At 43.3% G+C, this 114552-nt stretch overlaps 2 protein-coding genes across 9 annotated transcripts; one reads left to right on the top strand and one right to left on the bottom strand.

Annotated features, from left to right (window-relative positions):
• Positions 1–7199: 7199 nt before the first annotated feature.
• FAXDC2 (fatty acid hydroxylase domain containing 2) lies at positions 7200–28802 on the top strand. 5 transcript variants are annotated; one of them, XM_080988431.1, is made up of 9 exons: positions 7200–7275; positions 14230–14286; positions 18532–18623; positions 18715–18818; positions 20801–20922; positions 22880–23085; positions 23855–23960; positions 26013–26179; positions 27275–28802. In XM_080988431.1, the coding sequence occupies exons 1-9, from the start codon at positions 7204–7206 to the stop codon at positions 27429–27431; spliced, it is 1083 nt and encodes a 360-aa protein (XP_080844557.1). In that variant the 5' UTR covers positions 7200–7203; the 3' UTR covers positions 27432–28802. The 5 variants fall into 5 exon arrangements, with proteins under 5 accessions (XP_080844557.1, XP_080844556.1, XP_080844558.1 ...); XM_080988430.1 differs by having other exon boundaries at positions 7200–7284; XM_080988432.1 differs by lacking the exon at positions 7200–7275 and adding an exon at positions 9216–9248.
• A 1042-nt stretch (positions 28803–29844) lies between these two features.
• Positions 29845–93924, bottom strand: LARP1 (La ribonucleoprotein 1, translational regulator). Of its 4 annotated transcripts, none has more exons than XM_080987909.1 (19): positions 93113–93924; positions 60997–61058; positions 57343–57408; positions 53340–53514; positions 52839–52979; positions 52291–52443; positions 51506–51668; positions 50005–50149; positions 49318–49492; positions 47232–47401; positions 44225–44578; positions 41315–41438; positions 40294–40499; positions 40050–40156; positions 39605–39756; positions 38299–38443; positions 37946–38055; positions 37268–37395; positions 29845–35667 (listed from the first exon to the last, which is right to left on the bottom strand). In XM_080987909.1, exons 1-19 carry the CDS (start codon positions 93615–93617, stop codon positions 35422–35424), a joined length of 3327 nt encoding a protein of 1108 aa, XP_080844035.1. In that variant the 5' UTR covers positions 93618–93924; the 3' UTR covers positions 29845–35421. The 4 variants fall into 4 exon arrangements, with proteins under 4 accessions (XP_080844035.1, XP_080844036.1, XP_080844037.1 ...); XM_080987910.1 differs by having other exon boundaries at positions 53340–53511; XM_080987911.1 differs by having other exon boundaries at positions 52848–52979; positions 93113–93923.
• Positions 93925–114552: the final 20628 nt, after the last annotated feature.

Below are 114552 nucleotides of genomic sequence, written 5' to 3'. Positions count from 1 at the left end.
AACCCAACCCACTACCCGTGTTTCCTACTTAATACTCACTTCCGCATGCGCTGTTCCTGGTGATCCCGCGATCTCTTGACTGGTTGTTTAAGGCTGGCCTGATCAAGCGTTGCTTCCTCTGGTTAACCCCGCTGAACCTCCAGTTATTTCCAGACCCTGGGATCGATGGAGGACTGGCTATTCCTCCTGGCAAACTGCCTGGTGCACGCTGGATCACCAGTCCTTCCTCGCTCCCAGAATCCGGGTAACCAAAAGTCCCTTCGTGCGTGGTCGCCATCTGTTGTAAATAAAAATATGCCCTTTTCCCTTATGGGGTATCCAAGAGCCCATATAGAGTCCTTACATAGGTTCCCTACTGGTAGGAGAAAATAACAGAGGCCAACCAGAGAATATTGAGAAGCAAAGCAGCTAGTAAGCTTGATCTTTATTGATCTGTTGCAACAGGGTGCTCCCCTCACTCGCAGGAAAGAAGGAGGACCCACAAAAATGCTGTGCAAGGGCTTATAAAACTTTTGAAATTCCCATCCTGTAGACCAAGACCACCCCCGGAAACATGATACGTACATCACAGAAGGGGTGTAACCTAAGACCACCCCTCAGATACATCACAGAAAAGGTGGTCTTAAAACAGAAATTTCAATATTGTTTTTCTCTTATCCTTGTTTGTTTTCCTGTCTGGCAGGTTACTTGATTGGATTGCCTGAGGAGCCTGGCCATTCTTTTGTAGTGATAAATAGTGATAAATACTTAGTTCCTGGGCTGTGTCACAGGCTCACACCCTATTCAAACACATCAACATACCCCTAAGACAGGATTTGTGAAGGAAAAGACAATGGGGAGGTTTTTCCACTTTGACCATGCAGAGAAACATTTGCTCAGTTTAGGAATCAAAAATGGCTTCAGGTCAGTCTTCCTGTGCTTGATCTATGTACGTGCAGTTATGAACATTACCATATATCTAGACCTCAAAATTCCTATCACACAAGGTAAAGTGGGATCATTCTTCGAAATAGAGCCTGCAAGTTGAAAGTTTCCCTCACTACGATTTGTTGTTGTGACCCCATGGACCAGAGCACGCCAGGTTTTCTGCTGTAAATCGCCTCTTCTATGATGTATATGGGGGGTGGTCTTGAGCTACAGGGTGGGCAATTTCAAAAGTCTATATCATGGCTTGCACACCATTGTTCTGGGTTCCTCCTCCCTCCTGCATGGGGGGGTGAGCACCCTGTTGCAACAGTTTATTAAAGATCATGCTTTGCTGCTTTACTTCTCAATATTCTCTGGTTGGCCTCTGTTATTTTATCCTACCTATAGAGAACCTACATAAGGGCTCTGTATGGGCTCTTGGGTACCCCATAACGAAAAAGGAGCAGCTTTTTCTTAGAATCTCTTTATTTAGCGCTCTATGAGGGCCTTCTGGTGGTTCCCTGATTGCAAGAAGCAAAGCTACAGGGAACCAGGCAGAGGGCCTTCTTGGTAGTGGCGCCCACCCTGTGGAACGCCCTCCCATCAGATGTCAAAGCGATCAACAATTACCTGACATTCAGAAGACATCTTAAGGCAGCCCTGTTCAGGGAAGTTTTTAATGTGTGATTTTAGTGTATTTTTGGTTTCTGTAGAAGCCGCCCAGAGTGGCTGGGGAAACCCAGCCAGATGGGCGGGGTACAAATAATAAATTAGTAGTAGTAGTAGTAGTAGTAGTAGTAGTTTGATCAACTATCTAGTTTGATCAACATGCCCCTGTCTGTGTCCACTCTAGGCAAACAAGGAATGTTGTATTTGACTGCTCCAATGGATTATATCCCACACATATCTCCACCTTTGATACTGCCCTGAGCACTTACTTGATCTGATCTCCTGTCTCTTCCTCTGGTATGGAATTTATCTCTGTGGTCATTACCTCCTCTTCAACAATGCTCATTTGCCTACCCTTCCCACATTTTGCCTCTTGCTCCTGTTACCTCAGTCCATTGACCCAGGAGCTTTCTCTGAAGCACCATCCTCTCCCTTCTTGCCTGTAGTTTATGACCCATTATTCCCAGTTTTCCTTCACCCTTTATCTCCAAGAAATGGAGTATTTTGCTTACTCCAGTTTTCTGGAGTTTTTCTTCTCCAACTAACTTCTGCCCTCAGCATTCTATTCCAAAACCAAAATAATTGATAATTTCCTTGTTCTGTAGGTGAGTTCAGCACACCCCGTGGCTTTCAGTGCCACCTTTATGCTGATACCTCACTTCACTCGTTTCTTCCTTTATCTGTTCTCAAATCTCTAAATGCCCCTCTCATGTAAGTATTTTTCTAAATGATGTTTCATTGCTCCCTTGTGCTCAAAGAAAAAGGTCTTAACCATTCTTTCCACTCAATTTACTACAGCCACACACAGAAAGATGACACTGGTGTATGTTTCAATGGAATTAAACTGTCTTAAATCCAAGGATTATTGACCTATGTACCAGATGAGGGTGTAGATTATCATTTCATATCAACAAACAAACACACACTGACATCCCCTCCATCAGCAAAATTTCAATGTCTTCTTTACATAGAATAGGAGATAGTTGTTCATGTGCTATTCTCGGTCAGTGAAAGAGTGAAGCATATCAGAAAGTGTCCATGATCTTAGTTCTAGTGACATCCATATCACATCATCTAATCACTGCAGATAAACTTATTGATGTTAGTTAAGTCAAAGTCTTAGCAAGAGATCATCAAGTTGGAGTTAGCATGAGGTGTCCCCCGCCCTTGAGAGCAATCAAAACAGAATGTTTTGTGCTGGGTGTGCCTCTGCCCTGATTGGCATCTGCACTATGATCTGCAATAATTGCAGCATACCTCCACTTACGACAAAGGGACACAGGTGGCACTGTAGTCTAAACCACTGAGCCTCTTGGGCTTGCTGATCAGAAGGTTGGCAGTTTGAATCCATGCAACAAGCTGAGCTCCCATTGCTCTGTCCCACCTTCTGCCAACCTAGCAGTTCAAAAGCATGCCAGTACAAGTAGATAAATAGGTAGTGCTGTGACGGGAAGATAAACTGCATTTCCTGAGCCTGAGAGAACTCCACACCATAATGGTGAGTGTTGGACATCATCTGGAGGGGCTATTCCATAGAGTTCAAGAGCACCCCGAGGGACAAATGGTGAGCTGCTCTGCCATCATGGAACCCATAAAAGCTCCAGAGTACTTGAAAGCTAATTTACACCTCCTTGAGAGAGGCACCATAGAACCAGTTCCACAGCATCAGTGTTCCTCCAGAGTCTCCTAATGGTTCTCAAGAAAAATAATGATTTCTGCACCATTCTGATCTGCTTTCTTGAACTGTTCCATATAGGTCTGATCCATTTCAGAGGCTCTTCAGCATGGAGATTACCTCGTCTCAATAGACTTCATGGAAGTATACCGCCATATGCCCATTTTACAACAGCCTAATCACTTCCTGCACTTTGCCCATGGCCAGGAGAAACTCCCCCATTTGACCTCTCCGCAGTACCCCAGGTTTTCACCAAATTCATGATAGCCCACCTATGCACCTGGTTGTCCACCAATGCACCTGATATGTTCACATCTGGACAACCTTATGGTTACCAAACCTTCTCAGTCATAGGAGCACAGAAGGATTGGGGAACAACCATCCACTGCCTAAAGGAACATGGCTCCATCATCAACAGAGGCAAGACCCTACTGATCCCCAACCAATGTCTCCAACATATAGGAGTGGTGATAGACATTCCAGGATGAGACCAATCTATTCAAATGTGCTGAGTGACATTTGACATCCATCTCAGCCATTCATGCGAAGAAGGGGATACTCAGCAACAAGGCCAACTGGCTGAGGCTCCAGCAGATTTAGCAGGATAAGTGGACTCTGCACAGGGAGGAGTCCCTCCAGATCTCCCAGAAGTGGGGCCTCCCGTGCATAGCCCTGTTCATTTCAGCAACAAATATGCAAGTGGACAGGTACGTATTCCAAGTCCATTATCAGAGGGCAGAGGACATGGATGCCTTCACTGCCCTAATGGCCACAGGGGTTGTTGTGACCCCTACACTTCTGCCCAGGTTCCTAAGCAGAGTCCAGGTTCTTCACACACAAGTGGTTCCAAGTTTCTTGGACTTGGGATGGACCTCAGCTCCATCCTACCCTGGCATCTCCCTTTGAGGTTACATCTCCTCTCTCAGAGGTCCATTCTTCATCTGGATCTGGAGTGTCCACAGCTTCATGCATGGAAACTAAACACCAGAGCCTGAAAGAGGGACTGTCTGACAGAGTCATCACCACTATCCTTGCCTCCCTCTGGGACTCCACCTAGTAGATCTATGAGGCTGTATGCCTCCTCTGCTTTTCCAATAATGCTTCCCAGAGAGTTGATGTCCTGCATTCTTATCTCTTTCCTCATTCCATCTACTTTCACCCAGTGTCCTAGATTAGCACAGTGAATCTGAACGTATTGTTTGTCAAGCCCTCTGTAAGATAGCAACCCAAAGCCAATAGTGAAACCCACAATGAAAGTTCTACCTCACCAGCCCCAAAGAGCAGTGCCCTGCCTGAATAATGCCTTGATGATATGATGAATAATACAAAACAGCACCCACATAGAAACACCACCCCATTCCATTTTACCACACCCACATTCAGCTGCATCAAGCTTCAGAAGGAGGAATTGTATTTGAATGCTGAAGCTTTTCAAGCTGCGTCCCACATACTTTCCAGAATGTCAGGAAACCACGCCAACAACACAGAAACCAATAAATTGCACTGCAAAATTCTAACAATCACTGCATTGTTACTATCATCAATATAATTATTTTTATTTCATTTATGTGGTACTCTTCATTTACAACATCACAAAGTAGTAAACAGAATAAAACCATAAAATGATGCATAAACAGGCACATAGACATCCAAATAAATCAACCCATAATCGCAAACAGCAAGTAAAATACATACTAGACTTCTTTGGTGATCACTCGTAGCCAAGATTGTCTTCCATAAAAACAGTTTTAACAATGAGTCCGTAAGTGACTGTGGAGGCCAGTTCTGGATCCACACGTCCTTCCACAGTGGGGAGATTGGTTTCCAGACAGGAGTTGTTCACAGTGTGGATTTGCCAAGCATGCCTTCCTCTTAGCATGTTTCTCCCTTGCGTCCTGAGTTTGAGTGTATTCAAAGCCCATGACACCTTTGGTAAATTGGAGGGGTCGCAGGCAAGTGTTTCCCAATTGTTAGTGTTTATACTACATTTTTTTTTAGATTTGCCTTAAGACAGTCTTTAAACCTCTTTTGTTGACCACCAGCATTACGCTTTTCATTTTTAAGTTCGGAATAGAGTAGATGCTTTGGAAGACGATCATCAGGCATCCACACAACATGACCAGTCCAACAAAGTTGATGTTGAAGAATCATTGCTTCAACACTGGTGATCTTTGCTTCTTCCAGTACACTGGTATTTGTTCGCCTGTCTTCCCAAGTGATGTGTAAAAAATTTTGGGGACACCGTTGATGGAATCTTTCGAGGAGTTGGAGATGGTGTTTATAAGTGGTCCATGTTTCACAAGCATACAGGAAGGTTGGTAGTACAATAGCTTTGTAAACAAGAATTTTGGTTTCCCTGTGAATGTCCCGGTCCTCAAACACTCTGGACTTCAATATCGGGAGAAAGCTGCAGACATACTAGATTAATCCTACACCAACAGTGTAGGATTAATCCTACATTAATCCTACATTTCCCATCAGCTGCAGCAAGTGTGGCTGGTGATGATGGGAGTGTAGTTTAACAGCTTCTGTAGGACTAAAGCAGGAGCAGGCAACCTAAGGCCCGTGGGCCAGATGTGGCCCAATCGCCTTCTAAATCCGTTCCGCAGACAGTCCAGGAATCAGCGTGTTTTTACATGAGTAGAATGCGTCCTTTTATTTAAAATGCATCTCTGGGTTATTTTTGGGGCCTGCCTGGTGTTTTTACATGAGTAGAACATGTGCTTTTATTTAAAATGCATCTCTGGGTTATTTGTGGGGCATAGGAATTCGTTTATTTCCCCACCCCCACCCCCACCCCCCCAAAACATAGTCCGGCCCACCACATGGTTTGAGGGACAGTGGACAGCCCACGGCTGAAAAAGGTTGCTGACCCCTGGACTAAGGTTCCCCATACCTGTGATACAGCCTACTCTGCTCTGAATGCATCAAGAGGTCCCAAACGCCCTATTGAATAGGTGTGTCTTAATGGTGAAAGTACTGGCAAACCTCTCAAGACAGGGAGTTCCATAAATAAGGCAGCACCACGCAGATCACTGTTCATTACGTAATTATCCTATGGCAGTAAAAAGTACCACAAGAAGACTCCCCACAGCACATCTTAGTGGCCAATGGGTAAATATGGGGAACAGAGGGACAAAACTCCATCAGATATTTGGGTCCCAATCCCTTTTTAGGCTTTATAAATCAACTTGGATTTCAAAACAAATAGGCACCCAGTGCAGATGAGGATCTATAGAAGGCATGCAGGAGAGATAGGAAAAGGAGGATTGAATGCAGGAGCCTTAGTGAAATTCATGAGGCTCCCTAAGTAAAGCTGGAGCAATGTTGGTTGTTTGTTTGATGCCATTGTCCCCCCCCCCCATATAAACAGTTCTAAGGTATGTAGATATATGTTTGCACATAGCTGAAGAGGAGGGACAATTTGGCTGATTTGAATGTGCTAATTTCATCAGGAAAAGAGTCAGTTTTCATCAGACAAAATTCTAAAAAGCATTCTAATTTAGCATGCTTTTTAAAGCTTTGTTTACTAAATACAAATAAAACAGAGTACCCCATGTTAATTTCCCCCCCATTATATGATTGGTATTTGACCTGAAATATTTGAGGGGGTTTTAAAACACACACTAAGATTTAAATTGAGTGTGTGTGTGTGTATGAATATATATATATATATATGAATACTTGTAAAAAGGCAAAAGCATGCACTTCCCTTACATTGTTTACTAAACTTAAGGGGGGGGGGAAGGTACTGAAAACTGCTGACACGCTAATACATGGATGACATGTGGCTATAACCTCATACATAAGCAGCCATTCATGTTTGCCAGCACTAATAATGGACGTATCTGTTACTTTATGTGTAATTACTCCATGCATGACGTTTAAGGAAAGAGGCCAATTATTTGCTTGCTTGCAGGCTCGCCCCTCCTCCTTTTCCTTCAGCTCGCTGAATGCAGCTACCAGCAACAACAACAGACGAGACAGAAGGCAGAAATACTTGCCGGAGCAGTTGGCGAGCGCAGGTTGGTCAGGTAAATAGCTAGGGAAGCAAGAAATTGGAACGGAGAAAGCACAATTAAAATAGTTGTTTTCACTCTGGAGTACCTAAATTTATTTTAAGAATAGTAGCTGCGTTGCTTTGAGAGAGAGAAACTGGGATAATTCAACTTTTGCAGATTTGTAACTAGTGATAGGTGTTACGACTGCAGCCCTATAATTATTTCCTTGGAAGTAAGTAACACTGAACTCAGTGGGAGTTGGTTTTGAGTAAACCCGCAGTTTTCCAGTACAAACTGCCTACTTAGATCTCTCAGTCATTTCACTGAGGCTTGTATTAGGGAATGACTATTATCCCCGTGGCAGTTTCCTGTAAAGCACTAAGTTCTCAGAGTTTCTGTCAACTGAGCTGGGACAGTCAGGGGGGGAAGGAGGCAGAGTATATTTTTAATGACAGTTTGGAAAATTTCTTTGCAGCTTGAAAGTCAGAATACTTACTCCACCTTAAACTAACAGTATTATAGTGACTCTAGTTCTTTCTCTAACGATGGAGCTAGCTAGGAGGAGATTTTATCTTGTCCCTTATGCTTTTCAACACCTACCTGACATCCTTGGGGGAGGTCATTAGGAGGCTTAGGCTGCAGTGACACCAGTATGCAAATGATACAGAATTCCATTTGCTAGTCCCAGGGAGGCTGTTGGAAATCACCACATCCTCCGGAGGCACTTTTGAGATGGATAAGGGGAGCAAGCTGAATCTTAATCCAGATAAAAAGGGTGTGCTGTTGGTTAGGAAAGCTGGCAGACTGGGTGGTTAAACTGTGGCATTGCTTTCTAAACAATGTTAGCAAATTAAGAAAGATTTAAAAGGCGATTACTGTAGATTAAATTGTGCAGAATATTGCAGTTACTAGTTGTGATGGTTTTCAATAGCCTCCAGCTACAGAGGCAGCATGCCAAAGATTCTCGTGGGGACCAAGCATTTTGATCTTGTTGTTGTTGTTTAGTTGTTTAGTCGTGTCCGACTCTTCGTGACCTCAAGGACCAGAGCACACCAGGCACTTCTGTCTTCCACTGCCTCCTGCAGTTTGGTCAGGCTCATGTTTGTAGCTTCGAGAACGCTGTCCAACCGTCTTGTCCTCTGTCGTCCCCTTCTCCTTGTGCCCTCCATCTTTCCCAACATCAGGGTCTTTTCCAGGGAGTCTTCTCTTCTCATGAGGTGGCCAAAGTAGTGGAGCCTCAGCTTCAGGATCTGTCCTTCCAGTGAGCATTTTGATCTTACCATACCTAATAACATGCCAGCTTCTTTGGCTGCCTATGTGTTTCTGGGATCAATTTCAAGTCCTCATTTTTGAGATTGCATCCCAGTACTGCTTTCACCACTCTTTTGTTGACTATGAGGGCCACTCCATTTCTTTTGCGGGTTTCTTGCCCACAGTAGTGGTCATCCGGACGGTCATCCGAACTGAACTGAATTCGCCCACTCCCATCCATTTTAGTTCAGAGATGCCCAGGATGTCAATATTTATTCTTGCCATCTCATTTTTGACCACATCCAACTTACCCAGGTTCATAGTTCTTACATTCCAGGTTCCTATGCAATATTTTTCTTTACAGCATTGGACTTTCCTTTCGCTTCCAGGCATATCCGCAACTGAACGTCCTTTCGGCTTTAGCCCAGCCGCTTCATCAGCTCTGGATCTACTTGTACTTGTCCTCCGCTCTTCCCCAGTAGCATGTTGGACGCCTTCCGACCTGAGGGGCTCATCTTCCAGCGTCATAACTTTTATATGCCTGTTGTCTTTGTCCATGGAGTTTTCTTGGCAGGGATACTGGAGTGGCTTGCCGGTTCCTGCTCCAGGTGGATCACGTTTGGTCAAAACTCTCCACTATGACCTGTCCATCTTGGGTGCCCTGCTCGGCATAGTTCATAGCTGCTCTGAGTTCTTCAAGCCCCTTCGCCACGGCAAGGCAGTGATCCATGAAGGGGAAGAAATGGGTAACAACAAGAATTGTTCAAGTACAGGGACAAACGGAAAGATATTTAAAATGTTGGCTAGCAGTTTGGGAAAGGACGCAGCTAATGATGCTAGGCACAATACTACCTGCATGTAGAGATAATTACCAGCCAAAATTAGACAGACCCCTGGTATCATGGTGCCTGGGTACCAAAAATAGATGCCTATTTTTGCTTTAGGAAGCCTTTCCCTGAGGTGTCTCCAGAAATGGGTTTATTATTTAGAATATAATGATGGAATTATTGTTTTTAGAGCATGTGTTTGGTCTCCTTCTGTTTCTATCTTGTCCACCACTTTGAAGGCTTCATGTCATGAAATGGTCTATAAATTTGTTAAATGACAAATGTATCAGACAGAGGAATAAGCAAAGACGTATTTGCACTTATTTCCATTCTGTTACCATCTGCTAGCATGGGATAGAGATTTTTTTATCCCTCTTATAAACGGAAAGTAGCTCCTGACTTGAATGAGGCCCAAACAGGAATTTATCCTTGACTCTTAGAGAAATTAATGAAGGGATCAGGTAGAAAACGTAAACTCCCAGGCTTATTTTATTTTTTGCTAAGTATGCACATTCTTAAAGCAAACATCTTAGCTTATCTTCTTTCAGAGATAACATATCTATATTTACAGAGAGCACATTAATGCAATCTGCATTGATAAAGGCAGTATAATGGGCAAAGGGACTTATGGAAAATGAGGTAAAAGGTCTTTTTTAATCAAGAAAAAAAGCCTTACTTCAGCAGGAAGATTAGGCCTATTCTATGTAATTGAGTATGTTTTAGCAGATGTGTCCATACCAGAGCAGTTTCTCCTTTCCCTTTTTAAAGTTTTCTTTCTAGTGAAAAGCCTTTTGGCTCAGAAGATATGAGTCAGCAAACAGAGCACAAAGTTCAGAAGAAAACAAGTCAATTGTCACTTTATGGGCCTTCGGGTTCTCTCGGACAGTTTTTGGTCCAGCACAGAAACCAGGCAGGCTGCACTTTTCCCTGACCTTGTATTTCTCTCAGGATTGCCAACACCTGATCTAGGGGCATGTCAGATGAGGTCCTTTGAAAATCCATGTTCTGTATTCTGAAAGTGTACTAAAGATCAGACCAGACATCTATGCCTTCTAGGCCAACCACTTATTCTCCAGGGTGATCTTATAATGATATAAATTTTAATGGGTCTACTCTGAGGAAAACTTAGTTGAACAACATCCAGATCGTTTGTGTTATGAAATAATATATTCTGGAAATAATATATTCTCTTTGGTCCTTTGAAAATGCACCTGATTTTGCTCTCTGCTTTGTCCTTGAAATTCCGTTGACACAAAGGGGACTGCAAAATGTTCAGGATTCAGAGAGAATATAAAGCACGTTCACAAAATAAACTACCTCCATATCTTCAAAATGACATCACTGGCGTCCACCATTCATGCTCAAATGTTCATGTTGTCTAACCCACGTTCTTAAGTACAGGTGTACCTTGGACCTTGGATTCCTGCAGCCAATCAGAAGCCGCAATTTAGTTTTCGAACGTTTTGGAAGTCAAATGGACTTCCGGAACGGATTCCGTTCGACTTCCAAGGTACGGCTGTATATAGGAAGAGTCATAGGAGAACCTTGGGTGTCCATGTGTTTATGAATCAATAATGGGCATCTGAGACAATAGCAAAAGTGGGGAAATATGCATATGAATTTGTTCTTTGTGAAAACTGCTATAGTTTTGCCTAGAAGGCTGTTGTGTAATGCTAAGGGATGGTCGAGAGCCAGTGTGGTGTAGTAGTTAAGAGCGGTAGATTCGTAATCTGGGGAACCGGGTTCGCGTCTCTGCTCCTCCAGATGCAGCTGCTGGGTGACCTTGGGCTAGTCACACTTCTCTGAAGTCTCTCAGCCCCATTCACCTCACAGAGTTTTTGTTGTGGGGGAGGAAGGGAAAGGAGAATGTTAGCCGCTTTGAGACTCCTTCAGGTAGTGATAAAGCGGGATATCAAATCCAAATTCCTCTTCTTCTTCTTCTTCTTCTTCTTCTTCTTGTATGTTGAGAGATGTCCAATGTTTTTTCTCTCCCCAATGGCACTGACACAGAATAGGTGTGAACAGTGTTAGAAACTCAGATATATAAGCTAATCACCAAATGGCAACTTACACCTAGGTTACAGTCGCCACAACAGAATATCTAGGCACCTGTTTAGCAGTAGTGGTAGTGGTGGTGGTGGTGATGATGATCATCATCATCATCTATACCACTTTATTTATTGATCTAAAAAAAAATCTCAAAGTGGTTTACAACACAAAAAAACATCAATGCAGAATAAAAACTAATTCAAGCTTCAAGGGGAATAGTTCAGATCCTTCTCTAAGGGACATTTTCCTTTCCCCATATTTATTTACCTACTTAATTTATATAGCTGCCCTATAATAAAATAATAATAATTTTTATTTGTATCTGAGGCCAGGCTCAGAGCGGCTAACATCATAAAAACAACACAATATGCATAAAAACAGACATCAATTAATTAAAATACATCTTAAAATTAATTCAGACAAGTTAAAATCTGGGCAGGTGGCAATTGTCAGGTTGGAGTTGAGAGTGGTTAATACTTTGCCAGGACTAACTGTTTTCACTGATCATACAAGGACCTGTGAGCTGGTTAGGGGCCTCCTTCGGGCTTGTTTTATACAAAGAAAAGCACGCCAAACTGCATCCTGCCCAAAGGCCTGGCGGAACAGTAGAAGTACTCTGGGAAGCCCATATGGTGTAGTGATTAGAATGTTGGACTAGGACTTGGGTGGGGAATCAGTTTTCAAATCCCCACTCAGTCATAAAGTTCACTGGGTGACCTTGGCCAGCCACAGCCTCTTAACCTACCTCACAGGCGTTGTTGTAGGTATTAACTGAGGAGGGGGGCGAACCATGTACACCTTAGAGAAAAAAGTGGGCTAGATATGCAATAAATAAATGCTTCTGCTTACCTGCTGACTGGAGGGGCCAGCCAGATAGAGATGTCAGTCACCAACCTGGTATCCAGAGATCTCCATGTGGTCACAATTCGACACTTGCCAGTCACAAAACACACCTGGCTAATTTCTAACACTGGTTGCTGGGGATCGTGAGCAGCAGAGGGCTATAGTACTCGTATCCTGCTTACTGGCTTCCCACAGGCACCTGGTAGGCAAAACTGGCATGAATGCCAATAACAGAGCAGGAATGGCTTTCCTTCAAAACTAACGCATCTAAAGCAGCCATCCAGATTAGATCTCTATATGCTAAGAACCAGGCTCAATCAGTGAAGATAGCTTTGAGACTCTTTCAAATGAAAGTCCTCCCCCTTCTTTTGGTGGGCATCTCTTTAGGCTCCCGTAGGGATTTTTTGAAACTGGATTCTATCCAAACGAGATTCCTTAGAGCCATCCTTAGGATTCCCCCCTCGGTAGCGGGTGCGGTTATGAGATTAGAGGTCGGCTGGCAAGCTCTACGGTATGTGGCCTTGAAGACGAAGCTCTGGCTATGGCTCAAGCTTTGTTTTAAGCCAGTGGGTATTGCCCCCTTGATATTGAGGGACGATTTCCAATCATCGTGGGAAAGGGAGGTCATTAATGAGGTTCAATCCTGCGGATTGTCTCTCCTTTACTTCGAGTCTATGATGTACAATCAAGCTAGAGCTGTGATCTCCCGGAGACTGAGTGACATTGCCAGACAAGAGGACATAGCCCAGGTAAAACCAGGGATGTTCCTAGGGGACCAGATTTATCAGACCATACCAGCCCCCTACCTTGCAGAAATCCACTATGTGGAATACCGTAGACTTCTTACAGCGGCTAGATTAAATGTCCTTGACTCTGCGATATTGTGGGGAAGGTACAGGGGAGTACCATACGCCCAGAGAACTTGTCATTGTGCCATGGGGGTGGTTGAGTCCACCGAACACATTCTCTTGACTTGCCCTTCTTATGCAGAGCTTAGACAAAATTTTATAGACCCACTCCTATGTCAATTCAGCTTCCTACCCGGAGAAAACCAGGTTTTACACTTGCTGAACAACGCCACTAGAGCTATACCTTCCTTGGTGGCCAAATTTCTCTTAGCTTTTAAGCGTCGCAAGACTATAATTGACTGTATTGATATGGGGCTATCTGTTTAGCCCATTTTAGTGTTGGCTAAGTTTTAAAATCCGTTGGCTAAGTTTTAAAATCTTCCTGGATGTTTTTAACTGTGTATTGACAAAATGTACTTTTTTCTGACTGATGGTCGAATAAAAAGGATGATGATGATGATGTCCTAATCAAAACTCTTGTGGAGCGTTGTGTAAGAAATTGCTTTAAGCAATTAGGCAACTCCCATAATCTGAAAATGGATTTTGAAAGAGAAATTTCTCAAGACATGTTCTGTTTATGAGGACGAGAATGGGTTTGTGTACTCATTGAAGATTGGCATCGTTTCAATAATTACAGAGGCGTAGTGTGGGAGAGGCATTGGGGCCATGGCCCCGAGCCAACATTTTTGAAGGGGTGCAATCAGGTGCCCCCATGACAGGCAAGGAACCCTGGCAGTGCGCACCCCAACCCCAGCTGCCCAGTCTACGGGGGGGGGGGGGTGAGACCGCCCCAGGTGTCAGCAATCCACGAGGCCGCTAGATGAGTACAGTGGTACCTCTGGTTATGAACTTAATTCGTTCCGGAGGTCCATTCTTAACCGGAAACTGTTCTTAACCTGAAGCACCACTTTAGCTAATGGGGCCTCCTGCTGCTGCCACGCCGCCGGAGCACGATTTCTGTTCTCATCCTGAAGCAAAGTTCTTAACCCGAGGTACTATTTCTGGGTTAGCGGAGTCTATAACCCGCAGTGTTTGTAACCCGAGGTACCACTGTATAGGCTTTTCCCATGGCCTTGACTGGCACAATCAGATTATAAGTCATGAACCCTCATCTTCAGTCCCAGTTTCAGTTTAATTTTGTGTATTGATTTGCATTTCAGATGATGAAGGAAGGTGCTACATGCTGGGAACCTAGCTCCCGAGGACATCAGAGACAGGTAAAAGGTACCACTCCCACAGCTTTCAGTGGTACAGTTTTAAAGTTGATAAGGAAAGGTGCCGAATTCCAAAAGCAGAGAATTCAATCCATAGCTACAAAGGAATTTTGGAATGCGCTCAGAGTGCGCTCCTGATGCTTCCTTTTGAATTCGCTGCATTATTTTTCTTTATTCATTTTTATATACCACTTCTATCCCAAAATATAACTGGTGTACAACTACAAAATCAATACAGAATTAAAATACACGGTAACCGTTCCTTTGGGACGTGCAGGCCTGGATTTGGGCAGGGAGAGCAAGATAGCTTTCCATTATTTTCATTTATTTCATAAAATGTATCTAATGCTTGATTGTATATATATTTTAAAACCTCAAAGAGATTTACAAACAGAATAAAACAATAACATGCACTAAATGGAGGTGCCAGGGAATCCCCACATCACAGTAATCCAGTCTTGAACTATCCAATGCATAAACTACTGTGGCCAAGTTTCCCAGTTCAGGAATGGTCATGGCTGTTGTACCATTTTCAGTTGGTAAAAGGCACTTCTAGCCACTGAGGCTACCTCCAATGATCCAACTACCTTCTGGAGTTGGATCCAGAAGCCCCCCCCCCCCAACTGTGAATCTGCTCTTTCAGGGGCATTGCAACCCCATCCAGGGTAGGTAGGCAGTTGACCAATTTCTTGGACGTGGAAACGATTACCCACAGTGCCTCTGTCTTTCCAGGATTCAAGCTCAGCTTGTTTTTCTCAGAAACTCTACATTCTGTTCAGATTAAGGTGCTGTGGAGAGAGAGAGCAGCTTGTCATTTGCATTCTGAGGGCACCTCCCTGCAAGATTCCTAATAACCATTCCCATTGTCTTCATATAGATATTGAATAACAATGGAGATTAGTTCAAGCCCTGTAGTTACCCATTTAATTATGGTGTGTGTGTGTGTGTGTGTGTGTGTGTGTTTGACGAAATGGAAGCTAAACTAGGGTGTCACCTTCACCGGTCAATAGAATTGGTGTTAAAGTCCACTGCTTATTCCAGCAGATCAATGCTAATAATTTCTCATCAACATTTCAGAACAATCCTGTGACACACCACCCCAATCTCTACAGCAGTGTGAGATTCCAGGGGTCCAGGCACTTAACCCAGGGCCTGAGTTTCCTTAGGAACTGAGGCACCATGGGGACTGTGGTGTCTTTATAATATATGGTATATTTGCACATATACCGTATTTTTCCCTCTATAACACGCAGATTTTTTCTCCTAAAAAGTAAGGGGAAATGTCTGTGCGTGTTATTGAGCAAATGTGTGGTCCCTGGAGCCGACAGGCGCGAGTGAAGGCAAAAATCAGGCAAATATCAATCGTCCGGAGAAGGGAAGCCTTGAAAAGAGGAAGCTGCTGCTTTCCTGCATTCTGCCTCAGGGTCTTACTGCCCACCCGCTTCTGTTTGTTACTGTGTTTGCTCAAACGGAACAAAGAGCAGAGAAAACCCCTCCCCTCCAGGCAAGCAGAGGGGAAAGCAGAGCGTCCTTCCTTCTAATTCCTCTTGTGCTCCGGTGCTGCAACATGCAGGTGGGGGGGGGGAGAGAGAGCTGGCTGGCTTGGGTGGGTGCGTGGGGGGGGGGAACTTTTGCCTTCCTTTCCTCCCTCCGGTAAAACCCCTCTCCTGCATTCTTAGCCAGCTGCTTCTCCGCACACCCCTCTCGGTGCTCCTTGTCCCTTCTATGTTTTTCCTTCCCTCCCCACTTAAAACGTGGTTACAAAGCACGGATCCACATGGATCCTCAGGATCTTTGCATAGGGTCACCCCAAATTCACCATCAGATCACATAGCAATGATCTGATGCAAAAACAGGGCTGCAATGGTGCAAAAACGTGGTTACAAAGGACGGATCCACATGGATCCTCAGGATCTTTGCATAGGGTCACCCCAAATTCACCATCAGATCACATAGCAATGATCTGATGCAAAAACAGGGCTGCAATGGTGCAAAAACATGGTTACAAAGCACGGATCCACATGGATCCTCAGGATCTTTGCATTGGGTCACCCCAAATTCACCATCAGATCACATAGCAATGATCTGATGCAAAAACAGGGCTGCAATGGTGCAAAAATGTGGTTACAAAGCACGGATCCACATGGATCCTCAGGATCTTTGCATAGGGTCACCCCAAATTCACCATCAGATCACATAGCATGTCCATGGCTACAGCCTGCACCAAAAAAATCACGCACCCACTGTTGCCTGGGGCTGCAATGGTGCAAAAACGTGGTTACAAAGCACAGATCCACATGGATTCTCAGGATCTTTGCATTGGGCTACCCCAAACTCACCGTCAAATCACATGTCTGTGACCACAGCATGAAGCACAAAAATGATACATCCACTGTTTCATTCAGAATTTTTTTTCTTGTTTTCCTCCTCTAAAAACTATGTGTGTGTTATGGTCAGGTGCGTGTTATCGAGTGAAAAATACGGTATACATACCTGAGCCTACATTGGGAGGTAAAAAACATTACCCTCCAAGCGGGTTCCGTTTCTTCCATGGCTGCTGCTTGGATTCAAACTGTCATCCCACATTGCTCTGATTCCCCTTTCTACAGCTTGGAAACTTCCTGCAAAGCACAACCGTTTTTCCTTTAGCTTACCGTATTTTTTGCTCCATAAGACACACTTTTTTCCTCCTAAAAAGTAAGGGGAAATGTCTGTGCGTCTTATGGAGCGAGTGTGTGGTCCCTGGAGCTGAATTGCCCGGGGCGAAAAGCAGATCATGCCTTTTTTTTTTTTTTTAGAAAGAGGGAAGGGGCTGAGGGAGGGGCCCTCTTTTAGAAAGAGGGAGATAAGGGACTCTAGCGAGAAAGGAGGCTGCCTGGGAGTGGGGACGTAAAGACAGCAAACTTGCAAGGAGAGGAGACAGGAATACAGTGGTACCTCTGGTTACATATTTAATTCGTTCCGGAGGTCCGTTCTTAACCTGAAACTGTTCTTAACCTGAAGCACCACTTTAGCTAATGGGCCCTCCTGCTGCTGCTGTGCTGCCAGAGCATGATTTCTGTTCTCATCCTGTAGCAAAGTTCTTAACCTGAGATACTATTTCTGGGTTAGCGGAGTCTGTAACCTGAAGCACATGTAACCTGAAGCGTATGTAACCTGAGGTACCACTGTACTAAAACAAGCAATGAGGAGAGAAATTAGAAGAAAAGAAGGAGGATAAAACTGTTCCAGCTAAGGAAAAGATGCTAGGGCAAACAAGAGGGAAGGGGGTGTTGAAACGAAGCCACTGAGCAGCTGATCAGCAAGCGATCAGGAGAGAGATAAGGGACGCTAGCGATAAAGGAGGCTGCCTGGAAGCGGGGAGGTAAAAGCACATGGATCCTCAGGATTTTTGCATTGGGTCACCCCAGATTAACCATCAAATCACATAGCATGTCCATGGCTACAGCCTGCACCCAAAAAAACATGCACCCACTGTTTCGTGGGGTCGCAATGGCGCAAAAACGTGGTTACAAAGCATGGATCCACATGGATTCTCAGGATTTTTGCATTGGGCTACCCCAAACTCACCGTCAAATCACATATCATGTCTGTGGCCACAGCATGAACCACAAAAATCATACATCCACTGTTTCGTTCATAATATTTTTTTCTTGTTTTGCTCCTCTAAAAACTAGGTGTGTCTTATGGTCAGGTGCGTCTTATGGAGTGAAAAATACGGTGCATTGTTGCCCACAGCAATCGTGAACCTACCCCCTCCCCACTCTGGCACTGTCTTTCTGGCTAACCCAGGGCTCAGGGCGGGGCTCTAGCCATTGCCTTGCACTTTATGGGCCTGGATTAATCTTCCAGGTTATCACCAGGCTTTGCTTACCTAATAATCAACATGAGCTGCATCCAAACCAGAGACTGACTCTCCAACCCTTCATTAATTCTAATTAGGGTGCCTCACACCCTACAAACCCACAACAGTACTCTGCCTACTGATATAACACTTGTCATTCATGGAAGGAGGTTGAGAGCAAACACCTACAGAGCTTCCAGTCTGTCTTTCCCCAAGGCAAGGAGCAGTAGCTTTTTGGAGAGTGGATGAGCGGGGTGTAAGTTCTGTCAACCTTTCCAAGGTTTTATATAACTCCTTTAAAGTACATTCATACTTGCTAGATTCCCCTATTCTGTGCCTCTCATTCTCTCCATTTTTTGGCTTATTGACATTGAATATGTCCTTGTGTTTTCTTGTATTCTCAGGTATGGAAGTTCTGGGATTCGATGAAGATCGCTGCCTTTATACTGGGTCCTGCCCTGCTCATGTTTGTTGCTTTCAGGAACTCAGTCACATGGTAAGTCCACCAGGTCCCTGGAGCTCAAGAATGGTTTGGCCAAAAGGAAAGCAGCAACTACTACTGTCACAGGATCTCTTTTGTGTTTCAGGCACCTGGAGAAATTCTGGGGAGCCTCTGGCTTGTTCTGGCAGACTCAGTGGGAGAACTTGTACCACCTCCTAGGCAGAAATGAATGGGCGATTTTCATAGTTTGTGAGTCACTTTGAACTGAAGTCAGTTATTGTCTGTGTTTTTAATGGCTCTTTCAATTCTGTTAGTATTTAATTCCATTTTAATAATGGTCTTTTCTATGTTTTTAACTTGTTCTATTTTATCTGTGTAAGCTGCCTGAGTCTCAAATTGGGGGAAAAGGCAGAAATAGTAATACTTATAATAAGCTCATTTCTTATCTATGTATAAGGGTGGTTTTGAATATAAAAGTATTCCTGTAAGATAACACCTTGTCATATCTGTTCACCATTGGGCGTGTGCCCCATTGAAGCCAAGCTTGCTGATACATAAGTTAGGCAAAACGTCCTGATTGCCCAATAATACATACTGTCCCTATTCCTCCTTTCCTTCACAACATGCAGAGTTATGTGAGGTGACTTAATTTAAAAGTTTGGGGCTGTGGCCAGGGCACAGATTAACTCTCCAACCTTCATTAATTCTAATTTTATTGGAACATTATGGTGCCTCACACCCTACAAACTCACAACAGTACTCTGCCTACTGATACAACACTCGTCGTTCATGGAAGGAAGTTGGGAGTCATTTTGGACTCAAAGCTGTCCATGGAGGTGCAGATCAATTCTGTGTCCAGGACAGCTGTCTACCAGCTCCACCTGGTATGCAGGCTGAGATCCTGCTTGCTCACAGACTGTCTCATCAGAGTGGTATGTGCTCTAGTTATCTCCCGCTTGGACTACTGCAACGTGCTCTATGTGGGGCTACCTTTGAAGGTGACATGGAAACTACAACTAATCCAGAATGCGGCAGCTAGACTGGTGACTGGGAGTGGCCGCCGAGACCATGTAACACCGATTCTGAAAGACCTACATTGGCTCCCAGTACGTTTCTGAACACAATTCAAAGAGTTGGTGCTCACCTTTAAAGCCCTAAACAGCCTCGGCCCAGCATACCTGAAGGAGCGTCTCCACCCCCATCGTTCAGCCCAGACACTGAGGTCCAGCACCGAGGGCCTTCTGGTGGTTCCCTCACTGCGAGAAGTGAGGTTACCGGGAACCAGGCAGAGGGCCTTCTTGGTAGTGGTGCCCACCCTGTGGAATGCCCTCCCATCAGATGTCAAGGAAATAAACAACTATCTGACTTTTAGAAGACATCTAAAGGCAGCCCTTTTTAAGGAAGTTTTTAATTTTTGATGTTTTGTTGCTGTATTATTATTATGGGTGGGGTATAAATAATAAGGTTATTGTTGTTGTTGTTGTTGTTGTTGTTGTTGTTGTTGTTATGGTGCTGCATCTCACCAAGGAACCTTTTGCATCTCTTCCTATGTAGCCCCCACTGGTATAATGCAAATAGCAGGGGAACTTGTGGCCTTCCAGAGCAGGGGTCAGCAAGGTTTACCTCGCCTGAGCTGGTTCACTTCAGTAGATCCCTCCATGGGCTGGATCGCGCACAATTTCCAACATCTGCGTTATGCGCAGATGCAATTTTCAGCGCTGCGCCGGTTTAGTGCAGCATGCGGGGACTCTCCGAGCGGGCGGCTCGTGGGCCAGTTAAATGACCCCTGTGGGCCGCTTGTGGGCCTTAGGTTGCTGACCCCTGCTCCAGAGGATGTTGGACCACAACTCCTATCAGCCCCAGCCAGCATGGCCAATGCTCAGGGAGTTGTACTCCAAGAATATCTGTAGGGCCACAAGTTCCCTACTCCTACTATGAAGCATCAGGCGTGAACGTAAGAGTCTCTAGTAACGTAAGCTCTAGCAATTGCTCAAGTGAAAGCCACAATGAAATTCAGTCGACAAAAATAGAATTAGTCTCTCCCTTCCGCTTGTCCATTTGAACAACGTCTATGACTGTGGTCTCTTCCCATGCCGCTCATTTCCTGCTCTTATCCTTTTCTTATTGAGCTGCTGTCCTCTGGTTAGGAAGTTTAGGTTCCATCTCTTGTGTCTGAGCCCAAAAGAAGCCCTCCTGTCCCCATTCACTCTTTCCCTCTTCTTGTACTACAGGCACTGGAATAATTCCTGTCCTGGTTTTCTGGAGCTTCAATGGAATCTTGATGGTAGCAGATGTGACTGGGAAGCCGAGTTTCATCACCCAATACCGCATTCAGTTGGGAAAGAATGATCCTGTGGGTATTTTCTTGCACAAATATGGCAGCCCTGTGTTTGTTTGTTCTGAGTGGGAGCTGTTGATTCCTCCCCATCACAGATAGCCTTTCTAGCCTTTGTCAGGGGATACATCCAGCAGTTAAAAATATGTTGATTTGGGTAGATATCATTTTGTTATTTTTATCTGTTTCTCCAGGAAGTGTCTTCTTCCCTTCGTTAGCTCTGTGCAATAGCGTAGACTGAGGATAGAAAGTGATTGGCCCAAGGTCACATTCAGAGTGAGCTTCAGCTCCCTGCATAGGCCCTACGGAATAAAAATGTTTTCAGCAGACATTTAAAAATTGGAACGGAAGGCGGCGGCATTTTTAGTGACTGCTAGTTATTCTAACATTTTCTTTATAGTGGTGGGTAAATTTATCGTCCCAATTGTCCTAACAGAAGATGCACCTTCAATAAAATAAGAGAACTGTTTCCCAGTCCCACAAAAAAAGCATCAGTGTTGTTCCTGTGCCTTTATCCTAATTGCTCCACAAGGACCATGAAGCCTGAATATGCAGTGACTGAAGATTTAGAATTTACCGTATTTTTCGCTCTATAACATGCACCCGACCATAACACGCACATAGTTTTTAGAGGAAAACAAGAAAAAAAATATTCTAAACGAAACAGTGGATGTATGATTTTTGTGGTTCATGCTGTGGCCACAGTCATGTGATCTGACAGTGAGTTTGGGGTAGCCCAATGCAAAAATCCTGAGGATCCATGTGGATCTGTGCTTTGTAACCGCGTTTTTGCACCACTGCGGCCCCAGGCAACAGTGGGTGCGTGATTTTTTTGGTACAAGCTGTAGCCATGGACATGCTATGTGATCTGATGGTGAATTTGGGGTGACCCAGTGCAAAAATCCTGAGGATCCATGTGGATCCGTGCTTTGTAACCACGTTTTAAGTGGGGAGGGAAGGAAAACCACTCAAGGGACAAGGAACACGCGTGGGGTGGGTGGAGAAGGATGCTGTTAATAATGCAGAAGAGGGGTATAAGAGGAGAAGGCTCTTATAGGAGGAGTGGGGAGGAGAGAGGGACAGAGAGCCTGTTTGCGAAAAACTTTGCTGTTATTTAGTGAGTGGGGAGGAGAGAGGGACAGAGAGCCTGGTTGCGAAAAACTTTGCTGCTATTTAGAGAGTGGGGAGGAGAGAGGGACAGAGAGCCTGCTTGCGAAAAACTTTGCTGCTATTTAGCAAGTGGGGAGGAGAGAGGGACAGAGAGCCTGTTTGCGAAAAACTTTGCTGTTATTTAGTGAGTGGGGAGGAGAGAGGGACAGAGAGCCTGCTTGCGAAAAACTTTGCTGCTATTTAGAGAGTGGGGAGGAGAGAGGGACAGAGAGCCTGCTTGCGAAAAACTTTGCTGCTATTTAGCAAGTGGGGAGGAGAGAGGGACAGAGAGCCTGCTTGCGAAAAACTTTGCTGCTATTTAACAAGTGGGGAGGAGAGAGGGACAGAGAGCCCGCTTGCTTTAAAGGAGCCAACCGGACAGGAGCCGCTTACACTCATGTAAGCGGCTCCTCTCCTCTCCTCTCCTCTCCTCTCCCACTTTGCTCCTTTAAAGCAGGCTCTCTGTCCCTCTCTCCTCCCCACTCAGTTGCTCTTCTCCTGCTTTGCTGTTTCAAAGCGAGCCACGGGGAGGAAAGGAAGGGGAACCATGGATCCTCTGCTCACGACTGCAGCAGATCCCCCCGCCATCCGTAGGCATTCGCTCCATAACACGCACAGACATTTCCCCTTACTTTCTAGGAGGAAAAAAGTGAGTGTTATGGTGCAAAAAATACGGTAAAGCCTTTTTATTTGGCAAGTAGAGAGGAAAAGCCACTTCAAGCCTCTAACTGTAGCCAAGAGTCTTCCAGGCTTGCAGAATGTTCCTCCCAGCATAGGCGGTGCTGTTCCACATTTTGACCCAGGTTCATTTTGCCTCTCCCCCTAGGTGGACAGAAAAAAACTGCAGAATGCCATACGAACAGCCCTGTTCAATGATGTTTTCATCTCTCTGCCCATGATTATCCTCATGCTCCCTATCATGAAATGGAGGGGGGAGCCATGCAGTTTGCACTTGCCCACTTTCCATAGGTTTCTTCTCGAGCTGGCAATCTTTACGCTATTGGAGGAAATTCTCTTCTATTACTCTCACCGGTAAGGCACACATTACATTGAGGTAACATGCTGGGCTCCCCTCCTGGGAGAGCCAGTGTGGTGTAGTGGCTAAGAGCGGTGGACTCGTAATTTGGTGAACCGGGTTCGATTCCCTGCTCCTCCACATGCAGCTGCTGGGTGACCTTGGGCCAGTCACACTTCTCTGAAGTCTCTCAGCCCCACTCACCTCGCAGAGTGTTTGTTGTGGGGGAGGAAGGGAAAGGAGAATGTTAGCCGCTTTGAGACTCCTGAAGGGGAGTGAAAGGCGGGATATCAAATCCAAACTCCTCCTCCTCCTCTTCTTCTAATGTGCAGTATTCTACAGGCTAAATTTAGACTGGCATTTTAAGGCTCCGGTTTCCACACCTTCAAAAAAGTTATTTCCTAGTTAAACATAGCTAACAGGATGCGATAGATTAGATAGTGGTGGTGGTTGTTTTACTGAAGTGTAGTTGCCACAATTGCACATGTAGTGTGAAGTAATCATGCTGTTATTCCCATCCCCTCATATTTACTCGAATCTAATGCTCACCTTTTTTGGCCAAATTACATTGCGAAAATTAAGGTGTGCATTAGATTCGATGGCACATTTACATTCGCCAGCAAATACCTTTTTTGGCTTTAAGGTTCTGAAAATTGAGGTGTGCATTAGATTCCATTGTGCATTAGACTCGAGTAAATACAGTAGCTGCCTTGCATGGTGCCTCAACACCAGCTGTTCTGCCCACAGATAAAATATGGCACATTGTCTCTGCTTCTTCACCTGCAGGCTTCTTCATCACCCTCTCCTATACAAACACATTCATAAAAAGCACCATGAATGGACCGCTCCTATCGGTGTAACTTCTATCTATGCTCATCCAATTGAGCATGTGGTAAGTGGCACAACTGGCAGCTGAAGGAAGTCTAATGAACCATTGCAATATCTGAGCTGCATGGCTTAATAAAGTTAAATAATAAAGAATAACTTAATAAAAAAATAAAATGTTCCAATATACCTCTGCATAGGCATAAAATCTGTATAGACTGCACAGAGACCACAGAAAATAATGTTCTTAGCTGTGAATCTTCTCAGAGGCATTTCCGTCTGCTTCAGGAAGGTTCCTATGAGGTGCCAGTCAGACATTCCCATTCACTGACCACAGTGGAATGAGAGAGACGCAGGAGGATGACTCTCAAAACCACCTCTGCTTTATAACCAAAATGGTACGGTCTAGGTGTAGGACTCTACTTTAAGGCAAGGTGGAAGTAAAGGTAAAGGTAAAGGACCTCTGACAGTTAAGTTCAGTCATGAATGACTCTGGGGTTGCAGTGCTCATCTCGCTTTACTGGCCGAGGGAGCCGGTGTTTGTCCGCAGACAGTTTTTCCAGGTCATGTGGCCAGCATGACTAAGCTGCTTCTGGTGCAACAGAACACCGAAACCAGAGGAGCGCATGGAAACACCGTTTAGCTTCCTGCTGGAGTGCTACCTATTTATCTACCTGCATTTTGACGTGCTTTCGAACTGCTAGGTTGGCAGGAGCTGGAACAGTGCAACAGGAGCTCACCCCGTCACTGGGATTTAAGCCACCGACCTTCTGATCGGCAAGCCCAAGGCTCAGTGGTTTAGACCACAGTGCCACCCGCGTCCCTAGGGTGGAACTACTGTCCCTTAAAATATACGAACAAGTTTAAGTACTGCATTTCCCATTATTTTCTTAGGAGACCTTAGTTGTCTGTTTGGGGATATTAAAAAGTAGTTTTATTGCAGGTGAGCAACATGACTCCTTTAGCCAGCAAGGATAGCAGTACTAATTATTGAAAACCCTCTGCAGTGCACTTCTGCCAGGGAGCTAGAAGCTGCCTCGAGTATCTCAGGAAAACTGGGAGAAACTGAATGACTCAGCTGGATGACCTAATGGGTGAAAGACCAGAAGGTAGCTGACTACAGATGGCCTTTGGGGGAACAGAAGAGAGATAGTGGAAAGGGGTGGGGAGAGCTGAAGTGTGAACATTCTTAAGGACCTCTCTGAGCCACTGCTTCTGGCTGGCCATATCCACAGGGAAGGGGCTAAGTGAACTGGTCTGCCCATTTGAGTTGGAACAGCTTTCCTTATTGAGTAAGGTGACTATTTCTAAAGTGACTCATCTCACCCTAGTAGAATTACGCAGCAACTTAGGTGATCCTGTAAGAACCTGTCTCTTTTGACTGTTTTAAAAAAATTGGAGGGGGTTACAGGAATCAGAATTAAAGAGTTGGAAGGGACGCTGAGGATCATTTAATCCAACACCCTGCATTGCAGGAATAAGCAGCTGTCCCATCTGGCGATCGAACCTGCAACCTTGGTGCTATCAGCACCACGCTCTAACCAACTGAGCTATCCAGAATGATTTCCTTTTCCTCTGCTGCCTCAAAAGGGATCTCTCACAACAGGCTGAGAAGAGAATAGATGACATATGTCAGACAAAAATAAGTAATACGAGCCAATCATGGTTCTGGGAATAAGATGGTGTAAAATAAGGCATACAAAAGGTAGCCCTACTAGTCTCCTGTTCCCGCTTACGGACTTCAATTGCTACTCACCCACCCTGGCATATCAACGAAGTATGAGGGAGACCAGGCCTACGGTTCTTCCTTCCATTAATTTGACACGGCTGCTTCTTTCACGTTAGCAAGTGCCCAGGGCAGAACCAGGTTAGCACTAAAGCACTTTTGGAGCAGGGGAGTAACATCAAAGGAGATTTGCAACCAATATGCAGCGTCAGATGTTAAAACGCCCAGCAGATCTCTTTGAATAAACCCTTTTATCTGCACATAGAATATATATGGCACTCAAAGCACCAGCTTTTCAACAGTGGAGCATCAATCTTTGAAGCTCACCACCCTCTGTTTAGGAATATTTTCTGTGTACATGTTCACCATTATGAATCTGCACTTATATTCCAGGTTTCCAACATGCTGCCTGTGATGACTGGCCCAATCCTCATGGGATCTCATGTTACATTCATCATGGTTTGGCACTCCCTTGCCTTTCTGGCCACCACCATTTCTCACTGTGGTTACCATTTACCTTTCCTGCCCTCACCAGAGTTCCATGACTATCATCACCTCAAGTAATTAGATTTTGTTCTTACAGGCCACATTTCCCTCACTCAGAATGGGGACCGGGGGGGGGGACGGGTTGATGCATACAGCTGCTGGAACGGACTTCACTTAATTTTGTCAGCATTCTTAGGACCGTTGTCTAAGCCTTGGCTGAAGTTCAACACACAAGAAGATTCTAACTTTTCGCCACAGCATCTCTGTAATATCTATTCTAATGCTTTCCATACCCCCCTCCCCCCCAAACCCACTATTATCCTAGCATATGAAAGTACTCAAAATCTTCAGGCATATCTTGTTTTCTGGGGTGGGGGTGGGGGAAATACTCTTCTGCGCTCTGTGCTCAGCTACTTATTGTGGCTTTATGTAACTGGTCTCACGCTGCCAGAAATGAATTTGGTCTAGGCAAACTATATTGCTATCCATGGGATGAAATATTCCCCAACAGGCACTCATATAAATATTACCTCTAAGGCAATCTGTGGCCCTCCAGATCACTGCCAATTCCCATCAGCACCAGCCAGCATGGCCAATGATCAGGGGTGGTAGAAATTGAGCTTCAACAATATCTAGAGGTCCACTGATTTCCTACTCTGGCTCTGTGAGTCACATTACAGTTAAGTGTAGTGTTTCTACTTTCAATAACAGCAGTGTTTTACTCTTCCAATATGCTCTTTGCAACTAAAGCCATTGCCAGAGTTATTTGTGTTGGGGGTGGGGGAAGCAGCAATAGAAAGTTTCCCTCCCAATGCAAATAGCAGTTTTATGGGGTTGGGTTTTGTTTTTTGCAGGGTGGGGTGGGGTGTTTAAAAAAACTTTGGGCTTTTTAAATTAAAAAACCTTCCGTATACAACATTCACAAACCTGATAAGTCACTATTGCGCAAACATATCTATTTAAAACTAGAAAATTTAAACATGCAAGGCCCCCCACCTCATCCTGCTTTCAGATGGCAGAGAGCTTCAAAGCAACAATATGGTACAAAACAATATGGAGGATCAAAATTTAAATGATTAAGTCAGGGTTGAATGGAAGGGAAACGCCTACATTATTACAGTATGTTCACCATTAAAAGTATGTAATTATTTCCCTTTATTTTTCACCAGATTCAATCAGTGCTATGGTGTCTTGGGTGTGCTGGACCGCCTGCATGGAACAGATCTGTTGTTCAAGCAATCAAAGGCCTACGAGAGACACACAGTTCTGTTGAGCTTCACCCCCCTCACTGAAAGCATTCCTGATTGTCCTAAGAAATCAGAGTGACCCTTAAGTGCAACTTATTTCCTTCGCCATCATCCAGATAATCACAAGAATCAGGAGATATCAGATTTTCTCGCAAGGCACTCTACAAGAGTATTGTGGCAGGTTTCATGTTTTCATTGGCAAGAGACAGCTTGACCTATAACACAGCCTCTGAAAAGGATCAGGGTAACACTCATGTTTGTAGAGCACCATGACAGATGAATGAATGGTAGCATCTACAAGCAGGGGTAGGTAACCCGCGGCTCCGGAGCCGCATGTGGCTCTTTTACACCTTTGCCGCGGCTCCGGGGCGGATACTAGCAAGGGGAGGAGGCGCATTGTGCGCCCCGACACTCCCCACTGTGGCGGGCGCTGTACTGGCTGTAACGTTGCATGGGGGCGGTGTGTGCGTTAGTCACGCACTGTCCCGACGTCACCTTCCTGCCCGCTGTCAGATCGCGGCTCCGGAGATATATTTGTTTTAAATGTCGCAATGGTTTTGCGGCTCCCAGTTTTTTTTCTTCGGAAATGGGTCCAAGTGGCTCTTTTTGTCTTAAAGGTTGCAGACCCCTGATCTACAGAAATGGTTGTGGTTGACCAAGGAAAGCAAACAGCTAAAAGTACTGTATAACAAAGGGTGCTGGAGGTGAGAGAATATACTTTCTGGCTTACAGAAAACAACCAACTCTCATAGAATTCCAAGTTAGAATTTTAGCCTGACTCAACAAAGGACCAAGAGCAGGGACATTCGAGAGCATTTACCGTATTTTCCTGTGTATAAGAGGATGTTTTTTGCTAAAAAAAGGCAAAAATTGGGTGTCATCTTATACATGGATAGTGAATGCAGATGGGGATGTGTGATTAATGGAAGCAGCAAGCAGAAGATTGGCAGTGGCGATTGGGCAGGTGATTGGTGGCTACAAGGCCTGCTGGCAATTGGCTGTGGCAATTGGCAGGCAATTGGCGGCTGTGGGTGGGTGGGCTGTTAGTTGCGGCAAGTGGGCAGACAATTGGCTGCAGCAAGGTGCGTGATCAGCAGTGGCTGTGGCAAGTGGTCGGCAGTGGCGGGCAGGCGGGTGAGCAATTGACCCACACCCCAAAAAAGCTAAACAACTTAATTTCGGTTTTAAAAAATAGAGCTCGTCAAATACATGGGGGTGTCTTATACACAGAAAAATACGGTATTCCTAATCTCAGAAGAAAGCAGGGGACTGAAATCTGCCTTCTCCCAGAGTACCAAGCTGAATGAGTAGTCCTACTGAACAGTACAATGTAAGGCATCATGCTGTTGTATAGCAAGAAGTTCTTGTGCTGCTTAACTGTAAAAAAGGCGGTGGGGGGTAAAGTTTTATCACTCTATATGATCTATTAAAGATTTCTATCTATGTTTAATTGATTTTTTTTATTTCTATTTTTCCTTATGTTTGCAGCTGTTTCTGTTTTAGCTGTAGGGCACATTGAATCAATCAGGGAAAAATGTGGATATACCGTATTTTTCGCTCTATAAGACGCACCAGACCACAAGACGCACCTTGGTTTTGGAGGAGGAAAACAAGAAAAAAAATATTCTGAATCTCAGAAGCCAGAAGAGCAAGAGGGATCGCTGCGCAGTGAAAGCAGCAACCCCCTCTTGCTGTTCTGGCTTCTGTGATAGCTGCGCAGCCTGCATTCGCTCCATAAGACGCACACACATTTCACCTTACTTTTCTGGAGGGAAAAAGTGAGTCTTATAGAGCAAAAAATACGGTAAATAAATATCATTGTAAGCCATGCCTCTCCAAGTAACAATTGAAGATTTTTAAAGAGATAGTGGAGTTAATTAACATAGCCAAAGAGAGCATTATGATGATCATCTTTTATACTCACTAAAACTCATTAGCTGTTTGGTGACCCTGGAATGGAAAGCAAACACAACCATTCTCGTTTTACTTCCACATGGGCCTAGTCCTCAAGGAACAGCAGATGAGGCAATAAATATCACTGTGCCACTCTAGGCAGAAGACATACAAGAGGCTTGAGTCCTACAATAAAACATCCCTAAACTTAAGAGCTTAATTATTCATTCCTGGAGAATGCTACAGTACAATGATCTATTCCAAATATTTAGCTGTTGGTGTGCAGTAATACTTATTTTTGTATGGAGGCCCATTTAGTCATTTGAGTCTATAATCAAAAGTGGCATATACACAGGTTGCTTCTTTGCCTCATTTTTCATTCTTTGAAGAACAGTTTAAATAACGTAGGCAACCAGGAATCTTGCTAGAGTACATAATACTGAAAGTGCAAAAGGACATTCATCTTGAAAAGTAACATTTTTAGCATACTTATTCTGCCATTACATCATCATATCATGCATCTCCCAGTTCTCTGGTCCACATGTGGTTGCCATTAGTAGAAATAGCCTCAAGGTAGAAACAAGAGTGTGCAAATTGCATGGTCTTTTGAGGTTTTTATTTTTATACATTTTTGTATTAAAAAGGAAAAAGCATAATTACCACAAATTACAAAGGACTAAAGCACTACTAGAATAATGAGTCACATCAGCCTAGAAAGCAGATACTCTGAATAATATTACTGTTTATAATACAGGCTCTCATTCAAGTATTTTACAATTTCTTTCCTCTTCCTTCCCCTGTCCCCCCTCCCCCTCCCCCAATGTGATGATGATCCTAGCACATGGGTTAAGATTTACATACTATTAACAGATGGGATTGTGTATGGTGGGCCATATTAACAAGATCTTTTCCTCCCAGGTGATATACGGTAACAGTTGGTTTAAAAGTTCTCTCAATAATAAATACAGCTGAAAGTGATTACAAACACTTCTGGGGTTTTGTTTTAGCAGAAGGGGCAAGGTTGGAGCATGAATACATACAAGCCTGCTCAGGCAGAGCAAGCAAACCAAACAAACTGATGGTTCTTTTCCTACTGTGATGGCATTATCAGACATCTATACAAAACAATCATTGCATCTTTTTGCAGGTTCCTCATCTGAAGGGTTGTTTTTTGTTTTTTTTAGCAGCTTAACACAACTTCACACTAAGGAAGCTCCAACCACCACCATTTAAAGCTCAGTGTTGACTTCTGAGTCACAGTTTCATAGGCTGGAAATCCCAACCACCACGGTAGTGCACCACTGCAGGGACAAAGCCAACGATGAGAGGAGAATTCAGCCATTCCTGTTTTATAGCACATGGCAATGTTACAGCAGGAAGGCTCTGGTGGGCAAAAGCTTCTGCCAAGGACATTGAAATCCATTTTCCAAAGGATATCAGTGACCCAGACCACCCTGTTGTACCAAGATCTATATTCTGGGAAGGAGGACAAATAGATACAGGAACAATACCATTGAGGAAATAAACAAAAAAGAAGGGCAACAGAAGGCCAGACTTGGAAGAACAAAGTCTGTAAAACCAAAAAAGGATGGTTAAACCCATGCCCTTTCGATGCTTCCAACCATAGGGTGTCCTCATCACAGATACATCGGTCCTATGTTCAAGTGTCTTCAGAAAGTTAAAATGTAAACTAACAGAAATGTTATCCTTAGAATTTTTTAATTTAAAAAACCACTTTGTCCAAACCCATGTTGCTGAGATGAAATTTCCCGCCACCCCCCCATAAAACCACTCATATATGAAATTTGATTAAAAAAAATAACTGAGGCATTTAACAATGTAGCTACCCATCCCTTCTAAAAACCTAGCTGATTTTTAAAAAGTTATTGACAAATCCAAGTTTCAGAAGAGGATCCATATGGAGAGATAATAGAGCACAGCAGAGTTTGCTGCGTTAACAGATTTGATTGTTTTTGCTTAAAAGAAAAATGAGCAAGGCATGAAAGATGGCTCCCATCCCATTACTCTATTAAAAACAACAACACAAATGTTATGGAAGAGTACTGAGGTTACTGTGTCATGTGTTAACGGTACATTCAACTAACCAACTAGAAGCAAGATGGACAAGTACAGAACTGGAGCAACCCAACAGCTGCAAAAGTGGGAGAAGGAGCAGAAAGGGGCTAAGGACAGACTGAGCACCAACACCTAATAAAGGTCACTTACTTTCCCTGTATGTCCTAAACCAGATTTCAGACCCCCACCCTATTACCCTGCCCAGAGGTCAGCTACCCAGGATGACACTTCTTTAAAGATCCTGCTTACCTATAAGACTGCTTGAGTTCCCACTGGAAAACACTTTCTGTTTTAACCTAAGTCTCATACATTGGGCAATAGCTGGTGGCTTCCTAAAAACAACAAGACTAGAACTACCACTGCATATGTTTGAGGGACAGGATACCAGTGTCCATTGACTTGGTCTGCTTTAAAAACCAAGACATAACGTTGAAACAAAATCGTTACTATACTCTCTTCCCAAAGTGTAGGGAAACTTTGAACCAGGGTGGTGAAAACTGAGTGTACCAATACTCACACAGAAAGCTGGATACCATCTTTATAGGAATAATGCTATGACTTTCTGGCACTGAACAGCCAAGGCACTGGATGTGCACACTAACAGTAACGTGTCTACAAACACATGCGGCCATTGTCATGTCAAGATGATGCAGGAGACTGACCCATCAAGGTTCCAAAAGGCTACGCTCCCTTCAAGTAAGCAAGTACCTTCAGCTTGTCGCTTGAACGGTGGGTAAGAACTTTGTGGTCCAATTTCATGGTATATCCTGGGACATCCACAGAGGAATCAATATGAGATTCTTATCTCCTCTTTCCACAAACTAACCCTGCATCCTTAACTGATCTCCTATACCACACCAGAATGCTTTTCTACACCACCAACAATTGTTTGCCTTCAGTTCTTCATCAGCAAAGACAAGCAGCTTATCACTGAAATGAAACAGACAAACCATTTTTAGAGCAAGACTTCAGCACTCATCATGGATGAAAGTTCAAAGACCATTTCCTTTCAAAGATGAAACCTTTAAACAAAAATGCTCTGGTTAACCTCACTATGTCATCAAGCCTGAACACATACTCCTGTCTCACAAGCAGCAGTTCCCCAATACATGCTTTGCCTTATTCAAAACTGAATTGTGATCAAGTTACAGAAGTTAGGATTTCAGCCCATTACCAATTGAAATCCTGCCAAACAAGAAAAGCAGCTTCATTGCACCATGTTGTACTAGCGAAATTAGAAGACAGCAGTAGTTCTGACTGCCAATTCCATGTTAACATGGTTCTGCTACTGCAATGCACTCGGCAAAGCTCACAGTGGGTATTCTGCCATACCTGGTGAAATGCTCATGTCTTTTAATGGTACCACAATGAGAGGCTGAGGGTTTGATATAATACAGGATCACAACTTATGCAGCAAAAAACTAGAACCACAGGGCACAAGTTAACTGCATGGTCACCCAAGACTGCTCCATAACAAACTCCCATTAATAGCATGCTTGACACAGCTAAAATGAAATAACATTAGCTAGACACAACAGGCTCTCCTAAGGCAGTAAGGCCCATGTCCTCAATTATCTACATCTGCAGTACCAACATCCTAGAAGAGGAGTGACAGAAATCAACCAACCGCCCTAGCATCATATCCCCTGCATTCCTAAAGTAAAAAAGTGTTGCTCCAACTGGCTGGGAATAAAAACATCCTTACCTGACACAGGCCTCATTGCCACACTCTTTGCAGCATGTTAAAAATCTGAGAAACAGGCCTACAATGTAACCTCTAAAATGTGTGTTGATGACACACACCTCTTCCTCTCCCCACCCCTAACAATGGTCTAGGATCCAAAGTAGCGTAAGGGTGCTCCTTCGCACCCTTTATGGCAATAAGTCTCCACACCCAGAAAAGGCTGTGGGATCCTCCAGAGCAGAGCATGTGAGTGGCTGCAGATAGGAAGGTATCAGCCTCCAGCATCATGGAAGTGCCTCCAGCATCATGCGTTACTGGGAAAGAAGGGTGGAGACTGTTTGGAGCCAGGCCATTGTGTGTAGGACCACATAGAAATATTGCCACCACCATTCATCCCTCTTTAGAGTCACAGGGCAAGCTTGGGTGGCATAATGACCAAGCAATCGCAGCTCTTCCATCTCCTACTAAAATCTCTGGCTTGCAGAACAGGGACAGTACATTAGGCAATATAACAAAATGTAGGAAACAATAAAGCATGTTGTCAGAAACAAGTTGTCTGTACACATATGCTTCCATCTTCTCTGAAGTTCACTTCTATAGCTCCAGTACCAGCTGCTTTTAAGATGTCAAGAGCCATGCAGTCACACACTGCCAATAGTCTCAGACTTAGTTCCAAGCAGTTAACCCAAGAGCAGTTAAGTCAATCATGGTGCTTTGTATAAAGTTCTATGACACAGGATGAGTGGACATGGTTCCAATACATGAAGTGATTTCATGATGCAAGACAGTCAAGGTGTTGGTAGCTAGAGAAGAGTCTAAACACAGCTGGGTCCTCCGTGGCTACATGGTCAACCCAGGGAAGGCAGGCAGGCAGGCTAGCATGCCAGTAATTCAAGAGTCTACAGAAAGGGAGGGCCTGCATAGGGAAGTTAACACTTAGCAAGCCACCTCTTTTTTGGAAACCACCACACACAAAAATCCCACCTTGTTTGCTTTAAAGCTCATTTCTCTGTACACACATTCTTCAACCATATATATTAAAGAGCAAGGATGTGTGCCAGTGGATCTTCTCTGTGCAATTACCTATTCCTGGCACATCTGCCTGCCTACCATGGGATAGGAAGAGTTCATGAGATCAACAGGCTAGTTCCTGGCCTGGCCTGCCCTGGTGGGAGAGGGAGGAAAATGGCAGTGCACCTGGAGGTCTGAGTGAGGCAATAGCATGTGTAGTTGCTGTAGCAGGAAGGGCACTAGAAAAGTTGACACATTTACATCAGCACCAACTACACAATAGCAGAAGTCTTAGATTTTAGTGCTCCAGTACCCCCTTCTCCAGAGATAAACTGTCTAGGTGGCTTGAGACAACATTCACCTAGAAATCAACAGTACTGTTCCAGTCGATGCAAATCACAGCTGGGTCAGAGGGGAGATCACCAGCCATTGCAGACAAGAGTCACTACTGGACACGGAAACAGTAGGTATTATCACAGCCCGGATGAGTCCCAAGCAGATGCCATGTTCCAAATTTGCTCAGAGAAGTCAGGGATGCCTCCAATTTCCCAACTCCACAATAAGGCAACTTATTATTTTCAAGGAAGGAAGCAAAGACAGACTTTTTTTTTTAAACAAGTTTTTTGTGGGGTTTTTTTGTTTTTGTTTTGTTTTGTAAGAGAAAGCTGTTTTAGCGAAGTCTCATCATGAGAGTAGCATTCCTGTGTGAGGGGAGACACTGTGCGAGTTTATGTTCTACCCATCACACAAAGGAACTGGGCGAGCCCAATGCGAGGTGGGCCCATGTTCCGTTAGGGTCCTTTGGTTGACTTCCAGTAGTCAAGTCTGTGATGGAAAAGGTGTGCAGCATGGAAGGGAAGCCGTAACAGAAGTGATACTTGTGATGGTGGTAAAGGGACTCCTTGTGCATTGTCATAACCAGAATGACAGGCGCCTGGTGGACTTAGAAAGCCGAAGGCAAATTCCAAATGGAACCACACTGTCCGGCCCACCGCCTCCAGCTTCTTTCAAGTGGGCTGCATAGTTGATCGGTGGGATGAGGAGGAGCTGGATCATGTCGCCGCATGATGCAGAATTGTTTTGGTTTATCCAAACAAACTTCTATCAATAATTTAAAACTTGATATAGATATATATATATTTATATTTATAAAAATCTCCCCCTTCCCAACCCTACCCCAGAAAGGCGCTAAGACGTGAAAATGTGTGGATGTGGCTCCAATCAGTAACTTAATCACAGCGAAGAAAAGGATGCTTTCAGCTTGCTTCGTCTTGTTTTCCCAGCCAACAAGAGAAATTGTGTGCGTTGTAGTCCCCACCTCTGGTAAGCAGCCTGGTTTTGGATGCCCACATTCCAACTCCCTCAAGTGTCCCTGCCCCCTTTCCATTGGAAGTTCTGGTGTGTCTTATTTCCCTATTGTTTGCGTTTCTACAGTCGCTGTAGAAACTGCATGTGGCTGGCTCAGGTTTTTGGCATCCTCCTGAACAGGCTGGCTAGATGAGGTGGGGACTTGGTTGGATGAGACAGAGACTTGATGGGATGGGGTCTGGGTGACAGGTTTGCTGGAAGACTGAGATGGGTATCGCTTCCTTCCATCGACTCCCAATGCTGCTGGGTATCTCTTGTGGCCACCTTCTTCCCCTATAGGGGGCTGAAACAGAAAATAAATAATTATGTAGCACTTGGGCATCCCTCTCAAGCAGGCTTCATTTAAAGTAAAGGTTCCCCAAATCCTGGTTGTTCACCAAAAACAAAATAGAAGATAGCTAACAAGCAGGAATTGAACTAAAGGTAACACACAATGCGGATAGCAGCTAAAGTAATGATGCAAAAGTACCATACAATTTGGGTTGGGGATAAGTACAGGAGATGAAAGATTCTCCCATACAGAGATAGAAAAGGGAGAGAAGGTAAGCAAGTGAGAATACCAGATACAATTAGCTCTAGTTGTGTCAGCTGAATACAAGGCTTTGAAGAACACCTCTCAGGGTAACAAGACTGCCCTGTGTGTTCTTTTAGGAAGGCTTTTTTGAGATTCTAAAGCAACGTTTATATAAGGCAATGGACAATATGAAGATATTAGAGGTGAAATTTAAGGAGTGACTGTGTGTGTGTGTGTGTGTGAGAGAGAGAGAGAGAGGGGGGGGGGGGATGAATGTGAGAGGTGACTGAAATGAATTGGACTGTGCCTCTCAACAGAGCTGTAATCAGTCCCCGTGCCAGTGGATGCTGCTGCTACTGTACTTCCAATTAATCTGACCAACTACTTCTAGCCACAGGCTACAGAATTAAGTCGGGTTCAGGTTTGCCCTTGGGAACTGCACTTTGAACTTATGCATTCTTTGCACTATGATTTTCTACCTCACTTACCAGTTTGCAGCAAAGAGATTTTGCTGTGGCGTCTGAATTGGACAAACTACAGTTATCATAAACCACAGTTTGCCTTCAAGCCAGAATCATTAACCCATTTTTATTTCTGGTGTGGACGTGGACTATGACCAAATCATAAGATGGTCACAATACTAAAACTGGGCAAATGGAGGGGGGTGGGAGAGCACATGGCTCCAGAGATGATTTCTTAATCAGTAAGACAGCAAAGAGATGGTTCAAGCAGTAATTTCTCCCCCTTCAGTGCAATACCACAGGGAGAGACTTAGGGTGCTGTTCAATGATGCACAATCACCTGAAGATCACAACAATGAATGCCAACTTTCATACAGGAATGAGCCATCAGAGATATCAAGTTATATGGAAGTCTGTTACCTCAAACACAATGTTTTAGTAGTGTCCGCGCATTAAGGTTGGATGAGAATTTTGTTCCATTTTAAAGAGAACCGATCTCATTCACACCTCATAGATCAATATACTGATTAAAACACAAATATCCTTCAAATTTCACACTTATTTTATAATGAGTTGTAAAATGTGTGCATTTAAATATGCATTCTGTGCTAAAGAATAGGCACAATAACTATTTGATACATAGTTATAAATATAAAAATTGAGGGTTCAGAAAATGTTTATTAACTGACAAACTAACTTAAGCAGATTTAAATAGGTGGCTTTACTGAGATATTGCATTGTTTATAATATGTGATTATAAAAGTTGAGATTATATTTTTTTGTACACCTGAATTTAAGGTAAACTTTTGTTTAAAAGATACATTCACCATGGACCCCTGCAGGTCTACCAGATGCATCCATTACAAGTGTCTAGTAGAAAACTACAAGAAACAGTTACTTCTACTTACATCCACTCGGAAGTCTTCAAGGCGTCGGAATTTGCTGAGGTATTCTTGCAATTTGCAATCAATGTCCAAGTTTTTGGCTTTGGAATATTTTAAGAAGGCCCAAAACTTTTCAAGCCCATAAAGCTGCCCTATTAAGACAAGGAGCAAAACAGACACAAGTCAGACAGTGTCATCAAAGAAGTTTCCAAAATCTCTCATTTAGCAACAGTGGAAGGGAAAAGGAGGAAAGCTGTAACTATCAAGTTTCGGTAAAAAGCTGGAATGAATAAACAACGGCAATCTAGCCAAATGTCAGAATAGAACTCTTCTGCAACTACAAATTGCTGCACGTTAACAGTATCTAAACAGTGCTAGAAGCAGTGGTGCTGAAGGGAAAGAAGAGGGTCAAGAAATGTGCCAGTCCTTTGCTGGAAGGGAGACTTCTCTAAAAGCAAGAAGGGTGATCATGTCCCCATAAGACAGGCTGCTGTAACATGTTCAAGATCCTTTAATAAAGATTTGGATACCACGCAATGTCCTCAGAACCCCCATTATATTAGGGGTCTGGAATCACAGAAGAATGTTTTTAGTCGAAAGACAGGCTGAACGATTCAAGGCATCATTCCTCACAGATCACTGCCACCGCAATGGCACAGAAGGAAGCCCCTGGAATACCAGCCAGTCAGACCCCCCACTTACCAGCTTCATAATCTTTTATAGTTTCTTCTTGGAAATCCTTAAATATGTCAAGTCGGAATTTCTTCTCCAGTCCATAGCTATAATATCTGAAAAGGCACTCCAGTCCATACCTGCAAGACCATGACATCCACCTCATCAACATTTGCCTCCAACCGTACCCTTTTCCTCCCCAAGAGCCTTCCACGCTGCATTTCTCTTCCTGATTAAGTCCCGATAAATTACACATCTCATGTTTCCTGCAGAAGACAAGGGCTCCCCCATATTCACCAATTTAAGCTAGCCCACATTTCTCCTTTCCATTCTTTAATATGCAAGCCACCTTATGGTGGTGCTCTGAAGACACAAGGACCTACCTGTACCCTTCCTTTGCATCTTCCAAGGCCAACTGCTTGAACTCTTCGTACATTTTCTTGTTGAAATGATCACGAAGGAAAAACGACCAGAATCTGAAGAGCGTATTCATCTCCTGGGACTGACCAATGCCCAGTCGCTTCCGCTCTGTTCAAGGGGAAAGAGGCAAACCTCATAAGAACCAGCTTATGGTACACCCAAATTAAAACACTGCATCCTGTCCTGAAAGTGGGGATCATAAAATCCCCTGGTTCTCCATGATTCCATCGTAGCATCTCCCCTTTCAAACAAAAAAAACCACTGGTATTCTATTTATTCCTTAGCACAGGGAATGCCCGATCCTTTTCCATATTGGAGTCAAGTATATGTAGACATTCCTTTAGTCTACGTCATCATTCTGCAAGGAGCAAAGACTAGCTACCTTTGAAACTATCCTATGACTACTGGAAATAGAATGGCTTTAAAATTAAGGAGAAACTAGATTTGCAAGGCTTCAAACATCATATAATACAACCAACTCAGTCACATTCTTGTCACAGAACTGTGTAGAACACAGATGTCCTTCCTCCAGATTACTAGAGTCCATGCCTGCTGTAGATCATGCAGATGTGCTGCTCACAGATCACTAAACTTCTTCAGAAATGCTGAAAAGCCGCTAAATTCAGCACCGGACAGTGTGCTGCAAAACAGACCTAAGAATGCAAGTTTTGGATGCCATCTGATTATCTGCTCACATTCTGCTAGAGGAGCACCAGCTATTCCTGCTCTGGTGAGTCTATCATTCCCATTCAGAAAGTATACTATGTCATAAACATACAGTTCTAGCATTTGCCTTATAGTCAACTTGCATCTTACGCATGGGTTACGTTCTGGGGGTAGTGGGCATAGTCAGAATAACCCCTTGAAATCACTCCTGCGTAAGCAATCTTACCTTCTGGAGCCAGCATGCCAAACAGGTCATCCTCCATGCCCCCGGCCCTTCCAGGCCGCAGGAGGCTCTCACAAGATCTTGGACAGCCACACAAGATCTCACAAGAGCCTCCCAGAGCAAGGCAGAGCGCTTAAAAGTTACTTTCACATTGGGAAACCCTGCACAAAAAGCTTTCAAGCTCCCTGCCTTCTGTGCATTTAATTTGTGTGATTTCAACTGGCAGGCTTCCAGCTGCATAAAGCTGAAATTGCATGAGTTGTTACGAGTTGACTGTACTAAGAAAAATGATTGCTGTCTTCAGCACCAGCTTGACTGCTATCAAGGCCTGCATAAAAGCCAAGTATCTAGACAACTTCAAGTGTATCTATACAACTCACCATTAAGGCAGCGCCGGCGATACTTGTGGTAGACATGTTGTGTGAAGCCATTCTCCTTGAGGAGTTCATGGGAGGGGTGCTGGAACTTGGGCAACGATTGTGGAGTGCAGCCATAGCTGCCAATGGCTGGTGTGCCTTCTGAGGGGCTGGAACTGAGCAAGGAGAAAACACTTGAGTCAGAGAAGCACTCAGAAGCATTACTGAAGGATTCAGAACGCTACAGAAATGACATAAGGTTCAACTAAACTTCAGAAGGGGATTTTCTCTGACTGCAAGCATGTTTCTGAGAAAATGCTGAAAACTAAGTTAATATGGGGAAGAGGGGGTGAAAAAAACAGAACTTTTGCAAAAAAATAAATAAATCTGTTTTCATCTGTATCTAATGCCCCCTGCCACCTGTTTTAAAACTTCACTGAGAATTATCAACTGCCTGTCTTTGTAGTACCTTATGGATGCAGTTCGAGGTCTATGCTCCCGGGAATCCATCACCCAACCAACATGACATTCCATTGGAGGATTTGAACTGTGCCGTGTCTTCCTCTTCCGGGGCGTCTGCAAGAAGCAGGGGCTCAGTTGACATAATGGAGACTGGTATTTCTTACAGTCTCCAAGTCAAGAAGAATCACAAATACATTGAGCATAAGCACATGCATTTGGCATAGGCAAAGCTTTTGGTATGCAAGACTTACCTTGGCATCTATCAACCTGCCTTCCTTAACCACTGGGTAAAAACGGGGCGTCTGTGTTGGGTCTTTCAGTTGAGGTGTGCGAGGAGTCCTGGGAGTCCTGGCATTGCGATAGTTTGGGGATTCTGGCACAGTTGTTGGCAAAGATCGGGCAATGGTTGAAGGCTCTGGCACACCAAAGAGCTTATTTGCCAGAGCATCTGTAGGAACTAAAACAACAACACCAAAATCTCTATAGCTTCTCCTGCATATATGTCCAACAGCCACATAAACACACTTCTTTCTGACTCTTAATAACCTGCCACAAGGGAAATTATAGTCAGGGCTTTTTTCCCAGCCGGAATTCACTGGAACTCAGTTCCGGCACCTCTCAGGTGGGCGCCATTGCCATTGTAAGAGAACAAGGGAGGAAGTTCATGGTGAGTTCTGGCACCTCTTTTTCTAGAAAAATAGCACTGATTACAGTGAATAAGTTTCCGGGGGGGGGGGGCAGGGAGTGCTTTAAAAATAAAAAATAAAAGCACCACCAAAACAATGGATAAGGACTGTAAAGATAATAAACATACTAGAGTAACTTCCTATTTGTTGTTATTTTAACCAGCATGGTCATATGAACCACTGAAATACACACACACACACACACACACACACACCCTGTACACTACATAGATACAACATTAAAACACAGTATCAACCAATGCACACACACACACACACACACACACAAATGAACGAATACAAACAGGTTTTTATATTTCATTCCGAATTAAATCTTTACAGTCCCAATTAAATTTTTACATTTATCCTCAGTAAATGTTCCCCTCAATTTTGGGGCAGCAATTGCAAATCTCACAACTCTGAAGTAATTATAGTTGCTAGACTTAGCACGTCCAAACTCTGGAATAACAGAGCAGATAAGAGAATATGGAAATGTAACTTAAATGGTTGGAAGTGTTATTGGGCGAGACCCTCCTGTAAGCGAAACGATAACGCCGAGCATTCTGCAAAGGGTTTTGTCTCCTACCTTGTTGGAACCTTGGTGGTCCTGGAGGAACTTCCTGATTTGGATCAATGGGAGGCTCAGGAGTCAAAGTGTCAAACTGTTCTCGGCTGATCATATTGACCTTCTTGAAGTTCTCTACTTCTTGCTGCATTTGGGGGAAGGAGGAATCACAGAGAAATGAAACACTTATATCTGGAGGTGGTAGGATACATAATAATAATAAATAAAATAAAATATAGCTTATTATTCCGTTTCGTGTTTTTCCCCTCCCCACCCACCACCCCAGGAAACGGCAAATCACAGGCTACATGTGTTAAAGAACAATGCACCAGTTTCAAGTGTGACAAAATCTACAAGTCAGTCCACTAGATGGTTGCAACATTAAAAAAAAATCTGGTGAAACAGCCACCCACATCACACAAAACTTCTTCTGAGGCAAAGCTTTCTTTATTGGAAGGCAAAACTTTCATTAACAATCCCAGTCATGGAGACAACCAGTCGGTCAGCTGAGACCCAACAATAAAAACGGGGTGCAGATTACAAATAATTATATGTGGAACTCAGACATACTAGAGGCCACTGTATATTGAGTTGACTGAAGAATATATAGAGAACATACAGACAACAACCGTTTTGTGCAGAGGTTGTATTTCGGCCCCGTGCACATCTGTGGAGCGCGTGCAAGTCTGCTCTGTTATGCGCCACCACTTTTTAAGACCACTTCCGAGTTGCAGCAACTTGTGTGGGCTTTGAATGAGCACAAGTCATTGCCTGTAGGAGGATTCATTACAACTCAGAAATACAGACCCCCATGTGCAGAGTTTGGTAAGCATAACCAAGCCAAAATAGGTATGGAGATGGTAGACACATTTTTATTTTCGTAAAAGGAGCGCACAGCCTAGCCCTCCCTCCAGCTGTTATTTCTACTACTCCTCTTTATTTCCAGCTCACTTCCAGTACCACACCCTACATTTAAAGTACATGGCTTAGCCTAAAGAATTCTGGGAACTATAGTTTACCCCTCCCCCACAGCTCCAATTCCCAGCACCCACAACAAACTGGTTCTCAGGATTCTGCATGGGAGAAACCATGTGTTTTAAAAGTCTGGTGTGTATAAACAGCCAGAGCCAGAACAGGGAAAGTGGGGCAAGAGCAACCAATTATGGGAAGTTGAGCCAGAGGAGGAGAGATGGTTCTGCATATTTCTCTCCCATGTTTTTCATTTACAAGAAGGCCTTGCACCCACAGGCCAGTGAGGCCTGTAGTTACGGTAATTTGCAATTTCAAATTGCACATTAGGAAACACCTTCTAGTGATCTGTAAATGCTCAACAAAGCCTCCTTAGGCAGCCACACCTAACAGAATTCCTCTCTGTGAAGCAAGAAGCAAAATGTATAGTATGCTTGGTCCTGATCATCTTTTTGTAAAGTAAGCCCTCAAGTAGGAAATACAGAAGGATTCTCTGATTTGCTGCAGCCAGCACTGAACAGCTGGAGTCCCTTCAGCAGCAACTCTATGTTCCCATCTCAAACATCTGCCACCAGATCATCCAAGGCCAGCCTTAATAAGGACTGCATATTTAAGTTGTAGGTCTGTGTTTAGTAGCTGATCTTTGCATGCTCTCAAATGTTGCAAGAGCTCCCTCTGGGAAGCAGCTGAGCAATTACCTCTGGCAGCTATTCATTTCTGAAAATAAGAGGCACCACAATCCGCTGGCTGGTAAGCCTGAAAGCCCTTCTTCCTTACCCGGATTACTCAGTGGAAAAGTGAATGGCATTTGGCATGTGCTCAGAGGCACTGTTTCACTGTGTGAATACAGATTCCAGAGCTAGAACGAGCAGGGTTCAAATAAAGTCTTAACAAACAAGTGGCATAAAATTGCAAGGGGTTAAGGAGACAAAGTCCTCATCCAGTATGTGCCTATGGACTACACTCATAGAATTTTGCACCTAAAAAGTCAGCTTTGCCAAAATTCACCACCCCAAGCAAGGGAAGATGAGACAACAGCACAACAGAAAGTCTTAAAAGCAACTGCTCCAGAGAGGAAGACAAGACAGCACGTGAAAGCATTTGAGGCATAATAGGTTGCAAGCACAATGGCAGAATAAAGGCTGAAAATTAAGGGCCAGTTTAAACAATACATCAGAAATGTTTGGGAGGGGAGAATATTACCTGTTTGATACTACACATACTCAGACGTATATAAACAGAGTATGCCAAAACATGTTAGTTTGTCAGGGACCAGAAAGCCTGCAATGCCACATGATAACATGGCATGCACAAGTACTGTCAATTCAGATTCTAAACAACACATTGTCAAAACTGCACATGTATTATTTTTCAGCAAGTCCAGAATCATGTTTAAAACTAGGCCTAAGTAACAAAAAAGCAAGGCATGGGTGTGATGCAAGGTGGAAGGAAACAATTACGTAGTGTGAAGACTTCTTACAAACAGGTGGTGGTACTTATTGTTTGGAATCCATAACCAGGGTTATCATATATTATACATATATTGAAAAAGATACAATAAAAGAAACTGAACAATACTTTCATACTCAAGATAAAAGCATATAGGAACATAGTTAATGACTGCTGGTTCCAATTCTATCTTCTTTCATCAGTCACTTCCACACAAAGGAAGCAGAAAAAGGTAGAAGAGACAACTTGCATGTTAGTTATGTTCCCAGGGCAAACAGATGCTTGTCAGATCCACTGCTTGCAATGTTCCCAACTCAGTTACATATAGGTGGGTTGGCAAGTGATTTAATACTTTTTGCGCAAGGCACAAGTAATATTATCTCATAAATTGTGAAAATTAAACCACCGTTGAACTAAAAATATGATCAAGACAAAGTACATACAACTCCTTTTCCCGCTCTCAGAACACAACCATTTTTGTTTGCGCTAAGGTGGTGCACCCCTGGTTCTCACCTTTATCTGGGAGTACTCTGGCTCAAACTGCTCTGTCCACAGATCCTGCTCATAGTAGTACAGCCCATCATTGATCACCTTAGCCAACTCTGAGCTCATCTTCGCCCTGGATGTGTGGTTGCCCGTTCTATCTCCCCCCGGATGCCGGCGCAGATAAGGGGGTGTCTGTGTTACAATCAAAATCTTATTCACGTCTCTGTCATCAATTTCGTAGTCTGAATCCTCATCAGACCAATCTGTAAAGGTGTTTTTTCGGCCATCCATCTGTTCCATCTCCTCATCAAACATGAAGTCCAGCTCCTCAGGCTCATCCTGATCTTTCTGCTTCACTGGCGTTTTGGATTCTTCTGGTTTCTGGTTTCAAAATAGATAATGCTGTTAAGACAGAAGCTGCTGGGACACTGATCACAGAAGACTTACCGTATTTTTCGCTCTATAACATGCACCTGACCATAACACGCACGTAGTTTTTAGAAGAGGAAAACAAGAAAAAAATATTCTAAACGAAACAGTGGATGTATGATTTTTGTGGTTCATGCTGTGGCCACAGACGTGATCTGACGGTGAGTTTGGGGTAGCCCAATGCAAAAATCCTGAGGATCCATGCTTTGTAACCACGTTTTTGCGCCATTGCAGCCCCATGAAACAGTGGGTGCGTGTGTGTTTTTTGGTGCAGGCTGTAGCCATGGATATGCTATGTGATCTGATGGTGAACTTGGGGTGACCCAGTGCAAAAATCCTGAGGATCCATGTGGATCCGTGCTTTGTAACCACGTTTTAAGTGGGGAGGGAAGGAAAAGCATTCAAGGGACAAGGAGCACGTGTGGGGTGTGTGGAGAAGGATGCTGCTAATGATGCAGGAGAGGGGTTTAAGGGGAGAAGGAACACGCGTGGGGTGTGTGGAGAAGGATGTGGCTAATAATGCAGGCAAGGGGTCTATGGGGAGAAGGAACACGCATGGGGTATGTGGAGAAGGATGCTGCTAATGATGCAGGAGAGGTGTTTAAGGGGAGAAGGGGTGTGTGGAAAAGGAGCTTTTCGGTGAGCTGAGCGGGGAGGGGGGAGGGAAAGAGCACTGTTGCTTTAAAGGAGCCAACTGGACAGCAGCCACTTACAGCAGTGTAAGCAGCTCCTTTCCTCTCCCGATTGCTCCTTGTCTCCCTCTTTGCTGCTTTACGCAGCTAATGGCGAATCCCCTGCAACCCAAGTCCTGCTCAGCGGATCAGCTGAGACGCTGGGAGAATCGTAATTTCCCCCTCTCCCTCATCCCGTGCCCTCCTGTCCCCAGCAGCCTTTTAAAAAACTTTTTTACTGGTTTTCACTGCGCTCGTGGCTCAGAGCCCTTCTGTGCCCTGCCATCCCTCTGCAGCCTCATTGCTCCATTTAGAGAGCGCACGGACCTTTGCTAGCAGAGGCTGCAGCAGCTGTTGCTGGCTACGCGGCACTTCTCCCGGCTCGCTATGGCTCCCGTCTGTCCCTCCTCCCGTGTAAGCGGCTGCTGCCTGCTTTGCTGCCATGGCTCTCCTTCCCTCCCTCCTCCCCGGCTCCTCCCCCTCCTCCTGGCTGTAAAGCAAGCAAAGCTAGAGCCACGCAAAGCGGGACAGAAGCCCTGCAAGCGGCTCCCGCTTTGCTTGACTGACGGCAGCCATGGCTCCGGTCAAGTGCATTCGCTCCGTAACACGCACAGGCATTTTCCCTTACTTTCTAGGAGCAAAAAAGTGCATGTTTTGGAGTGAAAATTACGGTAGCTAGGGGATCCTATGCAGCAAAACAAGGCAGGCACAGTTTCAACCTCAAAACAAAGGTCAACGCCTAACAAACCAAACACACCCTGGTCACATAAAGCCCAGCCCACCATATGACCATCTTCCACCCATCATGATCCTCCAGGCACAGCAACCCTTCTATAGATGCTCATCCTTCAAGCATAGCAAACCAGCCTTGGGGCCTTAAAGTAGAACCCTGCACAGCTATAACTCCAAGAGACGTGAACCAGCATCTAAAGCTCACAAAATTCAATAGTACAAATTACAGAAAAAGGATAGATGGAATTATGATGTAGTCTGTGTGCAGGAATAACTCTTTTGGGAAAGCACAAACACCATCTCCCTACCCAGCATGCTTGACACAACTAAGGAGAGAAAGTGCCACATAAACGTTCTAGAACAGGGGTCGGCAACTATGGCCCGGGGGCCGGATGCGGCCCACCAGGCTCGTAAATCCAGCTTGCAGACCCTGCCACCCACTCAGTCAGTCCCCGCACTGAGCTAAACCGGTGCGGCGTTTCCTTGAAAAGAAGCCGCAGGTGCCTCTGGGCGGGCAGCGACGCTGGCGCGGCTTCGGATTGGCTGCAGGAAGTTCCCGCAGCCAATCCAAAGCCTCACCACCTGCACACTGAGGTAAATCCGGCGCGGCCATGGATGGAGAGGCCAGTGGGCAGGCGGCAGGTCTGGGCTGCACCATGGGCATTGTGACGGGCGCGTCGTGGGGCTTCAGCTGGAGCTTGGCATGCATGCTGGCCCTGTGCCTGGTTCAGCGTTGCCGCTGGTGGCATTATCGGCGGCCGAGCTGCAGCAGCTGGAGGATGAGCTGCACACTGCCTGCCCGGCGCTCTGCATGCGCGGCCTGCCCACAGACCTGGCCTCGGACGATGGGCCACAGCATGTGGTGCATACCGCCTGGGAGCTCCGCAGGGACAGGCTGATTAACAGCTGCTGCTTGCCAACAATGCCGGTGAGCGGGCGGTACTGAGACATGCTCCTGAGCACATGCAGAGTGTGTTCCTCCTCCAGGTCCAGAGGCAGCTGCAGAACCGGCTTGCAGGGTATTTCTATTTTTCAAAATATAGTCTGGCCCCCCACAAGGTCTGAGGAACAGTGGACTGGCCCCCTGATGAAGAAGTTTGCTGACCCCTGTTCTAGAACCTCCTATGTCTAGGAGCATTAAATGTGTCCAATTGCAGGTCTGACATACATGAGGATGTCAGCTAATGCAATTCACCAACTACCTTGGGTCTGATTGGAGAAGGCCTAGGCCTCTTCTTCACTTCAATCCATGCTTCAGAGTCCAAGTCTGGCAGGCTGGCAGAAAGGCCTTTGGGCATTGTCTTCAGATTACTAACTTCCTCTGTCTTCGTTGGCACAGGACTAGCAGAGCGGGGAGACCCAGGAGCAGATTCTGTAACATGGTATTTTAGTAAAAGATAAATATCTGTACATGCAGGCAACAGCCCTTTACAAAACACCCACAAGGATAAGCCCGGTGCTGTGAATAGCATGTGCTTTGCAACCGAGTACGGGTGGCAACTTTCACCTCCCTTTACAGAGCTGTCATGAACATCTGAGATGAGTGCAGAGCTTTGGCTATTTGAATATTTTCTACTTAATTTGTATTAAGCACTCATGAAAAATTGTTGGTTCTATTATATGATCCTTAGAATTTTTGCCTAAGCCTTACATAGCCCTGGCTAATTATGATATTCAGTGGCTTTCCTTTCACCAGCTGAGACTCCCATTTCTCTACAGGGAAGAATGCTAGAAATATATAAAATGTTTTCACCACCTGCCTGAAGAACAACAAAGAAGGGGCCAGTCTAACCATCCTTGGGAGGGAGTTCCAAAATGAGAGCACTACAAAAACAAATGCTTGTATCTCCACCTAGCGCACCTGCCTTGGTGGTGCAATACATGGAAGAGCTATGCTAAAGATTACTGTAACTGATGGACAGGTTCATACAGAAGCTGTTGAAATATCTTGGCCCCAAGTCACTTAATGTGTTACAGTTATTAGCCAGCACCTTTATCTGGACCTAGAAATCAACTGAAAGTGCAATTTTAATGGTCAGAAAAAATGAGCACCAGAAATTAAGTTAGACTAACCAATAACTACCAAGAGTGGTGGTATCCAAGGGGGGCTTTGTCAATAAAAACCTTACAACTGTTTCCTTTAATGGAGTTAGAAAGCAGCTCTCATGCAGAGAAGCATTAACAGTCTCTGCAATCCAAACAGCCAGCCCTCCTCTAGCACTTTTACTCAGCGAAGATGTATATGGATTTAAAACGCAAGTGGTTGGTCTCAATCTTCAAAGCGATTTGTCCACATCCTCAAGCTCAATATTTAAGTCACTGAAATAGCAGACGTCTTAGATCAGGTGTTCTTAACCTGTGGAGGTCCATGGAACCCCTAGGTGGTCGATGGAGGGCTTCAGGGAGTGAACCAGGAACACACAAAAATTCCAGTGCAATAAAATAAATTGTTTTGTGTGTATGTGTATTTTTCTGGGGAGGTGTTCCATAGTTTTCATCAGATTCCCACAGGGGTACATAACCCCAGAAAGGTTGGGAACTGCTGAGCTATAGATTCAGCTCAGATATAAGCAATTTTATTGGCAAATTATTTTGTCAACTGGCCACAGCGAGCTGCCTAAGGTTCCTCCTCATTACCTTGGGGGCTAGTATTTAATATTCCCTTCACCATTTAAAACAGCTTTGCTGGCCAATACTGTGCTCATCAGGCATACACCAAGAACAAAACAGAACACAATGCCTGCTCAGCAACACACAACACACTCAACTTGAGTGTGAGGCATAGGGCTGTACCTTTCAAGGTCTTGATCAATTATATTTCCAAGAAGCTCTCAAAGCCAGCACAAAGGGAATCAGACATTTTTCTTAGAAGAATTTGTCTCCTAATGGATTGAGATCACCCATTATTTACATGACTGGATAGCAATACAGTCGTACCTTGGAAGTCAAACGGAATCAGTTCCGGAAGTCCGTTCGGCTTCCAATCGGAAGCCCCATCGGATGTTCGGCTTCCAAAAGAACTTTCGAAAACCGGAACAGTCACTTCCGGGTTTCAGTCGTTCAGGAGCCAAAACATTTGAGAACTAAAAAACAGGATGTACACATTACATGTTCAAGAAAGTCTTGATAGAACAGTGCAGTCAACTTTGTGTGCACGTGTTAGTTAAGTAAAGCTGAAGTTTTGCTAACCATTATGCAAGATACATAATGGTGTCCTGGTCTCAAATTCATCACCACCAACACAAATAAAACTGCTTGGATAGAGTTTTTAAAACACTATCAACAAACCTGTTTCCTTTTGGAAGCTTTGCCTGGGCACAAACTCTGGGCAGTTGATGAGCTGAGAGAAGTCAGTCTGTGCATAGTCTGTCATGGGAGGGCCAGGTAAAGGCCATTTTTCTGGTTCTTCCTTTCTCCTGATTTTCTGGTCCACAATCTCTACCACTTTGCTGTCTTTCAATGCCTGAAAAACAATCACTGTCAGCATTAATACTAAAGTAAGATACCCTTCTCCCTCCCACATGCCCTCTCCCTACTCCCCACAGAAAGAGAGACATATATTTAATACTGCGTATAAAGGTTCATCTTCCTTTTTCTTCAGACCATTGTTTGTTTACAAAAAAATTTCTCTAACACCCTTGATTGTGCAGACAGAGAAATCCCAGCAGATGTATGCAAATAATATCAATGCAGAACAGAGCAGCAAGCCCTGTCTTACAGTTATTTAAAGCCTCAGTCTTCAAAATGCAACTGCATCCTGAAAACTGCAAGCATGAAGTTGGCAGAATGCATGAACTACCTTTTGCATAACTGCAAAGAACACAAGTCTGCATAGACATTTGATACTCTGCTTTGATCATCTTGCTCTGAGGTATATCAGGACATGCCCAAGGGTCTGAAAAGCGCATTTCAGTCTTGACTGCCCAGCACTCCACTACAAGTGGCCCAAATAAGAAACACAGGGTAATTTTTTACCTTAATTATGAGGCCAACATCTGTAGTCAAGGCCTGCACCCGATGGAAACTGGCAATCAGAGTGATGGGAAGAAAGCCTTCTGTATCCATTTTCCGTCTCAGGAAAAAATCTCGTTCCAAGTTGTCAACACTGAAGTAGTACTCTCTGAACACAGCAAATAGTAGACGATGAAAATAACACACACACACACCAGGTAACACTTAACAGAATAAATACCTCTGACCTCCTGAAAATTCCACCTCTCTTTCTGTTTACTAATACTTTACAAAAATAGGTAATACCCAAGCTCTCTTTCAGCACTGGATGCTATGGGGAAAATTCCAGGACCATAGCTCAAGACATGTCCACATGAATAAGTATATATTTTTATACTGTATTTTCAATATTCTTAGGCCCCCTTTCAGGATTATTTTTCCCACTATGAAATACAATAATTAAAACCATTTGAACAACAAACTGCAACATTTAACAACACACATTATTACATCTATCATTTTAAAAGATTCTAACAGAATCCTTTAATATCAACAATAAAATATAAAACAAGCAGCAGAAAATCCCCTGAATACTAATAAAAATATTGATTCAGCCCTACAGAATGTATTCACGTAGGCAGAAGAAAACTCATCATTTCCTCCTTTCTTCTCTAGTTTCAACTAAAACTAGCCCAAACTAAGCTAATTCTGCATGAGTAAAAGAAGCTGAATGACATTCTAATAAAAAATAACACCTGAAGGACGCAAATCCTGAATTGGTAAGTAGTCCAACTTGCGTGTCATGCTCTAACTAATGGGCTGCCAACTTCTGAAGTTCGTGGGAACCAAACACTTAGGGGCATCTCTGTTCAGCTATGCAGTGCCCAGGGAGTCCAGGCTACCCCTTGAAGGGGAAAGCAAGGCTACCAGTTTCCTCAGGGCAGCCAATCTCAATTCTACCAGGTTTCAACACATGAAAAAGGTGATTCATTCTCTTCCTCTGCACATCAGGACAGAGTGCAGATACTGAAGGTGTAGGGTGCAACTTCCACCAAAAGGCAAGCTTTCCTTTTCTAGGAAGCAGGCACTACTACCACTGATTCAACAGAGGCATTAGCTGGCATCAAGTACAATGATATGTTTCTAGAGAGGCAATTTATGTCAGAGGCTGCTCACTTTTCCTGCTAGAGTCTTAACTGGAAGTGCAGGGCATGGCTATGGAGACTGCCACCGTTGATTCAGGGGCCAGCAAAAATCTTGCATATTTCCAACTGGCCACCCTGTTATAAACAGTTGTGCCAGTGTACCCACTGGCACATATTCACAGGCTGTGATGGTGGTACAAGAATCCCCATTCTATCTACTTTTACTTTGTAGAACAGCAAGAATGAGGATGAAGACCATTGTCTTTGCAAGCACAACTCCCAACTTTTAATCTACTACAAAAAGGTATAAAACTAGCTACAACTCTTCAAAAGGCAATACTGTTTGGTTAGCTACTGCTAGAATCAAAACCAACACTTACATCTGCCGTTTGATATAGTCCTTGAGCAACTCTTGGTCAACACTGTACAGCTCAGTGCTACTGATGTTGTCAAAATAGTAAGTGATATTACTGGTGTATTTCTGAGTGCGTGAGCCATCAGAGCCATCAAATTTCCGGTAACCGTACTGATAATCAAAGTGAGCTGCAGGGGGAAAGAAGCAAAAGGAAATTTCCTAAGACCTCAACTTTTCTAAGACCACTCTACGCTGTCAATATCCACAGATTAGGAGAACCAGGCTTGCAGCAGCCAAATTTAGGAATTGGAAAAGGCATTGACATTTTCTTTTGGAAAGACCATTTTAAACAGAATTGCAATGCGAGATCCACAGAAAATATGCATCTAGCACTGGCCAAGCAAAACAAAGTTGCACTATATAATAACAGAGGTTCACAACTAGCCACTTCTTGAATGACTATTATATTTGTAATATATATTTGAGAATCTACAAAAAGTCTGTTTTCTTAGTGTAGTAGCTTTTTAGTTCAAAATGCTCAGTTAACTAGTATGGTTGCATTTCCAGTGGCAATAAATTTACACAAAAATTACATGAACAATGCTCTTTAATGGTACACTTATTTTAGTGCATCTACTCAAACTGTGCTGAGTCACAGTCCAGCCAAAATAATGCAATTGATCCCTAGCCATTGATATTCCAAGTGGGGGAAGAAATCTGTTGTCTGCCAGCTCTTTATCTATAGCATCAACCACATCCTGTACCACAATAAGCCACAATTATAAAAAGATATTACGGTCTTATACGTACAGCGAGTACCTCCTCTTCCTCGCCCTCTCCCTCGTCCCCGACCACGGCCTCTGCCCCGGAAGGAACCACGCACAGTTGCTCCCTCACTCTTGACACTAGAGGTTTCATCATGGTCAGGCCAGCTTCGTTCATGTTTGTTATCCAGATGCCAACCTGCAAGAGAATGTTAGAGATGAGCATACCCCTAAGAGCCGTGAAATGCTTGGGAGATGCTGGTTGAATCATAGAGGGCTAGTAGATTCTATCTCCCTCATACACATTATGCAGACAATGACCGAGGCTTAGCCAGAGAACAAACCAGTTCCTTGAATGTACATAAGAATTCAGTTGGGATATTATTTTGATTTTTTAAAAAGAGTCAACACCACCACCACTCAGAAGTATTAGTAGCATGCACTCATCTACTTGTAAGGGAACTCCCAGTCAAACTGCTAAGCCTTTGAGGCTATGCTGCAGCCCACATGGAAATTAGAAGCCTACCCTATGAAAGAGCTGAAGGAACATGACAGCCTGAACATTACGAAAAATATAATTAAAAAATACATTACCAAAAATACCTTTTGAGTCACTTCGGTTGTTGGAAGGGTGCCGGTGCTGCTCATTCTGTCTGTTGTTGCGAGAAGCTGTTTTGTCTCTTGGTACCTCAGACTTCATGTCTATTTGCAGAGGGACCCATTTGTGTCTGCTACCTGCAAGGCATCAAGAACCAGCTGTTACAAATCTTTATGAGGAAGTACAAAACATCTCACCCAGGAAGGCACAAGGAGAGAAGGCACATCATTCAGGCCTTCGTAACTGACCTTAGCCAGCAAAAAGTGTAAAGAACATAATAAAAGTTCTGCCGGATCGTACCTTGGACATACCATACGTCAGCCTTTACCAACGTGGTGCCATTCAGAAGTTTGGGACCACAACTCCCATCAGTCCCAGTTAGCACAGCTGGGCCTGATAAGAGTTGTAATCCAAAGAATCTGGAGGGCATCAACTTGATGAAGTCCCCGAGATCCCAGACCACTGTGCTTCAGCACTTTCAAATAGTTTCTTTTTACCCTTCTTCTTCTGAGCTGATTTCTGGTTGTCATCATCTCCATTCTTCTCCTCCCCTGATTCATCTGACCGGGCTTTCATGTTCTCTTTACCATCGCTCCCTTCCCCTTTCTCCTGCTCCTTCATGTTTTTCTTAATAGGAACCTTCCGGAGAGATTGAGGCTTGTGTGGCAGCTGCTGAAAATGACAATCAGACATGCAAGCTGGGAATCAAAATGGCGGCTGAGCAAAGGTGGATCACAACTGACACAGCAAGTTCATTTAGCTGCCTGATGTGCTCACAATCACACTTGCATTCACAATCACTCTTATGAGCCCACCTGAAGAGTCTAGAAACCAAGAACAATTGGTTACCCTCAAGAGAGAGCTCCAATTCATGAGCAATAACTTCTTGATAAAGCACGACTTCAAGCCGAAGTAGTTATTGCATAGTTATATAGGAGCAGCATGTTCCGAAGTTAAGAAGGTTACAAGAGCAAGATTTTAGTCAAATTAGAAGGCAAGTGAGTACTTCAGGCACATGCACTGCAGAATGAATCCCAATGATTTACGATATACGATACGATATACGATATCTTTATTGTCATTGTCCCTTGCGGAACAATGAAATTGAAAACTACATAAAACTACTACAGAACTACATAAAACTACATTAAAACTACATAAAACTACTACAAAACTACATAAAACATTCAAAAACCCCTATCATTTCTGAATGATACAGAAATCAGACATGGTAAGTTTGGTGAATGACACCAGGACACCAGACCCAGAGAAGGGGCTGGCTGACAAGAGATAATGATGCTGGAAAGCTACTGCCAAAGGGGAGGGAATCCCAAAAATAGAAGTATGCTTTAAGCACTTCTGCATCTGCGCTGTGTCCCTCTTTGAGTGCTTATCCCACCCACCATAAAGCCATACAGCAGACAAGGCACTAGCTCCAGAAGCCTGGCTTGGTGCTAACCAGCCCACCTGCTTCATCCCCTCATAAGAACAATCTCAGGTTTGCCTGAAGACTTGGTAAATTTACCTTCTCTGTTGTGGCCAGATTTTAGAATGGGCTCCAAGCTGATGTCCCAGAATAGCACCGCTGAGCTAGGGAGCATAGTGGGCAGGGAAACCCTAAAAGGAAATCATCTGCCTGGGATCTGTAATGAGCTATTCCTGGCTTTCTCCTAAGCAGAGATTTAGCACCCCCAAAAAGTGTTGCTCAAACTGAACTCTCAGCAATATGGGGGGGAAAACAACAGACTCTGTGCCGCAGCATGAATTATCATGTTTCCACACTTCTTCACCCCTTCAAACATTCACCCATGCATACATCTTTAGGCATATTTGACCAAATACGCTCATGGTAGGGGAATATCACTAAGTTTATGACATGTTGGCACACCACATGAAAGTAACAGGAAGAATGTACAGGTAAAATCGAACATATACACACTTTTGCATATGTGTGCACGTGCGGGGTTTTTTTGGGGGGTGGTAAAAGTAAGTATATTCTTGCCTTCCTTCAATTTAATCTTTAAAAATATAGCACTTTTTTCTTTTAAAGGAGATGAACTTCAATACTTTTAGTAAGCATACTGGGGGTTGCTAAAATAGCTCAATGCTGTAGGGTTTGCAACAACAAGGAAGCACTCAGCAGGAAGAGCGCAACCAAGAAGGGAATGGAATGTGACTCCCAGAAAATCGTAGCTTACCTGATAGGTAAACTAATTGTTCTCTCTTTCTGAACTGTATCAGGGGCGGGTCAGTTTGTGCTCATGCATAAAATAGGAAGAATTGGAATTTATACCACAATTTACACCCTATTTGCTTCCTGGTGATTCCACTGTGTTTTTAAACAAATTGTCAGGCATATTTATATGCCATCCAATAACCAAGTTATCTGGACAGCTGATGCAGCACCAAACTAAAGTTCAAGGAGAAAATGCAGAAAATTGGTCGACCTGCAAAACCAAACTGAAAATCACTTTCAAGGACTAAGAAGAACTAGATAAATAAATGCTGTGGAGAGAATGGGAATTCCCTGGAAAAAGAAAATACACCCTTTAATCTTTGTCCTTTTATACAAAGCACCATGTTGCAATTCTGCTATCACAACACTAGCCAAAGGACAGTTGGCTTTCTCCACTTAACAGAAGCAGAGACAGTGGTAAATTCCCAGCGATTGAGAATCTGGTATTGAAAAGTGACACTTTGCCCACTGAACAAAGGGTTATTCTTTAACCTGCTTTGTAACTGATTTGCTGTATCTTTTTTATTTAAAAAAAAAAAAACAACAACCTTCAGTGAGCAGGCATAAATACCTCTACAACCTACAGAGCAATTGGAATGAATTCAAAATGTTCTCTTCTCCTTCTTTTAAGTTAAGAAATGATCAAAGTTATATCCCAAAGCCTAGATTTTTTATATGAACAAACACAGGTCATTTCTCTAACCATTAGAAAAACAAGTTCAAGGCATTCAACCTCAACCTCAGTCATTAAAGGATTTGAAAGAAGACAAAAACTAGGATGTGTACACAGGCCAAGTTTCACCTTGTATCACCTGTGCACTTCAGAAAAAAATTCAGAAGTTTCCATGATATTTTTCTTGAATCCACGTCTCAGGTTCCAAGTCACTCCATATAAAATGAAGCTCTGTAGGCCAATTAACTATAATGAAAAATCTAAATATGGCAATATTTCCCTCCTTTTGACCAAGTTGTTGAAATTTACAGATGCAAGAGTTCCTCCAGTGCAGATTAGGCCTGCCAAGTTGCAGATAATCAGGTCCACAGTCTTTTGGGCATGGGGCGTGTACAAGGTAGTCATAATCCTTTAAGAGGGACTGGGGAGGTTTGTTTCTTGCTCTTTCTTATCTTAAAATAATTAAGAAGTGTTTGAGTAGTATATATTCTTCCTAGTACATTTTTTAAAAAAAAGTTTGTAGCTTCACATTGGCCTTAGGCTTTACTACCCTGGCCTGGGTAGCAAATATCCCACCCCATGTTTGATCGTGTGCCTCACAGTTCTATCCTGTCCTTCATGCTATCTAATGTCTGTATAAAGCAATGGGGGAAAGCTATTCAGAGGTTTGGGCTGAGTTGTCATTTGTTTGTGGATTAATATGATGCACCACTTATTTTCAATCTATCCAACCTAGGGAGGCTGTGGAACTTCTGAGCCAATGCTTGAAGACCTTTTGAGGATGGATCAGGACGAAGACTGAGCAGCAGCTTAATCCAAACAGGATGGAGGTCTTGTGGGTAGGAGAGCTGGCAATCTTGAATAGAGGTGTTCAACCTGTCCATGATGAGATTGCACTCCTCCTAAAGAATCAAGTTCCCAGTTTGGGGGTGCTGCTAGATTCCTTGCTGTTGAGGTCCTGATAGTACTCAGGAATACCTTTTACCAGCTTAGTCCGGTACACCAACTGTGGCCCTATATGGAGAGATCAGACTTCACCTCATTTATCCACCTATATGATATATGGATTGGACTACTGTAATGTGCCCTACATACAGAGCTGCCTTTGAAGACAGCACAGGTGCTTCAATTAGTATGGGATGTGGTTGTCCAGGGGGTCACAAGATCAGAACCCATTATACCAATTTTGTATTAGATGAACTGGTTACCAGTGCATTTCCAGCCCCAATAAAAAGTGTTAGCCACTACTTTAAAGCCCTGAATGGCTTAGGTTCAGGTTACATAAATGACTGCCTTTACCTAACAGGGATTGTTGGTTACTGAAATAATTTTGTATGAGTATAAAGCCCGCTGCCACAATGCCAATTCATTTTAAGCACAACAATGTAATCTGTTTTACATACTTCTACCTCTTTCCATCAACTATGGATACTGTATGTTTAGCAAGCCACTTCACTACAAGGAAATTCCCAAAGGCCCATGGAATCGTTTGCTTTTGTACAGAACACTATTCGTTCAGGAACCCTAGTCATCCACAATCATGCCAAAGAACAGAAGCACCTTCCTTCTGAAGTCAGAATGGGTGTTTTACCTGGACACTCTTGTGAGCTATTTCTCCTGGCGTTGGCCAGTTTGTGGCATCCCCAAAGTCACCAACCTAGTAAAAAAAGCAGAGTTATCAAATCAACAGAGTATCATATAACAAGGAATTCCCCTTTGTAAAACTGCAATATTTCTCCAGCAGGAGAACTTTTCACCTCCTTTAAAAATCCATATTAAGCACCTACTATTTCTGTCCTTTTTTCATGGTGAACAACATTTCAGATTTCAAAGGCCACGACAGAGTACAGTAAATGGGCAGCGACTACTCTTACATTCTCTAGAGAAGGGGTAGTTAGCATGATGCTCTTGAGGCGTTGTTGGACTACAACTCCCCCCCATCCCTGACCATTGGCTATGTTGCCTGGGCTGATGGAAGCTGCAATCCAACTTTGGAAGGCAACCCATTCTCTAGAGGCCCATTCATCTTTGACTTGGTTACCCTGTGACACCAATTGCCAGAGAGAGTAATTCTTAAGACTATTTATATCAAGCATTTAGAAATTAAAACTGCGCAAAACACTTTTTAAAAAGAGCAGGTGTGTCTGCTGCAGCATTGCTGGGTACATTTAATCTCCCTTCTTTAAATTCTTGTTCTCTTGTCATCTGAACTGTTCCTGACACATTTCAATGCTGCAGTTTCCACAGTCTTGTGTTCCTCCTTAAAATGCAATGGAAGGAGGGGCTTCAATTCAGTTTCAGCAATAAAGGCATGACTAAATGTTGTCATTGCAAACACAGTGCCACCTAGTGAACACTGTTTACACTAGCAACACAGGTGCTACGAAAGGTTGGGGCGATAATTAATTCTGGGGGTGTGGCTAGCCATTCACATAAAACACCTACTTTGAAACAACTGCAATGGTTGCTGATTATCTTCAGGGCCTTTATTGCTCTGTGACTGTAGTCTAGATTATATGGTTGTTGCTGTATTTTATGTTAATTTTGGTTTTCAAATGCATTTTTCACACCTTTAAAACTCAGTGGAGGGCAAATTTTAAAATGTTGCAAATAAACAAAAAACAAAATTAAACAAACAAACAAACAAACAAACAAACAGAAATAGTGATGTTTGGAGTTTATATGACAAGAATCTCATACATACAATAAGGAGAAATCTCAAAGGCCAATCCTAACCGATTTGGCCCACAGTTCCTGCCTTATAAGGATACTTCAACTGTGGCCTAAATGCAGTTTCACATATTTTAGAAAGTGCCAAAAGCAGATATGCAAGTGCCTCACACATATTCCTGTGTGTGCATTTCAGCAAATACACACAAGCTCAACAGATGCAGATGCACATGCAAGGAGCATTTGCATCTTCTCCTGGAATAATTCCAGCTGCCATGGAATAATTAAGTGGATCTCCAAGTCATTTGTGCATCTGTTTCTCCACACTGTCTGCAACATGAAACATTACCTTAAAATAAAACTGACTTATACAATAGGTTTGCTTTAAGAAAAATGGTTGACTTTATTCTTCCTATGCGGATGGGGGTATGGGATGTGGAAAGAGAAGCAGGTTTCAGCAAGGACAAATGCTGCTTCCCAAGTAAGTATGGGAAGAAGGAATTCAGTCACCAGAAAAAGGAGGAAATAGCAAGCAATGATATCCTTAGAAGATAGGGGACGTTGCATGACATTGTACAATGGATTAGTCTTACATGGGGAAGATTTTGCACATGACACGGCAATTTTTGTTTTGCAAAACTGGCTGCATAAAGTTAACCACCAACAGCTCTCTCCCTTACTGAGCCAAGGTTGCTTGCTGCATTACTGCCATTATGTTTTCAAACAGTAATATTTTTATTCATTAAACATCACAGTCTATGCCTAGGAATACCGGATGGCACATAAATGTTATAATTCAATGAACTTTGCCATGACTGACTGAGCTTAAATTAGCAGATCCTCTTGATTTGCAAGCACATCTTGAGCTTTGCCCTCTAGCAGAGCCTGTGACTGCAGATCAAATCAATGGCATATCCTGCTTCCAGCTGTTTTCATTTTCTAACCCTTGATATTCCATTGAGATTTCTTCTGATCTAGCCTGAATTATGTCACCTTAAAGACCTCTCTAAAGTTTGAAACAGAACCTGCATGTAAGGTGCCGTCGTTTAGCTTCGTGACCCCATGGAAGGTGTCAAGTCCCCTTAAAAACTACATATAAAGTAAGCAAAAAAGTTGCAGAGAGGCCAAATGAAGCTGGGCAAGAACAACACGAGAGCACACTTTTAGGAAGGAAGGCATTTCATTAATAATGAAACTTTATTGCCTACCACCCATAGCAAACATACAAGAGAAACTACTTTTGTTATACAAGGGAAACTATTTTTGTTATTAATTTGTTATCACAAAGAGGGCCCCCTGCAACAAAATTGCAGTGGATCTCTGGTGTGTGTGCCTGAGGGGACAATTTAAGTAGTCACATCCCATCTTTTGCTTTAATGGGGAATTGGATAAATTAATGGTGGGATGAAGTTAAACACAGCTACTAGTATTGTTGGCCTCCAGGACCAAAAATTGCATTCAACACCAGGAATGTGCTATTGCCCCCACATCCTGCTTGTGGACATACCATAAACATCTAGTTTGCCACTGTGCAGAACAGGATGGGTCTCTGGTCTGATTCAACAGGTCTGTTCTTATAATGCAGTCTCTAGTGCCCAGAAAAAAATAGCAGCATAAACCCAAGCCTACTCGGTACAGGTATAGTAGCTAAAACCAGACATGCAACTTCAACAAGCAAACATCAGTTTTTCTGATGTGCAGCATTGCAGACTGAAGCATTTTTACCACAGACTAAAACTGCTCCGTGGGCACCAAGTGTAGCAGAAGGCAACCTATTGTACTGATGGTCAAGGAATAAACAACAGAGAAGCCCAGAGGGTTAAAGAAACCAGCCAATGATGGAGGGTGGGAAGGATGTTGGCACATCTTCCCAAAAACAGTTAACAGGAGTTGTTTGTTACCAAACCAGTAACAGGCAAATTGAGTCAAAGCTGAAAACATATTTGCAAAAGGCTTTCCAGATAAATCTCCTGTCATAAGAATCCATTCACCAGCAGCTGCACACAGATTAAGACATGTACTTGCAGACCACTAAGTGCCACAAGCACAGAACAGGTGCACAAGCAAGGAAAGCTCAAGAACAGATACACTAAAAAGGTGCTGATCATGAAAGTTAGAGCTGGAAACAAAAAATAAAGACCCCTAAAGCTGCCTTCAAGTTTTGTCAAGAAACCACAAGCTAGATGAAGAAATGGAGTTTGGATTTGATATCCCGCCTTTCACTCCCTTTAAGGAGTCTCAAAGCGGCTAACATTCTCCTTTCCCTTCCTCCCCCACAACAAACACTCTGTGAGGTGAGTGGGGCTGAGAGACTTCAAAGAAGTGTGACTAGCCCAAGGTCACCCAACAGCTGCATGTGGAGGAGCCGAGACGCGAACCCGGTTCCCCAGATTAGGAGACTACTGCTCTTAACCACTACACCACACTGGCTATCCAGATGTCTCTGAGAACCACCGTTAACCCACATAATAAAACTGAAACAGTCCCACAAATTCATTCTGATACACAACTCAGTGTCACATTCCACCTCTTCCCACACTTTGGAGTATTCACAAATATGAACATTAGTACTTGCCTTGCTTCCTTTACGTTGCCTTGGATTTGCAGCTTTCACCACCTTGGCTGGGGTTGAATGCTCTAGTGAGAGGGAAGAAAAGCCAAAAAATTAATATGCTAAGTTGGTCACTGAGGCGGTTTTTAGTCCCTATTGTATCACTCCATGCAATCACACTTAACATTCATCTACCTTCCAAGGAACGACCAGGTCAGTCTCTAAGAAAATGAAGTCTCTCTTCCATAACTACTGGGAAGATTAGTAGATTGAAACATGATATTCAAATTCAATATGTAGAGCCATGACTCTACTGAGATCCCCCCCCCCTTCTTAATAGATTGCTCTAAGCACTCTCTACCCAGAAAACGCTCAGTGTTCCATCTGAGAGTAAATGGACAGCATTTATCTTCAAATGGTTCTCACCCACCCATAGGCAATACCTATGTTTTCAAGCCTGGCATGAAGAGGAGTTATTACCAGCTAGAACTGGCTCCCAAAGCCAGGCTGTGAACCTGCTGTGTCCATTCACTGCAAAGGAAGGAAAATGCCAACTCTTGGGAGGAAGTAGGAGGTACTGCCTACTACCCAGGAATGGGCAGGAGTAGGCAGTGCTTCCTATCTTCTCTCAATTCTTTCTTCAGAGGAGCCTGCCCCCTAGAGGAGGGTGTGACAGAGCATCCCAGTAGCCGGACAATGCCAAATTGGGAGAATACCTTTCTTTCACTAGTAAAATAATCCACGAGACCAAGAATTTAAATCCCCTAAAGTTGCTGAATACAACAGCAGCAGCAACAAAACGTATCAGAAGCAACTACCTATAAATCAAAATCTCAAAATAAGCTGGCTTCCCCACCAAAGCAGGGCAAAAGCTAGCTGCGTAGAAGCCAGAAAACAGCAAGTTGCAGAGTACTCTCCCAAACTCTCCTGCCAGCTTCTATTACATTCCCTTACTATGGTTTTCCCAGTATTTGGGTTGTGTATGGGTCTTCAGAAATACATCCTTATACAGGGACCATACAGTTTTGTTTTGTTCATCCAACAGGGGGGGAAAAAAGGTTGGTAAGAAGCTTACTGTGGCCCAACACTTTTTTGTGGATCAGCAACCAATGCTGAGAAAGATTTTAGGCACAATGATACCAGAGTCTTTCCTGAACTTTGCTAGAAGCACAAAATCACCATTGCTGTAAGAATCCTAGTATGCAACATGTGCTAATGAAGGGATAGTGTATAGACTGCCAACATTATCCACAATATGCATCTCATGGACAGAAGGCATTTTAAGTGAAAAAAGGAACTCACTTCCAGGCTTTCCAAAAGCAGGGTGTCAGCTAAAAGATCTGAATTAGCATAGATACTTAACGCTACTAAAAATTACATTGTTGAGCAGAAATGCTTCTATTATTGTATGCATGAAATGAGACCATAGCTGAGGAACATCACTCCTGTGTTTCTTAGTGATTGGCTATGGCCCTGGAACTGGAAGCAGGGAAGGCAAATTTGAGAAGGGCATGCAAGTGGGGAGGCTGGCACTGGCTTTTTGTTCAGTATCCTGATACCCTTCAAAGCACTCAAATTAAAGCCAGCTCTATTGCTATTCAGCACATCCAACCATAAAGGGGGTATTTTTGCCGGGGTGTCTGTGTAGGGTGATTAAAATGTCCACATAGCAGATTTCAGCAACCCCTACCCCCATGTACACATGGGCTAGTCCCGCCAATGTTAACCTGCAACAAATAAACTAAATCAGAAAAGACCAGTGCATGAAAAATAAATTGCTATTTTGACTTTGTACCATACAAAAGTCTCTGGTTACAGATCAGGAACAGCTATATGCAGTACTGCTGCTGGGAGAATCTAGTGTAGAGGGAGAAAGAATGCTAAAACCCACAGCTGAACAATACCTTCACTGGAGCAATAAAAGTACTGCCCAACTATGGATTTTGGAGGGCTTGTTTCTTACAGACCAACACTGCTACAGTTGCTCATTTTTTCACTGAAGTGTTACTGTTCATTTAAAAGTTGTTTACAACATAAAACTTGACACTGTAGTAATTCTCGTGGCTTGGTTTTATACAAATTCAGCATATATAGCTTTTCCTTCCATGACATGTTTATGTGGATTTTCATAGGCAGCTAGGAAAATGCTACTCTACACATGAAGAAACAGTTATACTAATTAAAGTTCATTAACATTTCCACTGTCAATACTGTCTTCCTGCCACGTGCGCCTGTTTCTAAACTATGTGAATATCTTTGAGGATTAAAGTACAGAACAAACCAATTCACCTCATGGATTACAGAAAAGGAGTTCATGATTGAAGGAAAATCTGCTTTCTGATCCCAAAGAACTCAGAACCCGGAGGGTTAACAAAGGAGCACACCCCCAATTAACATGCCACAAAGTGACCTAGAGGAACAGCTAATTTCCCTTAACAATGAAAAGGCTAACAGTCCCTGTTCAAAACGAGAAAAAGCAGAAGGCACTCAGAACCTGCCAGTCATTCTGCATAACTATTTCACAAAAATGGAACGGGACACTGCCACACGAGACTCTGGATGATCCTAAATGATACAGTAACTTGTAGGGATTTATTCACAACAAGCTGAGGCAGCAAAAATTCAAACTTTGCTGGGTGGATGGAAAAACGTTCCAATGGTTGGTTTCCAAGGGTGGCCACTTCCAACAACACTGCTGAGGATCACTTTCTAGGAAGCGTTAAAAAATATGGGCAAGTTTTCCTAGTCTGTCAAGAACAATAAAAAAAATCCTTCCAGTAGCACCTTTAAGACCAACTAAGTTAGTTCTTGGTATGAGCTTTCGTGTGCAAGCACACTTCTTCAGATACACTGAATCTGAAGAAGTGTGCTTGCACACGAAAGCTCATACCAAGAACTAACTTAGTTGGTCTTAAAGGTGCTACTGGAAGGATTTTTTTTATTTTGACTATGGCAGACCAACACGGCTACCTATCTGTAACTGTCAAGAACAATGTAGCACTTCTTCCCAAAAGCAGACTGAGCTTATGGGGCAATGACAGCAATCAGCCATTCACCCTCAAAAATCATATGAATTAAACAGTCTTCTGCTAAAGTGCATACAATCTTTAATATCACTTGGCTTAGTGAGATAAAGGCTGTGATAGTCACAAGAACCTATTCCTCCCTAGAGCTTTCTTTCCCCTTCCATCCATTCTGAACTTCCCCCCAAGGGAGGGGAGAGGAAAGCCATAGTTTGAAAACCACTGGGCTAAACGTAAAACTACAACAACCTACAACGGTAGAAAAAGACTGCCATTCACCCCTCTGAACAGGTTTGAATTTGAAAAGAACCCAAGTAAATAAGAAAGTCAAGGAACTTCTACCACATCAAAAGCCTAGCAACTTTTAATTAGGACTTACTTTTTAATTTAGGGAATGATATTGCATTCACCAATTTTGTATGGTTATGTAAATGTTGCATGATAACACTAGCAATAAGCAAAATCCAGTGATTAGTACTGTATATGAACAATAGTATACCAACTCCTGTTTGGCATGCAACTCTCTGCTGAGATTCCAAGAACCAAATCCACTTAGTGTGGTAAAAGCCTATCAGGCACCACACTAGGAATTCATGCTGTAGCCCATGGGTAGGCAAACTAAGGCCCAATTGCTTTCTAAATCCAGCCCACAGACAGTCCGGGAAACAGCATGTTTTTACATGAGTAGAATGTGTGTTTTTATTTAAAATGCATCTCTGGGTTATTTGTGGGGCATAGGAATTCGTTCATTTTTTTCTTCAAAATATAGTCCGGCCCCCCACAAGGTCTGAGGGACAGTGGACCGGCCCCCTGCTGAAAAAGTTGTTGACCCCTGCTCTAGCCAGTGTTTCCCAACCTTGGATCTCAAGCTGTTTTTTGACTATATTTCCCATCATCCCTGACCACTGGTCTCGCTAACTAGGGATGATGGGAGTTGTAATCCAAAAACAGCTGGAGACTCAAGGATGGGAAACATTCTGCACTAGAGAAAAAAGCACATTATTGCTGGAGAACTCATAACTTTCATAACCAGTTCGTGCACTTGATTTCATCACCTGATTTCTGAAGCAGAGAACAATTTGCATGTGTGAATGAGCAATTGCATATACAAGCGTACAGACAGAACTTTTAATATTGTTTTAAATCAGTGTAGATAATCAAAGTGTTAAGCTATCAAGTGATGCAAATGTCTGTGTGAGCCATTATGTGGGATTCTATTACCTAAAAAGAGTACAAAGAGCTGTAACAATTTGTCTCCACTTACATTCCCTCAGGGGGAGCATGTTTAGGGCCACATGCCAGCAATGAGTAGAGCCAGAATAAATTTGCAATGCTGCAGGTTAACATCCTTTATTTGTGTTCCCATTTCCTCCATTTTTATATCTGGATCAAGCTTCGCACTTTACCTCTTCCAACAGCACAGGGTGGAAATATGCGCACCTGCATCAATCCATTCATTTTGACTCCACCCATTTCCATCTCTGCCCCCCCATCATCTCTCTCTCTCCCTCCCTTCATGCTCCCCGAATCCTACAGCTCACTGCGAGCCACAATGCATAAAAGTAAGCGATTCCCAGAGGGGCTGACTGAAGACCAACATTGGTCTGCAACAGCTGTATCGTCAAATGAAAGTAGGGGAAAACTGGTTCCCCACCACTACCTATATATTATAGTTTATGTTCATTTATATTGTACTTGTTTATAACAAAGCACCTAAAAACTTAAGGACTTCTTTACTACTGGTCGAATACTTTATCTTTACTACTTTTCTACTGGTCCAATAATTTCATGTTTCCATATCCCGACCAAGGAAGAGATGGTTCAGGTCCATCTTTTCCGCCGATGCTCTCCTATAGTAGAAGCTTTGTGCAATGGTGGACTCCATTTCATTTCATTATATTTATACACCACTTGATTGTAAACAAACACACACGCACCCAAAATCCAAAGTGGATTTTTTTTTTACTATGCTTCTAGTTTCACTTTTAATTTAATTCTCAAATCATGATGTGCTGTTGATGAAATGAGAGATTAGAGCATAAGGCAAAGGAGTAAAATTAGGCAGATGAGTGGAAGCAGTAGCTCCTCCCTTAAGCTTCAAGGAAAAACAACTATCATCTGGCAGAAACCATTCCATCAGGCTGCAGCAGAGGAAGAAAAGGGAAGCAGCTGAACTCCCACCAATTCTGCTAGAAGACCAATTCTATTCGGTTTCTCCTCTTCCTTCAACTGTTTCTCCCCCAGTTTCTCATGGTAAAAACTACGTAACATTATAAAGAACTGATACCTGAGTTTGCTTGCTTTCCTGTTCCCTCTCCATCACTTCTTCCATTTGTATTGCATATTTTGGACTGTAAGCGAGAGGGGGCAGGAGCTCTCTCACCTTTGACTGATTGTTAAGGCTGCATTACTATAGCTCAGTCGGTAGAGCATGAGACTCAATCTTAAGGTCATGAGTTCGAGTCCCATGTTTGGACAAAAAGATTACTGCATTGCAGGTGGTTGGACTAGATGACCCTTGTGGTCTCTTTAAACTCTACAATTCTATGATTCTACTATCCCAACCCCACTCCACCCCACTCCTGCGAACAGCAGCGGGGCTTGATGGAGTAGCACAGCCACCTCCATAGCTCTGCTGCTTGCTCACACCAGCTAGGGCAGAAAGGGAGGGGTTAAGCTGATGTAGCAAAGAGGCCTCGATTGGGCCCGTTTCGGTGACAGGGCAACAGCAGAGCCTATTCAAGATCCAGCAGATCCTGTGCCAGCTTCTAATCACCCCTTTGGGGGGGTTTCCACTGGCTAGCGCTGCAGTATAGCTTGTGACTACTGTCCAGTTGCACTGGAGCCAGGCAATGCAAAGGTGGATAGATATTTCCACTCCATACAAACCCCTCCAGTATAGCAGATCAGTGGTCTGAACTGTTCTGTAAATCACAGTTCTTTAAACAAATATAACCTTAAAAGAAAACTTTTTAAAAGCTGACATAATGGCATCCAGTAAAACACCTTACAGGGTATTAGTATCCTGCAACTGCTGTGTAGTGTAATTTTTTTTGCCATAGCTGTTTGCTTTAGATGTTGTGAAAGCCATATTGATAGCATTCCCAGTGCTAGAATTCTCATGAATGTAATGTAATGGATTTCCGATTTGCAATGGTTAACAATTGTAAAAAAAGAAAAAGAAAAAAAAAAGCTTCTCTGCCACCCCATACCAGGATTTGTAGTAACTCCCCATGTAGATGTTTAGTGGTAAATGCAAATCATTCCAATGCAGTAGGCAGCAGGCTCTCCCTTAGCCATCTTTTTGCCTCTGGCTACACCTCAGCCAGTATGCTGCACCTGGCTCCAGGTGGTGGATTCTCAGGAATCCAGTTAACAGAATAGATTCTGAAAGTCTGAAGCCTGCCCACCTCTATTGTGAATTATTCTAAAGTTCTAACTTGCCATCAAAATAGCTCACAAAAAGCATCTATAGACCTTTTATCACCAGATGGCAGCATACTGTAAATGCACTACCAGCCCTTTCGGTCCTGCACTTACAAGGCAGTTCTACTAAAAAAACACCAGTTCAGGAAAGATACAGAGGAGCGCTTATAAAAACCAGTCTGATGTTAGCAGCAAATGCATATTTAGCACACATGCATGAACAGACACACGCACACACACACTTTGAGCTAAAAGCAAGGGAAGGCAAATAATTTACATGCTCAAGGTCATATGCTCAAAGGATTTCACTCCCATTCTAATTCAAAGGGCACCTCCCCACACACACCTTTTTAAAATCAGCTAGGCTAGGTCACTGTGTCTTTTCAAATCAGGCTAGAGACGGAAAGACAGAGAAAGAAATAACAGCTTTTTGACAAATGTACCTCCTCACTTGCAGCATATTAAACTGGAAAACAACAATTCAGTGGGAAATCCAAAGGTTGATTGCCTTTCCAAAAACAGGCAAGTTAATCAATTAGCAGCTCTCTATATCTATAGGCTATATGCCGTATCAGAACCCTGCATTTGCCACTGTAGTCTAATCTGGAAGCACACACTCAAGGTAAGAGAAGCTGTTAACATAGAAAAGAGGGAGGAGGGAATGCAAGAGTGGGCTGGTTTTGGTCACTTCCGGAAGAGAGCTGCAACCCAGCTGAATGCCACGTTAGTCCTTCCACCTGTGCCTGTCTATCATGACCATAGGCAGGGACTGTATGACATTTCTTGGGAAAAGCTACATATTTTTCAGCTGTCACAATGCACCTCCATGAACACAAGATGCCGGCTTCTAACAACTATCCTCACCTGGGCAACTTCACAGAGCTATGCTCAAGTTCACCCAATAGCTACAGCAGCTTAACAAGTCAGCAGCAAAAAAGTAATTGAAAGGTATGTGGGTCAGACTTTCTTTATACTCAAAATGAATAGCACCTCATACAAGCAACATCTCTCTTAAGCCAAGAAGCTTCACTGTCGAGAAGTTGTACCTCAAAACAGTGTTGCAGTATGGGAGTAACTGCCACACAAGTTATTCAGGGAATGAACGCTAGCAAGCATTCAAAGAGGGGGCATCAGCCTAAAAGCATTGCAACCTTGTCCTGAGAGAGAAAGCAGGTTTTTCCACAGAGCCTTAGCTCTGCCTCCCTGTGCATACACAGTCAGGCCTCTAATGAAAAGCTCGTTAACAGTTAATTATTACCTATTCAGATACATGATCTCAGCACAGACGAGCAGCCAAGGAAGAAGGAAAATGGTCACATGACCCAAATCTTGTTCTATGAAAGCAGAGTCAACTATATTTAGTGCTATAAATAATGCCTACATTCCCACCCTCAACCCCCCATGACAACCCAAAGAGGCCACCTATCTCTGTCCCACGGCAAAGGAAAGCCAATCTCCTCCCTCTTGTCAGATATCTTTCATCCCCTTCTGCCAAGGTAACTGGCCTGTGCCCAACTCTGCAGAGAATGGTGCACTCGGCATATGAGTGACAGGCTGCAATCCAGCAATACAGGGTGATCTGTTCTACTTCTTGGCCCATGCAAATGGGAGCAACAAGTTCTGCAGCAGCCACCGTGACAAGGAGAGCAAAAAGCGCAGAGGGGTTGGCAGCCGAATTCCAGAATCTAATTTAAAATGCTTGTAGTTCCCTTCAGAGCCTCAGAGAGCCCGAGTGACCACTCTCCCTTTTGCAATGTAGTAGCAGTGCCTTAGCTGCTTGTCCAAGCACAGATCCTGTAGCGGAGGGACTCAGTTTTGATGCAGATTCATTTTCTTCAGATAGATAGCATTCCATACCAGACACAATCCTACTTACTGCTGGAAAGTGAAAACTTAATACGCAAAGACAAACAGTTCCCATTCAGGAAGGGTACCTTAAAACTGTACAAAAATAAAGAACTCAAGCAGAAAAGCATAACTTACATTAGTCACAGACAGATTTTTAAAATCCCATAACAGGGCCGTCCAAAGGCCAGCCATGTCTGGAAAGAAACAGAGATGAAACCCCTGGATGCATTATTACAACATTCTTTTTGAACAGTTGCCATTAGGGCATTTAAATGAGCAAAACATAGCTCTGAAGCATCCTAAAATGGTTTAGGTGTAAGCAATTAACAACACAAGACACAACTCACTCAAATAACTGAATGATATAAGCAGTGTAGAAACCTATACGGTTCAATAATATATGTTTCTAATTTTAAACACTGGTTAACTGGATTAACAACAAAAAAGTAAAGCAGAAGAAAGCAGCAAAGCCTGAGAAAGTTGCATTCTTTTGGCATGCAAAAGAGATCCTCTGTGCCTGTAGCTCAAGTACTAACTAGTATGTGTCCTAGACCTAAAAAGGAAAATTCTAAATCAATAGCAACAAAACTTAGTTAGTGTAGCAACCAATAGTTTTTGGTACAAATATATAATATAAATATACCATGAAATATAAAGCTATTATAATCCAACATGGATAGTTGACAAAACACAACCATCACTGCAAAGTTAACCTCTCAAGTGCCAGTATTTTTATATATCCACCTTCCAGCTTTATAATCCTGCCAAAAAGAAATCTGATGTAAGAAAGTGTTTCAGAGCTTTAGTGGCACCACTTAGAAAGCCCTGTCTCGTATACTTGCCACCTGTCTTCTCACAATAATAGGACAGAAAGCAGGGTCCCTAGCTGAACTTAAAGACTGAGGTGGTTCATTATGCCTGGTTGTTTGGAATCAAAATATGCTTTGAACTTGCTAATTCTGGTTGGCTAACCCCATGATTTGGGGTTTGAGGTCTGTGAGCCTTAGGCTGCAATCTTAAACATCTGAGTAGACCTGCATTGGATTCTACTGTTAAATGTTCCATTGAAGAGTGTCAGAAACCCAGGATAAATGGCCTCTTTTCTTTCTGTTTTTAGATGAGTTTTATCATTTTTAAAATTTCACACAATTTTTAATGTTTCATGGTCTGCAGCTTTCAGATGTCCAACTGCTGTTGCTGCAATTTTTAGTGCCTTGCTTATGTTTTTTATTGTTACATTTTGTGATTTTATTACATAAACTCCTCTCGATAGATTTACACAAAGTAGCCCAATAATACGTAAAATAATTTCAGAGCTACTTTTGTACTTGCATTTTCTATCTACTCTGCATTAAGCATTATGTTCACTCCACCCTCATCTCTACTTTACACTCATAACAATTCTGTGAGGATACCACAACCAGCTCAAGATCAGAAAGCATGGTTCATGGCCAAACAGGAGAATCTGAACCTGGCTACCCCAGAGCTGCTTCTCTGCAAGCCACACCATGGCAAACCCACCTCAACCCATGGCTTCTAATTCTAGTTTGGTAGCCCACACATAATCTTCAGAAACCATGCTAGACTGTAGTTAAGCATTCTCAACTATGGCTGACCATGATGTCCAAACTGACTATAACTATGCATTAGGATGGTCTCTGTGTGCTGATTTTCACAAGCATTGCTTTCCCCCCCAACTTCTAAGAAAACCCAGTTTGGAGATGAGATGCCTTTGAAATGAGGAAACTGTGTGGAAGTCCCGCGTTACAATGTTGCTTTATTTATTATGGTAGAGTAGACCTCCCTTCAATCACATTCCCTGGGCAGTATACAAAAAATAAAATTAGAATGTAGCAAGTATTTCTCAAATTGATTAGGTAGTCTTGAGGTCAATCAGTTTAGGAGTATGTAAAGCAAAGCAAAAATAAGAATACATACTACAATTAAGAATTGAAAATAGATTTGAAATTTTAGCAATTTGTTTTTACCAGTTATCCTCCCCCCTCCCTGAAATGATAAACAACACTGTTCGGATGCATTCATCCACAGTAAACCTTTATTTTCTGACAAGCTAGCACAGCCTGCAAATTCAAATGAACAGGAATCCTATTTACTGTACGGACCCCACAGAAAATCTGGAGAATGTGGAGATGAATAGTGGAATCTAAAAATACAAAACTGATAGATTTTGGATTGACTTTGAAGCACCTGGCTTAATTCTCTGCTCACGTACAGGTTCACTTAATTGTTCTGGACAATTTCCACTCTTGCCTTCAACACCCAAATAGTAAAACACAGTTCATCAACCACTTTTGTCATCAAACCCAATGACAAAGCCTTCAATGCAGATCCAACCTCCATGCCTCATTGCAACTCTGCCTCAAGCGTACTGAGCAAGAGCTCTGACTGCAACGTGGCAGGCATATTGGATGGACTCTTATGCCAGAGGCACCCTCTTCTACTCCTGCGTGCAATAAAGAACTGCTGGCTGTCCCACAGGCTGGCCACCCAGGCTGCAAAAGATGACCAGTTAAATACCAGGTAAATTATAACTAAACTACTATTCATTATTTATTCTTGAAGGAAGGGAACTCTCTCAGCTACACCCACTTGCCGTATTGATGCAGCACCAAAATTGTTCTGGGGCAGGGCGACTTACTATGGTGTACCACACTACAGACCTAGAGTTCTCAACTGCACTGTGGTGTGGAGGGTTTTTCAGTACCTCCCCAGTCACGTTCAGACCACTTCCTGCTGGGTTTAAGCCAGCAGCAACTACTACCCTCTGTAGGAGCAGCAAATCCAGTAGGACAGTCCAAAAATGAACTTAATTCAGTGGTTTCCAAAAAGTCCTCAAGGAGTCCTGTTGGCATGTCCAGCACACCAAGCCTTCGTCTCAATTGCTCAGGAAGTTAGCACAATTGTTCCTAAGGGTTCTCTCTCACAGGGCAGAGCCTGGTCCCTGGTTTACCTAGTAACTTAGCTAAGGAAGCAGGCAGCAAGACTACTAGAATGCAGGTGGTAGAAGGCTCACATCGAATATGACTAAACACAGGTAAAAGTTCACTACTGAGCCTACTCTGTGGTCATAACAGCAAGGAAACACTTCTCTGCTAACCATCACATACTTGGGAGTGGTGTCCAGCAGAGATATTCCAAGCAGCTCATGGCTTAGTACCACATGAAAGGATTCAAAAAACCTTCAGCGCCTGCTGTAACATGTTTGCTAAACATGTTGTCAAGACAAAATCATTTACCTTCACCTTCATCAGAGTCTAGATGCTACAATTATGGCAGTTCAATCCGAGGATGTGTCAAAAGCACTGTCTGATGTAGCATTGTGGGATGAATTTCAGTTGATGCAGCTTGAATATGCAAGACAAGGTGCTTGGGGCTACGTAACCTACTTTTTGTTCACTTGATCTTTACCACTCATGGCTAATTACTAGAGATGGGGAAGATCTCCCAAGCTTTCCTCAGATTAGCATGGAAATTACCAGGGTTTTTAAAGAGAGAAATGGAAGAACTCTGATGAACCTGGACACAAACAGTCTAGCCAGTTATCCATACTTTGTTGCAATGTGTTACGAGGGACCTGAACAGATTTTGCAAGCTGCAGTTAGAATTCTAGCAGCTACATTTTAGAAAAACTAGGATCTCTAGTTAGAAATATGATTTTTGAAAAATAATAATAAAAAAGACCTTTACTGGCTGTTCATCAACTTCCAATGTCAAGTCAAGGTGCTCACTTTTAAACCCTTCACAGCTTGGGATCCAGGTATCTAAAACAACACCTAGTCCCTACTACCCATATATCAATATTTAGTGACATTTTCCACCAATTGGAGAGGGAGATGGAAACTAGAGAAAGAACATTTATGGCTGTGTTATAGTGTCTTTGGAATTCCCTCCAATGAAACCCACTTGATTCCTTCTTTATCTTTTAAGTGCCATGCAAAAACTTTATTTGCCCAGGATTTATAAAAATATATCTGGTATTTTAAGCTCCCTATTCCTATAATTGACAGTACTTGACACTATTTGATGGTTTTAATATTGCTTTATGTTTATTGTATCTTAATGCACAGAAATACCATTAGCCACCCTGGGAACCATTGATGGTAATATGAAAATCTTTTTTTAAAAATATATCGAACCTGTGCTGTACATCACTTATCAAGGACAGTATACAAATAGCTAATATTTAATGATATGGTTTGAGGCCAGCTCCAAGCCTGTTTAGCACCTGGACTGGTGACCAGAGAGCAGCAAAACAGCTACAATCTCCTCTCTAGGAGCCCATACAATCATGTTAACTGGGTCGTTCATTATACAAATTATTATAATTACATGTCAATTTATGATAGCACCTCATGCATCAGATGAAGCAGACTTTACTCTATGAAAGCTTATCCCACAACAAATTTGTTAATTTTTAAGTCTGTTTTATTTGATGCCGCAGACTAAAACAGCAATCTTTCTGGCCATTATTTTTGTAAGGCTTGCAACGTTTTATCTGCAACAAACAATGAACTATGAAAATGAGCTTAATGCAAGTTTTCAAAACAGCCCATTATACTGATAGAGGGCGAACCTTGCACATTTTTGCTGAGTCAGCCTACATCGCTAATCGTGGTTTAAAACCATGTGGCACTTTATAGCATTTGGCTTGTCTCTCTCCATACACCAGCTGCAGCTTTAGGAGCTATCTATGAGCCCAAACCATAATAAAAGCTCAGTTTTGTTTGTTTACAAGAGAGTAAAGATTTCTAACAGCATTTATGTCCAAGCAAAAGTAACTGAATTTAGTTATAGCTCAAATAAACATTTCTTTATCTCCACTTTGAAAAAGCTAACATATTTTGAAATGTATTTTAAAGCAGGGTTGGAGAACCTGCAGCCCTCCAAATGTTGCTGGATTGCAACTTGAATCAGCCCCAACCAGCATGGCCAATGATCGGGGATTGTGGGAGATGTAGTCCAACAACATCTGGAAGACCATTGGTTTCTCCACCTGTTTTAAGAAACCATCCACACCCCTTCTCCTTTTAAGAAACTTTAATAACCATACTGTGTCATCAGCATCAGCAACCTATTCCTCAAATTCACTAACATTTGAGATGGATACTATTCAACCAGGCTAAACACAAAAAACTGCATCAGAGCAGTTTGTCAGTGAGGCAGCTTTAATGTTCCCAAGATAACAAACATGAAATAAACTCTTAAATTTTGCAAAGACAGGCAAAAGAAATTCTCAGAACAAACTGCTGCTTGCTTTCTGGCTCATGCAAGCAGCTGCAAACTCAAAAGGGACAATTAAGCAAGGACGACCAGCAGGGTCTAGAGTTGTTGCCCAGCCAGAAATAATCCCAATCCTTACTCCTTCAAAGCCAAAGGATATCCAGAATACTCTCTAAGTACAGTGAGCAACATCCCTATAATGCATTCCCATGCCACTGGAAAAAAATATCCATACGATCAGACCGATCATGTGGATCTTTTCCACCTGACCAGCTTTCTGCCACGAGAAAGATTAGCAAGCAGGTGAGCAAAATCCATGTGGTCAGCTTGCAATAGCACACTATGGCTGAACGATAACTGGTTTTCAATATCGTGATATATCACCAGCTAAACGTCACAATATTATCAATATATCAAGATATCTGAAATAAAGAAGGAACCATGCAGAGCTGAACAGGACAATGTCCTAGCAACTGTTACTACTTAAAGGTCTAAAACTGATATTATCAATCACCTCATGGTCACTTTCATCAACAGGCAAGCCAAAAGGCATCCAAATGAGACTTTTGGTTTTGGACTTGCCTACCAAATTGTAGTATTCAGGACAATCCAGAGTATGGTAATGAGTCATAGTGTATAAAAATAATCTGGGACTGCCAGATTGCCAGCAGCCCGGCGGCGGCAGAATCCACAATATCACTACCACAAGTCCTCGCAGGTCGCCTCCATTACTGCTGCTACTTTTTGCCGCTGCCACTGCATGGCCTTACTGGCCGCCACCTCCCATTGCTGTAAAGTCTTGCAGGGTGCAGTTAATGCCATCACTCCCTCGCAGGCTGCCACCAGTACTGCTGTCATTTCCCATCGCTGCTGTGAGGCTTTGTAGGTTGCTGCCGTTACTGTCACCACTTTTTGTCACCACCACGAGGCCTCGCAGGCCGCTGCTACTGCCCCCACAAGTACTCGCTGGCCACCATTGATTGTGCCACCAGCGCAAGGCCTTGCAGGTTGTTGCCACTTCTGCCGATACGTATCACGGTCAGGGTGAGCTGTTTCTGCCACTGCTGCTTCTGCCTCCTAGCAGGCCTGGTGGCAGTCCCAGATTATTTGTATTCACTATGACATTGCAATGTTTAGCTGGTGAGCTATCGCAGTGTTGAAAACCAGATATCACCTAGTCTTTACAAATGTTGTGATTTGCAATATATTGCCAGCTCAAATAATATAAAATTATCATGATGTGAACAATTATATTGATATACTGCCCAGCCCTAATGCACACTTTTATTCCAGAGATAATGGCTCCGACAACGGGGGGGGGGGGGGGTTAGAGGTTGCATTAAGGTTACACAAGTATTCCAAGTTGACCTTCAAGGATGTGTACAAATAAAGCCACAAAAAACAGAGGTTAAGGCAAAGGCTTTCACAACTCTGCAATCCAAGATCCTTTTAACTACAGATGCCTGGAATTTAACCCACGGCTTTCTGTACATGGTGCACATGTGCTACACAACCAAGTTCTACACTCCTGAAGGCCACAGCTTTTATTCTGCAGAAAGCATGCAGGTATTTTAATATAAAAGTGAACATGTATGTGTATGCACACCGTACCTAGGATTTATTGAACAGACAGAAACCACTTTTGGAAAAGGATTAAGCAACATGTTCAGGGTGACAAAAACACAGTCTAAATACATTTAAACTTCTGCTCTTGGTAATATGTGGCTACACAAGTAGCATTTGTGAAAGGTAATAAAACCTTTGAAAGCCTGCCTTAGGAAGTTCAAAAGAATATGGGCGAGGTTGACATACAGCCAGAGGTCCTTTGGCAACAGAGCACAGAGAGCCCAAGCTTATCAGCACCTTTAAGCAAACATCAACTTCAAATGTCAGCCCACAGAATATCCCTGTTGTGTTTTCCCCCCCCTTTCTTGAACAGAATATTCCAACCAGGACCTAGCACTTTTTAAATGACAGCCACCTATTTTAAAACATCTGCAAAGTAGTTCTGTTAGGGGAGTTCTTACACTTGAACACTGAAAAGTGTGACCTCAATCATCCAGTTAAGCCAGTCAGCACCAGAGGTCAATCTCCAGGAACTTTGATGACATCCCTTTTATAGTTACACTGATTTTGGAATCTGCTGCCAAAGCACCTGCTACATTTTACTTGAAGGGATGGCTGGTCCTGCCTAGGAAAAACGTGTAAGGTGATGGGAAAATACAGATGCTGGCAAACATAGCCAATATATTTTGTTTGTCTGTCTGTTTTTAAAAAAGTCAACAAAAGACACACAATAGTAACATTCAACAGGCCTCAAGTGACTGCTTGAAGGACACACCTTCACTAGCTGAGCCCCTGAAAGTTTAAGATTATAAATTTACTATGCCGGTTACCAGCAACTAACACACTCCTTCTAAACAAGATAGCACTTTCTTTGGGCTGCATCCACTATAACTGGAACAGAAGCAGATGGGAGATTGTTAAGAACTGCTCCTGCGAAAGCATATGTAAAAAAATCAAAACGAGCCCATTTCAGGAAAGTAAAGAACCTCCATCACTTTTGTTTTAGTTGCCTCAAATGCAGCAACCTGATTGCCTCAAGTTTCTTAAGAGGCTCGCAAAGCAAGACACTGTCTGGAAAATGTGGGAGCTTTGGCTTTGCACCTCTCTTTACACCAATAGTGAGTCACATCACTGATCTCCATATTATTCAACCTCCGACACTAGGGAAATATGACTGCTATTGAAAGTCATTTTGTTAATTCAGGAACATAAAATACATTATGCATACTTTGATTTACTATTGAATGGTCATGTCTGGTGTATTAAAAATAGTTTACTCAGACAATAATTATAAACTGATTTCATTATTTCAAGTTTTTCTTACAGATGGAGCTAAAAGCCACTGAACTGTAAAGGAACCTAGCAACTCTTTGATTTTGCCATTTTATGAGAAGTAGGAAAAAACAATAAAAGCAGAAATCATGCACATTATAGTACAAGTTATTATTTATTCTGAAAATTAGTCCACCAGTGTTAAGTAGACATCAAGCGCTCATTTCCACAAAAAGAGCAGAAAAAAGATGATGAGGGGAGAAAAAAACTCAAAGAAAATCACATCCTTCAAGGGCAGCCCCATAAAGCATTATGTAGTGGTAGTCTAGACTTAAGGTGCTATTTAGCTCCTAGCTTTCATATCTCAGTTTCTAACACTGCTCCCTGCCTTTTTTGATTCATTTGCAATAGCCTGGTACACAGTATTAGAAACTGGGAGCCATGTGGGCTCCAAAACAAAATGTCTAGGTGCCTTTTGAGGGGGAGGGTGGAAACCAAGCAGCCTTGCAGGAAAAAAATTAATCTCCCGGGCGAATCAGATGGTCTGCAGGGTAGCGCAGCAGCAAAAGACACATCTCGCGCTACCCTGCCAAACACCTGATTCACCCGGCAGAACAGCAGCAGAAAAAAAAATACTTGCTGCCAAGTGAATCAGGTGGTACGCAGGATAGCATGGCTGCAAAAGATGCATCTTTTGCTGCTGCGCTGCCGGGCAAATCAGGCGTTTGGCGGCATAGCGTGGTAGCAAAAGATGTGCCTCTTTTGCTGCCGCTGTGCCTGGCAGACCAGCTGACTGCAACCAGGCAGGGGGAGATGATAGGCACCAAGGATGGCATCCGGACATCTCCATCCAGTTGCAAAATGCCGGTTGGCAGTCACAAATTGTGACTGGTGCCCGGCGAATTTCAAATACAGCTGGTGCAATATCAATTTTAAACATATACAGATCAAAAGATGGCTCACAATCCCTTCTTATTTTGTGTTAGGCAATACAGTGCATTAAGATTCAGTTTATAATCAAGTGATATGACATTCACGCATGCTGCAATTCAAGTATAGGCTTGTGCAATTTGTTTTAAAACAGCAGTGCTGCTAGCTCATTTTAACACACACACACACACACACACAGAGAGAGAGAGAGAGAAGGTTGAGAGGTTAAGCTATGGTAGCTATTATGTCCAAACTTTGATTTGAGTAAATTTACCTGCAAGCAAACATTTAAAAACACAATGAAACAGTTAGCCATAAAGATGCTACAGTTTTAACCTGACCCAACCTGCAACAAAAGCCAAACTGCTGAACTTGGCTCTAAGATTTGAAAATAAATATGAAAAGATTTATTCCAACAATTACTACTGCGATAAAACATATACACCAGTCTTGCATTTAACCACTCATCTGGATGCCACTGGCGACCAGAGAGAGAACGTGGAATCTTGTCTCCACACCCGTGTGTAGTCTGGCAAAGGAGGAGCAGAGCAATCTGTCCATCTTTCACAAGTCCACTTGGCTTCCGCCCAGGCCACAAAGGAAGAGAAGCAGAAGCACAACACTCAAGATATGGAGGAATGGAGCAATCCACCAGCCATCTGTGCTTCTAAGCTGGACATAGAGGAAGCAAAGCCCCTTCTTGCATGTCCAATTTGAAATCAAGCGGACAGGTAGCAATCCATGCCTCCTCCACCAACCTGCTGCATTTCCAGACCAGCTTGGGGAGAGGGGGAATTCACCGGCCTGATTTTTAGGGAAATTCCCCATTTGAGGTAAAACAGACAAATAAAAAGAAAATGCAGGCTAGTAACTTTTGGGAACTTACTAAGAAGGCTAACATATATACAGGTGTATATTACAAAAATAAAAGGTCACAGCTGCTTTTTCTCTCAGCGACTTATCTGTACCTGGAGAGAACGGGACATTCCCTATCATAGCCCCCACCCTCCTGATAACTGTGCAAATTGGATAAGTAGCAAAATCCTTGCCTGATCCACAAGACCAAGTGCCCCACTGTCAGTGTGGAGAAAGTACTAGGTGGATTAAGAATGAACAAGAGAAAAGTAATGCCCATTTATCAGTCCAGTGAAGCAGCTGGTGACCCAGCTCCTGTGCTCTGCCTTTTAATCACCAGTAAGCCTTAAGTGATACTGTTAGACACACAGAGCCATGGGGAGGGAGATACAATGAACCAGATATACTGCTTCACTGCCCTTCCGCCAGCAAATGAAGGAAACCTGTCACCTCTAGGCACTACAGGATATACGGAGGCCAACAGACTTGACACTCAGTTTAAGCTAAGCCTTTCAATGGCCATTCCAGTTAGAAAGAAGGCACTGCAATCAAACAAGGAAATATATTTTTCGTTTGCACAACACCTGTGACTAACTATAGGGAGAACTTTCAATACTGTACAAATCAGTTATCTGTAAAGAAGAGGCAGCATTTTTGTACTGCAGCAGTCCTATTGAATTTTCTCATTATGTAGCCATGCGTCACATAAAAGTACCACTGGGAGGACAAACTGGGACAAGATAGATTATGCTAAGGATAGCCTACAGCACCTGAGCACCCTCCAGTTTTGATGCTGGTCACACATGGAGTGTTTGCAGTACTTTATTGTCCCAATAATGGTTCTGCCAGATGTTTCCCCCTCATATAACAAATATTGAAAGAGAATTCCATGTCATCAATGACTGGGCCAGATGTTTTCCCCTCTCAACCTAACTTACTTCACAACAACTGTTTGGCTAAAGACAGCATTAAAACTTCTTCCAGTCAGTATCATTTTTAATCACGTGCTTTTTTAATGCTTCTTCCGAAAGTATGTAGAACTTCTCTCTAAAACATACAAAGATACTTCTCAGGAGTTCTACCTACTACTAGAATGGCTGAATTATTAATATTCTCCAAGAGTGTGCCATTACTGCGACCACAAAAGTTAATTTCTGAATGGTAATTTAGAGCAACCTTTTAATTTGGTCATGTGCAGCAAGTAAAAGTGACCTCCAGCCCCCATACTCCTCTCACTCCCCACCAAAAAAATATGGGAGGGAGGAGTACATACACACAAACCACAGATCTTGAGATAAAACAGAGGAACATTCCAACTGCCTCTGTATCTAACTGCACTCATACTCTCTCTCCTGGCAGGCACAAAGGGAAACCGTACCCACTGTGCTCATGGATATGACTTTTTTTATCCCGTCCCAGCTGGCCATGACTATTGCAGGTGCCAGCTTCCAACAGGCTAAGTGGGAACAGGGTAAGCAATCACACCTGCAATACTTATTTTCAATGCTCTTTTTGAATAGCATTCTACAATAGCAGCTCCTTCAAATTAAGGGCAAGAGTATTTTAATTGCTTCCTTAAGAGGCTCGTTTATGTGCTGTTTTCCTACTGGTATCACAGTCATTGGGTAAATTAGGTGGCAAGATTATTGCTTCCTCAAGAAATTAAAAAAATAAGGGAATTTTATAGCTGAGCTGCTCTAATATTCAAACTTTTAAAAAGATGCTTAAGTGTATTTTAGAGCACAGTATACAGAACTCTTTTATACAGGAAACAGTTTGATAACAATACAGTGGTACCTAGGGTTACAGACGCTTCGGGTTACAGACGCTTCAGGTTACAGACTCCACTAACCCAGAAATAGTACCTCGGGTTAAGACCTTTGCTTCAGGATGAGAACAGAAATTGTGCGGTAGCAGTGAAGCGGCAGTGGGAGGTCCCATTAACTAAAGTGGTACCTCAGGTTAAGAACAGTTTCAGGTTAAAAACGGACCTCCAGAACGAATTAAGTTCTTAACCCGAGGTACCACTGTAGTCATTTCAAGTCATGATATTTGCAAACAAAACCCTGCTTAATATAATTATCTTCTATAGAAGTGTAAGATGCACAGATTTGACAGAAATCTCTTTGTAATTGCAGAATCACTATAAAGAGTATAATACAAACCTGGCAGCATGTACATTCTGACGAATGTGCTGGTACCACAAAAAGAGGCAAAAGTTAAACTATGATACACAAAAGCTTGGATTTCAAATAACTTTTCATTGGGCAGATTCTTCATTTCGGCTGAGTTCATTGTGAGTGAACAATCAATCAAAAGAAGCAGTTTTCCATGGCCAATTACAGCTCAGTGGCAGAACATCTGCTATCCATGCAGAAGGTCCCAGGATTAGTCCCTATTAACTTTGGCTAGGGGGCTGGGGAAAACTCCCTCTCTAAAACCCTGGAGAGCCACTGCCAAATTAAGGTAGATGGACCAGTGATCTGACTCTGTAAGGCAGCTTCCTATGTTTCCCATTTTTGTCAGACCACCATAAATTCTAGACAAATAGTATTCAATAAGCAGTAAGACACCACTGCTGCATTTTTCCAAGTGAAAAAAATGGTTATGGTACCACCATTAAACTACAGTAGTAGCACCACAGCAACATTTGACAGTTTAGGGCAATGTATTATCAGTTACAATAACCGGGTCAGAGGAGTTATAAAAGTTCCACATCTTGTCTCAACATGGAACTAATGGGAGAAGCTGTCTAGAAACTGAGTAAGCTGCCACCAGTATGCAGACATCCAACTCTATTTTCCCCTATTTCCGCCAGATATGGTGGTGTTAATGATTGCTTGAAATCACTAATGCACTTGATAAGGGTGCATGGACTCAATCTTTACAAGATGGATAGTTATCATGAGTGAGCCTTGGGGGAGGGGAATGTGACTTTGTTATGCTAGAAGGACTTTGATAGTGGGGGGTTTGATTATGGTCCAACACTAACCAACCTGACTTTGCATCTCTACAGCCCAGGACCTCCTTCACACTTCGGTCTACCCTACAAAGCTAGTACAGCCTACACAGTCTAAAAGGTTTTAAATCCACCCAATCAATGACATTTTCTTCCTTCACAGATTTAGGACTGCAAGAACTGACAGCTTTGCTCTCTGAATAATGAGAATGTCCATGCTACCATACCAGCTCAGCAATGTCCAGACACTTTATCACAAGCATGACATACTGTAGATGCTTAGAAAGCCCCACAGATACATTTGTTGAACACATACAAAGTATCAGTCCTATAATGCTACAAGAACTCACTCTAGCATAAAGCGCCCTCTCCTCACATCCTGCAGAGAGCAGACTAAGTTGTCATATGCCATATGTCAGGCATAGGCAAACTCAGCCCTCCAGATGTTTTGGGACTACAACTCCCATCATCCCTAGCTAACAGGACCAGTGGTCAGAGATGATGGGAATTGTAGTCTCAAAACATCTGGAGGGCCGAGTTTGCCTATGCCTGCCATATGTACTGGGCACTCCAATGGATTGCCACAGGAAGCAGCCATTCTGCTAAACACCTTCTCACACAGACTGCACCACAAATATTAGTAAGACTGGGGCTATTTTGCAGCAAGATGTCGGCCCTTGTTCCTCTTCAGAAGTTGTGACATTCATAGACAAGGAAGTCCCACACCTAGCAAAAGATTATCTTGCTCTTTCACCAGCAAATATTTCCAAAGAGACAAACCTTCACCTGTGACAGAAACTGCAAGTGAAGCTCTGTTATGCCATTTAATGTGGACCTTGTTCTTAAAAGAAGAATGACAGGTTTTAGCCTTACTAGACTGCCTTATGACACTGAATGAACAAAATGCGGGCCCATTCTTTACCTAGACTATCTCATTAACCTTTCCTTACAGCTCTGCAAGTCCATCCAGTAAATTCATAACTGAGGAAATTTTGGGGGACATTCTTGGCTCTTACTACACACTAACAAGGGATTCTGTGCACAAATTCAAGGAAAGAGATATTTGTTCTTTAAAATACAAAGCGGTACAAAAATGAATTAATAATAATAAACTTCAATGCAAAAAAGGCACCTAGACATTCTATTGTGGCAACCATAACGCAAGTTTAAGGTGCCATTTGAGAATTAGCTTATATATTTGAGTCTCTAACACTGAGTATGAGAGCCATTTGTTTTAGGTACAAGCCACATATAAAGTAAGCAACGTTTATTCAGAGAACTTTATATGCAAGTGAACTAACTAACAAAACTAAAGTCTGCAGTAACTTGATTAAATATGAGTGCTTCACTGACACTACTGAATACACAGAAAATAAGTAAGACAAAAATGCCTGCTATGGCTACAAGATGAATGACTCTTGCCCATTTAGAGTGCCAACAGTATTTCAAAAAGCAAAGTGTAAGAAAGGTCAACTGCAGCTCAACTTCCAGGATGTTGCTCAAAACAATTAGTATAAACTGTTAACAGATTAACACTGAATATCTATGCAACTGCACCCTCTTTACCATTATTGTCCTCCAATCACTCTTCCATACTATCAAATTCTCACCAAAGATAATGCCCATATAGCTTAAAAACACCAGCTAGCCCTATGGATGCAAGAACAAGCCTCTTGGATTTTAAGACATGCAGTTCTAACAACCACCCACACAAGATCACCCTATTAAAACAGACTGCACTCACTAAATTGGACAACTGGCAGCTGCTTTGGGAAACCATCCTTCTTTGTTGAAAATATTTTAAATGTAGCCAATTGCCATGTAAACTCACTAGCATATGTGGAGTCCCACACAAAGGGAACGATGACTGACACAACTAAATTCCCCAAATGATTCAAATTTGAGTCCCCTCTTCCTGGTGAAAAATCCTATGCCTCCCTCCATGCACTTCAAAATATATTCCTATGCAAATAAACCAGTAATTCCACAATGCTAAGCTAATCAATTCATTCAACAGTGAAATTCACAGCTCCCAGGTCCTATCAGCTATTGTCTCTGCTCAGACCAGAGAAACTGCTGGTTAAACAACTGCACTGCAGGGCCACAATATGAAGCCGTTTTTCACTATTAATCCCTTCACTACTCAATAAAATGTGGGTCTCTATCATTTGCATGAAGCCAATCACCAGGATTTCAGTTATTTCTCTGTTTTTAAAAGGTACATTATACCAGGATTCCTAAGCCAGTGATTTAATTATTGAATTATTTATGTACCTTCAAATACAAAACTGAGGAAGCCACAGCAAGCCAGAAAAATCAAAATTATGACCAAATTAACAAGCAAGCTTCCCTTAACTATAATGTATAATATGCATCACAGTACACAACACAACTGGCCTGCTCTCCCCATCATAAGACTTATCTATAAAACAAAGAAAACCACACAAGTAGCCCAAGAGACCGGAAGGAGCAATCTTGTGCCAAGACAAAATACAGTGGTACCTTCGGTTATGAACGGGATCCGTTCCAGAGGCCCGGCTGTATCCCAAAAATTCCGTAACCGGAGGACCGCTTCTGTGCACGTGCATGGCGCCACAGAGCACTTCTGCGCATGTGAGAGCGGCAAACCCACTTCTGGGTTTGCAACGGCCGTAGCCCGAAGATTCCGTAACCTGGAGGTTACGCAACACGAGGTACAACTGTATTGACTAGGAGCATTCAGAGTAGGGAGATATGTTGAAGTCAATTCTGCAAGGTTTCAGTCAGGTCTTCTACAAACTCACTATAAAATTTCTATTATTCCTATGTCACTTTTAGTCGGCAAAACACATAAAATTATCTTCACCTCACATGCTTCCTCAAAATGTCACACCTTAATATTGTTGTCCTGCTGACTAGAACCGAGGCAGAGATATTTATTAGCATGTACACAAATCCAACTTGCATAGTACATGCTACGGCTTCATGAGTCACCAACTCCACTAATCCTGCCAAAGGCCAATCAGAAAACACAGGGGTGAGTGGGAATGTAAAATCCAATTTACTGGCCCATCCTGCTCCTTCAAAGATATGGTGAAGTGAAAAGCTGATCCACAGCAATTGAAATTTCAACTTAAGTGTTTTTAAGAAAACAACTATGGGAGATCTCCAACTAATGTATCCCATCAGTGCAAGGATTCCATCAGTGCTATGGAACTTCTCTCCTCCCCCTGCATGATCCCTAAATCTGTTCTAGGGGTTCTCCTAACCCTTAAAGGAAATTTGAGGAGGTTGTGGGAAGAGGAGGGGGAATTTCCATTGTGCAAATGTAAATGCATGTGCTGACAGGATGTGTTAGTTGGATACACCCTATTTCAGCGAACACCCTACATCAGCAAAATGGGAGACCTTGGCCTATCTTACAGGTGTTACAAGAATTACTAAAAAGGGGCATATGATACATTTTTATTTAGCAACAAGTGCCATATAACTATTAATAAAATTCTCAACTTAAAATGCGAGAGACTGAATCGTGAGTCTCATACAGGTGCAGGTAATGAAGAATTCCTATTCTTACAGAAGACAATTACTGTCTTTATGTCACTTTCGCCTAGTGGAAAAACTGCTTTAAAGAAAAATGCATCTTACACCATCTAATGTCAAAAATCTGTCAATTCTTACCATGTAAAAATCACCAACAGAACATGTGATTATCAGTTTGTTTACATTCAAAGTAATTTATGTTTGAGACTTGAAGAGGGTTTGCAGAAGTCACAATCCACCCTGATTATCATTAAGATTCAATGTAAAAATGTTTTCTAAACTGGGAACATCCTTCATTTCCCTCCTTTTAAAATAACATTAAGCACCCTTGCATACTGTTCTTGGGAAATATATTCATAAAGGTAAAGGGACCCCTGACCATTAGGCCCAGTCGTGACTGACTCTGGGGTTGCGGCGCTCACCTTGCTTTACTGGCCGAGGGAGCCGGCGTACAGCTTCCGGGTCATGTGGCCAGCATGACTAAGCCGTTTCTGGCGAACTAGAGCAGCACAAGGAAACACCGTTTACCTTCATGCCGGAGCGGTACCTATTTATCTACTTGCACTTTGACATGCTTTCGAACTGCTAGGTTGGCAGGAGCGGGGACCGAGTAACGGGAGCTCACCCCGTCGCGGGGATCCGAACCACCAACCTTCTGATCAGCAAGTCCTAGGCTCTGTGGTTTAACCCACAGCGCCACCCGCGTCCCAAATATATTCATACATTAATCTTAAAATGACCATAAGACTAAAACCCTAAACATAGCTACTTTGGGAGGAAATCACATAGAAATGAATGTACTCACTTCCAAACAAACATATTTAGGCTTGGGATGCAACTGCCCAGACAGTTCCAGTTAAAACAAACCAAAGAACAGGGTAGAAAACTTGAATGAGAGGCAACTAGAGCCTTTACAGTTGGAAATCCTAGAGATTTAGGATTATTCTAGGGAGGATCAGACAATGTGATGTGAATCAGTTTTCACTCAAACATTACATTCCACAGCTTCTCTTGAACAAACAGTGCACAGAGCAAAGGTCTAGAATAAAACTGAAGGGCATAGTGAAGGGAATAAATGACCTTTGATGCACTTCAAAAGGAGAAATTCCACCCAAATGACTTCTGTCAAACATTAAGAAGAAAAACCATTCCTGAGTAGTAGATCATAATTAAACCAACTTTTTAAATAACATATCCTTTAATTTTGGAGTACGCTGCATGTACATTTGGTGATGAATTCCAACACTGCAATTCTGCCCTTACTCTAAAACCATCTTTCCCTACCTGGTGCCCTCTAGTTCAGGCTCCCTCAACCTCGGCCCTCCAGATATTTTTTGGCCTACAACTCCCATGATCCCTAGCTAGCAGGACCAGTGGTCAGGGATGATGGGAATTGTAGTCTCAAAACATCTGGAGGGTCGAGGTTGAGGAAGCCTACTCTAGATGTTTTAAGATCACAATTTCCCTCAGCCCCAGCCAGCATGGCCAATAGTTGGGGATGATGGATGTTGCAGCCCTACGATTTCTGGAGAGTTAATCAAAGCCAACAATACTGCAGTATGTCACAGAAAGGGGCAAAACATGCTGCTGATACCTTATCTACTCCCACCCACAATGCTGTGACATGTTGCAGAAAAAAGGTTGGAACCATGCTGCGGTCAGCTCTCTCACAACTAGCAAAATTAGTTTCATGGTTGAACTGAAGTGAAGTAAGGGCGCTTCAGCTCTCACTTTTCTGCAGCAGTCAGCTGAGTCACATGTTATTTTAATAACCTTTTCAAACAGAAAACAATTAGGATGGAAACTTTTAAGATTAGGGTGAATAAAGGTGTGTCCCTGTGGAGGAACACCTTATCCTACAAAATCATGCAAAAAGGGGTGGAGAATAGGACACTTGGCTACCTTCTCAAGAAGTATAGTTCATATATTAATTTATAAGACCACAAGACACAAAAATGTGTTTGTTCAACTCATGGAAAACCATAAGGTGATTTTAAAATTTTTGGCTAATTGACTGAGCAACTGTGACATATCAGATTCATACACCAGGCAACCTCAGAGGCAACACAATGGCTCTTCTCAGAAATATAGAATCCAAAATTGTGCGGTTTCTTTTATATATCAGTTGCAATAGTAGTAAAGTGCACATAAACCTCCTCTGCACGGTCTACTGTTTTCCAGACTAGAAGATCCAAATATTCTGTTTATTATTTATTTAGTCCTCCAGTTTATACGCCAGCTTTCATCACATCAACATGATCCAAGGGTGATTTCCAACAAAGCAAAAAATCTAACCATGATTTAAAAACAGCCCAATAATAAAATAATTAATTGAGAAACAGCATGAGAATTAAACCAGAGAGTACTTACTGATTTACTGCAAATGCCTGGGAAAAGCAGGTTACTTCTACAAGTCAGTGGAAACTACCAGAGTTTCTGCTGTCTGAGCTTCAGTGAGAAAGACATTCCAGATTTGGGGAACAACAACACAGAAGACCATCTCGCACATCACCATATTGGGATGGAACAGCAATTAAAGCATTACTTATCTGTGTTAAGTGAACCTGCAACTACCTCACAAGTCAAACAATGATTTATCACACTATCCTATTCCAGTGATCACTCTCTACATTCTGATCATTAGAATGTTTGTGAACAAGCTCTGTTCACTGACTACTGAATAACCATGCATTGGCCTGCCACTTTAATCTGCTGTAACTTAATCTGTAGGGGCCATCCAAATGTAGAACTATGAAAGTCCCAGAGATTATAGACACACACATTTCCAGGACTTGTTGGGGGAAACCACAACACTCAATCGCTTTCTGAATTTATGTTACTTTTGTATTACCATAAAACAAAGCATGGATGTACAAAAAGCAATGGCTGCTTTCTCAACTTTTTCTCAAAAACCAGCAAGCTCCCAGACAGGCCTATATCCCATTATTGCAAAGCTCAGATATAAGACAACTTCCTCCTAGCTAATCAAGCTCTGACATGCAGCACCTTCGCTTGTCCTAACTGCATGCAGAAAATTGCTTTTTAAAATCAAAATACGTTCAATGTTTGAGAGTCACCAGTCTACTTGTCACCAGCCTTAATAGCAAGTCCATTACTATGCTCTTTGGATGTTGATCCCATTGAAAACAGTGGGATTCTACACAAACATGCACTGACCATACCAGGTTGTCAAAATAAATAATCTACAACTGTACCTTCCACAAACTTTTGTAATCCACCTACAAATGCTTTTCAGAATTCTCAATATGCACCCTTGGACTGAACTTAGCTCCTCAGATAAAATCTTGTTTCTGCCATTCAGTGTAGCATCATTATTTAAAGACATTCCTGTAAGCAGCACAATTTAAAATATCATTGTATTTGGCATCACATTTGATGTTGCACTTCTATCTTACAACCCTTCAGTCTGTTGCCCAATACTACAGGCAAAATTCAAACAGCAAGCTGAAAAGCTCAATTATACTTTTAGGATGTCATATCCATTGTTCTGGGTAATCAAGAACAAGGCTGGTTCACACATAATGCCAAACAATGATTTGGTATTCCATGCATGAGCCTTGTGCTAGCACACTTCCCCTCCCCCTATACGTGCTAAGTCAATGTGACTTTCTTTTTATCACAAACCATTATTTTTAATTATGTGGGAGCTGGAAAATTATGCTTTGCACTTGTCTTGAAACCAGGATTACAAGTCTGCTTTGAGGTTTGCAACCTGGATTCAAGTCAAGCAAAATTCTTGTGGAACCAAACCAGGAGTTGGTGTTATGGCTACACTGAAACATAGCCTCCGGCATGGTCCAGAGGGGCATGATGCAGCAACTTTGCGACTAAGTCAGTGCCAAAACCAGAAGCTGCTGAAAATTATACATATATATTTATACACTAGCAGTTTGATACAAGTTATAGACTTATTTGCAAGTAGCATTTTTTCCCAAATCAGTTGTGGGCAAATTTCCCAAATATAGAAAAACAGCTGCCACATCACCTTTGCCAATATTAAGCTTTAGAAATCATTACTACAACGCACAAAGCTTTTTCTTAGCACAGAAACTTCAGGATGCTTACACATATATTTTCAAGCATAAAGTACTAAATAGAGAAAACTCCCATATTAAGTTTTTTAATTTGTGCAACATGCTATAAAAGAAAGCCACCTTAAACCAAAGCCTATCACATAGTTCTCAATCACTGCATGGTTCAATCTGGTATTCTCCAACTACATCATGTTTATGTTGCAAATTATATATAAAATAACAAGCAGCAGAAAAAACAGTGCTACGAGAGCGGAATAATTTGCCAAAGCTAGTATTGTACAAATTATGGCCACTGCTGCCAAGAAGCAGAAATCTTTGCAGCATTTGCTTTACCAGAGGGCTTTTTAGACAGCCCTACAAAAGGTGGATTACTGAAACACTATGGGTATGATCCATTTGCACCATGAGATGGCACTTGTGAACAAGTCAATTGGGTGGGGGGAGATTTGCAAGTACTTCCAATATCCCTGTCCAGTCCTCCCTCTCCATGCATTGCAAGTTAGCTGTGCTTGCATCAGGTGATGATAGAATATCAGTATGGGGATATGTGAGGTGGCTGTCCTGTCATATCACCTATCTGTGTGCACACAGAGGTAAGAGGAGAAGGGCAGAAGAGAACAAAACTGTTAATCACTACTGGAATCTTCCGTTTGTAGGTAAAGTGCCCACCACACAAGTGCATTGTGCCCTATACATGTTTCTTTCACAAAAGTGACATTTCTTATTTAGGGACAAAGTCTACTTGTACTATTGTACTGTTATGGGCTTCCTCATAAAGTTTTACACGTGTTCACCTACATAAAAGGTTCATTAAAAACAAAAACATTTAAATAATGAATTTCAGTTATGGTATCTTACCAGCAAAAGTAAAGCAAAAAAATTAATTTACCCAACTAGTTTAACACATGAAGTATCCCAAGTGTTCCAAGTACACTCAATATTATACAAAGCATGCTAGAAACTCTCTACGTAATGGAACTTTAACCTCTGGAAGACTCGTTCATAAATGTGTCCCAACAAGCCAGTATTATCATACTTCTAAGCTGACACAGTTGAACAGACTGGACAGTATTATTAAATCTATTCTAATGATCTTGCATTTGTGATAATAAGCACTACCACTCCCTGATTTTGAAGGGAGAAAAACAGCATTTGAGCCAGGTGCTGCACAGCAGTGCGTCTTACAGGAGTCAGTAAAACTTGATGATTCATCATATAATATAGTACAAGCATTAATGAGCAATCTAGTATTACGTTTGGCAATAATATAAACAATTTTGAAGACTTGGACTCAATAAAGCTAGTAGTTTAAAACTGCTCCTTTTGTTGTTGTTTCCTCAAAAAGCAGTTCAGATTTCACCTCCATAAGCTAAACATGAGCTTAGCTATCTCTCCTGTAATAAGTTATGCCTGCCCTCCCTGCATATCATCCAGGAACATATGGAAGGGGCATATAAGAAACAGCTTTCTGGTAGTGGTCTGATTATGCAATACTCTCTTGAATTTCTCCAAGGCCATCTATATATGTCAAAAGGTGGAGAAAGTTGCTGTAACATTCCAAGTGACCGCCTCAGTGTAACAGGCAAGTCTCCAGCCTCTCTATTCCACTCTTCCCCCAGTTTCAAAGCTAGAAATAGAGGGCTAGAGCATGTCATCTGAATTCCAACTATGAACACACTGAGAACCCAGGCCGAAGGTTTAAATGTCACAGTACTGGCCCAGTTCAAACCCCGAAGGGTGAAAAGGCCCAGCAGCTTTAACCTACAAAGGATATAAGCCCACGTGGACTTTTAGAAGACCTTTGTCCCACATCCACTACCATATGGATCCTCCAGTAGCATTGTAACACGTGTCCGCGAGTGTTTCGGGGTTACTGAAAGGGAGGAGGCGGTACTGCAGAGGACGGGGGCGCACATGGGAAGCCTAGCTTCCATGTGCGAGGCCTAGCTCATCTTTTCCTGCTCTCACCCGCTTGACGGGGTGAGGGTGGGGTAGAGCGGGTTTCACTGTCACCCTCGGAAAAATACGCGCTGAGGCCCTGAAAGGGGGTGGGGGTGTTTCTTCGGAGCCGCCTGTCAAAAGAATGGCGAGCGGCGGCCCAGGGGTGAGGGGTCGTTGGATTGGCGGGGAGTGAAAGGAAGAGAGGTCCAAACGGGAAGGCCCCACGGCGAGCTCAGGAGAAATCACATGCTCTCCGCGACAGAAAAACCACGTTGCCTTTGCTGCAGCGGAATGCTGGGAAAGGGAGGAAGCGCCGAGCACGGCGGCGCACAGAGTCACACACCCACGCCCGGCCATTGGGCGGCGGGGCGCTGAGCGACGGGAGCTTTCAAACCGTCGCCAGAGGCACGTTTGCACCGGGGCCTAGAGCGGCGCGGCGAGGAACCTTCGGAAACGCACCGCCTCCCTCCCGCTCCCCGCCTCACAGCGCGGCCGCCGCCGGGCCGCGTCCAGCCTTTGGGGCCTTCCCTTTCCTATGCCTATTTGCATACAACATGCTCTCCTCAGGGGTCTTTCTCCAAAGGGGCCCCCAGCTGCCGCCCCCCCCCCCACCGTGTAGAAGACAAATAAACGTTCGACAGTTTTAAACTACAACAGCCAACCTGCATTTTTAAATCCTTTCCGGCTACTTTGAAAGGTCACAGTCACACTCCACACACCCCAAATATGCCGGGCTTCCCTGCCGACTTTCGGCCGGGGTTACGTCTAAGCCTCACGAGCTCGTCTCCCCCTCAGCCAGCCAACCACCACGCCATTTAAAAAGCGAGGCTATTCGGGGAAAGGAAGCGGCGTGTGTGGGGGGGGGATCGCTCATGAAACATTCACGATCCGATCAATGCTGCAACGGCGGGGGTGCCTTCCGTGCCCGATTAAGTCTTAAAAGATTTATTCACTTCAGTTCCCGCAGGAAAAGCCCGATTCCCTGAGCACGCACGCGGGAAATGGGGAGGCACGCGGGGGTGGCACCCTTCCTCCCGCTCCCCCCTTCTTTTCTTTCCCTTCAATAAAGGTAGTTCCACCCATGCCCAGCGCGGGCGTGTTTCCCAGCGAGCAAGGCCTTGGACGTCTCACGCTCGATTTCGAAAGCCCCGTCCCACCATGCTTGCATCCACCCACCCTCCATTTGCCTACCATCGATCCCGCGCTCGCTCTTTCCCCCCATTAATTTTTCTTATAACGAAGCGGATCAAGGAGCGGAGGGCGAGGTGAGGTACAAGCAGGCTGGATGCAGATGGACAAAGACGGGGTGGAGTTCCACCGTCGGGGGGGGGAGGCGGGTGTGTGTGTGTGTGTGAAGAGAAAATGTCACCATATTGCGGAGGGAAGATCGCCCTCCGCCAGTGGCCGCGACGCTCTTCCTTCGCCGATTGCCCCAAACGAGACCACCATCACCGAAAGCACCGCCCCTCCCTCCCTCGCCCGGGTCCCCCGCTGCTACCCACCTGGGGGCGACTGTCCGTTGAGGGTGACCAGCGCCACCGGGGCGTTCTTAGTCCAAGGGTTCACCTTGGGCGGGGGGGCCTCGATGAATTCCTTGCGCCCAACGCCTCCCGGCTCGCCGCCCTCCTCTCCGCCACTGCTGCTGCTACCGGCCTCGCTGGGCAGCCGCGTCGAGTCGGTGCCGCCGCCGCCGCCGCTCCTCTGGTGCAGCAGGTTCTCCTTCTCCTGGTTGTTACTGTCCTCCTTCTGCTGCTTGATGCTGGGGGGCTTGAGCAGCGCCCCGTTTCGGCGCAGATGCTGCTCCCCCACGTTGCCGCCGCCGCCGCCGCCGCCTTCCTTGCTGCAGCTGTCGGGGCCGCCCCCCTTGCCCTCGTCGGCGTTGGCCTTCTCTCCTTGGTGCAGGAGGTGCTGCTCCCCTTTCTCCTGAGGCTTCTTCATCACCAGCCCGTGCTCCTCGGAGGGCAGCAGGGGGTTCGCGGGCAGGAGAGCCTCCACCTGGGTAGCCATCTGCGCCCCCGCGGAGCCGCCTCGTGCCCCCGGCTCCAGGCTCTCCCCGGACAACACGCGCCCGCCCCAAACTTTGCCGACTTCCCCCTCCCACCCCCGAAAACCGCCTCGCCTCGCCCGGAGCTCTCCTGCCTCCCCCCTCTCTCTCTCTCTCTCTTTCTGCGCCCCCCAACCCCTTCCTCAGTCGGATGCGCACCCCGGAGCCACGGGGTGGGGGCTCGAGCCGCCGGCTTCCTCCCCCCACCCTTGAAACCCAACCCCGGCGTGCCCCCTCCCCGTCTCCTCTAATGCCGCCGCAGCAATATGGAGAAGCAAGGAGACCACGCGACTGGCCGGGCGGGAGCGCGCGCCCTTCAGCCTGCTCCGCCTTAGAGAGGCCCCGGGAGCGCGCACGCCGGTCCCGGCCGCGAGCGCGCCTAGGAAGTTGGGGACGGCGAGCGAGCGGGCAGGTAGCCCGAGCTCAGGGCGGTGGGTGCGCCGGGGACGGGACGCGCGCGTGCCTGATGCAACTCGGCGAGAAAGAGGAGACGCTCCTTAAAGGGACCGAAGCAGGCGCGGTTGCCGACTTGGGGCCTCTCCGCGCAGGCGCCGCCACCCTGCTTCCCGGCTCCGGCTAGCCCTCGGGAGGCAGAGCACGGCCTGCTCGGCTCCAGCGAAGCTCTAGCTAGCTAGTCCTTCCAGCTGTTTGCTTTTGGGAGTAACCAAATAACGTAAATAACGTAGCCTGCCGAATGGCCGGATCCTATGGATACTTGCTTTTGGGAGTAGATCCCGCTAAATGCAAAAGCGTGTGCATAGGATTGCATTTCTTTCTCTTCTGGGTAGCAGCCTTCAGAGCCATTTAAGGCTCTGAGCAGGTAGCCGTCCGCCACAGAGGCGAATCTACTGGCTCCCACTTCCCTTTATCCTCCTAATTAGCACCTTCCCCTCTTCTGTACATTCTAACTTCGTCTAGCTTTGCCTCTTCCAATTGCAAAACTAGCTGGATCTGTCAACCTCTGCTGGGAACTGTAGTTCTGTGACAGGCAAACTGCAATGTGCAGGATTCTTCAGGGGAAGTAATGTGTTTTAATTGTTTGGTTTGTACACAGCCTGACACTCTTCATGGATGAATGGGGATTTGAGCCTGAGTCTCCCCAGTCCTAGTCTAATCATAATTCTAACTGGCCCTACTGGATCTTTGTCCATCAATGGAACTTAGGCAGATAACCTACTAGAGGTGGTGGAGGGGGAGAGAGATCCTCAGAATCTGGTTTCCAGGATTACACCTATCCCACAAATGACATGAACAATCTTTTAGTGAAAATCTGGAAGGAAAGTGATAAAGGGAAGGTGCAATACTAAAAATTTACAATGCAATTTTGCCTCAGTGAATTTCTGGCTTCCATTTCACAACTGTTTTAATTCCGACAAACTATTATTTGGTACTTAGTAGCATATAACAATGCTGGAACCACATTATTAGTTTGCTAAATGTATCTGAGCTATATTTGACAGAAATATTTTTGTTCTTTTTTTAATAAAGGAGTAACATAATGTGAAATTTCTGCATCACCCTGCAGTGGTACCACAAAGACATGGATTTACCGCATCAGTAAGAACTAGGTGTAAATTAAGCAGTTTAGTTAAGCCAGTTGACCACAGCCATTTCAAACTGGAGACCTTTAATCCCAGTCTACAACATAGCTCCTACTTTTCACTTTTTATCCGTGTTTGTTTTTCTTTCTGCTTTAACGGCCAACTTGATAGATTATGACTTTCCCATTGAATATCAATATGCTAGTCTAACCAGTTTGTTTCCTAAATAAGGGAGGCAATATGGATTCAACACACAATATTGCATTATGTCTCACCATAAAGGTGAACCAAACATACAGCAGTTTTCAGTAGCTGCTTGGACCAAACCACCTTATAACCTAAATGAAAACTCTGGGATGTGTAATGAAGGAGGAGGATCAAACAGCAATTTTTGACAAGCAACACCTAAATTCTGATACCTATAGAAACAGCTCGTATTTCAAAATCTGATTCGGATAAAAACTAGACTGTTGAAGACATCCATCAGAAGATAACTACAAAACTATGAAAAATGCCTGCAGCATTTACAAATTATTCTAGCTTCTTTCTGAGTGCAATTCTGGCACTTCATTTATAGTTGTCTGTCATGTACACACCATCTCTAGTCTGGTAACAAGAATAATCTGTCAGTTGCAGTAATTAGGCCCCATAGAAACCCACCTTTGGGAAGAAAAGGATGTCATCAAATGACTATTTCCTGATGTGGAGTAACTGACAAGCATCACACAAACTTGCTTTACATGTGCTACCAGCAACAATTGTAAATGAAACATTTGTATACTGTGGGTCAGTATTTACACAACTCTGAAAACAAGGTTGCTGACGAATAGCTACATATTAAAACTTCAACATTCAGAGAGATGTAAAACAAGAGATGCATATGTTACAGATTGCTTTTCCACAAGCTCAAAGTGGTTTTCAATGAATAAATTGACACTTAAAATAGCATTTAAAACTGCAAAATAAAATAACAAAGCATGCAAGATTTATGTAAGACAACAAAAGATAACAGACTCCACTGGCTTCCAACTGAATCGGCTGAAATCACGCCCTTATCAGACAGTTAAAAAGTCATTGGGAATCAGCACGTCTTCCTAAAACCAGCTACATACAACTTTGTAATCTGGGATTGAAATAATTCCACAGCATCAAAACCACCATTGTGGAGGCCCTGCTCCCAGCAGCCAAAGGTCTCACTTATTAATGGAATACAAAGCAGACCCTCATTTGATCTACTCATTTGGGGTGGAATTGACACAGGAGAGGTGGTCTCTTAAGGTGTATGAGTCCCAGACCATGAAGGGCTTTAAAGGTTTAAACCAGAAGCAAACTGGCAGCAAGTGTAGATGATATAGGTGAAATATGTTCAAAGCTCCCCAAATTTGTACTGATTTGGCTGAAAACACACTAGCAGCCAATGCAGATAATATAATGCTAGCTAAACATATTCACACCTCCCAGTATTCAAATAAGCCAGGCAGTTGCATTTTCTATCCACTGAAGCCTTCAAGAGCACAAAGTGCATTCAAGCCTTGAAGTTGATCACATAGTCAGATCACCTCTGTCCAAGAAAGGGCAGAACCTACATGATAAAATGCACCATAATTATCTGCTTATCAGAGCTCTGGGAGTTGAGAAAAGTTTATACAGTACCTGCTCTAAGAGGAAGAGCAGTTTTTCAGGGTCTGAGGATGACTCGCCCACAGTATTTGTATTCTGTTTCAACCTGATTGCCTCATCCATCTGACAAAGCACTGGTTCGAGGCAGAAATGGCAGATCCCAGGTGCCTGATCACAGAAATCTAGAACTGGTTGTCATCAGCATGCTGTTGACACCTCACTCCAAACCCCAAGATTAGTTTTAAGACTTGATACATAGATGGGAGTGGGGAGACCTTTTTCTTTTTTTTCTTTTTGGTTTTTTTTAAAAATAATTTTTATTAAAGTTTTGAACAACAAAGAAAGAAAAGAAAAACATACACAATACATATAACAATAACACAACAAAAAGAAAAAAAACAAGATTCAACAATAAAAGAACAAAAAACATATCAATTAAAAACAATATCTCTTTTCCATTTCCGTTTTTTAGTTACTTATTTTCTGGACTTCCTCATACCTCCCTCTTTTGTATTCCAATCCAAATTATTTGTCCAGCAATTTCTTTTCCACTTTTTTAATCCCAATCTTTAACTTTAATAAAATATTGAAATATATAACTTCAATTTCTTTAAATCTGATCTTTGGTCTTAGTTTCAAATAACGTTAAAATTTTCCCTCTTAATGTCAAATTTCCATTTCTTTAAACATCTTTAATCCTAATCTTTAATCTTAGTCTATCATTAACTTTAACCTGTACAGCACGAAACCGCTTATTTTCAGTCCAACATCACTCTAACATTCTTTAATTTTGCAATGTTTCTGAAGATAGTCTTTAAATTTCTTCCAATCTTCCTCCATCGACTCTTCTCCCTGGTCACGGATTCTGCCAGTCATTTCCGCCAGTTCCATGTAGTCCATCAGTTTCATCTGCCATTCCTCCAGTGTGGGAAGTTCTTGTGTCTTCCGTGGGGAGACCTTTTTCAGCCAAGCACCATGTTCCCTGATGGACAATCTTCTGGTGGGTGGGGCCAGAGGCAAAAGTGGGCGGAGCAAAGTATGGCCACTACTGTTGTACAGTAAACTACATTTCAGTCACACATAAGTGAGATGTTTATAGACACACCTATCACCATTCAGGCAAGCAAAAGGCATTGACACACTTCAACCAGGGAAAAGCAATAATTGGAAAAATGTGCCAGTGGTGAGGGGTGTGGTCTGGGGATAGAGGGTGTGGCCTGGTGAGAGTTCCCAGGGCCTGATGAAGAAGTCTAGAGGGCCATATTCAGCCCTCCATCCAAGCCTGAGGGTTCTCACTCATATTATAGATATCATATAGCCTCTGTGACAACAAGGAGCTTTGTAGACAAAAGGGAATTAAACCATCTGAGAGACAGCACTAATATTACAAACAGATGATATTCTTATGTCTTTCCATTGTAGAACAGTCAGAAGTAGCCTTGAATGCTCTTATTTAGACCTATGAATTTATTTTGGGGTTTTTTAAAGCTAATTTGGATTAGGGGAAACAGAAGTAATAGGTAACAAAAAAAATTAATCCAGAGATTTATTTATTTATTTAGGTAAGCTCAGCCAGACAGAATGACCTGTTCAATTTTTAGGTGTATATTTAACAAAAGAAGATAAGGATCTGTACCAGAACAACCTGATCACTGTACAGTCGTTTGAAAAGGGGGGGGGGGACCCAAAAGTGACATTTTGATATGGTCAGCTCTGAATCTATATTTTATAGGATGAATTCAAATATCCATTTCATCTAACGTGAACTTTATGCTGTCAGATGCTGATGCTAATGCTGATTATTTATAGGGGGGGGTGGGAGGGATGTGAGTATCTGCATGTATTTCGCTCCCTCCCCTTCCCTGCACACACACTTGCAATGCAAGTAAGCCAGTTTTGGATTGTGGTTTTCAGCAGAAAACTTGACAGAGGGGATGTGTTAAAGGACCATTTTTTATTTTATTTTAGATTTTATTCTCTCTCCTTCCTCTTCCCTTCTGTGAATGTTCTATTTCAGATGCCAGAGTCTGGTCAATTTTTGTCTTGAGATTTGCCAGTGCTCCGTTACCTGCACTGCACTGACTCTAGTTCCACTGTGTACATATTGCAGTTGCCTTTCCCTAAGAAAATAGAAGCCCTGGGCCCATATTTTAATGCTTGTGTGCTACTGAGACATATCTGTAATTATAAAGGAGCAAGTTTGAACTAAATCTATAGAACCTTTTTCAGCCCAATAGTCATATTCCCTTAGGGGCAACCTTCCAGGGCCTATATTGTGGGGTCTCAGCTACTCCATCCTATTCCTCTCCCTTTGGTTTTCCATTCCCTCCTCCCAAAGTTAGTCAGCATTCTATGGACATTGAGCCCACTCAGTCCAGTCTTGGTTTTGGATAATCCCCCCTTCTTTTCCTTACGTAAATATTGTTGTATTTCTTCAAACCTTGCGATTCCCCCAAGCTTCACTCTTGAGGAGACGTTTACTTCTGATGAGTCCTTGCCTGTGGCCAGGCTCCTGTTTGGATTGGCCAGGTTTCCCTTTGGTACTTAAGGCCCTTCCCTTCCCTTGGGACCCATTCAGCCTTAAGGTCAGAGACTGAACTCATCCTGGCCCCTCCTCAGCATCATCACAGGATCCTGGCCCTCAGACAGAGAGCCTGACCCAGGGCTTGGTGTAAGGGCGGGTCTTCTGATGAGAAGTCCCCTGGCTAAGGCCTGGCTAAGGCATGACAATCTCCCATCACTCCTGACCATTGGCCATCAGACAGGGGCTGATGGGAGCTGGAGTCCAACAACACTTGGAGGTCACAAGTCACACACACACACACACACACACCAGGTATATAGTGTACAGTATAATATGCACAAACATTTCGACCGACTCATGCATGCCATATAACAACAATAGGAATAAATCAGGAATTACAAATGCACGGTGCCTTGTAATTTAGTTGATTGTATGTTAGCACAATGGTTCTGTCACCAATTTGCATCTCCACACTTAATAGGCCAATAATAAAAGGGAAAGTCAAATGAGTTGAGTCCAAGTTGAAAGAATCAGTGGTCCTCATGAACTAGTTTGACAGGCTGATCAGGACATGTCTGCATTTCTCCTAACCTCTTAAGACCATATTTCCCTTCAAGTTCCTCATACAATTATTCCTGTCGATTCAGCTGACTTCATCCTTGTAGAAACCTCATGGAATGCAGCTAAACGTACAGATCAAGGTTATTAAACTTCTCTGTTGCTGTGGCTTCTTACTTGTTTTTGTATGCTTTAGCTCTTTTGAATGGCTAGTTAAAAAACTTTTTTTATACCAAGCCCTTTTTGAGAATTCTCAGGGGGGGGGGGATAGCATATAATATTAATGACTATACAAACAACAACAGGAATGCAGGAAAAGAAAGAGCAGTTTGTTAGAGCAACCTGCAGATCTTTTAGCTCCATAGACGAAAAGAAGGGAATGAACAAAATGCATTTCAAAGAGCTCTAGCAGAGCTTTCTTCCTAATAACTGGAAACTTGTTTCAAGTGCCACTGGCATGAAACCATAAAGGTAAGGCAAGGTGTAGAGATGTACACCACAAAAATAAAGGTGAGACAATGGCGGAATCCAGTGCTTCACAACTACATACATGCACTCTTAACTTGAGAGTAAGATTTCTTCAGGGTCGTGGAACTTACTTCACAGGATCTAACTACCCATCTTCATACAATTTTTGAGTGTCCAGACAAGTGTATGCATGTTTACTTGGGAGTAAATCCCATGGGGTTGTTTCTAGACTACTTAGTTGCATTCGGGTTCTCAAAAGTAAGTCGTGCTGAATTCAATGGAGCTTACTCTCAGAGATGGAAAAGATTGTTGATTTCGGTTCTCTCATTTCCTTCTTTTCCCCCATCTTAAATTCAGCTCTTCATATTTCTGGATTTTTTCTAAACAAAAATCTTCATGAAAATGCATCAGTATTTTAATGTGAATTTCTCCTAATAAACACATTTTGTATGCTCTTTTGACTATTGTATACAGTGGCGTAGCGTGGGGGGTGCAGGGGGGGCCGGCCGCACCGGGCGCAACATCTGGGGGGGCGCGCTCGCACTTGCAGCTCACTGCCCCTACCTGGCTCACTCACTCTCTCTCACTGCAGTGCTGGCTGTGCGAATCCGATCCGAGCCGCTGGGTCGCCGCCCACTGTGGAGGGGGTGGGTGCCAGGCGTGCGGTGCGGAGAGAGAGCGAGGGACTATCTGGGGGAGGGACAGTGCAGCGGCCGCCCAGCGCAGCACTGAGCACGGGAGAGAACCACACCAGACCAGACCAGGCAGCAGCAAGAAGAAGCTGGCAGCGGCGGCAGGTTAGGGGTTAGGGGGCGCAAATTACTTGCCTTGCCCCGGGTGCTGACAACCCACGCTACGCCGCTGAATGTATATATTTTTGCAAAAAAATCCCCCTACTATGATATTATAATATAATGCACATTTATATGTTATTTTCACTAATATATTCATTTTTATGTGCACTTTCGTCTAACACATGCATTTTGTAAACACTGGTTGATTGGAGAACTGTATTGCAAAATTTGAATAAATGTGCATTTTGAAGGACAGCTGTGTTTCAGTTCTCAAATTGTTTCGGAAAGTTTAAAATTTGTAGATTTTCCTTTAAATGTTAATGGAATCATATTTCCCCATCATTCCTACTTCCAGGTAAGAGTGTATACAACTGCAGACTTAGGGCTGTATCCAACTTAGAGCAGACCCACTGAAATTAATGGGCCTAAATTTGTCATGTTCATTATTTTCAGTGGATTTATTATGAGTTGGACTAATATTAGATACAACTCATAGAATTTAAGTGGGTATGACTCCCAGGTAAGTTTGCAGAGGATTCCATCCTTACTGCAAGCGCTATTGTCTAAAGCATCACTGTTTGTTTGTTTTTAAGGGGGGGATGTTTACTAATCGCAAACACTGTCCAGGTTGTACTTATTTGCAAGAAGGCCAGCACTGACAAAAGATAAAGGCAGACTGTAGTATAAACACTCTTGGTGCTTAGCAACCTACATACTAACTCAACCTCTTCTCTGCTAGGTTTACTTCCCACATTCTCCTCTCCATGCAGGTTTTTTGGCTGAAAATTGATAAAATTACACAACTGGAATCAGTAACACAGAGTTACTGTGCTATGTTCATGAGGCAAAATGGAGTGTTTTAAAAGTTTTACAGACTTTGCCTCCCTTTCAGATTTCCTTGAGATGCCTGGGACCATGACAGTATGATGCATTTGTGTATTGAATTCTCTAATCATGATGATTCGTTGTCAGATTGCTTTGTGAATAACTAACAACATGTTGAACACATTGTAGTCAATCTGAATTTTCACACAGAAGGGAAAAAGTTTCAGGGTTGGTTTCAATTGTTACTTTCTAAACAAGTGTCTTGTACATAATCCTCATATAGAAGATAAGTGATACAGAAGCTGCTAGAATGGAGGTTAAATATGCAAATCGGATCAGTTAACCAAACAATGCCCTGAGGTAATGTGACTAGCTACTAGAGAGATGGCCTTCTCAGTGGCAGTGTCCTGTCTGTGGAAGGTTTTCCTCAGAGGTTTGCCTGGTTGTGGGCCAGGGATGTATTTTACCACAGCACAAAAATCCAGGGGTCCATGAGGGTTCAACCCTGGAACCTGAAGTCTCCTTGGGGGGTCCATAAGCAAACCTCCAAACTGATGGTGACCTTATAGAATCATAGAATCATAGAATCATAGAGTTGGAAGAGACCACAAGGGCCATCGAGTCCAACCCTCTGCCAAGCAGGAAACACCATCAGAGCACTCCTGACATATGGTTGTCAAGCCTCTGCTTAAAGACCTCCAAAGAAGGAGACTCCACCACACTCCTTGGCAGCAAATTCCACTGTCGAACAGCTCTTACTGTCAGGAAGTTCTTCCTAATGTTTAGGTGGAATCTTCTTTCTTGTAGTTTGGATCCATTGCTCCGTGTCCGCATCTCTGGAGCAGCAGAAAACAACCTTTCTCCCTCCTCTATGTGACATCCTTTTATATATTTGAACATGGCTATCATATCACCCCTTAACCTCCTCTTCTCCAGGCTAAACATGCCCAGCTCCCTTAGCCATTCCTCATAAGGCATCGTTTCTAGGCCTTTGACCATTTTGGTTGCCCTCCTCTGGACACGTTCCAGTTTGTCAGTGTCCTTCTTGAACTGTGGTGCCCAGAACTGGACACAGTACTCCAGGTGAGGTCTGACCAGAGCAGAATACAGTGGCACTATTACTTCCCTTGATCTAGATGCTATACTCCTATTGATGCAGCCCAGAATTGCATTGGCTTTTTTAGCTGCCGCGTCACACTGTTGGCTCATGTCAAGTTTGTGGTCAACCAAGACTCCTAGATCTTTTTCACATGTACTGCTCTCAAGCCAGGTGTCACCCATCTTGTATTTGTGCCTCTCATTTTTTTTGCCCAAGTGCAATACTTTACATTTCTCCCTGTTAAAATTCATCTTGTTTGTTTTTGCCCAGTTCTCTAATCTGTCAAGGTCGTTTTGAAGTGTGATCCTGTCCTCTGGGGTGTTAGCCACCCCTCCCAGTTTGGTGTCATCTGCAAATTTGATCAGGATGCCCTTGAGTCCATCATCCAAGTCGTTGATAAAGATGTTGAATAAGACCGGGCCCAAGACAGAACCCTGTGGCACCCCACTAGTCACTCTTCTCCAGGATGAAAAGGAACCATTGATGAGCACCCTTTGGGTTCGGTCAGTCAGCCAGTTACAAATCCACTGAGTGGTAGCATAGTCAAGACTGCATTTTACCAGCTTCTTTACAAGAATATCATGGGGCACCTTGAAGGACCATTGGACCTGAACATCCCTGTCCTGGGACTAGAGGTTAGATCAGGACTTGTAGCCCATCCAGTTGAACCTCTCGCTTAACGCATGAAATCAAGAGCTACAGTCTACAGCAGCTGGTGGCTGCTAGCTCTTGAAAATCCTCAGCTACAACTAAACAGCAATATTTCCAACAGACAGAAATGAGGGGTGAACAGTAGTGGCAGATTCACAATAATCCTACCCACCTTTGTGCCTTTTAATAACAGTCTTGCAAAAATTGTCTAAAAGGATGGCCTTCGGATTCTTTAACAAATCCCACGAAGGATTCTAAATATTAAAAATGGTGCATCTCACTCTTGGATTTTTTAAAATCTAATATTGCAACACAAGACAGTAAACTGGACTCTCACTTGGAAAAGCCCTATATTCCCCAGATCCTTGACATCTGCTCCATTATTAAAATAATCTTCATTAATGCTACACTTCTAGCAAAATAGATAAACTCCGAAAGTGACCTCCTTTTTCAACAATGATGCTCCTAGACACTTGATCTAATCTTTCTGGTAAACTGACGCCCTCTTACTGAGAATATTCTCTTTTGTTCCAGAAGTTTTGATGTACTAATAATTAACCCACACAACCTGGCACAGTCCATGTTCTTTGTATTTTGTTCTGATCATTTCGCCTAATGAAGAAGTGTGTGAAGTTTACTTTGTGTCCATGGATCGTTTGGTCCAATGCCAGATATCATCTCAACCTAGTCATATTGACTATACAAGTCTGTCAAGCTCATCTGCCCTATGAATTCAGACCACATTGTTCCAGTCAACAGAACACATTAACAACGGTTGAAGCATCCTTGCTTCTATTGTGCTTTATGTGAGCCTGCTACTGACTATCATTCAGAAAACATAGCAGGTTTGAAATGTGCTGCCTCACTTCTAAGAGAGGGGATTGCTGGGGAAATGCTGCACTATTATTGTGTAATCTCCTTTGACGTCTAATACATTCCAGCACACAATTTAAGGTCCTGATATGTGATGTTTCTGGGAACTTAAACCAGGGATTGGCAATTCTTGTTGTTGTTGTTGTTGACAAAGAGCTCCTAGGTTTTGTTCAATCCATCATGTGGTGCATTGGGTCAGTGCATCTGGCTGTTAACCAGAAGGTTGGTGGTTTGAGCCTACCCAGGGGCAGTTGTGGGCAGGATTCCTGCATTGCATGGGGTTGGACCAGATGACCCTCAAGGTCCCTTCCAAGTCTACAATTCTATAAACTGTTGCAGACAGCTGTTGAATATTGTCCCTCACATTACTGGAGGTAAACACCAACTCCATTGCTTTCCTCATGCCATCTTCTTCTTTTATTTTGTATGAGAAATACTCCCAAAACTTTTTTTTAAAGTCCCCACCCCCCAAAGAGTGTTATCATTCCCTTGCCACAGCCATGCCCCACCCATTTTTGAAAACTTCTCATTTTTCCTTCCTTCATTTCATTTTTCAGAGGCTGTGTGCTCCTCTGTGTCTCCCTTCTCACAACGACTTACGTAAGGCAGAATATTGCACTACTGATGTTGGATTGGCACACAGCACTCAGAGTAAAGCTCTTCTGTTCTTGGAAAAGTTCTAAGATACAGTTTTGATCTGTTATTTGTTACAACAGGGTCAGGGGTGTGGGTGGGTGTGATCTCAATATTCTTTTCAGTACTGTTTTTAATGCATTTATTCATTGCTTTTTACACTTAGGAGTGTCTCAGAACAACTTACGAAACAAGACGATAGAAATAACATAAGAAACTTTTAAAATCAAATATAAAAACACAGATAGGACAGTGAGCAAAGTTTTAGTGTTCTAACACACAAACCCTATTTCTGGTTGTGTCCCCCCCCCCCTTCCAAGTGTCCTTTATCTCAGTAGCCTAATGATTTTGGGGTGGGGGGAAGGAGCAGAAAACTTTCTGTTGCTGGTGTTGCTAATCAGTTGTTTGTCAGAATCTTTGCATATTTGCTGCAAAACACTCAGAGATTTACCAGTAGATCTGGATCAATCTTCTGCCCACCCTTGCATTAGAAAGTTTCCTGGCTGCACCAGAATTCAGATTCCAGCAACTTGCCTTAACAACAAACACCTAATTCAGGAACTGCTGAGGCTGCTTCACAGAGATCTCTGGGGGCTACAATTCTGAGAACACTAACTAGGAAGGAAACCCTGTTAAGGAATAGGTTGCGTTTATTGATCATTCCTCCTGATTTGCTTGCAGTGAGATCAGAAGATGCTGGCTATTTAATGAGCATTCATTCTGATTTATTTGCAGGATGCAAATGTTATCCTAGGCTTTCCAGTGTATTTTCACATCACTTTGCTTATTGCGAAAAGCCCGATCTTTTGGGGAAGTAGGTGTGTTGCAGAAGACCTCCTAATGAACTATAAATGTGCAGCCTAAGTTTGCCAGAATGTGAAAATAGTGGAAGCCCGGAGGTGCCCTAATCCGCCAGTGTCCTTCTGCATAGGAACGCCTGTGAATTCTCTTAATCTAGAAGTTCTATTGATAGGACAGTGAGCTGTTCGTGGTTATTCTGAAACTGTGAAAACCCTCTTTGCATATAACCAGAAGAGGCTGAATTGGAAGAAAACATAAATTTGGCAGTTCTCCTTGTTTCCTTTGTGGTCCTGAGCCTCTGCACAAGGGATATGGTTGAGTTAGGAAACAAACAAACAGAACTTTCTCCATTTCTGTACCAAAGCATTAATTTCAATTACAGGCAACTCCCCATTTACGTAGGGGTTATGTTCTGGGGCCCTGCACATTTAAGTGAAATCGCGTATATCAGGAACACCATTGAAAAAGCCTGCAAACACCCACCAAACCTCCTTGCTCAAACTCAAACTCTCCACAGGCCTCAAAGGGCTCCTGGGACTGTACTTGCAAAGGCTCATTGGATTGCTAGGTGCTGTTTTCACACAATTTTTGCTCTTTTCGTGCTCTTTTACAGCTGGTTTTGCCCCTTTTTGTGCCACTTCCAAGTTTGCAATGATGCGCGCATGTGCAGTCGCATGTGCCTTGAATGCCTGTAAATGGGGAGTTGCATGTATATCCCTTGGTTCACTTTTTGGTGCAATTCACTTAGCATGTGGTATATATGCTAAGGAACTCCTATACACTATTTATACCTATTTATCTACTTGCACTGGCATGCTTTTGAACTGCCAGGTTGGCAGAAGCTGGGACAGAGAACCAGGAGCTCACCCTACCATGCGGATTTGAACCACCAACCTTCCAATCAGCAAGTCCAGGAGGCTCAGTGGTTTAGACCACAGAACCACCCATGTCCCTATACGTTCTACCATGGGGAGACACTCCAGGGCCAGCCCACTCATGAGGCCAAGTGCAGCAACTGCCTCAGGCAACGGGATCCATGAGGGCAACAGATTCCTCCCTTGCTCCTGGAGTAGATCTTCACCCACACCTTCTTCCCTGGCAGGGGACAGGCACTGTTTGGTGTGTCACTTCAAGTGCCAAAATGTCTGAGGCAGGTCCTGAGTCACTCCTACCTCCTTTAGCGTTACTTTGACTGGATATTCAAGGTGTCCTCCTGCTCAGCCCTGTCTTCTTCTTCTTCTTCTTCTTCTTCTTCTTCTTCTTCTTCTTCTTCTTCCTTCTTCTTCTTCCTTCTTCTTCTTCCTTCTTCTTCCTTCTTCTTCTTCCTTCTTCTTCCTTCTTCTTCCTTCTTCTTCTTCTTCTTCCACACCCTCCCTCCTCCTCTGCAGCCTGCACACAGCACCTTTGTGCAGCATACTTCACCGGTAGTGATATTTCCTTGAGGAATTCAGGCAAAAGGGCAGGCAGATGCCAAATCTGTGAAAACACCAAGCTGCTTCAGCTTCAGTTTCCCAAAGGAAGCCTTTCAGGTGAAATTAGAAATTGGGGAGAAATTCAATTCCATTTCCATCTATAGGTGAATTTACCAAATTTGCACATTCCAAAACAATGCGCCAACGGAAACACAGCCATCCTTCATAATTCACACTTACTTAAATCTTGCAGTGTGCTTCTCCAGCTAAGAAATGTGTATATAAAAACACAAATGAGAAATTGAGAGAACTATAAAAATGACAGTTTTCTCCATGCTTAGGTAACAGGCTGGAGTAGTCATCAAACGCTGACGGGAAAGAGAAGGAACTCATTAGATTCCCCAGTCATTTGGCAATACAGAAAGAACATGCAGCCACAAAGGCACCCTTTGTTGTCCACCCTGTGCCCTGGGCCTTCTCTCTTCCTTTTTGCTGTTTAAGTATTATTTTTTATTTCATTTGTGGAACTGCCAGTTTCTACAATGTACGGCGGGGATAGCCAACATGATTCACTGCACATATTGTTCACCTCCCAATTCCCAAATCCCATTAGCCTCAGAAATCATGGCCATTTATTTATTTATTTAAGGGTATTTATACCCCACCTATGAATCAAAGTTCTTGAGGAGACATACAACATATTAAAAACACAATAAAATAGAAATATATATATACAATAGATACTACACCAGGGCACCTCCCTGCCGTTCGGCAGAAGAGTTTCCTGGGCTGCAAATAACTGTTGAAGCAGTTATATGTTAGTCCCACACAGACCAGGATATTATTACTGGGTGGCTGCTGCTAATGTCCCTCACAGCCCCAGACTGGTTGTCGTTTTCATTAAATTACATTATAGCATTTCATATTTTACTACTGTTCACTGTCCTGGTATCCATAAGATTGAGGGCTGGTTTAGAAACGTTTTAAACTAGCACATAACAAATACAGCATTTCAAATTAGGAACATCCATCATTCTTCCTGGAATGGATATGAAATATTCACACACACACCATGTGAAAAAGATAAATCCAACACAAAGCAATAACAATTCAGATGGCCAGCCGGGTTTCTCAAGAACATTCCTGGATTTCTGAATCCTGTTTTAGAGTCTACACTCTCCCTGTCCATATTTTGAAGTCTATGTTCTGCCTGTCCTGTTCCTCTCATTCTTAAACAGCTCTGCACAGTTCACATTCCCAGCAAAACAACTCTCTGCTTCCCCTGCCAATAACACCCTGTCAGCAACTGGTCAGCGAGTCTGAGGTAAAAGGGGTTTCAGCAGAGAAGTAAAGTGCAATGCCAGCAATAGGCCGAGGGCTGCTATTGTACAAGCATGGTCCATGGGACACAGAGAAGGGATTAAGAGATCTGTGTCAACAGCATGCTTGCATATATAAACAGTGCAGTGGAAAAGAATTCAGGTTCACACATTCATTATCACTGATGAAGTCATCTGCAGTAAAAGCCAAGCTCTGCTCAGGCCGGGGCACAGCATTATTTTAATTAGCCGTGGCTATTGTGCTGTTGCTGGGTCTGGGTCTCAAGTTGGGTCTGATCTTTTTTGGTGGGGGTGGGATGAAGCCACCCAAGAGGTAGACTCCATCACATTCAAGAGCTTGTCATTTCATAGAAAAAGAGTCAGGGAACAATGGGAGAGATACCACTAGTCTGACGCCTCATCTCCCAACCCAGGAAAGTGCTGACTCCCCAAGTGTCCCTATTTCCCAGGGACATTCCCAGATTTGAAATGTTGGAGGGTATGAAAGTGATGTAGGGCTGGCCCAATGCTTGTGCCTAGGCTCAAAAGCTCTCCGCAAGTGATCAGTTCATGCCTCTGGCAAATGTGATCTTTCCCTCCCCCAGCAGCCCACTACGTAGGGGGAGGAAGAGGGGGAGTAACAGAAAGAGGGAGAAAAAAATGGAGTGGCTCCACCCAGTTTTGGCTCCAACACCACCTACAATTGTAGTTAGCCACACTCTGTCAGCATGCAGCCCCAAACACATTACTCCTGAGAGAGTGTGGCTTGGAAAGTAAAAAGATTGCCCATGAAGGAAATCAAGTTGTTAGTGTGGCACACAAGGCTTTTTGATACTCTGGTAAGAGCACTGTTAGGAAGCCGTTTGTTCCTTCACCAGGGCTCTTCTCAGTTAAAAACATGGAGTTAGCATGGACCTGAAGGTCGCCTGCTCAAACCAGAAGCAGAAGGAGTCAAAGCCCATTCCCCCTACTCTAGTGCAGCCCTGCACAAATTGTGACCTTCTGAGTCAAACACAAACTTCCAGCCATATAAAGCTGCTTGACAGTCCCATTTTATTTTATTTTTTAGAGTTCCAGGCAAGTGGCATAAACAGCAAGTTCATCAGGCTCCAAACGGGCTACCACATATAACTGGTGAGCTGTGTTCTGCACAGTGGACCATGCCGTGTGTAGGAAGGAGTCAAACTATCTGTCTACAAGCCCCGCATAGGTAGAGAATTCCACAGCACTTTAAATCTTCCTGTACACACTTTGCCAGTCCAAAGTGGTTTGATGAATTTGAACCATATATTAGAGTTGGCCCTAGATATCACTCTCTTCCCCCCACCCCCCTCAATTCCATTTACAGAATCTGTAAAGACTTGCAGCTGAATCTTTCTTCAGTCCTGGCAATGGGACTGCACCTTCCACTTAAGAACAACAGGCTCAGTGGTGCATGGCACACACAGTTCTGTTCTCTAAGGAAACTCAAGTGGAACAGTGGAAGGTGCAGGCTGCTACTACTGCCCACCAGCAGCATTTACTGCCTGAGGCAGCCACCTCATTCAGCCTAATGATAGGACCAGTCCAGCTTCTACTGAGCAATGAACAGGAGAAACCACAGAGAACTCTCACAACTTTGATCCCAAACAGGTATAAATCATTCATCTCGGGCAGAGGAGATGTATGGGCTTTCATCATATGCCAAGATTGAAGCAACTTGTAACATCTCTCAGAAAAAGCAACAGAAATGCATTTTTTAATGAATAGCTCCCCAAAAAGGACAGCAGTGGCAATTCCCTCTCCCATCAATTATTTTATTAATGAAGGCATCTCCAGTACCAGGAACCACAAGGCCAAGGTTGGATCATAAATCTTGTTACAGATCTAGAGTTAGTGAATGTTAGAAATTAGTAAAATGGCAGAATTTAGATAATTTTTGGAGTATTGAAGGGAAGATTCCAGGCCGGTGGAAAAATACAAGCCAGGGCTTCACGTGGGATAGAGATCACTAACATGATGAAAGGTCTTGGTGGCTCATCACAGAGAAATCCTTGGGCCAGCAGAGGTTGCCAAAGTTATGGTGAATGATGTCATCGGTTTAAAATTCTCACCTTTTAAAACTAGACTTGGAATAGGGGAGTGAGCGGATGGCGAGGAGTTTCTTGGAGCAAAGTGTTCTGGGAACAAGAAGGGGGAAATAAGTAGAACTCCATGCAGGTGCTGAAGGTCAGAACCATCTAGGCAGGCTGGGACAGAGACACAGAGATGTACTGGAATCTAATACTATGGGGAACAAGCCCTTCGAAATGTGAATGCTGTAAACTCTGCAGCTCTCTATTGAAGACTTTAGGTGTAAATATGTGTAAAGTAAACCATATTTCTTAAAGACACAAGCCTCCACCATGCCTTGCATTCCCAATGGAAACACAACCCTGGGTGACTGCCTGTAACTACCTGGGATTTTGCTATGCTTGGTGGAGATTGGAGGTAACACTATTTGTATAAATTGATAGAAGCTCTTGGAAGAAACAGGACACATCTTCCTGAATTTTTACTCTAAAAAGAGCAGAGGACTAAGGGGTGTTCAAATGACCCCTCCCCATACATGCAACAAGGACAACATGATAATGACTACTGGCAACACCCCAAAAGGGGCACCTCTCCTCCTGTGGTTGTACCTTCTGCATTGGTATGAAGGGACACTGCACACAACAATATGCATATGCAATTCCTCCATGCAAGCAGAAACTCTGGCCCACCCTGGTTCCCATTCACATACAGCAGCCACCACACATATCCGTATGTATGTAGGACCCTTTCACATTAATGCTGAATGTGTAGCTACTGGCCAGCAGATAGCAGATAGATGCATAGCTGCTGCCTCTCACACATTAAGCAGAAGCAGGGGAATGATGTTGTCTTATGAATTCTTGCCAATGACACCAGAATATGCTTGCTGGTTCCACCTGCAAACACCTGCTACACATCCCACAAGCTCTGAAACCCAACTCAGATATAAGGCAAAGGACGAACATGCTGCTAAGAATGAACTGCTGCAGTGGCTATTTGCAGACTGAGAGATATGTTACTGTCACTGAAAATAAACATCCCTGCAGTACAGTATTCCCTGGACGCTGTATGTGTAATGGAACCAGACAGAGAAGTTTGTCTTCAGAGCTGCACAAACATTAATCTGATGACACTGGTCTAGGTGTGTGTGTGTGTGTGTGCATTTTGTAGCACACAATGATCTGGTTTGCACCTAATATAAGCCAAATTATGGATTAGCACGAATGAGCAAATGTGCAGGTTCAGTGCTTGTCCCTTGGTTTTGCTGTTGCTGAGCTACCCATGGTTTGGATTAGTGTTACATCTGAACCCAGGCTTGTGGTTTATCTCACTCCAGATGTTGAGCTGTAACCAAGGTTTGTTTTTTGTATACCACTTGTGGTTTGTCTAAGGGAGACAAACCACAAGCTTGGGCTTAGGCATAATGCTAAGCCAAACCATCATTTAGCCCTGGGTAGTCTATTTACAACAATCAACATCTGAACATAGCCTTATATTGAATTGGACCATTGGTCCATCTAGAATAGAATAGAATTTATTATTTATACCCCAGCCATTTGGCTGGGTTTCCCCAGCCACTCTGGGCGGCTTCCAACAGAGTATTAAAATACAGTGGTCTGTTAAACATTAAAAGCTTCCCTAAAGAGGGTTGCCTTCAGATGTCTTCTAAAAGTCTGGTAGTTGTTCTTCTCTTTGACATCTGGTGGGAGGGTGTTCCACAGGGCGAGTGCCACTACTGAGAAGGCCCTCTGCCTGGTTCCCTGTAACTTGGCTTCTCGCAGTGAGGGAACTGACAGAAGGCCCTCGGCGCCGGACCTCAGTGTCCGGGCAGAACGATGGGGGTGGAGACACTCCTTCAGGTATGCTGGGCCGAGGCCATTTAGGGCTTTAAAGATCAGCACCAGCACTTTGAATTGTGCTCGGAAACGTACTGGGAGCCATCTAGCTCAGTATTGTCTACACTGACTGGCAGAAGATCTCTGGGATTTCAGGCAGGATTCTCTTCCAACACTACCTGGAGATGCCAAGGACTGAACCTAGAATCTTCTGCTTACATAGCAGGTGCTTGACCACTGAGCTATGGCCAGCCCTATAGCATTTGGTCTGCTGGACACTGATGGGGCGTGCATATAATCTTTTCAATTCTGAGTCAGAGAATTGAAAAGAAGGAGGGAAGAACTTTTAGATGATATGCTGCTCATACAGGCAAGCATAAGAAGCTTGACAAATTAACATACAGAACTAGTTAATTACAGATTTCAGCACCATTCCTAGCTATTCCTGTCAATAGCGTGTTTAAATGCTACCCAAGCACAAAGCACATGCCATTATTTCCTATGGAAAGATTGCAAATAGGTTAAGATACAGAAATCATCATTCATGTTACCTACAGAACAAGAGAAAGAGTCCATAACTCTGTAGCTGAAGTGATCAGATGCAAGAGAGGGCATTTGACTATGTCCAGCTTGTCTTAGCATCACTTTCAAAAACATTGTAAGCCATTCTCTGTGACAAGATTTATCTACCAATTTACCTATCAATATGCTCACTTCTGTACAACCAGCAAAGATACGGGAAGTGTCTCCTCTTATGCATGTGGTCAGCTTCCTTCCAGTCTGCTGGCATTTTTAAAAGGATCTTTGTAGGTTGCCTGTGGTTGTTGTTGTTGTTGTTGGCACTGCTCCTATGCCATTTAGAATATCTGGATCCTGTATCTAATATGCTTATTTTGTTGACCTTATTCATAGCAATCTATAATCCATTTATTGCAGAGTTACCCTGTTAATTAATAAATTGGATTGCTCTGGAATCAATATGTTGCAGATTGCCTGTCTGTAGTAACCACCTGTTGTTTCTACATGGAAGCTTAAAAGCGGACCAATTTCAACAGAACTTACATTGTTTGTGCCCAGAATTGTTACTTCTAGATTGGGGAAGGAGCCAATGTTTAGTTACATATTTATAAAGTGCCAATTGATACCCTGAGTCCTTTGTTGTTGCTCTTTTACTTGGGGATTCCAAACACCATCACCACAGAAAGAAAGAAATGATGACAGATGCATGTCACAGTTAAAGCGAATTTTGAAACATGCAGCATTTATCGCTCATCATGTTTATTGCTCCGGATTTGACAATCATTATGTTTCACTATCAAGCTGCTGTATGATTCTCTTGTGGAGAATTGCTCTAAGACATGCACATATAATGTACAGTGGTACCTCTGGTTACGTACTTAATTCATTCTGGAAGTCCGTTCTTAACCTGAAACTGTTCTTAACCTGAAGCACCACTTTAGCTAATGGGGCCTCCTGCTGCCGCCGCACTGCCGGAGCACGATTTCTGTTCTCATCCTGAAGCAAAGTTCTTAACCCGAGGTACTATTTCTGGGTTAGCGGAGTCTGTAACCTGAAGCGTATGTAACCCGAGGTACCACTGTACCAACTGAGAACTTATCAAACAAGCCCAGCACCTGCAATTCTCATTTCAGAAGCACGAAGAATTCTTCTAGATAGGTACCTCGGGAGACATTTAAACACCGCTTCCCTTTGTTGATAAGGACACAGTGACTTTTCTGGCTTGGATCCTTTACCTGTCATCATATGCCCTCATTCAAAATTTAAAAAATTACAGTTTAAGACTAAATGGTGATGATCATCTTATTGTGGTTAACAAGTGCCTTGACATTTGATAAAACTATCTCTTAACAGCTGCATCTTGTTGTTAACTAC

This window comes from Podarcis pityusensis (genome assembly GCF_964106645.2).
Source record: "Podarcis pityusensis genome assembly, chromosome: 2".
Lineage (NCBI taxonomy): Eukaryota > Metazoa > Chordata > Lepidosauria > Squamata > Lacertidae > Podarcis > Podarcis pityusensis.
Note: the sequence above shows the minus strand (reverse complement) of the source record. Positions and strands in the feature narration are given on the sequence as shown.

Coding starts and splice junctions, on each gene's coding strand:
- FAXDC2 (XM_080988430.1), top strand. CDS start 7,204: ATGCAGCTACCAGCAACAACAACAGACGAGACAGAAGGCAGAAATACT. Junction 18,624..18,714: donor TTCAGGAACTCAGTCACATG/GTAAGTCCACCA, acceptor TTTGTGTTTCAG/GCACCTGGAGAAATTCTGGG. Junction 23,086..23,854: donor CTCTTCTATTACTCTCACCG/GTAAGGCACACA, acceptor CTTCACCTGCAG/GCTTCTTCATCACCCTCTCC.
- LARP1 (XM_080987909.1), bottom strand. CDS start 93,617: ATGGCTACCCAGGTGGAGGCTCTCCTGCCCGCGAACCCCCTGCTGCCC. Junction 57,409..60,996: donor GGCAACGTAAAGGAAGCAAG/GCAAGTACTAAT, acceptor TTTTTTTACTAG/GTTGGTGACTTTGGGGATGC. Junction 35,668..37,267: donor TTGAAGACTTCCGAGTGGAT/GTAAGTAGAAGT, acceptor TTTCTGTTTCAG/CCCCCTATAGGGGAAGAAGG.